Source organism: Pseudopodoces humilis, chromosome 2 (assembly GCF_049639895.1).
Source record: "Pseudopodoces humilis isolate 2021_Gansu_Grassland_sample_001 chromosome 2, ASM4963989v1, whole genome shotgun sequence".
NCBI lineage: Eukaryota > Metazoa > Chordata > Aves > Passeriformes > Paridae > Pseudopodoces > Pseudopodoces humilis.
In genome coordinates this window covers 104283495-104427673 of record NC_142201.1, presented here as the reverse complement: position 1 = coordinate 104427673, position 144179 = coordinate 104283495, and the positions used below count along the sequence as shown (strand labels likewise).

The 144179-nt window shown below is 37.7% G+C and overlaps 1 long non-coding RNA gene across 1 annotated transcript; it reads right to left on the bottom strand.

Annotated features, from left to right (window-relative positions):
- Positions 1-67058: 67058 nt before the first annotated feature.
- Positions 67059-117073, bottom strand: LOC148184946 (uncharacterized). The gene is made up of 3 exons (XR_015771830.1): positions 116984-117073; positions 113239-113355; positions 67059-68372 (listed from the first exon to the last, which is right to left on the bottom strand). It is a non-coding gene; the product is annotated as an uncharacterized LOC148184946 (long non-coding RNA).
- Between the last annotated feature and the right edge of the window lie 27106 nt (positions 117074-144179).

Genomic DNA, 144179 nt, shown 5'->3' with positions numbered 1-144179 from the left:
TCTGTTGTGTGAGAAGGTAGAGAAGTGAAATTATTTGAATACTACCATTGACCAGCTAGGTGGTAACCTCTTCTAATTCTAATTCATTGCTATATCCATACCATTGATACTCTGATTTTGTCTATGTCAAAAACTGGCTCTATGCATTTTTTAAAAATATTTATGATGTCTCTGACATTCATACTCTGGGCTAATTAAGGTGGAAATTTGAATGCAGACTGTTAAACCATAAAGTTCAGCATAAAATAAAAACCAGTTACTTCTTTCTAATTGGTCTAGTGTAAAAGTTTCATTAAGCCAGGGCAGTGAATCAGAGTTCCTTCCACATCAGTTCTTGGGTTTTGCTTTACTTGCTTTTTTTTTGTGAAGAAAGAAAAAGGAGAAAGAAGATGCTCAGCAGTGTATGAATATAATTAAATTACTAACACATTTTAGTCTTAATAAGTAACCATAATTCTAAGCTCAATTTATTACAGGTAACTAACACTTTGTGAATAAAGGTGAAGAAAAACTAAAACTGAAGTATTTGATTACTCTAAAAGTACAATCACTACTTTGGAAATATAGGTACTTTAAAATATAACTGTCCCTGTGTTATCAAAGAGCTTAAGGGTTGGGGTTTGGGGTGTTTATTTGGGGTTTTTGATCAGTTGGGTGGGAGGGAGGGAGGTGTCCATTTGTTTTTCTTAAGACTCACAAATTAAGTTGGGTCTTTGAATATTCATTGATGTAGATTTCTTATTTGTTCAGCACTGATCTTCAGAAAACACATGTTACTTTTTTATTATAGTCCCCCAGGGAGAAATTTCTAACAGTTAAAATCTCACTGAAAAAAAGCTTTTTCCAGTGATTAAAGTTATGTCACATTCCAGAGTTACACAGCTGGCCACAAAAAGTTGGTAGTAAGAGTTCTCTAACATGTATATTAAGTGCTTCAACATAAAAAATTTCAATCCAAAAGCTTGGTTTATATTCACATCTAAAAGATGAAAAATATACATAAATTATCATGATTTCTTGCATGTGTTGCTAGTTGGCTAAGGAGGAATTATGATGGATAGGCATCAGTTCTTATACTGTCATGTTTTTGTCGCTTATCTTGCCAAGCATTATAAGTTCTGACAGGGAATATTTGTTTTATCTTCAAAAAATACGTATTTAGTAACACAGAGGACAAAGCTAGATGCTTTATTCTCTCAGGAAATTAGAGAGACATGTGACTGACTTTGTTTTGTTTAGTCAAACATCTCATTAGTGATGTTGTTTTATTAACTAATTATGTTAAAACCAAGGGACCACTTGTCTAAATACAGCAACAAGTTGGGATTTCTTCGGATGATTTTAAGAACCTCATAACCTGAGTTTATTAAAGTTTTACTACTTATACTAAAAGCTCCCAGTTACTTTCTAGTGGTAGTGTATTACTATCTTTCTTGCTTTGTTCTTTTGCTTCTTTCCCTTATAAAATATTGTGATTTCAAATCAATACCTCTTGGAATCACTCTGCCATGGCATCCTAGCAAATGATTACCAGGACAAATTAGTTTAGCAGGAGACAAAAGATTTTTGGACAGATTTCCTGGGCTGCAGTACTGGGTTTTGATGAGACAATGCTAATTCAGCTGCATTCTGTCACAAACTAATGCCCTGGGCCCCAGCCAAAACACAGGGGCTGCAGCTTGTGATGTTCTTCTCAGAAAAGAGTTTTGCTATCAAAGGAACTTGATTTTACATTTGCCAACTTGGTATGGAGGAAAGTTCACTATTCACTTAACTCTGTTTCTGATGGAGTGAACTTCTTTTTTCATCTACCATTGGGGTCTGAACTTCCAAACACATCATGAAATTTGGCCTAATACACTTTTTCCAACTCCACTGCAGGCATTTCCTAGATCTGTACTTTCAGAAAAAGTCTCAAATCTTGCTTTAGCAGCTATGTCATCATAACATTTGCCTTTCTTCCACACCATGAGTTACCAAAGGCAATTCTATTTTTATTGACAGATCTAAAGACAGAGTGCCTGCAAAAGAAGAGTAGCCGTCAACTGCCTAATTTGACTCATCACTCATTTTGCAGTATTTTCCACTAAAGAATAAAAAACCATCAGGCATCCTGCATCACATCTTGATAGACTTAAACAAAATTTGACACCAGCTTTTGATGTTTTTTAAAAAAAGAATGTATAATTCCACCAGGACTCAAGCAAATTATTTAAAGAGAACACAAACATCACTTACATTTGGAGATGATTTATCACATTATGTACCTTGCAATGTTAGGCTTTTTCATATCTGTGTAGTTACTTCATGGTTTACATTTAAGCATAGAACAGCCCCAGTGGCTTTCAGGGCAGTAGACACCATGTCTGAAATTGAATACCTTTTCACATCTTTGCAAAGTTTTATATTAACCCATCCTGTCTTCTACCAGCTTTTCAGACAGAGGAATAACTAACAAGAAATCTGAGACTTCCTGTATGTGCATAAAGCTATAGATCTGCCTGGAGGGCCCAGGGTCTGCTGTTTCCTCTGCTTAGCAAAGTTGGAGGTTCCTTCCACTTTTTATGACTGCTCATATCTTCAGTATTTATAAGGGATTCCTTCCAACTGCTTTTCTAAAAATGTGAATCATCTATTAAGCCCTGCAATTCAGAATCACTTCCAGATTCAAATGCAGAGCATGTCCATCATCTTTGAATTTGTTTAGTTTTCCTAAGGGTACCATGACCATTTAGAAATAGAAGTTATCTTTATAACTATTAATATTTAAATGGTGTCTAATCAGCTACAAAGATTTCTATTTATTTTAACTCTTTTCAATGACATATCTTTTACCAGCATAAATATTCCAATATATGCCAAAAATGGTACAGCTCTGAGAAAAATACTTTTATAATTTTGCTATTATCCTTAGTCTTTGACTCATTCTGTGAACCTTGGGGAAAATTTCCATTTCCTTCTATTTAACATACTCTAGAAAGGTATTAAAGCTTGAAATAACATAAAATAATATAATATATAATTCTAAATATTTTATTGTCTAGTTATCACAAAACGTTTTATCAAGTTAATTAAATATAGTGAAGTCAAAATGCAAACAATTATTTAGCTTTCTATAGATAAAGATTAAAAACCTGAACTAGCTTGTTATACTAACTGAAAGCAGAACATAAGAAATAAAAATGATACTCTTTGCTTCCAAAATCCTACTTTAAGAATGAATCGTAAGTCCAGTAGGGGAAAAAAATCTCATATTAATTGACCTATATTACATTTTTATAGTTGGAGCCCCAACCCACTACTTCCCCTAGCATGAAGGCAATTTATTTAAGGCAATTCATTATCTCTAAATCTGAACTAAATCCCTGTTTTATTTTATTATTAAAAAAAAAAAGTGGAAAACATTAGTCAAGGACTCATAAGACAGCTTCACTGTAGAAACAATACGTTTGGTAATATATATGTGATTATTCCAACAAATTTACTCCTAATACTACAAATGTTAAGAAAGAATATGATTATTTATTTCACTGAAACACTCAAATTAACAAGAACATTTTTGTGTTTACACTGCCTTGATTCAACATTCCTATGTATAATTTTCTGTGTCAGCCACCTCACTTTTTTGAGGAAAGGGGGGAAGATAAGTGGACCCTTCCCCCACAATGCCAATTTTTGATTGCTAGTGCAAGGGATTTACCCCAATAGAAGATGTCTAATGTAAAGACACCTTCTTCCTTTCTGTAGATTTAACACGTAACCTAAGTGGAACAGAATGAATATTAAACATTGAAAAAAAATATTAATAAAAATCATCAATATATTTTAGGCATACTGTGAAGCTGTCAAACAAATTATGTTAATTACTGACCATCTCTAATTTTTGGAGCAGAGAATTCTTGTACATATTTCTTACGCATGCACTGCTCAGTAACATCAAAGGGGAGTCACTGTGATGAACTGTAAAAAATATTTTCGATGAGAGCAAAACGGGATATAGTTAAATTTCACACCATATTTCTATTAGCATGACAAGCACTGAGCTTGTTTAGGGCACTGAACTGGCTTTAGGGTTGCTCTCAATTTCTTCTCTTCTAACTTCATCTTTTCCTTCTCCTCACTTCCCTGTCACTGCAGCCTTGAGTCATCCAAAACACTTCAGTTTGCATGCAGAGTGACAGCATTATGCCAAGGACTGGATTTAGCCCCATTCCTTCAAATTTTTATCTAGTATTCATTTCAGGACTATGCCTAATAAATTCCCTAAGCAGCTAAAAAGCAAATCAATACTTATTTCTGGCCCATTTGTTCTCCAATTATCCGCAAGTACTGAAGCAAAGCATGGATACTAATTAAGGGGGGAAAAAAAAAAAAAGAGGAAGAATGTGAATAAACACAAATTCCTGAAAAGAGAAAGCAAGCAGAGAGCAGCAAGGCCAGCAGCCAGAGGGAACACTGCTCATGCCAGCTGTGCCAAAGGAGATTGGAGTCCAGCTCAGCCAGCTCCATTTCCCACTTGGGCTGCTCCTCTTCACTCCAGATACTCTGAGGGGGAGCAGCAAGAGCAATGGGTGGCAGAAATTAAAATGTTTTTCTGCTTGAGGCAGTTCTGTATCCAGCATTACGTGTAATGGCAGCCAGCATAAGCATGATGCTTGTTGGACAGCACGAGAGCTAAATAGACTCCTCTCTGTTGTATATTATAGTTTTCTATTCAAGAAATAATCATCCCTAAAACAACTGTAAGTAGCTTTCTAACACCAGCCCTGTTGTGCTCTTTAGTGTGGCAGCAAAACTACTGTATCAAAAACTTAGTGATCTGCATAAATATATGTTTGGCTGTGTCACTAAAAAATTGTAGAAATATAAAAAAACACCCATGTTGGAGTCTGAGGCACAGAGTGTGCCCTTGTCTCTGATACCAGGCTCTGACATCCAAGAAAACACTGAATTTTATAGAACATGAAATTTATGGACATGTTTTCATGGTGTTACATTAAAACAACTGTTAAAGTGGAAAAGTTAAAAGTGTGTGTAGATTAGAAACTTTTCTTAAGTCACTGGGTGAAAAAGTTAGTTTACAGTTTAAACTAATTTAAAGAGCAAAAGACAAGATAGAAGATTTAGAGTGTTGTCTCTTTTCCTTCTTTCTTCTTCATCTAGAAGTTTTTGAGTAGTAGTAAGTGATTTGATAGAGGGTGCCACAGTGCAGCACACAAGTGATGAGTCATTGAGTCATTAAGAAAAAATGTACATGTCTATTGTTAATTAAGAATAAGTATAAAGATAAAGAAACTGCATAGTTCAGAGCCAAAGTGAGACAGGTTATAGTTATTTGAACTTATGCAGAAAGTCTGGGAAGGCCTGCCAAGTCTTTGATAACATCCTAATAAACACAAGAAACAAGATCCTAATGATCTTTAGAGTTTTCTTCCTGACCCAGAGAGCTGAGATAAATGGAGCTCCCTGTGAGGGAGTATCCTGAAGGAGCTTGGTCAGAAGAGACCGAGAAATCCATTTCAAGAAGTGCAGCATTAAGAAGTGAGAAAACTTTCAACCCCATCTATCCCATCCTTCAGCACTTTGGTAGATTAAAAGCCTGCCTGAAATTCATTTGAAGACACAATTCATAGGGCAAACACCAGCAGAAGGGAGAAGGGCCCTTCCAGAAGGGCACACCCCATCCTTGAGCACCAAATGTCAGTAGGGGTGCCCTGATTTATCCTGGCTGGAAATTTGACTCAGCACGCACAGAACTATGCAGCTCCTTGTTGCTGGTCAACTGAGACAAAAAAATCTTGGTTCATATCAACAAATGCTTCTCTTAGCATGACTCCATAAGTCCTTTAAAAATGGGTTTTGCTTCGATTCTGCTATGGGAAATTCCCTTTGACCTATGAAAAAGTGCATTGGCCTCTTAGATGAAGTCTTCTTGTTCTTAATAGGAAACATCAGCTGCATCACTCAACAACTGAACGGCATTTGCTCCTGTGCACACAATCCTATTGTTCAGCTGACTAGAGGAGTAATAGATTTTCTATGTTTCCTTCCCCTTGTATCCAACTATTGTTGTGGCTCACAAGAAAACAACTCATTTGGAAATCAAGTAGAGCATAATAATTCCCAAACCCTCTGTTTTCCTTCAGCTCTATACTTTCACAATATAGAAATATCTACAGTATTAAATTCACATTTATCCCACTTCTAAAAGCAAAAGAGTGCAAGCAAGCATATCCCCAGAAATTATATCTAGGTTTATGAAATCCATATGCAAGCTTTGGAATCTGTACAATAGCACAGAGAATTTTCTAAGGAGCCCTTTGGCTCAAAAACATTTCAGTATGGCCTCATCCACAGACTAAAGTAGCTTTTTAAGTGGGGAGGAGCTTTTTGGCTTTAATATGATATAAACATTCCATATAATCTTTCTTTCCTTCAGAACTGGGCCAAGTTCATGGCATGACTCTGTCAGCATCCCTACTGTACATCTTTGTTTTTGTATAAAGGGGAAATGAGAGAGCTTCAGTTTCCTCCACCATGCCCTGACCACAGGTTCACTTTTTGTCTGTTCTGGAAAAAAATGGTGCTCCAGCTGCAAAATGCTCATGTTCAGAATGCTCATTTTATCCTTTTTCCACCTGAAGGAAACACACCTCAAGCGCACTCAGGCTGTGCTCAGCTGAGGGCTGCAAGGCTCCAAGGTACAAAGCAAATCTGCATCTTTCAGCAAACCCAACTGCTGATGTAGCCATCCTCTTCATGAGCCAGTGAATGGATTAAAGTCTAACAATAATGTTGAAATCTAGAAAAGAAATGTTAACAGCAGATCAACCCTGGAAAAATTCAATAGCTCTTTGAATAATAATAACATTTCTTTACTCTTATCTGCACATGTTCAAACATAAGGTAAAAAAGATTTTCTATGGGAGTAAGCACATTGTAAATAAGTACATTGTAAATAACTTCTGCTCCATGTTTACTGTACCTTGGCTAATCAGTGCTTGTTCTTCATGCAGAAGATGGATAAATGTGTACATATTCAGCTTACCACCAGCCAGAGTTGCAACTCCATTCAAAGTTGACACACATCTCAATACGCTCAACAGCATCCCATCCTTACAGACTGGAAACTTAGATTAGAAAGAAGCAACCCTCAGTACCTCACTGTCTGGCTCTGCCTCATGTATTTATGGATAAATAACATCCTTGTCAGTACTCTGCTTCACTCTGCTCTTAAGGGAAATTACAGATGGTCACAGAAGGTAGAAAGCAATGTCACCCTGTACTCTGAAAGTGCTTCTAAAAGGAAAGTAAGGAAAGTCAAGGTTTTTTTCAATTACTCCATCCTCTCAGTCATTCAGAGCACATCACCAGGAGAAGAAAGAGGGTTTTGTAGCCCACTGATCCTTTTCCCCTGCTGATTGTCAGAACGTGGCAGAGCCCACAGTGAAGAGTAAATCAGGGTGCTATTTAACATATATTTTGGAATTTGCATACAGATGCCTCTGTCTACTAATTAGAAAATTAACAAATGAGGAAAGATTTTGCCTCATAGAAATTTCTGTTGTTCATTCAATCGGTGTAAGTTAATTTAAATTATTTACCTGTTCACTGAATGATAGTTTATATGCTGAAATACAGATCATAAAAATAATTGGACCATCACAATGAGATCACACTACAGCAGGAGCTTCCTGGTTCTTTAAGAAGTGTAGAGAAAATTGTAGGCATGTGAGAATAGCCCAACCTTGCTACATTATTTAATCATACTTTTTTTGTATTATTATGAATGCAAAACTGGATGAAAAATGAGGCAGAGAAACAGTGCAGACTTGAAGTTTCATAGGTAATGCTATGCCATTCTATGACATTAGACACAGTCCACCTTATTTTACCTAGCATTTTTGCTTTTCACAATTTGAGAAGCTTTTACAATTGTTTACTGGAACAACAAATTTAAAAACTTGAATTATATTTCACTTTATCCAGAGGAATAGTTCTATGTTTCTGTATTCTAACAATGCAGCAGTGCACTGAGCCACCCAAAAACTCTGGAAGAAACACTGAACAACAGCAAATTCCTGTGTCCTCCTCTTTCACTTACTGCAAAGCATCTGGATAACATTTTCTTGGTGTATAGTCTCAAAAAGAGTTACAGGACATGGGTTCAGAACAAGTTGTGTTCCTTTAAATCTTTCTCCTGTCATCTCTCCTTGTGTTCCATAAAGGCAAAGGTCCATAGCTAATTGTATGTGGGTGTAGTTCTAGTGAATTTCTTGACCCTCCTCCCTACAAATTATTCTCCACTCAACATCTTTCAAAGCACTAACTCCCTTCATACCAAGGCAAACTTCAAGTTATACCTGTTCAGCATTTAAACTTTAAAAAGTGCAACGTGAACACCTGTTTTACTTGATAGCCATCTGTTTTCTCAAGAAATCAAAACCTTAATAACATGGAATTAACAGATGGAGAGTGAGGCCTAGACTGAGCAGGTTACTGTGTGTGTCAAGATAACATAAAAAGAGATATTTTTAATGAATCATTCACATCCTCCATTATTCTCATCTACCTGGGCTGATAACCCATCACCATTTATTTTCTCCTTAAGGGACTTGCCATTCAAAGGCAATTGAAGATCTTTTAGGATTTGGCCCACACTAAATGGATAATTAACAATTCTGAATGCTGCCTGAAATGGGCAATTTCAGCAAAATCCCTGTGGCCAAATTCTAAAACTAATCGCATAAAAATTTTAGCAGGATCACAAAATTGGGTGTGGATGTGTGTGTGTCAAAAAAAGTTAAAGAGCCTAATAATATCAGTACACTGCAACTATATTTCCAAAACAAATGTCTCCAAACCTGACAGCATTGTAAGAAAATCTGCAAGCAAACATTTTTACTGTAATAAAATCACTTTTTTTTTTTTCCCCTGTATATCTGTCACTGTTTCTATAACACAAAGCCCTCCACTGTAGAAGAAGAGTTTTAATTACCTGGACTGGAGCAGTGTGTGCTGTGCACACAGGGAGGCCAGGAGTGAAGTGGCAGAAGTAGCCCATAAACAGTATGGGACAGTGACAAGAGGCATGTGGCCAGTCCCACCACAGCCACCAGCATCTCTTCTTCAGTGCAGCAGCTGAGGGACTGGGACCACATCCTCACATCTGTGCAGCTCTAGTCCAAATAGCCTGTTCAGCTTCTCCTCTTCCCACAGAGTAAATTAAAGTGCCTTCAGAAAAGTTCCATTTAGAAAGAATTTTGGGGGAAGTATTGCTTTGCCTTTTCTGAATGCTGAGGTAAATGCTAGATAAAATGGAGCAGCTGGCAGAATAGGTAGAAATCAAGGCAAACTTGAGTACTATGCTAAAATTGTGTTCACTGCAGTCTTTAGAACGGTGAAACAGACTCTACACAGAAAACTGAAGTTTTAGATAGATTTTAAATTCTATAATGAGAATGAAAATGCAACTCTATTAAGCTAGGCCAACTTAAAAAAACTTTGCATGAAATATTTCATTTCCAAAATACTATAAATTTAGAACTGCTTCTACTCCAGGACTCAATTAGCATTTGGGTACTTGACTGTCTACTATGGTACTCTAGGTTCCTGTATCCAGTTAAGTTCTGCAAAAGACATCAAAAGAACAGTTATCAGCTCAGAAAACTAGGACAGAAAAAAGAATAGGAACATAATGCATGTAAACACCACTTTCAGAAACACTTTAACCAAATTGATTTTTTCCAATTTAAAAAGCCTCTAGCAAAATGACCTTCCTTACCCCACCAGTGTTTTCACTTCCAAAAAAACCTTAGGTAATTAGAGCATTCTAAAATAATTTGCTGTTTTTCAGTGGCATATCCATTTCTAAATTATCCATTTGTTTTTTGTTAATTTACATGCCTGCTGAATTTCACTGCTTCCTAATCTGTTGGGCTTGTGGTCTACACTTAGCCATTAACACCATTTAACAGTTGTTAAATAGTATTATCACCTGTTGTTATCCTGATGTGGATTCAATTCCAGCGTTAACTGCTCTCAATGTGCTGCTCATAAAACCATCCCATGCCATATTCTGTGAGCTACTTGGAGGAAATCTGAAGTGAAATGGACTGTATGGAGGTACCTCAGTAGGGAAATCAGTTTAATGAAAAAGCCATACACTTAGGAGCGTTATGAACGGAATATTGATGTGGTCCCATTTTGAAACGTCAGAAGAATTACAAGGCAGATTTGTGGTGACTGTTCAGAGCAGGAGATGGATCCAAGCCAGCAGTGAAACTGCCTATCTGCTTTTCAGTGTTGTGTTAGGAGGTGTCCACACAATCTATTCCTACAACATTTCAAGAATTGAACGGTTTGAACCCAAAATATGCCTCATTTTATCTCTCTTATTTATTTTTTTCATTATTTGAAATCTAAGTTCATGCACTTGCTGTTGGGTTAGAATGGTGGCTTGGTCTCCAAGTGGGTCAGCTCCCACTGCTAGAGTCCAACACCTCCTTTACCATGATGAGAAGTAGCTGCAACAGTGCAATAGTAAAATCATAGCTGAACATTTAATCCTGTTCTGAGTTTTGACCAGAATGTGGGAATTAATGGTCCTTCTTTAAAGTTCAGCTTCTCTTCCCTCCCCCGCCATTTATTTTATTTTTTTTTAAACAAACTTTCCCCTCATCCTTGACACTCTTTAGGGGAAATTACTGCTGCCAACACACTTCCCACTGCTGCCATCAGGCAGTTTTGATGCAGTAGGATAGAAGAGATATGGTATGTGCCTCTAAGATCAAAAGAAGTGCTGACTGTCTCTTGAGACACAGATCTTCCAACCCAGTTCCCTCAGCCTGGCCCCCTCCACTGCACACAGTGTTGTTCCCTCCTGAAGTCAATACTGGCTACTAAAGTTAATGTGCTTCTGTAGAAATGCACTCTCAAATGGCCAGATTAAAAGTGGGGATTGAAAGTGAATGATCATAACCAGTTTTTAAGGAAAATTCCCTTTTAAAGTTTCAAAGATGAATAACTTTAGGCTTGCATATTTGGTTATTACAGTAATGCAATATTTAGAATTTTAAGTATTTAGCGCTCACACCTGTGCAATTCTTGTTGATTTTCTGGACCTTACATAAAAATCTGATGGAATTACATCAGAATTATGAAAAACACATCCCTTGATTAAATACAGAATTTGGGAAATTTTCCTTCTTTAAACAAAAAACCCCCATAGGGATGTTGATTATACACAGAAAATCCCTATACCAAGAAATAAGTACCAAAAAGTAAGTACCAAAGTACTTTTCAAAATTAACTTTCATTTTAAAATAGAAAATCCACCACTTCCTCCTAGCATACCTTTGCCAACTTAAGAACATATGCACATCCAAAAATGAAAAATAGAAAAAGAAACTTACTCCCTTGGAAGGAATATTGCAATAATTCCTAAATTACTATTTTTAAAAAAGGAAAAAGAAAGATTTCCACTTTCCCCACCAATACATCCCTGACCATGATTTTATTTTCTATAATATATAGATCATTCAAGCTTTAAAGATGAGGACTTCAACTCACCACAAAAAAAAACTGAAAGAATTTTGATTTATGACAGCTGCCTGCAAGAATAAGATATTCCTGAAACATATTGGATAACCTCAATGAAAACTTCTCCTATTGGCTATTTATGAATTATTCCCAGGTCTGTATTTCTCCATAATTTTAAGCAAATAAGTTTCTGGACAAGGACAATAAAGTTCAGACCACATAGAGAAATTCAACATGATAAGAAGTTTCATCTGTTTGAACTTTAATTTCCTTGAGGAAGAATAAAAATAGATTTGAGGAGCCTCACTAGGAGTGATCATCTGAAGCAATAATGAGAAGGCATTCTGTCAGAAGAAGAGCACTCTTCTGCCAGACTTGCAGGAGAGCACTCTGCTCTGCTGGAATTCAAAGAATTGATGCAAAACCAGGAATTGTGCAACTGCTGTAACACAAAATATTTGTCACATACACTGAGTGGCATTAATACACCTAAAGCCTAACACTGTCATCTGCATCCTTTTATTGCTAAAAACAATGTAGAACATTATCCATTGTTATCCAGTTTCTCCTCTCCTTGCAATGCAAGAGCACAACCCTTAAAAGCATCAACTCAGCTCTATGTCCAGTGCTATAATTGAAGCAACCTGCTAAAAAAAGACATAGCAGGGAACAGTAAGAAAGTGAATGGCCTGGAATTTCTCATCTATTTTTTCAGGGCAAACCCAAATTTTCAGTTAAACTAAAAATCTATTTGAAACATCTGGACATCTGTATTTCAGGTGATACACATAAAATGGCTTAAAATACAACCTTGTAAAGAGAAAATTATTTTGACAAATGTTTTGAAGACAATAATCCAACTTTTTGAGTACTCTTCTGTACTGAGAATGATACCCCAACATTTGTAAATAAGCACATCAATATATTTACTATGCTGTTCATATATTCAATTTCTCAAAAACAAAACAAGACCAATTTTGCATTCCAAGGGGGGCTATAATGATTCTGCATTACAATCTATTCAAGTCTTTTGCAGCATATACACATGTATGATTTAGAAATAGAAGGAATGCTGGACTGCTGCCATCTATAATTTTCATTAATATCTATGTGCTATTAAAATTATGATCATCTGGAAATATCTTCTAAATAGCTACATTTACTAGACCAATAAAAAGGAGTTATAATCCTAAATAAATGTCTAGCCCCATATTAAACACAAATCACTCAAAGTATCGACATATTGATTTTAAATAATTTACAGTTCCACATAATTGCAAACCTAGATTCCAAGTTGCCAATAATAGCAAAGTAATGCATTTTAAAATCCTTGTATAACCAAACTGCCCATTGTTTTAGCTTCAATTCCAGCTATTAAAGTAACCGAAAAAATCCACACATCTCTTTTACTGCTCCATATTGCAGAAAGAAAAGAGACTTCATTACTTTTCAGACTGGCATGTCAATATTTATTTAAAGAACTTTACAGCTGTCAAGAGAGTCCTTGAAGAGATGCCCAGAACTCAGAATCTGGGAATCTTATTGCACGGTCAATCTCTTGTTAGTCATATCCTGGGCTCCTGCAGAAATTCCAGTTTCATTAGGAGAGACCAGCAATGAGATGGGAGGCTGCAATGAGACAATGGTCTCTTAACTCACAGAAAAACTGAAAGGAAGCAGAAGCAGTATTTGAAAGAGAAAATTTTTTCTAATTATCCTGCAGCAGTCTTTCCCACTAATGATTTGCGTCTGTTATCTAAAAGAAAATACAAGAAATCCACCTAACAATATGATAATAACATCTCCAAGTTTTATGGATCACTAAAACTAGGGAACACAGAGGAAACTATTTTTTTTTTTTTTTGTGAAATGGATTTAATAGCAGCATCAGTGTACTTAGCCTTCTCTAATCCAGGCTGAACAGTCCCAGCTCTCTCAGTCTTTCCTTGTAAAACAGATGTTTCTGTTCTTTGTGGCCCTTCCCTGGGCTCACTCCAGTATCTCCCTGTCTCTTGTACTGGGAGCCCAGCAGTTGACCCCAGCACTCCAGTGCCCCTCACCAGGCCTGAGAAGAGGAAAAACACCTCCTTCCTTACCCTGCTGTCAGCATTCCTAACCAGGGTTACACCCAGATCCCCCTTCTCATTCCTCAAACTTCGCTCTTTACTGCAGAGACCCTCATATTTTCCATCTTGTATCACATATTTTGTAACAGCCCTAGCTACCTCTCTTGGAGTTAAGTCTACACCAAGAAGTTATTTTCCTCTTCCAATGTCATTCTTTGGTGGACTTCCAATACATGTGTGCATTTACTATCTATTTCTATTTGAATAAAATGACACTTTATGTATTGACTTCCTATAAAGAAAACAGGTGTAGCTTTTTACTTTTTATTATTTTACTATTTTTAAGTGCTTTTACTATTATTTAAACATATATATGTTCTGAGGGCTTTTAGCATTTTGGCTGCTCACTTGACAGCAAATGGCACTACTGATTCCTAGTCAAGCAGCTATTTCTCACACAGTTTCCTGTTCCTAACACAGCAGCATTTAGGTAGGTTGTTAGGAAAAAAAGTAACTCCCTCTCACTCAAGGTCTATAGGTATCTCATCAAAATTATTCCCAACAAAGTTAATGTATTGTAAAACATACAGTTTAAAACATACATTTTAGCTTATTTCACATCCATTATCAATCAATAGTATATGAAAACTAGTTTTAGCGTATTCATACCGAAATATTCCTGTTATATAACATATGTCTTCAAAATGTTGCAGACACAAAAATCATAAACCCCCATATCAGCCACCAAGCAAACAACAAATCATAAATAATTAATAACTAGTAAGAATCCAATATAGAAAATTCTGTTCAGACTGTACATAAGGAAATTTACATACTTTAAGGACAGACTTGTTTCACTCTTCACAGGAAAACAAAGGCTCTGACTTCAAAATCCTTGGCCAAAATAATCTGTTCCTCTAGGAATGTCATTCCCTTTCAGGACTCTGTGTAAGCAGCAATGTCAGTCTTTTTTTGGTGCAGGGTCTGTGCTAAATTTAGACAATACCAACAGAAAAGTAAAGTAATGGGAAAAGCATGAACATTTTTAAAAAGCTCAGGATTTCTCTTTCCTTTCTTCCTCTTACTTACCCACCACGTTAACAACTTCTATTCTCCTTTAATCAAAACCCCAAACTGTTGCTCTTCTCCTTAAAGGTTGCCATTCTAGTGTGAGAAGAATGACCAGCACTGTCAAATAATCTTTGTATTGCACAGATGTGGTTCCCATTTTATAACCTTGCTCATGAGACTGTTGATTGTTCAATTATTACTTGAATACTCTTCCTAGTTGCACCATGTGAACTTATTGTTGGCTTATTTTACTATATTGTTGCTGGACTGTATCCTAGATACTCTAGCTTCTTTTTTTTTTATTCCTTTCCAACTATATTTTTTAGATTAGACTGCAGAAATGCCCTGTGATGTACAAACTCTCAGATCCCAGCCCCCAAATGCCACACACCTCTCTTTTAAAGGTTTTCCATCAAGCTGAGAGTGAAAGGCAGGCACAGACAACATGAGGCAGAGCCACTGTCAGACACTGACAGTGCAGAGAAGCACCGACAGATAGATAACAGATCGCAGGGTACTAAGTACCCTACAATTTATTGAAGCAAAGAGGGGAGAGTTGAGTGGCAAATTGCCTATGCTGTTCACAAACCAGCAGGTGACCCTGTTTGCCAGACGTCCAAATTGCTTCTGGGCAATTTGGCACATTTCTACTATGTTGTGCTATTTCTTACGGCATGACTTTGAGTTTTGATCATTCCCTGTTGTGCAAGATCTTTCCAAACACTCGTAAAACTTCTAAGAGTGATGGCAGTAACAATGGAACACATGGAAATCATTAGCCCATCAAACAAGCATTTAAAGTGATTTGAACTCAGACGGAAAAATAACTGTTTTCAAAAGGAATCAGAATTGCATTAAATACCAAAATAAAACAAAATAAACTAAAAGCTCAACAAAACTCTCAACCACAGCTGAGAAGAGATGCCTGTCTTAAAGAACAAAGCATAGGAAATTTGTGAGGAAAGTGGTGTGAGAAACAAAACCTTCTTTTGCATACTGAAAAAGATAAATGTGAAGGAAAACACCAATGATCCAAGGAAGATAAAAATACAGTTTCATTTTAGGATGTTTATTTTCTTCTTGACACATGGAAGTTCACTCTTTTAAATTATGGCAAGAATTCCTGCTGAATTCCAAGGAATCCAGAGAAAGGATTTTCACGGCTGGAGTAGTGTTGGACCAGCTGATATTTCTCAGCACTGACCTGATATGAACTTTTGTTCTGAGAAATTAGAGGAAACTACGGTATATGAAGCAAATTCCACTATAATTCTGTGATTAATTTCTGTGCCTGTTACTACACGTGTATTCGTATTGATACCAAAATCATACACAGATTACAGGAAAAGGCAGACAGAAAATAAACTGTATTAAACGGTGTTTAATAATAATAAAAAGGTACAAAAAGCCCAGCTGTCTTCAAAAACTAAAAAGCCATCTATAAGATGAACATAGTCAGACACAAAGCAGAGTGTGTTTATAGACACTGTACTGGAAGCCCAATAGAAATGTATTTCCACCTGTCCAAAAAAGGTTTATGAGGATGATAAGAGACACTCTCTCTAAAACACCAGGTAAGAAAGCTTTTGGAAGTAAGAAGGCTATTTTGCAGAAGGTGAAGTTATATCTAAATCAAGCAATAAAGAGGATTATAAATGTTGACAGCTAAAATATAAACACCAGGCTAGCCCAAAGGGATTGAGAAGTGATTTGAAGAAGACATGAAAATTAGTAAGCAACTATTTTTCTTAGGAAAACATCATTGCTACAGAGGGCAAACAGATTATATTTAAAAGAAAAATAGAAGAACGAGCAGATAAAATAGAACACAGTAAGAAAGCTGAAGGATTTTTCTCATATTTGGATTTATCAAGAAGACTGCCTGTGTGTTAAATTTTACTTTTTTTTAAAGAATGTATTTGAGGAACTCTTTGAAATTAAAATATAAGTACAAATTCTTGTAGAATAAACTGACAGGTTGTACAGTGACTAATCATTATTTGCCTAAGGTCTTTAAAAACTTGGGGATAAAATACCCAAGCTGCTAACTCTATCAGGAAATTATCACTTAAATTGCTTTGATGGCAAACACGTAGCAATTTTTAATAAGTTCGGGGAAGATCCAAGAATGAGGAATGCCCTAAATAAAAAAATGTAGATTGATATGATAATTAAGAAAGAGCCTAAGTATCTTCTATAAAGGGAAGTCATGCTTTCCAAATATATTTCTCTGAAGGAGTCACTGAGCAAACAGACAAAGGAAAGTAAATTATATATTTCCATATTTAAAATAGAATTTGTAATAAGGTCTCTTGATAACACTCACCAAGGAGCTGAGCAGATATACAATCATAAACCAGGCCATATGTGAGCATTCTACAGGTTCACAGGTCATGTGAACCTGTGTCCATCAGGAGCTGTTTCAGTGCTACAAGGCTGATATTCTTTAGTCAATAGTTTTAATGCTTTTTTGGCAATTCTGCTTATAGTGACTTGACATTTATAATGTAAAATAGATAATCATAAAACTCTATGGAAATTCTCTCTTTAACAAGAATTATGGTTTTCCTTAGCACATCTCTGGCTTTACTGGCATCCCCAGCTCTGCACCAGTTTCCAATAATCCAAACCCAGATGTATGCAGTCACGTCACTGTAGCCACTCGAGAGTTTGGGAAAATGAAATAATATCCATAGCAAACAATAACACAAAACAAAATTAAAAACCAACCAACTCAATAAAAGCAACTGGCTGAATGACAAAAACAAAAGATATTACAGGCAACACATGCCAAAGACATAAAAGAATATAGCACTAATCAAATTAATCTACCCTGACAAAATTATGGGATTGGACCTGATGATATGGGTATTACTAGCCCAGGTAAAAGCAGCAGGATAAATTTAGGTGCATGGAAATATGATTTTGCCATACACTAAAAGAGTTCAGAAGGAAACCTGCTGGCTGAGGTTAAGAAGCAGCTGCGGGTTTATTTGCAAATAGAACTAGGATACTTTCAGCATAATCCTGTCAAAGTATCCCCATAAAAGATGCACAAACCATTCATTTTGATTAGGAGTCACACTAGGAGGGGTTCAAGCAGTGTTGTCTCTGGCAGAACGTAACCAAAGCAGCCAATCCCCCACCAAAAATTATGATACTGTCAGTTCAACACACTTCCATTGGCAACAGAAAAACTGGATCATAGTTGGACTAGCTGCTCCTCAAAATCAGCAGGTTGGAATAGGAAGTTCAATCTTTGTTTCAAAGCCAAAAAAGCAGTCAGGGATTTTCGCTTTCCATTTAGCATTCTTAAAATGCATTTTTTACCACTGCCAAACCATAGATTTTAACATTCTAAAATTAAAATTCCCTCTTTCTGGAGCAGCTCATTGTTGCACTGTTTCATTTACGGATTTTATTAATCTAAACCAAAACAATGCTGGTTTTAAAATTTTTCTAAAGCTAACTCAAGCTTTTTAACACATTAGATAAACATTACTTTCTCCTTTATTAGTGAATACAGAAGAGAGAATTATATTTCCACTCCTTCATGCTACTTCTTATGGTCCTTCATAATGGAAATACAGAATCAAAAATTTATACAAGCACACACACTATATATATATATTTCCAGTGGAAAAGCTCATTGACCATAATGCAGAATGAATAAAGATTTTATATACTTTAATGACAACCAATATATTCTTTATATCTCTAATTTAAACCAGAACATCAGCCCAAAAATGAAGGGGTAAGAAGAACACTGAAAACTTGCTGAATATTCTGGTTGATCTCTCTGCTTTAAGAAGTGAGCAACTCTGCCTAACCTATTCCTGACAGAGGCAACCATAACTTTTTCTTAAAATTCTCCTATACTGGCAGCACTTCAACATCCTCAAACTGGTACTAAAAAAATCCAACTGTTCCTCATGTTTAATATGGATATTTTGGGGTTCAGTGTAAACCTACCACACTCCTTATCTCTTGCTTAGTATAAACCCCCCCAGATATTTCCCTTCCACGTTTGTAACCACTGAAGGGTAAGAAGGAATATTTCAAGTGTTACAAACCCCCATACCAGTCACCCTTCTACATCAGAGCAGACTTTGCTACAATGATACGTGGACAAAAAAAAAACCTCCAACTAATTAAAGTTAGAGATAGTATGCTTATTTATGACACCAACCGCATCCAAGAAAATTTTCCGAAGGCATGTGCAAAATCCATGAGGCTCTTGTCCTCTTTTATCTACCAAAGTCCTACATATTTACATAATCATTTACTACACCTATACATATGCATTATTTAACCCTGCCTACCCCCAGCTTTGTAGTAAAATGAGCTTAAAGTCCTTCCACACCTGCCTATTTCCTTCTTCTACATGGGTCAGTGGGTTTTGAAATGGGTCAGTGGTCTCCTAGGATGAAGTTGGACACTTCTTCCTCATGTTAAACTTTTCACCTTTGTCTTGTTGGCAGGTTCCCTGGTCCCCTGGCCATGATCCAGCCCTCCCCATCCTGGTTCTGCCTGGTTTCTGGGCCCAGGTGCAGTTGTGTTTTTTTCATCTTGACAATGGCTCATCTTTCTTGTCTCCTTCTACAAACACAACTAAGCCAAGCAAATAATGTATTTCATTTGCTCTACTGGGTCTATCTAATCATAATGCTTTGCATAGTTTCTACTACCCCCTTAATCAAAATATACTGCCTCTGTCTTGCTAGCTATGTTATTAGTTTCTAAGTTCTTTTAACCCTTTGATTCAACAGCACTTCTGTGGCCAGTTTTTTAAACTCATACTTCTTACTAGACCTCATTCCCATCTGTCAGTGTCTGCAGGGAGGGGTCAGAGCATGGACCAGGCTCTGCTCAGTGGTGCCCAGCAATGGGACAAGAGGCAGTGGACAGGAACTGATGCACAGAAAGTTCCTTCTGAACTTGAGGAAGAACTTCTTCACTGTGCAGTGACCAAGCACTGGAACAGATCATCCAGGGAGGGTGTGGAGTCTCCCTCACTGGTGACATTCCAGAACCACCTGGATGAAACCCTGTGCTGTGTGCTCTGGGATGATCCTGCTTGAGCAGGGAGGCTGGACAGGATCACCCTCTCTGGTCCCTTCCAACCTGCCCATCCTGGGACTCTGTGTGTCCTCTGGTTTGCACAGGTGCAGAATCTAAACCTGGCACAAGGCTGTTTCAGCTTAGAAGGACTGAACAGAAGTGAAATTATTTATCATGAGACATGATACTGCTTCTCCATACAGTGATCTGACATTTTCTCCACATGTGGCTCTGCCTCTGGAGGTGCTCCCACAGCCCACCCTTGGCAAAATCTCCTGGGTAGCAACAGTAATTAAGATAAAGAAATGAATGAAAATACTAAAGAGGAATCCAAACACCCCAACTGTGCTTTCCCTAAAACGATACTCTTAATGAGAAAGGAATCCATCAACCAGGTTAAAAAGTGACCAGGGATCTGCAAGGGGACTTCTGAAATGAAGCAGTCAGACTGAAAGTATAATGGGAGTACAAATACAGTGCACTGCTCATTCTTATTAGATGAATCTTATTCTATTCTTTTACAGATCTTTTATTCATTTTTATCAAGATCATTTTAAATCCCAATCCTCTTTTATAGTACATACAACCACTCTTCAGCTATTCCATTTGTTCTCTTAATAACCATATATCCCAATCAACTACTCAAGCTGTTAGCAAAGCTACTCAATAATACCAGATCTTAAAAAGAACCAAGCTGAATCCCACTTGTAATGCATGCAATTGAAAACTGAAATGTTGATAACTATTCTCTAGAAACAGTTTTATATTAATCTATTTTTATGGGAACAGACTTTGGTGAGGCAATGATTTGTCAGAAACCTTCTACCATTTAAATGTTGTAGCTACAGTCACAAACACATAACTAAATTGACAAGATGGATTGCTGCTATTGTCAAATTCCCACTGGCCCTAAGATTTCCAGTTAGATATACAACAGACCCCAATATTTTAGGTGTTATACAAGAGTGGTACAAAGACAAAAGAAGAAAATAAAAGACTAAAAAGAATAAGGAACAAAAGATGGATAGAGAAAGATCTGTTATTCCTGCAGCAGGTGGTTATCTCACTGTATCAATGATCCAACACTGCTGTGAACAGAGTGCCCAGAGGTTGTGGACACCTCATCCCTGGAAGTGTTCCAGGCCAGGCTGGATGGAGCTCTGGGCCACCTGGTCTAGTGGAAAGTGTCCCTGCTCATGGCAGGAGGCTTGGAACAAAATGACCCCTTAAGGTATCTTCCAACCCATTCTATGATTCTGTCAAGTCTGATGAAGTAAAGCAGGATACTGAACTACCAGTCACAAAACCCAGCTGTTGGAATTACTTTCACATTTACCATGAAAGGATAACATGACTAAGTATTTTATGCAACCTCATTAAAATAAAGTTTCGATCACTTGTATGTTCAAACTATTGTATAATTCAGCCCATTTTAAAGAACTTGTACACAACATGTATATTTTCAGAGAATTTTCTTGGGCAAAACTCAAGAATGAGTTTACCCAGCTTTTGTCTAGGTGTTTGCTGAAAATACAGGAACAGCAGCTTCAGAATGAATGAAAATACAATTCTCTCTCACCTCTACCTTTTCTACCTAAAAGGAGCTAATTCGGAACCTATTTATACCATCCTTTCTATATCTATTTCTATATCTATTTCTACCTCAAATAACCAAGTATCCATCCCCCAAAACCATTTGCCTTTTCAGTCTTCTCTTGGCATTGATGCATTTGAAAGAAGGCTGCAGTGCCAGCACACACACAATAGCACTGCATGTATGATTTGTTCTGTACCATGATTTCTTCATGCAGCAGCAATTAAAATAATTTCTTCATTAATGGTGTGACTGAAATCATAACACTTATCTCAGCATATCTACAAGTGCACAATAAATTCTATAGAAAGGTAACATTTCTTGATTTTTCTACACTGATACATTGGATTTCTTTAGTATTAGATTTAAATAAGTTGCTAATGATGAATAATTTATTTCAAATTATTCATAATTTATGGTACAGTAATTTATGGCATGCCTGTATATCATTATTGTAAGCAGTATTAATTTCAAAGAGAAATCTAATAAATAATATCTGTTTTTTGAGACATGGAGGCCAGATAGGAATCCAGTAATCGCTTGGTAAGTTCTGCTATTCACAGTGTCTGGCAAAAGAGCAGAAAGCACCCAAAATATAAGTAAGGTGGTTTCAGCCTGGCACCTAAAAAAAAAAAAAACCATCAATTCTGGAAAGTAGTTTTATTTACCTCTTTTTTGGCCTATGATAATTCTTAGGTGACACACAGGTAAAGTGAGTAGCTAATGAAAAGTGAAAACAAATCCCACCCTCACTCCCCCAGTGGCAAGGAACAGGATGCTCGCAGATTTGCAGCTTGAAATAATACTGTAAGTGCATTGTTATATGATATAAAGTAGCAGTCTGTGAGGATATAATACACCTAATTAATATTCACTTGGAAAAACCTGAGATTTGTCACAATCAGACCCTGGAACACTTCCTTTGAATTCTGGTCCCTCCCTTGAAAACAAGATCTCAGATTTTTAGTTCTGAGATGAGCTCAGTGGCCAAAAATCTGGGTTCAAGTTATTTAATATTCAGGGTTCTTTTTTTTCCTCCTTTAGTAAATTACAACAATAATTTCACTTCCTAAAAGCAGCATTTGTAAAAATGTACACACAATTTAACTACTCAGTAGCATACATAAGGTAAGCATAGGATAATGCTGATATTCTTGAGAAGACTGATTACAGTTTCCTTCATTCTGGTGCTTATGTAGAGGAGTCATTTAACTAAGAGACAAAAAAGTCATCCAAGGTATTTTTATTAAGGATTATTTTTATTAAAGAGTAGTATTAAATCATCTCTTCTGCTACAGTAATGCACTCTTTAGACAAGTGACATTTGAAAATCCTTGCTTCATATAATTTTAAACTCTGCAAAATCACTGACTGACTAATACATTTCACAGTCCTGTTACAGTGTCTTATGGTTAGTACTTTATAGAGCCCCTGACTGCTATTATCTTCATTTATATGTGTCTATTGCATGAACTTGGCTATCTATTCCTCTGGGCAGAACAAGTAGATCTTCACTTCTGGGAGTATTTGATATAGTTCTTTTAGGTTCACCCTTTGGAAAGAGTAATCCTAAAGGACTTGGCTAGAGCAAACTGCAAAATATGGCCAGAAAAGATTGTCAGAAATTCACCAACAAGCTGGTGGAGGTAAAAGAGCCCAGCCTAGCTTTACTAGCCAAATCAGTATTTTCTTTATTTCTTGCTTAGTTGCAGGTCTACACACAGCATATTAAAATAATTGGTTAAGAAATCACATATTCCAAGCAGCTTTGTTGACAGGAAGAATGAATAATGATGATATTTCCTAAGTGAAAGAAACCCTGTTTCTATGCAGATTTTGTGTGTGATCTGCTGTGATTTGCAACTGAGGTTGTTGTTACTTCATTCCTTTTTTTTTTACACGTACAAATTCACACACACAGGTTTTTAATAACTTACATTTGTTCATCATGTAGACCAATTTAAAGCAGGGAGGGGCTGGGTTGAAATTCATGACACTCATACATTCTCTGTCAGCTTATACAGTACTTATACAGTTCTATTTTAGTACTCAATTTGATTTTTATCAGTCAGGAATCTGAAGTTACTTCAAAGCTTCAGCTTCTCAAAAAATAACAAACCAGCCATTAAGGCAAACAGAAAAATCTATCATTGCTGAACAATGTTACATTCATACACCTGTCATCCACTTAGTTTATCTAGTAAAACCCCAGGAAGAGCAATCTTCTAATATAAGTTAGAGTCTAAATTACAGCTCCATTTATACCTGCTATACATTTAGCTGAAGAAGTTAAAAAAGGTCTCCTGCAATGGAAAACATACCATAAAAAACCCACAACAGCCTGATGCAACTGCTTAATTTCATTTGAGCCATGGCATATTTCAATTATTATAAAAGACTGTGATTAGGGCAGATAACTGATACAGCCACTAAAGGGCCTGAAGAGCTCTTTGCTTTACAAGGTTCCATAAGAAATGGTCCTGGAGTCCTGTGCAGGCATGAGTGTTACAGCACCCTTCCAAAAAAATTTATCTTTACCCAAATACACATATAGCCAAGATGAACATTAAAAACTTAAAATTTTGTTTTGCATCTGAAGACCTCCTTGTCTTTTCCCTCTGCACATGCATATGAGAACATCTTCACTCATGCTAACATCTCTGTACTACAAACATTCTTAGCAGTAGTCTGAAGATAAGGTCATGTAAACTTAATTTAACCCTCTAGAAGCAGGAAGAGAAGCAAAATGCAGGTTATACCTTAGATGTAAGGTTTGACTGTAAAAGGGATAAACAGAATCAAATATGGAAACCCAAACAACAAATAACCTATACAGGTCCATCTTGATATGGCCTCTGCCTCTACAGATGGGTTAAAATAGATCAAATATCGCAGCATCTCTCCAATGAGGTCACCTACCCCATTCACTGAACAAATTGATATCTATCAAGCTTTTTAATTTTTTCTCTTTGGGATATGGGATAGATACAACTCATTACCCTTATTTAGGTATCTAATGCACACATTGATCCATCTTTCTGTCCCAAAAAAGCATTTCTCCCCTCCAGCTTAACAAAAGAAATAACTGAAAATCCTGAACACAACTTGATAACAATTGAAATAAATTTTAAAACCCCAACAGCCAGGAATAATTTATATTATTCCTCTACTAACCTACCAGATATATCATTACTGGCATCAGCAAACCTAAGGAAAGAAGTGAACAGCCACTCCCCAAAACAGGCATTACTAGCTGTGAGCACAAGTTATGAAGCTCTTAACAAAAATCACTTAGTAACTCAAGGTCAACACATCCAAAGTCGTGCAAAGTCTCATGTCTCTCAAAAGCAAAGCCTTTTTGGAGTTACTCCAAAATCACAGGGTCCCAACTGCAATTCTCAAGTCTGCTGTGTAGAATGGATGCTACAATAAGGCTGGAAGAAGTATATCCAGCCCAAAGGAAGATATAACCCTCACTTTTCAAACAGCTGTACATTTCTGCAATTCCAGGCCCTGTATATTGTGCTGTTGCCTGGTAAGACCTGATGCCCAGCTGGCCAAAGCTCTAAGTTAATGAGTCTTTCCCAGACTGAATCAATCTAATCAAAATAAATATGAAGGCTTTTAAAATTAAAAACAAGGGGTTGGTGGGCTATTTATCAGAATAATTACCATTTTAAGAAGAGACAATTCACCAAACCAGAGCAGGCATTTGTTTCTAAATGTATTTTTCCAAAGTTCTAGAAAACCTTGCCTAGGCTTCTGTGGTCCAGACAAATCTACCATGCCCTCTGTGGGCTGAGGGGCTGTATCTCACTCCTTTCTGCACTTTAAGTCCATTGACATAGGCTTCTACTCCCCTGGCCTCTTACATCCCCCACTACTCCTCTCTCCCTGGCACCTCAGTCATTGCCCAAGGCAAAGAGTTTTCTCCCTCCTGGGAAATCACTCCTCTCCATTAATTCATTCAAAACATTTGTTAAACTAGTAAGAGAAATTGAAATAGATAAAATAGATGCCATTCACCATACTGTGTTGAAACCTTTCAGTCTGTGGGTATGAATTTGTCCAGGAAAGCCTTTATGTATAAAGTAGTGGGGTCCTCCTGCTGAGGAGGGATTGTCTGCCTGAGCCAGCTGAGGACAACTTATCCTGCTCACAGTCTGCTCCTGGCATGGACCAGGCTGTCAACTTGCCATGGTATGAGAGAGCAAGCTCAAGACTGCAAAGAGGTTCTGCACAACCAAGTCAGCCTCTCCCCACCACTAAGTTAAACCAGTGGGAAGGACTGCTCTCCTCATGCCTGTGCAGCTGCTGCAGAGCATGATGAATTTTCTTTCCCTGCAGTTCTTGCCCTAGCCCTTCATCTCAGGACGCTGTTCTTATATGGCTCAGTTAGTTTCCAAAATCTTCTAAAAATCTTGCTTTATTAAATCTCCAAGGCACTTTTATAAACCTGACAGAAATAGCACTTAGTCATGCTGCCTATTTTCCCCTCTGCTTTACCTCAGAGGTACAGACTTTCACCTGTCAAAAGTGCTGTTGAATTTGCTGCTAGCACTGTGAGGGGTCTTTTATCATTATTATCATTCTGTAAAGGCTGACTGCCTGCAGGCTGCCTAAGGGCTGGAGTGTTGGGTTGCCTGGGTTACCTTTTCTTCCAAAACACAGCTAATGCAGAAGGACATTGGGAAAGAAGTGATAAATATTTTTAGTAATACTAAAAGTGAACACCCAGGCTCTAAGAAAATATTTTGCCTTGAGGTGCATGCAAGTGCTAATGTTGCTGTTAAACACTCTTTACTCAAATTGGAACAAATGGCCTTTCATGAATTGCAAATAGACGAAATCCTTGCAGGAACTTTTCTGTTCTACCCTTTTTCAAGAGCAGCAAGTGTGCATGGGGTGGACACTGTTCTCCTGCTGCTGCCCTACATCCATGGCAGTATACTGTACCACATACAGTGGAAAAATTTCCTTATAAATCAGCAAATTTCATGCCCAGTCCCACTGCATTGGGGGCATTTGTGCCCACACCCAACACTACAGTGCTGTTTTCTAGCAGCACAGTCCCAGAGTGTCACCCTTTAGGAACCCCACAACCACCAAGTGATTTCCTGTTCATTTCGTATCCAGTTTCAATCAATAGCCAGAAATTTCCAAATGCATTAATGCTTTTGGATGGCAGTCACAGCACTCTGGTCAATACCTAGGTTGGTGCCTAAGTTTCAATGGACAGACACATTTCACCTTGAACTGTACACACCAAATCCATCATGCAGGGAGCAAGAAGTGAAAAAATGAGGGTAGCTTGGCTCTTGACTGAGCTTTTATTAGATTTAACCTGTAAAAAAAAAAGTATCAAAACTACTTGATAAAAATATACATTGAATTAATGGACACATTCCACTCTGCAGCTTTGGTTATTTTCATGCCTACTGTTAGTAAGAGAATTTGATTGGCAGACAAAAGTTTGCCAGCTGTTTCTTTTTCTACCCCTGAACCTTCAGTCTTCTCTATGCTTGTGATATTGAAATCTTTAATTATACCATTATAGATTTATATTTTTTTTTTATTATTATTAACTGCTAACTCATTCTCCAGTGGGAATGATATTGTCTTGGAACAAATTAGAGCTGTATAGCAATAAAAGTCATATCAACAGCATTCTTTCCTATTAAGGATTATGGCTGTTCCTGTTGAGAATGACGATTACAAGCAAAAAAATTTGTAAAACTGAAAAGAAGAAATAAAAAGATGACTACAGTTAAGGCAGGTCTCAAGAACTGGATATTTTAATTACATACTGCTGTGTAAATTTAGGAAGGTCCCTGAAATAAACACGCAAAAAATTATCACTATTTCTTCATTTGATTTGTGGCCAAACCTTGATGCCCAGCTGCTGAATATTTTCATCAAGAAATTGCATTAATGCCACCTGATTTCTGAGTGTTTCGTAATGCAGAGTACATGAAGATGGGGTCACAGTTTTAGTGATTCACAGTGGTGCTCATTGGCTTTCAGTCTTATAATCTCATAGCTGACAGCAATTATTCCACTTTGACTTACAAACTTGTAAAAAATAAATAATTTTTTAAGTCAAATATTAGAAAAACCACACGTAGTAGTAAAGAAAAAAGTTCATTAAAAAATTTGAATTCCACCTTTAGAGCAGGAGTTGAACAGCAGCTTAGAAACTGAAATGAACATATGGAAGTAAAAAATAAGAATGACAAATGGCTGCTTCTTCAAGCTATTTTGTACCTCAAGTGAGGCAAAAGTGAAAAAAAAATATACACTGCTTTAAAACATTTCAGAATGCAAACACTTGAAGCCTAAAGTCTTGCTTTGCCTTTGTAATACTCACATTTGCATTCCAAGTACAACATGAATATCCTTTTCCTTGATTTTGAGATTCAATAACACCATTCCCAGTGGAAAAGGGGTGGCATCTGACTGCAGGAATTTCTTTTGCTTTGGACACTAATTTGGCACAAATACCTGTTGCCACTTGATATGGACAATACCAAGACAGCATTTTCTTCTGTTGCACGTTCTGCAAAACACATGGTGCCTGTACTCTGGATGTCCAGGTACAAAAATCCTTCTTCCTTTGTCAAATTAGTATTGTCTGTGCTCCTTAGTGTCATTTTGACATGGTGGTAGAGGGTGGTAGCTGAGTCACCCTTGAAACAGGATGTTTCTTGTAAATTTATCCAAGAGTCAAAGTTTTAATAGATTAATTAAACTTGTCAAACTCTTTAAAAGCATTTTTCCCCAAAGAAATTTATCACCTATGAAGTAATGAGCTAAAGTGCAATAGCTAATTACCTGCAGAACATCAGAAGTACAGAGCCTTTCACTGTAGGGTTACCCTGTTGCATTAGCCTATGAATCTAAAAAATAACCCACCATAATGTAGGAGATACATTAAGGAGATATCTTAAAATAAGGCTCCATAATACTCCTCCAAAAAGAGTCATACTCTAACTTCTAGAGAAACTAAATTTCCAATAATACAACCATATCTAATTTCATTTTACCAAAGTTTTGCCCATAAGGAACCTTCTTTGATAGTCTTCAACTTTGTCTAGGTACAGAATTGCAAATTATATGTCCATGTCTCATGTACTTGGTTCCTGGTTTAGACCCTTGTGAGGAACTGCAAGACATTTGATTTCTGAACATATTCATTGCAACTTTTGCTTTTTACCTCTGTCCGTAAAGCAAACTTGATCAATGGAAATCAAAACATAGCCAGACTACATGCTTGGGGTATCCTTCAGCTACAAAACTTTCCCTCCTCACACACACAAAAAAAACCTAAAAAAAAAATCACCAAACCTCCAAAACTGAAAAATTACGTAAAAGAAACGAACAAAAAAAAATCCCCAACTGTCTGAGTAAATTCATTTAAACCAAACACAGTATTGCAGTGGCTGTTGGGATGTCATCATGGAATACACACCTAAGCTTTCCTCTCATGAAGTTATTTAGAATTTGTACATGTTTTGGACATCAAGAGACTTAAAGGTAAAAGGATATAATAAAGTGCATCTTATTATTGAGCTGGTAAAAGAAAAAAAATATCAAGGATTATATGGTAATATGGGCTGTTTCTCCCTCATTAAATGTAACATTACACAAAGTATATGTCAGGTAGGGGTGGCATTATAACATCTGTCACTTTTCATATTTTTGCTTTGACATAAAGTAACTTTCAAATGAAAATTAAATATATTAGCAATTTTATAAAATTCATATTTAGTAACTGTGTCAAAGTGCTTCTTCTTCCCTCAGAGATATTTTAAGGATTCTTAAGCTATTCATGCAACTGATACACATTTCATGAGGTTGAATAAAAAAAAATTGTTCCAGAAGTAGCTGCTTCATTTTTCATATCTCCCTACATTTCTGATTTCACTAGTACCAAGCTATTGCCAAGAAAAATATTAAATTTTCATACAGACTTCTGCTATGCATTGTAAAATGTTCTTGTGGGAGATAGACATTTTAGTTACAATATTTTACCCAGTATCCTCTGCACAAAATAATTGTTTGAACAACACATTGTGTAAGCATTCCATTCAGATCTACTGATACTTCCTTGAGTGATGTTATTAGTATCTGTTGTATTTTTCCATCCTATAGGTTTGCTCATGCTTTGTTATGTAGTAGCAAGTTTTTCCATATTGTTTAAGCTCTAAACTACTTTTTTTTATGGAAAAAAAAATCTTTAAAATTGCATCCTTATGAGGATAGATTATGCTTGCTTTCAACGGCAAGCAAAAAAACCCAGGTTGCATTGCTGAGCAAGAATTAAGTGCAGCAGGTTAAAGTTGCTCTAATATCAACTCTGAGGAACCACATGCTTAATTAAAAGTGTAGTCTCACGCAATGTAGTTTACTGCAAACACTGAGTTTTACTATAGGGTATACACAGCAATATTTACAGCTTCTCATACAAAGCCATTTGACACGATTAGGAAAGCAGATGAAAAGTTTCCTGGTCTAGTCCCTAACCAAGAAGAAAGCAATAGTACCTTAAAGTGATCAGGAACACCAGCATCTCAGAAGAAAATGGTGATTGCTGCACACAACAACTCCACCAACCAGGAGAATTATGTGTTTAGTTTTATTTATTTTTTTTAACATCTTATCCAAATGTCCCAGGAGACGGAAGAATTTAATGCAAACAACCAGAAAATCAGCCCAAAGACATGCTGAAATATAAATGGGAAGGAAAGGGAAAGCAGCAAGTATAGAACTGAAATGGTTAGAATCGAAGATACATAATCTTAAGATCAATACCAAAGGAGCAAGGGAAGGATGAGTGGTCTTGACAGTTAAGCTCAGTAACTTCGGAGGCTACAAAGGGCTGAGGTTGTACTGTATCCCCAGGTATGCAATAGAGTAACACCAGCTATGAATAAACTGAGGCTGGAATTACAAACCCTTCCAAGTCAGTCAAACACCACATGTCTCTTCCTGGTGAGTAGAGATCTCTTCCCTGCAAGAGCTACAAAATTATTTGTATGGCATTCATCAGAAACATGTGTCTGGCATAAGATATCATCTTTCTGTATAAGTTCCTGTTCTGAGCTCCTGTTTTTAGTAGGAGCAGATTTAGGAGCTGATCCAGAAACAATTCCATATATTTCTCCAGTGTCTTCTACTAATGCCCCTCACCTATTTTGCATACACTGTGAGCAAGCAGAATCCCCCAAACCCTACTTTTTATTTATTTTCACCCTTTCGAGACACAGGTCTCACACAAACTTTCAGATACAGTAAGATAACTTCTTCCCTTCATTTTCCAATAAAAATCACATGAACTTATGAGTTTAAAGGAGCTGCCAGACCAGGTATTTCTATCATTAAGATAAACTGGAATTTCAGGTGTTAAGGACAGACAGGGAAGATAAGGAAGGGGGAGGGAGATGGGAGCAAATTATCAGTCAGCTTTCTAGACACTTGTTTTATAATTGAGATCAGGCAACAGCGCCCAAAGAGACAGAAATAAACATGGGCTGAAATAGTGGAGCCTACTGGCAGAGCCATTCCTCAGGGTATGTGTGAAAGACCCAATGCACTCTGATTATACAGAAGACCTTGAAGTGATTTGGTTTCATACAGTTTCAGCTTGTTGCTGATACATGAGAAATACCACTGGAAATAAAAAAGAGAAGAAAAACATGAAAGCAGGAAAAGCCTATTCAAAAGCCATAACACATCAAAACTTTTCCTATGGACAAAATGCAATTAAGTTTTTATCAAAGAATTAAAATCAGAGTTTACAGCTAGAAATTAGGAACTTTTTCTTTTACATGCAACAGCTTATTCTTTTCCCTTTCAAGACTTTTTTCCTTCTTGCTATTGAAGCAAAATGGGATCTTGGTATGCTGTTTATATGAGGACAAAATTGGAATGGAACACCTGTATATGCCTTCATTCTGCTCTAATTAAAGGGATTCTCTATGTGTTTTTTTCTTTTTTAATCTCTTCTCCCAAAGAATGAACAGAAATAATTATTCTTTTTTTTCAGCCATACCTGAAAAGTACATGGTCATTTCTGCATTTGTAAAGTGCATTTCAAAGTTTGTCCTGCTTTTACAAGGCAAGAGCCTAATGGGAGAGAGAAAAAGGTCATGAAATAGCTGTGCTTTTCCACACAAGTCTGCAGAGACCTGATCTGGCCTCAGCATTCAGATCTCCAAGTGCACAGAGATTCACCCTTATCAGCATTTCTTGCAGACAATCAAATTCAAATCACCTTTTGTAATTACATTATGAAGTACTGTAACCTACTTTCTTTCTCCCCTCCCGCCACCACACAAGTTGCCAACGTGAGCACTTCCTTTATTGTCATTTTGGGAATTTTACTCATTCACAGCTATCAAATCCCTGACACATGGCTATCCTCATGGACAGGAACTGCTCCAAGCAGTGTCGTTTGGAATCAAAAAGGAAAGTGTGAGCCCAGCTGTGGAAGTTCTGCCTTTAGTCACCCACCACACCAGAAACATCCTCACAGGGAATTTTGCAGGACACTATTTCACCATTTCCAATAAAACCTCAAAGTTAATCTACTTCTTCTCTACGACACCTGACATTTCTCTTCCTCCTGAACAGCTAATAAATCTCATTAATGTGATGAAAATTACAGGGATGATGCATGAATGCAGAGCTACTTGACATGAACAAGGACAACCAATAATACCCAGAGAACATGCAGCAGCTGGGATGTGCATAGTTTTATAATCCTCTAGCTTATGAACCTTCTCCAAAAGCATATGCAGTCATAACCACTAATATAGATGTATTTTGCAGCTACAAGTGTACATTGAGCAAGTACACAAAGCCAATATGTCAAGTTACTTACCAAAACCCTCAAATACTAACCCAAACACAAATCTTTGTGTTAGTTTTTAGTATGCCTAACATTCAATTATACAAGACTAATTTTATTTCAGGCTCCTACACCTAAATTTGAGTATTTAAGTCTACAAAATCCAAGATTTTCATTAATTTTTTTTGATTCTGAAAAACTCAAGAGGGACTTTTCACAAGGGAGTATATAGTGATAGGGGGAAGGGCCTTCAGCTGAAGGAGAACAGATTTAAATCAGCTGCTAGGAAGAAATTCCATGCTGTTTGGGTAATGAGGCACTGGAAGACATTGCCCAGAGAAGCTGTGGACTCATTTCTCAACGTGTTCAAGGCCAGGTTGGATGGGGTTCTGAGCAGCCTGGTCTAGTGGAAGATGCCTGTGCCCATGGCACAGGGATTTTGGAGCTAGCTGATTTTTAAGGTCCATTCCAACCCAGACTGATAGTAAAAGATTTTAAAATCATAGAAAATTCGGGGAGTTAGAAAGAAAGTTAGGCTTGGCAAGCCCTGGGAAAAGTGTTAAAAGTAGGCTGTGGGAAATGTTAGGCCTTGTGCTTGCTAAGATCATGTGAAACTGAACCTGTGTAGTCAGTATATGATAAATGATATAATTGTTAGATGTGATTAGATGTAATTATTGTTTAAAGAATCATGAGAAACAATGTTAGGGGTTTGAGTGGGATCACAAGAAATCCATGCTTGGGTAAAACCAATGTCTACAATAGAACAATGTAAGTTTAATAATTAATATGTAAGTTATATAACAATAGAGTATAAAAAACATGTTCAACTCAAAACCAAGTCGGGTCAGATTTGGGTATGTGTACCCCTGACACCCAGAGCTCTTCAATAAAGCACCTTCATATAATCATTCCATGATTATGTGTTCCTGAACACCAACAAGACCAGTCTATGATTCTATGAAAACAGGTTAGAAGATCCTAACTTTAATTCCTGCCTCAGTGATAACTTCCCTGTCAAAACCAAGAAGCAATTTTTACGCAGCAGTGCAAGTCATACCATTTACTGAAACTGCCTTGCCTGACACTTGCTCTCCATTAAGTTGATGATCATGTAGTATTACTTTGTAAATCACTTATAAACTAGCAAAAAACCCTCCAAAACTACCCATAAAACAATAAAATCTATGCAGATTTTTCCTGTAGTGGATGAGAATATTTATAACACTTAATTCATGATACTACCTGTGGGCTATACACCAGTTTATGAATATTCTTGTAATACACAACATAAAATACACAATGCATATAGTTTTGTAGTTATTATAAGACTTTATATATAATAATTATGTAATATAAATTTGTACTTCATACAAATTTTGGGGGGTTTTCTTTGCATATATCTGTAAATAAATGCAAGCATTTACAAGCCAAAAAATTAAAAGTACATATCAAAACACTTTAGTCAACCACAAAAGAGTAAATAGCCCCAAAGTGGAAAGAAATCCCTTCTAAGGGCAGCAACAGATAGAAGAAAAGACTGTTTTCTAGGAGGTCTAACATCAGGATCTTTTATCATTTAAATACCTGCTCTAATACACTTAGTGTTTTGTGCTACATTTAACAAGATTAAGTGATCATACAATCTTTCATCTCAACTCTCTATTGGAAATCGCACAACAAGGCTCTTTCTTGCCAAAACACTGTCCCATGGTTCATGCATGATGCTAATTCCAGCTGAATGAATAAATCTGTTTATCTAGGCATAACAAGAAAAATGCTGTTCATCAACTAAAGGATTCCCCAAGGAACACCTTTTTTTTTTCCTGGGCTTCCATAATTTTTCTGAACTGTTGCAATTCTGCACCAAAAGCCTGGATTATGAAGTTCTAAGATACTCTTGAGGCCTTTGATAGAATGGATAGGATTGGAAATATTATCAGATTTACAGTCAAGGAGTCAAAAACCAAAGCACCATATAAAAGGCATTGAGTCCTATAAGTATTAATTACAAAACAATTTTTCCTTTTAAAACTTTTCTAAATGAAGACTAGCAGGTGGAAAGACTAGCAGTTCGAAGGGACTGAACCCAGAGAGCTTCAGAGCACAGCTGAATGATGCACTTATTAAATATGAGAATAATACAAGCCCCCCCACGTGGAAGTGTGCCAACTCCTAAGTTACACCAAGAAGCTACACAGGTGGAATGACTCCATTTTTCAGTTTCTCATGCCTGCAGAAAAGAAATTCTCCAACTATGACATGAGGAAGTAATTCATCACTTTTACTGTGTCTTTAGCTAATACATCTTCTAAATCAGTTTATACCCAAAAGCACTATAGCTTTGCCTTGGCTGCACCTGTACCTACAGTGACAAAGAGGGATCCTAAGTTTCTAGGCTGGATACAAAAATTTTTCAAGTCTAGTCTCATGCTGTATATTACATTCTGTTTTTCTATTGATTTTTATGCCAATATGTTTAAAGCTTCAGATCCACCATTAAGTTATACAGGAATGTATGAGAGCAGCCACATTGAGGTCTTTGGAAAAAGTAACACTGACAATCAGCATCAGACAGGGAATTTGTCAGCATACTTCAACGTGGACATCAGTTGCAGATAAATGATAGTTAAATAGCTTTCACACTCCCAACACAAGCGACACTCAGAGCTGAGCTAAGCAACTATTTTGTTCTGTGAAGTAAAAGCAGGGTATGTACTATTCTGTGCTCTCTGAAGGTAAAATTCAGGTTAGCGCCAACCCTCTTCAGCTGATCTCATCTTAGGCTTTGATCCTAACAAAAGATCTAAACACAAGACTCCCTTTTTTTCAGGGTTGAGCCTAAACTAATGTATTGAAGAAATAGCTCATGTCAGCATCCTGTTACCAGGGCTTTGAAAGTCAGTTCACCTACACACTTTTTAATGAAGGCAACGTGCATTTAAACTATATTAGGCATTCAAGAACAATTTCTTAATCCATGGTAATTAATTTATTCAGGCTGAATTTTCAGTATAGTTACCTGAAAAATGGACTCCAGACACTGCTGGACTGTTCACTTGCTATACTGAGGGACACCAAAAGCATTCAGAAATAAAAAAACCCAAAACCAAATATAGTCTGATGATTTTAGCTGCCTTTTTAGGAGACAGATTCCCAGTGAGCATGCTCATTTCCAGACTATTGCATAAAGGGCAATGACACAGCAGCTTCTCAACTCTTCTTCTATACCAGGCTGAGACTGCTCATGTGCCAAGAGTAAATTTAGTCAAAACCCAAACCATTTTACATGTACTACAGTTTGGACGCCTTTTCATATTCAGTCTTGCTTAAATAAAAACAAATTAAAAAAGGAACAACAAAACACAAAAGTAGGAATTTTTGTTGCTGTTGTTTATGTGGTTTGGGTTTTCTTTGCTGGTGGGTATTTCTTTGCCTTTGTGTTTGGGCTTGATTTGATTTGGGGTTTGTCTTCCTCCTTTGAATTCTGTGCTAGATCTCTGAATCCACCTTCACACACCTACCAACTAGAAAAAAACAAAGCTCCAAAACCAAAGAAACATTTTAGAATGAAAGAAAAATTAAGCAGCTATATCACAAATAACTGTGGCTGGAGTTCTAACCTCACTTTGGATAAATTCTTATATTTTTCTGAAAAACAGGCAAGGCACTAGGATGCATCCTGTTATTTTCAGCTTTTTCTGCAATCTGAACAGACCTCCTGGTATCACTCATTTGCCAGGATATAAACATCTAGGTTCTTTTAACATGTTTCCCGCTAACATTTTGAAAAACTCTTCAAAGTTACTTTCTTTTCCGAGTTATTTTTCCATCCTTTACCATTTTATTTTTTAATTGAATGAATTATATTAATCAGAGCTATAAAGTGTTCTTTGAAGAGTTTTATCACCTCTTCAATCATCAAATTATGTTCTTCATTTAACAGCAAGGCTTCTCCCAATAGTCTTACATTTTTATATCATTCTTACTGTTAAAGTGTTTGTTAAACAATGTTTGCAGCCTATGTCCCCAGAATTTCTCTCAACAAACTAGTGCCTAGGCTGCATCAGTTGTGCTGAGCTTTTCCAGAAAACCTTTTTCCTTTTTTTTTGAGGACCTAGGATGAAGGAAAGTCCCAAGGTTGAACATATGATTTTCCTTGCATCAGACCACTCACAGCCCCAAACCCAAGAAGAACATTATGCAAATCTCTGTGGTACAAGGAGCAATTCCTCTGAACACTTTGCAACAGACCATGTCCCTGGGGTTTGTTTCAGAAGGCAAATCAAAACTTTGATCCACATCTCCAAAAGTCACCTTGAACAGAGTTCAAGCTGCATAATAGAATTCCTCTCTATTACCTACTTCTCCTCCACTTTTCTTCAGCCCCTGCTACCACTTGCTGCTGCCAATACTTCACTGAGGTTTTGGCTCATGTAATTTTTGTTCCCTTTTCCTACACATGGGTAGCGATTTTTAAGTCGCTTGCTTAATTTTGTAAGACACTTCCAGATACATTTGATCTGGAAAACAGCAGTATTTAAGGGGTTTGACATGCTTGGTTTATTTAGGATTGGGTTTTTTGGTGGGGTTTTGTTGCTAGTGTTTGTGTTTGGTATTTTAGCAGGTTAAGTTACAAAACAAAATGATAATTCACCTGACGCCTCAAGTCCAGAAAAGCACAACAGTTGCCTGCCATCCATCCAGATCCATCTAAGAAACCACCAAGAGAGGCTGTTTCCATTGCTTCCTGATGCACAGGTGTTGGAATCCAAACAATCCTAGCCCCATTTGTGAGACAGTTGCCTAGACAGTTATTTCCCATTTGATTTTCAAGCAAGAGTCATGTTAAGTGACAGGTACTTAAACACAGTATGGTTTCTTCATCTGGCTCCATTTTAAATTTTGAATCTACAGAGAATTAAGAATGAAATTTAGACATGAAAATCTGTATCTTAGAGAACAAAAGGGGTTTTGAACTCCTGAAGACAGAAAACCCACTGAATATAAGGTATTTAAAAGAATTATTAATTTTATAAGACTACGTTTGGAAGCATAATTCAAGATGTAGGGAAAGCACTAAACAGAATACGTCAAAATCAAGCTAAAACCTTTAAAAACTTCAGATTTATTCTTTTTATTTACTTGAACCTTTTCCAAACGCGAAATGTTTGGAAAAATTAATGAAGTTTCACTATCCCTAAATTTAAAACTGAGTTTGCCCTATAAATTGTTACAAATTCTTCAAACTTGTAAAAAAAACTTCTATCTTTCATGAGAAGCTTTTCAACAGGAAGGAATCTTGCACCAAGCCACTCTGGGATGAGTCAGAAGGGAGTCACCCTATACCTCAAATGACAACTCATTTTTCCTTCACCAAGGCTGGAACAACACTGATCTGATGGAGCAGCATGCACCACTCTGCCTCAGTCTGGCAGGTCTGAAAGGATTACCTTTAAATACATTTTTACATTCAGAAATACTGAAATACTGTGGGTGTTTTGGGCATAAGATTTCAACTTAGTTAATATCAACTTAGATTTGAGTAATGTCTAATATAATTTCAGAATCACATGCTATTACTTTTTGTGAGGACCTGATAAACACTTAATTTTTAAATTTTAGAGGTACTCAGTTTCCCCAGAATACCACCTTTTTGGACATCTTTGTCCCTCACCCTGACACCAAGCACTTAAATGCAAAGAAGCAATTGTGCTCCCTGAAACAAGGAAATCTAAACCCCTTGAGAATGAGACTTCCATTTCTATGCAATTTACTTGTAACATGAAAAATGCAATAAAAACAAGCAAAATGATTTTCAAGTCAAGTTAGAACTGACTTCATATGACAGAAAAACACCATGAATAGTATTTCACAGAGCAGCAGAAAGTCTGTTCCTTTCTATTTGAATACTAAAATATGAAAGCAAAGATCTTTGTTCAATACAATTTAAGGGGGGCACTCTAAAATTAGTTACCCTTTAGTTTAACCAGTCTCTTTCCATCAAAAAGGAAAAAAAATAAATACAAGTAGTGATAAGTGAAAAAAAAACAGTTTACAAAAAAAAGCAACAGGCAAAAAAATATATAAAAATTGTTAGATACAAAATTGTCAAATATCATTAACTCCCTGGGAAAAGGGGGATAAATGGTGGAATAAGTTAAGTTACTTAGTCAAGGGCTAGAATTCCACTCCCTCTGCTCCTGGTTCCATTTTCCAGCTACAGCCTCTTAAGAAGAGCAACAATTTGGGGCACAGATAGGTATGGAATGCAACATTTTGGGGAAGCCAGAAGGGCAAAGATCCCCCAAGCCCACGCCTGCTCTTGGACTGTGTTCGTGCAGCCTGTTGTTCCCCCAAAAAGGGATCTGCTCCCCAGGCGCGGCGGAACGCGCGCTGTACTTGGCAATGAGGGTGCTGAGCAACGACACCTCGCAAATTTAGCTGTGCTAGTGGAAGACATTATCGCCTTCAGCTGTCTTTTTTTGCCACCCTTCTGCAAGAGGTTGCTGCCCCCACAGCATAAGCCAGGGAAAGAGAGCACACTGCTCACCTTGCCCACACACGGGTGCAAAACCTGGAGCTGCTGCCAGCTCCCACTCATGAGCGCCTCAAACTCCGAAATGTGCACTGCAGCAGAAGAGGTGCAGGTCCAGATCCCCTGAGAGGGTGGGGGGTGCTGAGCTGTCCCTGTTAGCATTGCTGGTGTGGCTGTCTCTACCCTACAGATCAGCTGCCTGCTGACAACTTGCAAGGGCAAGGAAGACAAGTTTTAACACATCTTCCACCCGCAAACCTTCTTCATGAAACAGGAATCAAGAACTCTCTGTTTCTGTGAACATCCTTCAGCTAAACACTTCTTTTTGTAACTGGTCATGTCGACAAAAAGGCAAGACAGCGGAATTTTAAGGCTAGTAACTTTTTAGTATACATTAGCATTTATACGAGCATTTCCTTTACACCAAATAAAGCCTAATGATATCAGAGCTAATCAAATCTGAGTTTCATTTGTTATCCTCAAAAGCCCAGTAGTCTTCCTCTATTATACTATGCAATACTATAACTATGATATAGTATATGATACTACAATGGTCTGTTCCCAAGGAAAAAAAAAACTCTGTAAATACCTTAGATTTTAGTTTGCATTAAAAAAACACAAAAAGTTCTAAGTTTTAACTTAAAAACTTAAGTTCTAAAGACCTTTGTCACTTTTCCTGCTCAAATAAATTTTATTAAACTGGAGCAAGTTCAGCTGCTGCATGAAATATGCAGTTGAGCTTTCTCTAAAATAATATTTATCACAAAAAGAAAACTTGAATGAAGACTTACAAGAGATCTTGTCAGATACATATGTGATAATAAAGAAGCAGTGCAGCATACACATAATTAGTGACTGTTAAACACCAAACAGATTTAATCACTCCAGTTTTGCTGGTGGGTTTTTCCATAACTTTCCTCCTGAATGACCTGTGGTACCTGCCCTGTCCCCTACACACACAAATGGTACCAAAAGCAGAGTAATGACTATGAGTTAGATGGACACTTATTGTTAAATATTCACAAATGCAGTAATGGCATGGAAACATCAAAGGGGAATAAAGCAGACTTGTCATAAATATCTGATTTTTGTCTCTTGAAAAATATTCTCCCTCTCTTCCTGGAAGAACATGTTTGTAGATCAGTTTTAATAAGACATTTTATCTAGTTGATTGGATCCTTCGGGCAGCCAAGAGACTGTAGCTGCAAGATTCCCCTGAAGCACATTTTGAAACAGAAAATATTTACTAGAGAATTGAAATAATATCATGGGCCTGAGAGAGATTTATCTATTATCTCCAAAGGATGCAATCCTAAGCAAACCTTTATTTATCTCACATCAGTCATGTTGCTTTATCACTGTGAGAGATGCAGAATAAACCTATTTAAAAAAAATCTCCGTCTCCCACCCACCAAATATGCTTTCAAGAAAGCAGTCGAGTAAATGCATACTTATCTGTCAACTTCAAATGTATTGTTCTTGTCTAGCAAGTTTGAGACTGCCTAGTCTCAAATTCTCATTTGGAGATGGAAGGATGGGTTCTTCCTGCTGTTCATACAGAGATGGGACTGAGAAATGTACCACAAGTAACTAAAAAAAGTTCTTCCACACAGTGTGAAGACCCAGATCTGCTAATAGACAAGGAGAGGAAGGCATAACTGCCTTTTTCCAGGCTGTGATACCTTGGCAGCCACAGGCAGGCTCCCAGCTGCTGCTGTGATCCTTTCTGTCCCTGGCACTTAGCTGTCAGGAGCTCTTTGAGTCTGCTAAGCCAAGCTACTGACACAGAACTGTAAGTTCAGGTTTGCTTTCTGCTCACTCAGTGAACTGAAATGGCTTATTCAGGGTCAAAGAGGACAGAGTGAAAGGAGCAGAGGCTGCATTAAAGGTCAGTGTTTATTCTTGGCTTGTGCCATACGTGGGGTGATGGCCACATCCTAAGCAAGCACAGATAGCGAGGGGTGACACAGGATGAGAGGAGCCCACGGCACAGCACACATGACACAACACATCCCAACATTGCTGCTCTGAGAAGAGAAAAAAATTCAGGTGCAAAAACTCCAGCAGCTCACCCTGCATCAGAATATGACCTCCTAATCTAATGCTCATGGAACAGCTCAATAGATTTTTAAATAATATGTAAGTGTAAGTAGAGAGTCCAAGAAGTTACTATTAACGTATCTTGGATTTTTTTTTTCTTTCCTGTTACTGTAAATGTCCTTTGCTTCCAATACTGGTTGAAATTTTGCTAGGCATGGAGGAACACACACCTAAAAGAAATTAGTTAAAACATAGTTGTCATCTCCCCACAGACTTCAGGGACATTGTGTTCAACACGACTCTCTACAGAGAGGTAACCAATAAACTCATATGTATTGCATTTATGATGTATACACACAGAGCAATCTCTCTTCACCTCCAGTACTAAAAGGATTACTGCTCTGCCTGACTATTTTGAAAACCTAAAAAAGGTTGTGATGTTTTTGACTCCTACTACAACTTCTATTTGCAGATACTTAGGGTTACCACATGACATCCCACAGAAATCCCTCAAGGCTCAAAACAAAATGCATTTGGGCCACACCCCCAATAACACATACACATGTACCCCATGCAGCATCTCTCATGTCCACTGCACCAAGGTCCCTGAGCCCCAGGCACAGGAGCACCAGCCACACTGGCCCCAGGACAGCCCCAGGCTGTGCCATCCCCCAGAAACGCTCGAGCACATCTGGAAAAGCATCTAGTGGTTTGGTTTGGAAAGGACCTTAAAACCCTACACCTCATTCTACCCCACTGTGCCAAGGACAGGGACACCTTCCACTAGACCTGGTTACCCAGAGCTACATACAGCCTCACCTTGAACACCTCCAGGGATGAGGTCTAGAACACAATCATGCCACAGATCATCCTGGCAGTTAATAAAGTGACCAAACGACACTTAAATTCTCAAACTATACTTAAATCATATTTTTTAATAATGAAGACATATCTTGGTGCCTTCATAGTAACAGCACATTCCATTTTGGCAAGCTGAATTTGGTTTTTTGGGGTTTGTTTTTTTTTCCTTCTTGCTGCTCCCCTTAAAATTTACGAATGCTTTTCCACATTTTAGCCATCTTCAAAGCCTGACATTAAAGGGCAGAGGTATCCCAGATATGTACAACTAAAGAGCATTCAGTTAAGTTCCCTCCATGTTTTACTCAATTCATTCCAGGTGAGGATGATTCAGGGAGGGCAGGGAAAGCAGTAGGACTGAATCTGGTGTTTTTGTCTGCAGCATAATCAAGGCTTTTATGGTACACAGGAGTGAAAAGCACTAATATCTCACCAAAACACCGCAAGCTTCTACAGCACTCAGCAGTAAATTCAGGAGCTGATGCACTGGGTGCATTCTATTGCCAACAATTAAAACACACACCAATAGAAACTTTCAAGTAGGTACTTTGAAGCAACACACTTGGGCCTCTCCACAATTGTTGGCTTTGATTTCCTGCTAGACGTTACGGCTGTAACTCCCATGTGCGCAGCAGATCTGATCTGTGAAAATCTTGGAGCTTCCATTGCTGAAAACAGAGATCAATATAAAACTACCACTTGAGAAGATGGTTGCACTACAGATAATCATAGAGGAGAAACCAAGAGTTCCATATGGAATTAAAAACAAGTGTTTTACTAAAATGAGTACACAGAAAAGTTATCAGTGGGCTACAGGGAGAAAACCATTAGGAATTGTTAATCTTAAATATTTATCCTCCCATTGTATTATCATTCATAGTCTTTGAGAAACTCCCTGTTCTTAAACAAGTTTGATATTTCTCTTTTGATACCACCAACATGCTCTAGAAATATTAACAGAATGTTTGGGAAAATAATTTAAAATAGTGGGGGGGAATCCAGGAGAAGATTCAGACTGTCAATTCTAGTACCAGGTGTGCTACCAAAAGGTATTATTTTCTTGCTGGATACGTCCAGGGGCACCTCCATGCTAAAACTCAACCCTCCCCACCTCCCCCTAGCATTACTCAGCCCAACATCTTTTCCCTCATCAGGCTTATCCTTATCACCATCAATAATAATTTTCTGCACAGCAGAAGTATCGCTAGGCTTGTAATCACTGCCAGGCTCCTCTGGCAGAAAAATCTCTCTCTAACAGCTTTAGAGAGGCTGTGACAAGCAGGGCAGTGATGTGTTGACAACCATTTTGAAACGTAAAGAGCTTGTTATGGACATACACCAAAAGAACAAGTCATTTACTTTTCTGCTTTAAAAACATTTATTTTTAAAGAAATATTATTCCTAGTTAAGTCAGTTAGAAAAAGAATGCTTTCCATCTCTAGCAAAGCAAAGTAGTTGCAGAAAATGATGGAATATGTTGGTAGACTATCATAAAGTGCATCTAGAACTAAACCATTTTGGCTACTGCACTGCAGGGTCCAGGTACATGAGCCAATACAGATTCAGGAAGGAACTGAGGAGCATCACAGGCTACAGCAGCCACTGTTTCTTTGAGTCTTTCAGACAGAAGAGGCAAAATTAAGATGACTTCTATCACAGAGTTACGTGCCACTGCAACAGTTTGTTTGGGAAGAAGCACACATCAGGCTATGAATTCTGTATGTCCCTTCACATTTTGGCAAAAAAAACCCCAAAGCCTGTCATTTCTTCCAAATGAAATAAAGAAAATTTTAAAGCTATGCTGAGGTATAAGATCTTATTCTGTCCTGTATGCTGAACATTTAACAATACCAACCATGAGCCCGTACCATCAAAGCCCTTCAATAACACCACAGGTAATTATTTCTGATTTACCACAGTAGGCAGGTCTTTGCTGAGCACAGCAGAGTGTAACTAGGTTTTGGAGAATAATCACTGGGAAAGTTATGGGCTTAGGCAGTGCAAAAACCGTGTAAAAACTGGGGAAGAGTTAAGTATGAAGAGTCCATCCATCATAGGTATAAATATGGCAAAATTCATCTGCATCGCCAAACACAGAAGAAAGTCTCTTTGTATTTATGTAAATTTTGAATAGAAGGCAATCGACTGCCTTATATAACTTTTCTTGAAAATGGTAACAAAAACAGATTTCTAAGTTCTCTAAATATATGCAACCTACAAAAATAACAACCTTGCCTAAAGATGACCTCAGAAATATTAAAAAAAACCCCCTATACTTAAATTCTATTTTCTTTCATTTTAAAGATACAGCTAACTCCAAGCCTGACAGGATTTCTTTTCTTTTTCTCTCTTCTTACTTCTTAAATTTTTGGTATCCCAGTGGAAATACTATTGAACATCCAGAAACTCATTATACCACAATTAAAAACACTTTCATTACCTATTTCTTGCCATATGTTCAAGTAATTACAATCAGTGTTAAAATCTTGTAATTATAGTTTGCAAAAAATTAACTGTATGTCAGACACTTCTTTGCCTCATATTTTAGTAATGCTAGTTATTAATTATTTGCACTTCTGCAATGCCTAAAGGCCATTTCAGTAGGAAAATACATGTAGTAAAAAGACAGACCATGAGGGATCTCTTTTAAAAACTGGGCTGCATTTTTCTTAAATCTATCTCATCTAAGATCAGAGGCATCAAGCTGTACAATTACCATAAAGCATTAGTAAAGGATAAAGTTAGATTCTAATATTTCCATGCCTTGCTGCATTTAGTTTGAATTAATTCTCAATTCTCTGGCTTTAATACATGAAACATTAGAAGGACTTAGACCCTTAAGGCTACTTAAACTGCTACATTTCTCTCCTGGCCCTTAACTCTGTTGGGACCTTTTCCTCAAATTAAAGAAAAAGGTCTGTCTTCTGCATATATTTCCTAATGTTTTATTTTGCTTCTTTAAATTCATGCTATATTTTGTAAGAGCTATAATAAATAGGGGGGAAAAACCCAATTTCCCAAACTTGTACCACTTTAGAGTCTAAAGAAGTTACACCTATTCATATACGTAGCACTAAACTATGCGATATCAACAATTATTTATTATTCCATAAATAAATGGAATTAACCCTGGCAAATTCCCTGGCAGAATCAAGAACTCATCTTTTATCACTCTAATTAAATAGTAATAAAAAATAATCTTTAGTGAAGGTAAAGCATCCAGTGACCATTGTGCAATATAGGTTTGTTTCTGATGATCAAAATTTTTTCAGAGAAATCCTTATGATATCTGGATTCACATTTCAGTATCTTTCTTTCATACATATGTTTTAACTGATAATTTGTCATGGTAGATAACATACTTTTAGCAGCAACACAGCACAAAATTATGTCCTCAGAGTTTGATTTTTAGCATAGATAAATTATTCCAGAGAATGAAATCCCCTTCTAATATGTCTAACAGTTTTTCTAGTTCTTATCTAGCTACAGTATCTGCATTCCCTCCTCCATAAGTGGGTTAAGAAGGAAGTGGTGACTGTTGTTTTAGTCTTAAATGGCAAATGTTCAGGAAGAAATTTATTTTATTTTTCTATATTCTAATTTTTTTTAATTATTTAGTAAAAGTATCTTAACACAAATTCATAACAATGTAATAGCAAAAGTTACCTCTGCATGGACTTGATGAAACTTCTCTATGCTTCAAAAAATGAAGTAGTATTTTCTAATCTGATTAATCCTAGAAAATTTTTTCCTATGCATTCATCACATATTGGCATCTTCTTGCACACTCTTCTGCTCATTTTCACCACAGTTCTACCAGACATACTTTTAAAGCAGTACATTTACATATGTCAATGTACATATATAAGGTCCAACCACAACAGAAAGGATGATGACTTGAAAAATAAAACACCTTCCATGTTTTCCATTCTGAAATTAAGAAGTTAACAAAATATTAATTCACTGAACTTTCCAGTACCTCTACAGACACATTACCATCAAAACCTGTTCTTAATGATGTATGATAATTTTTAATCATGACCTGATTCTGTAATCCCCCTGAACTCTGCACTCACAGCAGTTCTGGGAACAAATGTTCCTTTTCAGGCTTCATAAGAGATCCTTTGAAAACAGTTTAAAAAATGAAGATCAACTAAAATTTAAATTCTACCCTACATATCCATTATCTATGCCTGAGAAGTAGGAAGCAAGCTGCTCAATTCTTAAAAGACACACCTTAAAGGCTTTGAATTGGAATTGATATTGAAAAGGCACCCAAAGCATTTAGTACATTGCTTCTACAATGCAAAATACATGAGCCTAATCTTATGGTTACCTTATAATGAACTCCAGTTTCACTGTGAAATTAATAGTTATTCACTATACCAAGCATTTAGGTTTAAAATCTTTCACATGCATGAGATTTTCTGTTAAATATTTCTTTATTAGGTCTAATTTCATTTTCCCTTTGGAGCAAACTTTAGGAGCAGATATGAGTGTTCAACACCCTAAAATGGGACTCAGGAGACCCTTCTAAAGCAACAAGCTACACTGAAATGAATACCAAAGAATAACAATATTGCAGGGAGAAAGACAACAGTGGTAGGGATACAGCATGGAGCAGCACAGCATCACTACATGGCTTTACTCTGAGATGATCCCATCTCAGCCTGGTCAGGTCCACTGCAGCTCTTGGACTGAAAAAATTTACTGGGGCATTCATTTCCTAGAGAGAATTCCTCAAGAAACTCAGTGTCTAGGTTTTGACAGATGAAACTCAGCTCCTGAAGTCAAAGATATCTCTGGAAATCAAAGTCTAGCATAAACCTACCACTGCAGCTCCTGGCACTGCAGATGAAATAAAAATAGGGAGCTGCCTGAAGGCCCCTGTCAGATTCCACAGCTGCAGGGCTTGTCACCTTCCAAGAACAGAATCTGTGATGGGGAATACTGATATTCTAGACTTTTCCATCTTCTTGCCCTAAGAACATGCCCTTCAGATGTTTGGTCCTTGTCCTCTCAGACAGCAACAGGATGGTTATTGTGTTCTTACAGAAGAAAAACTGCACAGAAAATCAAATTGGGAACAGTGGAGAGCATTTGAAAGCTGTCCTCCACAGCCAATAGTAGCCAGGCCACCATTTCAGTGATACCATAAGGCCAAGATTATCTGAGAAACTTCACTGAGGATCTGAGTCAATTTGGGATTTGTTTTTGTTTAGTTTAGAACATAAAAGGGCTCTGTTTGTTGCAATAAATTATCTTCTTCAGAGCAAGCAAATCCAAGAGTCTTTGTTTCCCCATTGCTAATGGGTTTACTAAAACTGACACCAACAGGGGAAAAGTCATTATGGATAGGTTGACTGGGAGAAGGACAAAGACAGGAAAATACAAACATGCTGAAAAGGAGAAAAAGAGAAACAACAGTACAAATGTCCCTTGTAATCAGGGATGTCTGAGTATAAATGTGTCAGTCCTGTGCTCCATCCCTGCAGATTTAATGAGCACAATAAACTAAACCTGCAGTTCTGGTAATAACAAAGGGACTGAACCCATTTCTGGAGTCAGGAGGGTGGGCAAGAGGAGATACTTTCCCCTTCAAGCACAGGGCAAGCACCCTAGGGGGGCTGATGCAGCATCCTGTTGTCACCTCAAAAGGATCAGTACCCACAGCATCAACATCTCAGTCATTTCCCAATATAGTGCTGTATCCTGTCCACTTTTATGTTCTATATCTGCTCAAAGTCACACTTCAGGAGGGAGAGTGACATTACTGTAGTTAAAGCTGTTATGCTGTCACTATTAAAAAAAGTATAATTAGATTTTCCATTTGATTTCCAAGTTGATTTGACATTCAAAGCGCTTTTCTTGCTTTGGTTTATGATGGGTTCACACTATATAGAATTGTCATTCAATGAATGACAGATTGCTGATTTAATTTCATGATCTTTTATTGGGTTATATAGTCAGGAACACAGCATGAATTTTATGCTAGCTAATGAAGTATCTGGTCTATTAAACAAGATTTCAATTAGAATTTCCAATTTTTTAAGACTACATACTTGAATTTACTTTCAAGTTACTTTTTAGTTTACTGTGTAATTATGGCTATCTCCATATTAAATAGGCTATTCCTATACTTAGTTAACAACACATATGATCTGGATCCTACAGTGTGTGCATGTTTTTCCTGATGAAGCATCCATAGATGTGACCAATCTTCTGACTCGTTTTGCCAAAGACTAAAGGCATTACTTTGTTTTCTGTGTCAGACACTCTCAGGATGACCCTTTCATTGTGGAGTTAACCTATCTGAATTACCAGTCCATTAAATTAAATAAATTGTCAAAGCCAAATCTGACAATCCTGTACAAAAAGCTATTCATCAAGAGATCTGTAATGCAAGTGAACAATGAGAACTTAAAGTAGCAATATTAAGGTCTGTAAAAGCAGTGCCAATTAGTGCTGTAATATTTCTAATGTCATGCTTTCGCAGCTCCTAATGGTGCCATTCATTTAACATGTTCTGTAGGACATGGGCTTAACCTGAAAGCTTTATGGCAAGCATCATGGGCTTTGATATAGTTCAGACCGCAATTTTTCCAGTTTGTATTTTCAAAGATTAGCTAATCCTTCTATAAACTGCATGTTCAAATATAGTCTCTTAAGTACATGGACAGAAAACTCCCACAGCTGAATTATCCTTCAATACCCAGCCATAATACATGTAATTCCCACACAGCTCCTTAGTAACTCCAGCAACACATTAACTCTCCTTACTGCCTCTCCCCAGAACTGTTCACTTTGTCCAAAGACATCTTCAAGACCTTTTTTGAATGGTTTTGTTTGAAATGTGGAAGCTACAAGCAGATGGAGGAGAGCCCACAGCTCTATTGTTGTTCTTGACTTCTTTTCCTTTCAGATATCGGAAGTAGCTCATCTGCTTACTCCTGATTTTATTGCCAGCCTCATCCAAAGACTGTTTCTCAGTCCTTCAGGTGTTGAAGTCCTCAGCACTCACAGAGTTCGTCCTGTTGGGACTCAGCCCCAGGACCTTGAGGGATTTGTCACTGCAACCTTCCCAAGGCCATGGGCAAGGTGATGTTTCCTCATCACAGACACACCTCATACCTGAGAACTGCCACTCTAAACATCAGTATGGTCAGCTTCAGTTCTGCTTTCACATCTTTTTGTCCCTCAGGAGACTGAAAGCAGTAGATACCAAGTATCAGAACACAGTTCTAGCTAACAAAAGATTAGGCTATAGCAAAATCTCACTCCTATTGATAACTCACTCCAACACCATGGATGTCTCGGAGTTTTTGAAGAGGAACTGAGCTACAAGAGGATAATCTTGAGTCCAGACCATGCCCTGCATATACCTATGCATGGAAACAATGCTAGTAATACAAACTACCAATAATTCTCCCCTAATTTACTTCAGCAGCAACAGTAAAAAATTTCCTAGAGAAAATCCAGCACAAGTATCAATGGTCCTGTCTTAATGCTCTACAAGGATGATACATTGTGTGATTGAACGCACAGCGAGGAGCAACAGGAAAATATTTAAGATTTAATCAAACCACATTTTCCTTCCTGAGATTAGTTCATTAATCTCTGCATCTCTTCAAAGCTGTCACAACAGGATTTGTCTTCTCAACTGTTTATTTGTTTAAAGAACAAAGAGAGACATATAAATAATTATTTTCTTTTTCACTCCTCCCCCCAAGTTGCCTAGAATATTTATAGGTTCATGTAGATGAGGCAGTGTGCCCTATAATCACTGAATTATATAAAATAAAGTCATCCTATTAAACTTTTGCTTCTACATGCCAGTAGGCTGCTTCGGTAAGCTCAAAATCAAACCAGACAAGAATAAAATGCATTAGTCCATAATATAAACAATGGAAAAATTTGTTTCAAAAATTCTGAGCATTTCAGTAATATTTCTCAGTTTTTTTTTCTTTTCCATTCTGAGAAAGATAAATTATTTGATTTCATGTGAGAGACAAGACAAAGTTTCATACAGAACTCATGAAAACACCCAATATGCAAATTCCTCAAGACTTGATCCCTGCTGGGTTCCCCAAAGACTTAAACATAAGCTAATGAGATGATTTTGTAAAAATATTAACAGAGTAAGTTTAAAAAAAAACATCAGTGAATACAAACTTTCTCCTTCTATTCAGAGGAAAACTCTGTTCTTATATTTACTATTACTATAAATTTTTTGTCATTAAACTACTATTTGTTTTACTCTATTTCTTGGTTTGGTTAGCAAACAAAAAAGAAATACAGAAATTATTTTTCATTTCAATAAATCAGTTAAAAACTTGCTGACTTTCTGCATAATTTATATAGAATATTTATAGCTTCAAATGAATTAATCACACAGGCAAATTACAGACATCATTAGTCAATTATGCATACCACCACAGGGCGTGCAAATGCAAGACTCCAATCATACAAGATGTCTTCAAGTGTTACTGAAAAGAGCATTAAAAAACATGGGCTAAACTCATACTTGTCACGAATATCTGAAATTCTTCGAAGTTTACAGTATTTCTCTCCAGTGGAATGAAATCATTTACCCACTTAGCTCCAAGCTTTTTGATAATTTCCTTTCTCACAAATCTGATCTGTTTGTAGAATGTAAATACAATTAGCTCCTCAAGTACAGATTGTTTGGGGGGTTTGGGCACCAGAAGTTTAGCTGTATATTGAATTCAATAATTATTTCCTTCACCTCCTGCACATTCCAGAGCAACAGCAGATCTTTGGAGAAAAGTGGGTTTTGTGTCAGAAAAGATTCCTTAAGATACCCAGTAGAGCCAAGAACTCATGCTTAGATGTGTGTAATTAAAATCTTTATCTAAAGGAAATAATTAAAAGTTTTGTTACTACAACATTAGATTCAAAAGTAAAGACCCTCCACAGCATCACTACAGCTACAAGTGCTGTATTCCAGTATATACAATCAAGCAATTGGGGTCAGCACCTTCTTTGCTTTATGGTGTTAAGATGTCTTTGGATCATGGCAATTAGATCAAAAAACTTCCACGTAGAGGTGGCCCATCCAGTTTGGAGCAGGGTAGTGGCAGCGTGGCACAGCAGCAGCACACCAGGGCCCAGAGCTGAGGCCACTTGTTCCTCACAAATACAAATCTCCTGCTTCTGAGCCCGGTTCTGTTTCAGTGAAAGGGTTTATTTCTGTATCCTATGTGCTGGCCTGGGCAGGATGCTCCTTTGCAGGTGTCCTGCCAGAGCACCTCCCCTCGGGAGTACCAGCCGGACCTTGCACACTACAGCGGGGTGTTCTGGCAGACACCCTCCTAAAGGGCTGGCAACAGAAAGGATGGCCAGACCTTCACAAAGCACATTATATACAAGAATAAACTACCTCACAAGCAAGGAAATACAATCAACCACTGCAGAAAAGAAGAAATAAACAAAAGCTGTGTTTGGCAGTACAGCAGCACTACAAAAAGATGATGAAAGAGTAAACTCTGATTCAGAACTAAATTACACTACAGAACTTAGACTCAATTAATGTCACATATTTTTTTTCCACAGTTGACCTTGTTGCCATCATCTTGATCCTCACATAAACACAATGAAATCTTTTGTATCTTTAAATGACCAAAACATCTCCAAGTAAAAGGTTGTAGAATCACAGAATCATTGAGGTTAGAAAAAGACCTCTAAGATTATCAAGTCTAATTAACGCTGCATCCAGAGACAGAAACCTCACATGAGTAAGCTGAGCTAGTCAGGCTGGCACTGGTGCTGATCATCTAAGCTCTGAGACAATACTAACTCTTCATGTTTCTCCTTAATCTGTTTACATCAATATCCTCATAAATTATGCATTTATTGAGTAACATACTGATTTGTCTTAGCTTGTCTGGAGAAAGATCTGTGTTTGTGGAAGATTCCTATTATAGTCTTCTTTTTGTTATTCCTCAGATCCCCTCCTGTCACCAAAGAAATAATTCAGTTTTTCAGTGAGGTTAAGGTCAAAACACCACAAAACCACTCTCTCCCAATTCATTCAATAGACTACACTTTTAACCTGTTTATTTTGCTTCTACTACTCAAACTCAGATGAGTTTTAAAACAATGATGTGGTCTTCTGTCTATGGCAACAATATAATTATATTGAATCCAAAGCACAGAAACCCTCAGTGAGATTACATTCAGCTCTGCATTTACTCAGGTTCACATGAAATAGACTTTTATCATCTTTCCTTTTTCTACTCCCTTCTTTGGGTAAATTTACTTTTTCTTTTCTCCCCATCTTTTATATTATCAGCTATTTTTCCAGGCATACATCTAACTATAAAAAGATAAAACAGTGAAGTTAGTGGCTGTCTGCCCAAATCAGCTTTTGTGTGAGACAGAAGCATAAGGATTGTTTACATTGTGTGCCTTTGCATCAGCATCTAGAAAAGTAATTAAGCATTACATGGGATTTGCATTTCCTTGGGTTACTTCTGTCTGTGCTCAGACTCTTTCAGTTGTTTCAGAGTGACCAGGCAGAACTGAATGTTTTACATAAACCTGCCCACAGAATGTAACTCTGTGACTCCTGAATTTGAAAACAATACTACAAAAACAAAATTCCCAAGTTTTCTCCTCTCGTTTCGTGCATGAGCCAATAAACCACTTAACATTAAAAATTAGTCCACCTAACAGGGAGACACTAAATACCACTGCAACAATAAGTGTAAAAAATGAACTTGTTAAAGTTCACAGGAACAAGAAATTGAAGGTTGATAGCAGTGCTAGTACTGAGAACCTGCACATATCCACCATCTTAGAGAACAGCTTAAAAGAGGCTATGTGTAAAAAAAAAATTAGTGTTAGAACTGTGACTCTATTTTATGAGGTGTTTTCACATTCTTTATTCAAAATGAGATAAATCTACTAAAAATACAAGAAGAAAGAGGGATAATGTCTTAGTTTTGCATAATGTTGTACCACTACAGGAAAGTAGTTTAAGGAAAAAAAACTACAAAGTTACCTGTTTCATACAAATTTTCTGAGTTTTGACATGTTTTAGGCACACTTGAAAGCACACAGCTAAGAAGCAGCTTTTTGTAACATCCATTCACAGTGGTGAAATTCACTATGAGGTCAAAACTCACTTCATTAAAAAAAAAAGGAACCTGAACAGATTAATAAGGAAGCTCAACAAGGCTCCTACTCCAACTTGACAAATCTTACCATGCTGAATTTTCTTTAAGCACAATTGTCAATAGAAAGAAAAAAAGGCAACAAGTTAATTGGTTGGGGAAGAAGAAAAAAAAATAATTACTGGAGAATTACTGGTAAATTCACTTGGGAAAGGTCCTATAAGGCATTAGCTGGTCTTCATAATTGCAACTGCAAGTAACACATTTTTTTACAAATGAAAAACTAAACTGCAAAATCTACAAGTGCATATATTTACAGGGAATATACCTGCCATAATATTTGTATTGAAGTTTGTCATATTAGATGATAATAAGCAGCCAAATTCTTTCACATTAAACTCAGTCTCGTCAAAAACGTCACCCTGTTAAATATCTAGGGTTCTATATTGCAAGCTGAAATGTTTGGGATTTTTAAGCTCAGTTTTCACAATGAAGACCATGAAAAAATCTCCCTGTGGTACCAGATGTCATTTTCGAGCTCGGAATTTAACTATCGACCAGGAGATGGCAGCAGTTCCCACAGAATTTATTTACATGGCTATGAAATTACAGCATATTAAATCCCAAACAAATATGAAGCATATGCAAATTATAAATATGAAACCATAAATCCCACAGATGATCTTAAAAGCATAATTCTTCATCAGGGAACTGTATTATATGTGTATTTCTGTTTTACTTGCATGGTGATCATTTGCTTCTGGGTCACCTTCAGAAATGAATTAAAAATTGATGTATTTTCATATGTGGTGGCATATTCTTTGCCAGTCAGAAACCAATGATTTATTCCCTTATTTATAGATTCAGTAATAACACACTGCAGAACATGGAGTGATTTGTGGGTAGTGGTGGATAAAACTTCTAAAGTGTGATTTACTGCTGGAAGGAAGTCAAGGATAAAGGTAGGATATGAGTCCCAAGTATGAGGGTGTTTCCAGACTGGGGGGAAAAAGGGACAACATAACTGTGCTACTGGAAATTAGGAGCAGAGATCTGGAGAATGTGAGGAGACCAAAACACAGGACAAGGGAGGAGCTCTATAATCTCTCTAAAAGTTAAAAGCTCAAATAAATCCCAAAGAGCTGCTTCAAATCATGACCAGTGTAAAAAAATATGGGTACAAGAAATATAATTATTGCACAAAATTGGGCCAGCAGACTTAATTGTGATTTTATTTTTTCACCTGTGTAGAAAGATTGGCAGCACAGTCCCGCTGGACCAGAAGTACAACTGCAGCTTTGTCACAGTGGGAGCATGAACCAAACACTGGAAATATTTAATGTGTCTGATTTCCCTTGTGATGGAAGAGCAGGATCATAACTGACCAAAGTCTTTTTTCCTCACCTAGACAGATAACACTGGCTTCCCTCTCATGCTGGCTGTTTGAAGGCAAAGAGCTCTGTGGAACACAAGTAAAGCCATCCAACCAGAAAAATCTGCCTTTCAACAATGGCACAGACCAAAGGCACCCCCAGCTCACAGAAGAAGGATTGTTTCCCACTGATTCCCCATGGATAACACTGGAATATCCAAAGAGTCTGAACTCTGATGCTTCCATACATGACTGCTCAAAACGTGCCTTGGTATCAGCCTCACACTGACCTAGATTTGCTCCCGTGATATCCAGTCTTTTCTTGGTTAGAGAAGCTCTATCAATGCACCAAATTTATGAATTCTAGAGGGGGGAAAAAAAAAAGACAACCAGGAAAGAAACTTTCTTTGTTACAAATTGGATCCAAGAGAACACCAGACTGGAGAGTTTGTCTGTTTACTTGCAGAAACAAACCAAAAAGGCAAGTTACCAGAGAATCTAGTGTGTAGTGTTTCAGTTCCTTCCCTTCTGGCTGGCACACTCTTCTTGGTTCCTTAATTTAAGAAGCTACTAACAATACTAATGTGAGAATGTGGAATTCAATCTTTAACAACTGAGTGGTCTCATATTTTTCAAATTGTAGGTAGCAAGATAATTGTGTCTGACACAGGCTGAAAGGTTTAGCCATACTTGCAGAGGGTATCTGATGAAAAATTATGTCTACAGGGTGACAAATCAGCAGTCACCTGCATTTTCTATGAGTGCTAGACCTCCAAAAACTGAAGAATGAAAAAAAAAATGCTTCCACATCTTCATGTCCCAAATTTTTTAAATCTATTTTTAAATCTGAGAGTGCCTAATCTGTTCTACCTGATGAGGCTGAAAGCTTGTACATTATTCCTTTACTAGTTCAATGAAGCAAACAAATTAAGAGCCTGTTATAACATAGGCTAGAAAACCATCAATAATCTGACAAGGACAAATGTTTAAGACCTCTCTGGCCTCATTCTGGCAGAAAGAGAGGCCAAAAGAAGAGACAATTGGCTGCCACAGAGTGCTGATAACAGAAGGGTCACACCGTGTAGACAGGTGGAAGCATTCTGAAGAAGGGGCAGAACTTACAAACACCACTTGTTCATGTGAGAGCATCTGCCAGTCCCTCAGTACAGCAATGTACATCTCTGTGCCTGTCAGATCCATCTCAGTCTGTCTGGTCCCCTCCCAGCCACACAAACTTATGAAACTCCAAAATCTCACATTTACAGGGCAAAAACATCATAATGCTTTGTTTTGAGATTAACCAGCTGCAGTGTGCTCGGGACAATCCATAAATCCTGCTCAGAACTCCAGGTGGTGGAAGCAGAAGCAGCCTCACACACAGCTGCTGCTCTGCAACAGGTATGGACCAAGTTACAAGGGAAATCAAAGCTCACAATTACATACCATTAATCAAAAGGGGGCTGTTAATATCATTTTATCACATGAGATAGAGTTGGCTAGTTTTTCCTGGAATGCCAAAAATCTTTCTCCCTATGAACAGGGTTTTCTTTTCCATCTCACTGCCTCCAAATTTACATAATATTGTAGTTTAGAATTATCTTATACAACAATACTGAGAAGAATTAAGAATTCTGAGAATTTTTGCACTATTACTTTCTTGACAGAAATAGAATTTTTAAAGTAAAATTAATCTTCCATAAAGCATTTCACAATGTTCTCATCAGCAGTTTATAATTACATGATTTCTGACACTTGCCGTTACTTGACTTCTGAGGTCAATATTTTCCATTTATAACTCTTTACTGAAACAATAAAACAAAAAATTATCTTCTACTAAATTATTTTCACACTTCATTAGGCTAAAAAAGTGACTTCAACAGACCCTAAGAAGGACTTTTAAAAGTTCCTCTATTTGTTCTCTTGAAATACTAAATATACTATATTAATATATTCTGAATCTTGACCACTAGATAACAAGAAAAATCTACTATGCACTATTAATATTATTAATTGGGGCTGAGGCACAGAAAATTCTGGTAGTTTTTAAGTTTGGATTTTTCAAACATAATACTCAACTCTTGTGGATGCAGGTGTCTACTGAAGTCACTCTGTCACTCCCCTCCTTCACTGGAAAGGGGAGGAAAAAATGTAACTCCTCCAGTCACCATCACAGGCAAAATCAAGTCTACTATAATGGTATGCAAATACTCAGACTTCCATGCTTGGGCACTTAAAAACTTTAGAGTCACAAAAAACAGATGCTTCAACTTCTGTCTTGAAAACAACACTCTTCTTTCCTTCCATCATTCTCCTCTCAGTAATGAACAAGGATCTTCAGCAGCTTTTGCTTCCAGCACCATGATGTAAGGAGCCCAAGATCACAGAGATACTCAAATGGAAAAAATAATTCCTCCAAAACCTTAGGAAATCAATAGCTAGTTGTTTGCTTTCCTTAAGTAAAATGGCAAATATCTGATCTATTCAAATGCAACAGCTAAATGATAAGGGAAGATGTTCGTGGTGAAACACATCAAGATCTTTCTTTGCTGGGAGGCAACTGCAGATATAAACAAGTGACTCAGCCTCCTGCTAAAAATGCCATTTCCATCACTGCTTTTCAGAAGGAGCCTTTTGTACAAAATCCACACATCATTCATCTTCACCGAAATGAAAAATAGATGCCCACTGTCGTACAGATATATTGATTATGAGTGAAAACGTGATCATTTTGCATTAACTTGCCCCACAGCACTGGAGTTCCATCAAAGCATCAGAAAGAAATTAATGCTTTCATATAGAGCCTAAGAAAAATATGAGATGCTGCTCACTTTGCCCCCTAGACAAAGAGGTATATGCCACTATCTGAGAGGTAATAGCTTTCAGAAGAGAACATGAACTCTAGACTTTTATTAAAATCATTATTTAATGTGCAAAAAATAATGAAGCCACAGCCTTGGCATTTAAAACAGCAATTTGTAGTCATTACATCTTAGATCATGAGGCTTATTTTGTAAAAAGACAGTCTTTCTCAAATTAAAAATTCATCATCAACTCCCACAGATTATGTAGTCCTTTAAATGATATTTAATACAGATTTATTCCAGCTAAACAAAGAGCCAGTAAAGTGGCACACATAAAACATCAATTTCACTGCTCCTTCTAGAAAGACCTTTCTACTCCTTAGACTGTTAAGAAATCTCACAGAAGGGTTGACTAATGCATGGATATTTTAGTAATTTCACCTTCCAGGGACATTTTATATCTTAATTTGTCATTCTCCTTACCCTCACTGTAGATTAAACTGTAAAAAATAACCTTCAACAGAAGGTTTCTTTCTTCTCTTTTCATGCTTAGAATGGCAGTCCGCAAAGTGAATGACAGTAAGAAGACATCAACTAGCCTAAGTGATCCCTCTAACTGATGAGCATTTAATCCATTATGAATATTAGATTTTTGATGGAAAAAATAAGCAGTTAAAACTTGTTCCTCTCCAGTAAAAATCCTGTTAAGAACTTGCATAGAAAGATGATGCAGCCCTACATAACTGACGTGTAATTAATTCTGTTTGATTTTCTTTAGGTACAAAGTGATTTTTATTAGATAAATCCTTTGGTCTGAAAAGAACTTCCAAGATCACACACCCTATGCCTTTCTAGTGGAAGATTTTGCTCAATAACTTGCAGAGGTGTAAATGAGATTTACATGTGTACCAGCAAGAGAACAAAAATGCGCTGCACGTTTTCTCTCTTTCCTGCTTCAAGACTTCCTTTAATTACCATTTGAGCTATAACAGTGTCAAGAAGTTGGGATGTCTTTTGAAAAGAGCATTGAAAGAGCCAGTTCCTCCCACAAATTATTTTAACATATGGACCTGAATCAGCACGTAACACCACCTGTAATTTAATTTTTGTGTTGAACAGGCATGCTGATTTCAATCCCACTCCTCTTTTCAGCAGAAACAATATATTTAAATTAACATGTTTCAGAGTACGTCCTCTACTGTCTTCCAAACGTCTACTCCAAACACCTCTCCCACAGGTGGCAATGCAGCTTTCTCTGTACCCTTCTGCAAACTCTACACCTACCTGATAAGATTTTAATTAGGGTCTAAGCAAAGGGCTAACAATGTTTTTTCAAGGGACTACAACATCTCATTTGTTTCCATACTTTCTGTCTAACTAAAGAGCTTCCTCTTTAGCTGTATCCTAGACTTACCTTCAGATGCCTGGGGCAAAAACTTTCTAATAACCCTAGAGAAAAAATTTTACTCAAGTTTTACAGAATCCTAAACTATTGCATGAAGCTTCACAAGAGACCGAAGCTACATTGCAAAGCCAACAGAGCCCACACTCACTAAATTGTTCTTTCCCTGAGATTTATACAAAATGTTGTAATTCCAATTGCAAAATAATTTTTCAATAGAGAGAAGAGTGTGGGAATCTGGAATAGGACTGCAATATATGCAGCCTGTATGATTTAAAAATATGGTTTGAAACATGCTCTGCTTAAGAAGCAGGCTGATGTACTTTTCATACCAACCATTTTAGGAAGTTAAAAAAAAGGAAAGACCACCATGACAGATAGTTGGCTGAAAAAAAATAAAATGAGGTCTCTGATAAGTTCCTATAATCAAATTATGCCAATGCCCATCCAAAACCAGAGTCTAAAAATCTCCTTGAGATATTTAATGAAGTATACCACTTAAAGGAAAAGTGAAAGTTAAGAAATATAATCAATGCTGTCAAATGGAAAGATATAATCTCATGGTTACTCACAATACTTCAATTGGAACAGTTTCAGAGTGAAGTTGACAGAACACTGCACAATCTCAGCATGCTACTCTACAGACATCAATGAAATTTAGCTCCATGCTTTATTAATTCTTTACCAGTGAATCTTAGCATATTTAAAGGAAGCAGGAATATTATAAATTTGTATCCAAAAACCAATCATAGAGAAATTATGAAAATAATCAGTACTTTTATTCAGGAAATGTTATCTTTAAGAGTTTGCTTAAAACCTAAAACTCTAAAGTTTCTCTCTCCAAATCGTTTTCACATTTCTGACACTAATGGAAGCTTCACCTTCATGTATTTAACTGCAGAGCTGAAAAAAATATAATGAATATTGACACAATCTGTAGGATAAAAAAGTCACCTCACCTGGAAGAGCCTGCTGTCTTTCAGGGAAGACTGGCAGGCTTGACCCACTCTCAGAAGGGTTTAGCATGTTCCTTACCCCTACACCATAAAGTTACTCAAAAAATCTTAGAAATCAAAGTGCCTCTCCTCAATATATCTGAGTGCTGAATCCTCCAAGATGAGAGTCTATTTAAAGATCTTACATGCTGTTCCTCATACACACCTCCTAATTACCTCCAGTTATATCACCACAGACTGAGGCAGGCAGTTGTACAAGAAGGCTGCTGCTCATTTTTTAGAAAAAACATCTTTATATGTAATGCAAACAGCAAACAGATAAAATGATCCTTTCGTACTGCATATGGCTTGCTGGGTATTTTTGCTAAGGACTTTAATGTTTAAATTCCAGCAAATTATTAAAAATTGAGATATTTTCACTATAGGAAGACTTATTGTGTGATTTTTAAGCTTATAAACATGAACAGTGTTAATAGAGCTGTGCTGTTTCAAAGAAAAAATTAAATTATTTTTAGAACCATAAGAAGCGGTCTATTCATTAAAAGTTAAAACACCAAACTGGTCAGGCAGGCTTTTATTTTCACTATATTCTTTCTATATTGAGCTCACTTTTTCTCCCCAAGCCCAGAAAACATTTGAAATTATGCATTCAAGAACAGTGCATTTGCTGAAAGACAGACAAATACTTTAGCTTGAAACTCAATTTGTGGTTGAGTGATTAATGTCATCTAGGTCTTGCAATTACACAAGTTTGGATGTCACCCAGGGGGCTCAGGTTGTCATGCCAGAAGAAGTACCTATATTTCTTCTCAGTTCAGTGCACACCAGGGCACGTTTCCCTAGATGGAGTACAGGCTCCCTCTATAGTTACAGTCTCACAGCCAGCATTGCCTGCACTGACTGCAACAGCTTCAAGTGAAATTTGTTTCTCCACAGCAAAGCAAAAACACGAGCAGCCATCCCTGCATAATCTCTGCTCTATCACCTGCCTTCCCATTACTACTCTCTGATTCCCATCACAATTACTTTTTCAGAGGTAGTTGCTAAATACAATCCAAAAATATACCACAATAAAAAGTGATTAATCAAATACAGAGTTTATATTTAGTAACTTTGATCAAGTCTTGCTTCGCATTAACATTTCAGATGAACCCCTCTCTTATCGCAGACTCATTAATATTCTGTTAATATCATCAGTCTTAATTAACAAGCAGTACATACCTTTTGTTCTCTTCCCCACAGTTTATTTTTTGCATTTGTGTTTTCACAAAGTTGATAAGATACTATTTGCATCTCCCATAGCAAATAGTGAAAACCTGTCACCCCACTATTCTGTCCTGGGCCAGGATCCCCAAAACCAGCATCTGGCCACTCCAAACCAGGTGTTTGCTCTGCTGCCAGGCTCTGACTGCTAAGAGTGGCTGTTTCTAAGCTCAGTTTGAAATTTGAAGTGCAGAGACACCTGCCTTAGACTGGCTGTTTTCCAGAGAGATGAGTTTCCTGCCCGTATTTAACTTTCTGACCTCTGCACTTCAAGTTCCCCTTCCCATGCCAGGCAAGTGAGCAAAAGTGGTGGATTTGTACATGCTCATGCCAGCAGTGTTTGCAATGACAGACATGCAGAGGGGCTGCAAGGAACACTGAAGTAGTTTCCTCATCTATATCTCATCTGCCCTTTACAGCATGAGGGCTTCAGTCCACTCGAATGCAAAGTCACACATGCCAGCTTAAACCCCTTCTGACAGTTGTTGCTCTTTGCTCCAAGGCAAAAAGTGGAAGCATGTGCTTAGTTAGGGACAGCTAAAAAGGTGTTCCAGACAATTCCCATTGTCTGAATGAGAGTTTGCTCTTGTGAGAGCAATTGCATGCACCCTGAGGAGAGCCCTGGTGACAATGTTTTGAACTCCTCCCAGGATAAAGGTATCAGACCTCTAAATAACTTCCTTGGCTTTGTTCTGCAGGGGCCCTAAAGTATTTATAAACCAAATTATTGGAAACTCCATAAGAAGCTAAAAGCTCTCCCGTACCCAAGAGGAGAAACTTGGATTCCCTCACTCTGTCCCAGCTGGCAGCAGGAGCAGTGTGCTGGACACCTATGCAGATTCCCTGCCAATATAAATCCTCCCCAGTTATCAAACACCTCTAGCTAAGGCATCTCTCACATTTTGGGTGCTGAGGAAGTCAAAACACCAAGTCACAGCCCAGGAAGTTGAATAAGAGCCTCTGGGGCCACACCTAAAATAATACATCTGTCTGCAACACCCCAGAGCCTTGCAAACCCTCCTCACTGCCTCACAAGAAACCTGCTGTCCCACCAAGGCTTTCACCCATTTGCTCTCCTTTGTCAGGTGCCATGTAAGCCAGTAAATCCCCTCCACACAGTCTCACCGCAGAAATCTGAACAACTCCTTGCTTGACAGGTTTTTATAGCTGAAGCACCTTCAGCAACATATCCATAACAGACAAGAAGATAACTTCAGGCTCTGCTTAAGTTTACAGTCCTGCCTGAAAATGTTTATGACAAAGAAACTTTGCATACCATGATTAACCCTCCCAAATTGTCTTTTTGTACTTTTAGGGATACCACAGACCCAAACATATCATGTGCAGGCAGAGGAGCAAGCAAGTAAAAGGTTTGGAACTCCAGCAATATTTTTAAAGAGAAGACTGAACATAATAAATAAAATTGTTTGAAATTGCCATTTCATTTGTTCACACACAATGAGGTAGAAATAGTAACATCCAGAACTTCAATTACAGGACTACAGAATGGCCTGGTTTGGAAGGGACCTTAAATATTAATTACAATCCTGGTTCCATGGGCAGGGACACCTTCCACTAGACCAGGTTGCTCAGAGCCCCATCCAACCTGGCCTTGAACTTCCAGGGATGGGAAAAGCACAGATTCTCTGGGAAATATATTCCAGCATCCTCACTACCCTCCCAGCAAGGAATCTTTTCTTCCCTTCAGGTACTGGAAGGCCTCAATTAGGTGCTAACAGCTATCCTGTATTTACTGAGTGTGCCCATTTCACTGAAGCCTGGTTACAATTATTGGATAGCCAAAAATTAACAAAAGTTGAAGGTTTGTCTATGTTCCAGTCCATCTTCCCACCCAACAAAAATCAAGCTCCTTGAAGGCAATCCATTAATTTCTGAGCAATGGTAGGATTTAATCTACTGCAGAATCGTAATGCCTTGCAGAAACTGGACATATAACCTATTTCCTGTTCATCATTTCCTATTCATAATTACCTTTAAAATTAATATTGAAATAAAAGCTATATACAATACCACTAACAATAACATTTTTTTTAAAACAAAAAAAGACCCTGATTTAGGACTGCTAATGTGGGCACTGGATCATCAGCTACAACAAACACAATAGCTAACACAATCAGTTTAATTTTATGACCATCATCCATTAGACATCACATAATCACCAAAAAAACTTGGGGAATAACCATAAGACTATATTTATTTTCATAGCAAAAAGCCTAGTGAAAAAAAAATAAATCAAAAATAGACTTATAACTGAAATCCAACTATTCTAAAAACCACAAGTCAGCAGCAGTCAGCTTTCTCAGCCTAGGGGTTGCCTGTATAGTGACAGAAGTTTCACCTTTACACAAAAAGTATGACATTTTTGCAGATAACACCACCCTGGGGAAGTGGCTGAGTCACCAGAGGGTTGTGTGGCCTTCCAGAAGGACCTCACCAGGCTGGAGAAGTATCCTGACAGGATCTGTATCACGGTTTATTTTCTCTGATAGGAACCATACAAATGGGAAATGTGAAGGATCTGATCCATGTGTGTTAGTGCCAGATGGGGAAAGAAAAGGAAAAGGCAACCAGGTCCAGTGACAGGAAATAGAAGCAATTTCACCTCAACACAAGAAAACACTTTCCTCCTGCAAAAGTGGTCAGACTCTGGTAGAGGTTCCAAGAGAACCTTTGGAGATACTCAAAACCCAGTGAGAAATAGCCCTGAGAAGGGGGTTAGATTATACAGTCTCCCAAGGTACCTTCCTGCCTCAAAAATCACTCATTAAATGGTTATTTATCTCAGCTTACTCTTTTGACTGTCCTGACAATAGTCACCAACTAAAGTAAAATAAACAGATACACCACTACACATGAAAAAAACAGACAAACAAACAAACAAAAAAACAACCCAAAGCAATAAACCAAAACAAAAACCCCCAAAATTAACCAAAAACCAAACCAAACCAAAAAAAACAAATAAAAATAACTTAACTAAAATGAAGGTAAAATCTATTGAAATTCAAGAAATCTTAAGTCACTGAAATTTTCCATTCAAGGACAGTAGCTACTGTGCCAGGACAATTAGCCCACTGATCATTTACACATTTGAAAAGCCATATAAGTGTGCAGAAGCTATTTTTCCTACTAAACAAAATCAGTACTTTTTTTCTTTCCATTTTCTACAATTACAGTATTTGATCCAGCTCAAGAAGAAAAAGATTTACAGAAGATCTCTCTCTTACCACTTCAAGGAAGAATGAACACTAATTAGCAGCTAAACATAAGCCATAAAACCTACCAAGCCATCTAATAAAGTAAGAAGACTATTCTTGCTTTACACATCACTTTCCTTGGGAACTTCATCTACTGAAGCTAACTATAAAACAGACCTAATACCTAAAATTACCCACCTGAGAATTTCTTTCTTCCAAAGCAATAAATTGGGTTTTTTACTCAACACTAGAGAAAGAAACGTTTCATGGTTTGAATTTCTACTCTTAATATTTTCCTTTTTGCACTTTTTCTTCATTTTTGATTTCTGTTTCATGACAGGTTGCAGAATCAGATCCATCAACGTGTTGATATTAGTAAGAATTTCTAGTTGATCCAAAACAATATTTCTCAATAATGACAACACAAACAACCCTTAGGAAGTTGGGGGTTTCTTAAATGACATGCTCTACCCAAGTGACCCATTTCCAAAATATTGGCATCTAAAAGCATGGTTAAAAAAAAAGATGAAATTAAATACTTTTACCTGCCATCAAAAGCAGTTTAATAATCTGAAGAGAGGAAAAGTAGCCCAAACCCTATCAGCACCCCCCTAGGTGATAGGTTTGTTCACTACCTGCAAGTACACAGCCTGGAGTAAGATTCTATGAGCAATCCATGATTATTCACTTGCTGCACAAAAATCCTCTTCCTTCTAGCACAACATTACTAAAAATATTTTTTGCTGCTAATTCCAAACACTTGTAATAATATGCTGTACTAAGAGAACAATCTCATGACAGCAAAAGCAACGACAATAATATATTCACTATCTCAGAGTTATCCTCTTAAGTCACCTAGAAAACTTCATCTGCAAGATCTATGTTGTTATCAGCATACAACAAAGACAAGAAACCCCTAAAAATGCATAGAGCATTGCAGCAAACAGGTGGAAGGTGCGTTTGACAGAAGAAATATTGGCTGTTCCTGTGTCTGGAAATGCATTCAATAACCTTCCTCGATGATTAATACATCCCACATGTGAAAGCCTGCATAAAAGACTAAGCAACAGCTGTAATTTACTGAAGGAGGTAGGACAGCTCAGCAGTAGAAGCCATCCAAGTTGTAAAATGACAGTGTATTAGTAGTTCCCATCCATTTAATTACAATTTAAACTTTCCAATATGACACAGTAATAAATTGAAAAATGCTGCATTACTGGCTATTTTTTTTTTCTTTTAGACAGATGTTGTACATGGTATATTGTGGACCTTTTCCATTTCTTCCTTTCTGGCTGGTTATTGCGCCTGGCTAACAGGATGTTTCATTTTAATGAAAAATACATTACTGCATTAAGATAAGGTCATCAGTTCTTAAGTTAAATGCAATTTCTGTAATAAAATTAATTGCATAACCTACATAAATTTTTTTTATGTGGGTTAAACACTTTTAATTACTACCTAAATTTTGTTCAACTGAACATTTAAATGGAGTCTTCACCTATAAAAAGAATGTATATACTGTGAAATGCCTCTACAGTTCTTTACAGCATGCCTTCTACATGTTCTACTGTAATACAGAATGTTTTCAGCATTGTTAAAATCAACTCTTGAGGAAGGCTGAGGGGAAAGGGGCAGAGGAAAAAAACAAAAAACAACCACCTGCCAGTCTATGAAGTGTGAAAACTGGCTTTGAGACTGGACCTGATTTCTCAGGGCTAGTTGTCTCTGGGGTATTTTTAAGGATGGAAGTGTCACAATCTGTCCAAGTGCCCTCAAATACAACATTACAGACTACAGAATGATAGAATATTCTGAGTTGGAAGAGAACCACAAGGACCAAAGTGCAGCTCCTGAACCTGCTCAGGACCCAGGATCACATCATGCGTGGTTATTTGTAAATCATGTTTTGTTCCACATAAATAACAATTATTTGATATAATTATCAAATTGCCACTGCAACAGGAGCCAGGACTCAGAAGCAATATTTGCTTATAAAAACTGGTATTTTCCCACTAATGTTACAAAGTCCTTCTGATATGTGAAGCAAAACACTAATAAATTCTCCATTACATAAAAAACCCAAAAATTTAGTCCTGCATCATTTATACCTTGGCTGACTTAGATTGCTATTGCTTGTCTGTTATCTGAAACAATAGTCTCTCTTTTTAAAGTTCTTACAACATGAATTTGTATAGGCTAAAAGATTTCTTTTCTCTGAGGAATAAAAGGTTCTTCAAGAGAACTTTGTTTCAATCAGGATTAAAATCCCTTTTTATTTTTTTTAATTCAGTTCCTGAACCTCCAAAACAATAACTAATTATCAATTCACCTCTAAGTCAGATGATAGTGAACTGTGTAATGATGGGTCCTGGGACATGAAGAATGGATTTATGGGTTAATTTATCATGCAGACTTTTTTCTAGTTTTAGTTTTTAGTTTTAGTTCTAAGCCTGCAACTCAATGCATACTATTCAACCAATTGATTTATGAAAACAATATTCCTAAGCTAATTTAAATTTGGTTCCATAGTTCAGAATCAGATTAAATTTGACATTTTATGTTCTCTTCATTTAAGCTGAACTGGATTTTGTCAACTGAAAAACATGTTTATTTTACATAAAAAAAAAAGAAAATTTGCAGATTGTTTTCATTAACAGAAGCTTTGGAAATACTTTCCTTTTATACCATCAAACATAATAAATCGGTAGATTAACTAAATCAATGTATAATATTCTATGGCAGAGAAGTGAATACAAGCCTCCTTACAATATTCCTCATTGTGTTTTCCAAGTGTATTTCAGGTGTTAATAAAAAGAAACAGCCTGTCCCAGCTCAAAGATACTGGGGAATCTGACTTCCTAACCCTACTCAGTCTGTAATGAAAACCCCATTCTAAGAAATACACCTGGCAAATATCCCAAAACCAGCAGCAAAAAAGCAAAAGCATTTATAAGGTTTTTTTTATTTTTCATGAATTTTTCAATCGATTAAGCCTATGTTTTCTTTCTTCTGACTTCAAGGCATTTTCAGGCTTTTATACCTTTGTTATACCTATATTTTTTAAATGTAAAACTGGTGAATTTTCCTTACAATCTCAAACTTTTGATTACCTTTGACACACTGACTGCAAATTTGCATCCTATTGTCTTGCAAACAGGTTTTTATTTCCCTGCAAAAGGTTTCTTTTTTTTTTTTTTACAGAATCATCCTTTTGGAGCTCCTTCTTCCTTTGCTTGGCTTCTCTCAATTATTTAAATCAAATCAAATACACAAGTTTGTCATAATGGTTTTGAAATTTTAATTAAATTACTAAGTTGGAAACTAATGAAGTACAAGTTTATAGCAGCAGACAGTACTGCAATTATTAGATATTTCAAAAATATTAGTCCAACATGATTTCATTAAGTTGTTAAAATCCAAAGAGTGTTTTAAAAATTGCTTATAAATATCAAATTTAATAAGGGAAGTTTAAAGAGACTGCTATTCATTCAAAGGATTTAAAAAACTGTATCCACATCCTTTTGGCTACAATACATTCTCATTTCCTTATCAAATAATTGTCTGTTGGCTACTTTGTTTTGGTCCCTTGCCCAGAATAATCTATCCATCAAATGAAACTTTACAAGTGCAAGATTTACAATGGGAAACATATTTCAGGCATTTCTAATCATACACAAACCTTCTCTCCATGAAGTTTTTGATTTTATAAAAAGTTTTTTCCCCCCATACATTTTTTGTTTAAACTTTGATTTTTTTTTGACCAAGTATTTAGGACCAATTTCTCTTCTCACATGGCTCTTTTTTTATTGAAGACATTGACCTTTCTTTTCCAAGCAGAAACATTTTAAGGCATAGCAACCCAGCTTCACAGGGGAGAACAACATGACCAATGTGGATGAAGTTATAGTTCAAGCATAGCTACCCTTTGGTTTCACATATATTCCTGTGGAAATTATACCCTCTGAAGAGCTGCAAAATTTCCAAGAACCATGCCCAACACTTACTCCTCAAGCTTGCCAGGCTTGCTTTGCTTAAATTTGCCTTCACTTGTGTGGAGCTTTGTTTCCACTCACTTCCACTTTCTGATGAGTTGGTTACAATTAATTTGTTTTATTTCTGCAGGGCAGAATTGGTTTTCCAGGGTAACAAAGTCCAAGCATGGTTTATCTAATGTGCATTAAAATGCAGTAAAAAGAGTGAATTTGGATGCAAAAAGAGTTGCAAAACAAAGAGAAGGAGTAGTGTCAAATACATAAAAATGACCAAGTGTCTCCTCAAGAGAGGATCCCACCCAGTGCCAGAGCGACCCGATTTCCCACATACCCAGGGAAATCTGCTTCAGGTGTCAGATCAGATACACTAAAAGGTGAGGAAACCAGGAATCCTTAGAGAAAATCCATTTTCACCACCACCATGAATTACAGGAGTATCTGTTTCCTTGGGTAGCCACTGCCCAGCTAGGAGATATTTCCACAAATAAAGCTGGAAGGCTTTGGAGCCACAGAAGCTCATGGCACTGGGTCTGCATGCTGTGCTTCCAGGAGGTACAAAAACTCCAGCAGATGTCCTGATGAGAAATTCCAGCTGATCCCATCCTGGAGCTGAAAGACCTTGTAAATTGATAAATTAGTTCTTAAAGAAGGTAATAGTTTTCTCTAGAGATATGACAAATTGTCCTCTTCTTTAACTTCCATATATATGAACATACTTGTTCAGGACAGGACTACAAATCTAAGTTTACGAGGGACTGTTCTAATTTCCCCAGTGTCCAAAGAGCAGAAAAGCTGGCAAACCTGCTCTCTCTGTCTTTGATCTTCTTTACTCATAGACAAGCTGTAAGAGATTAAGCTCTTCTCCCATTACTTAGTCATTTAAAGTGATACTCTACAATTCCCAAGGGTAAATGCATAAGGCTACTGAGCAGTCTAGGAACTTAAAAATAAAAAGAGATTGGAAGATTTATAAAATACTGTTAAGTTACACAGTTTGGATTAGACTTTCAGAAACCCTTTGATAATTTAAGGGGATAACTCCTATTTAAACCAACGTCTAGGGGGAATTCAAATGGCTACTTTTCAATATCATATAAACTGCTTTTTTAAATGTTTATCCTTTCTTCCTATGTTTCATATTACGTATGTACTTTCTTAAGGCTACATGAAAACAAATGTAGAATCTGGAAAGGGAAGAATCAATGCTAAATTAAAATTCTTGATTACTGCTGTGCTGTAAAGCAACAGTTTAAGTTTTCCAAGAGTTGCACCACACTTTTCTACATACTGCATGTCCACTGTATCCCAGATCCAAGTATAGGAAGCCCTAGGAAATAACTGAATCCCTAAGGAAACTATCTGAACAGCTCCCATGTTGCATACACATTTTTCAACTTAACTGCATTTATATCCTTCCAAAACCATTCAATTGTCCCCAAGGGAGCCACAGGAAGGCAAAGGAAGCCTTCCAAAGGAAGGAGGATTTTTTCCCAATGCTAGACACGGTGACAACAGTACAATATAACGATGGCAAATATATGGGATTACTGCCAGACTCTCATCCAAGACACACTGATGTCTTCATCTAGTCAAATACATTCTCCAAATAAAATTCTATTGCACAGAGCAGAATGAATGCTGTATTATGGATTTTGGCATGAAACCACAGTGATTTTTAACTCAGTTTTCTGCCATGAATCAGGATATTAATTGGCATATAAATTGTACAGATGTACATTCTGCATTAAGTGACCTTTTCCTTTCAAGGTCTTACAGAATCATTTGTCTCTAAAATGGCCACTATGAAAAACAAAAAAACCTCACAATCAGTACAGCTTAGATTACAAATATCTGTACAACTTACTCTTCTTAAAGAGATAGTCAAGCATTTACAATGGCTTTTTAAATAGATCTTAATTTAATGCAAGAGAAACTTACTTCCTTTTTACAGTTCTGATTACACCACTAAAAGGTCCTCTTTGAAAGGTATAAGCAGATAATTACTAAAATGTGCACCTATAAATTCCAGGTTTAGTGCTTGCAGTGGAAGCTGACACAACTATTCCCCTTTCTGGCTCCCTTGGGAGAACAGACTCATTTGGGGACCACTGCCTTAATCCTTTGTAAATTTAGCAATCAAATTGTAAGATTTCACAAATGATTTTTAATATTTCTTTATCTGAACTTAAAATTTAGCCATTCCTAGAAAAATTCTTCAGCACAACCCAAGATACTTTAAACCCTATCATTATTATTATTCATTTATGTGACATAATTTCCAGTGGCACTAAAACGTTCTCAAAATATAAAGCCATACCTAAAACACATTTTTCTCCTGTAGCATTGAATGTCTGTGTCAATGAAGGCTTTGGTGAGGGAGAAAATGTATACTCTTTATGGTAAATATTAGAACTGTGAGTTTCTATATTTCTAATAAATTAGTGCTACCACATCTCATTTATCCCTACATGAGGAAAAATGTGTGGAAATAACAACTGAATCAGAAGGGAGTCACCAAATTAATATTCCTTTGCTCCTCAAGAGGGTACAAGAGGAAACCATGCCAATTTCAGGTAAATAAAACACATAAAAAGTGAGAAACTTTACCTTTAAAGACCAGATGTGTACCATTTAAAAAATTTAGAAACACAATAGCCTCACAGTAACAGCAATTCAGTGTGTGTAGTGTAAACTTCCAAAGTGCAAGCAAACCTTGAACTCTACTGCTGTTCCTAAAATATTGAGTGGATGTTGTGACAGATATTTCTATGAAAGTACCACAAATATTTATCTGTCCTATTTGACTGAATCTCCACACACACAAAAAAAAACAATATAAAGCCAGAAAAACTAAAAACCACCCAAATGAAAAATATTAAACAAAAATCCACCAAAAAACCAACCTCCCCCACACCCCCATCCAAAAAAACCCAAAAAGCCAAAACAACCTTATTTCAAAACACAACACTAAATTATTAAGGAAAGATTAGCAACATATTTCAAATGTCAGCTAAAGCTGAGGGCTTGTTTTCCCTGCAGATTCTCTGTCAAATCCATTGGAAGCCACTCTCCATATTCAAAAGTCATGCCAACTCTTTTTTTCTGCTTCCAAACCATCAATGACGGAAAGATGGAGAGCATTGGTAGAAAAAAGCTCACTTCAAAAGCTGGGGGTCTGGGTCAGCACCTGGACACAGCAGCCCAGAGAAAGCAGCAGCTAAAAGCAATTATGTGAGTTCACACTCTTGAAGTCCTTGTACTCATTCAAAAGCAGGTTTAAAATTGCTACAACATTTTAATCACTTTTCTCAAAAACTCCAAGACTGACATGTAATATAGTGATGCTGGAAGGAGAACTTGTGGTTCTCTGAGATAATTCATGAGTTTGTTGGAGGTGAGGATGTTTTGTAAGCAAATCAAACATCCTGGAAACTTAAAAGCAGTCAGCAAACACACACACACATTCACTCACAAGGTATCTGCAGCAATAAAAAGGAATCACAGAACAGGTAAGGTTGGAAGAGACCATCAGCCTTCCCACCAAACTTTCATGGAAACTGCTAAGTACCTTCCAAGATGACAGGGTAATGCTAGAGGGGAAAAAGGTTGTAGGGAGGGGAAGGAATGGAAAATAAGTTGCTTTCAAGATGGACAAAGGTAGACAAGCATCTCTAAGATGATGTTAAATGAAAACTCACTTTTTTTCCTGGGAAATTCTTATCACTTTTATTCCACTTAGTGGAATTCAATATTTTTCAGAAAGGGACAGAGACCTCACCTCTGTTTTACCTGGACTGTGCTTCCAGGCTGAGATGCATTTCCCGGGCTGTCTGTTCAAATATCACAAAGCAGAGCTTTTTGGCAGTCACACACCTGCACCCTCTGACAACAGGGTACTGGCCACACACACAACAGTGTGAAGGCAAAAAGCAGAACACCTTCCAGAGGCAGAGACAGTCTCAAGTAGAACTGTACTGCAACATCGTGCTTCTCCTTCAGCTCCATACACAAGGGAGGAAATAGTTTGTTTTGACAGAAATTTGACTCATCCAAAAATGTTGAAGACATACATGGACAGGAAGATATTATATTGACTTATAAAAGCAAAAGATATTTTGATTTTTAAACCCAGGATACCACAGAAATCACAGTCATTACTCTGGACACTATTGTTTTCCCTTAAGAAAAGCCAAAATTAGAGTCTCTCTGTATTTTTTTTGTTATAAAAAGAGAACACTTTTTATATTATGTTGTAGTACTGTATTATGCTCAGATCATCCTGTATGTACTCACAAAATCAATCTTAATGTAATTATTATGTTCCTTAAAAATCTACTTCGGTGTCTCAGAAACCTTAATTTAATAAGACTTCTGATGGGCTGAGTCAAATAGATATTATTGTTTAATTATTTTATTTGTACTCTCATCTGTCTGCATCCTTTCCTCTTCTCACCACATCCTTAGCAGATAATGCAGGTCAAGGACCTGCAGCAGAGGTGTCTGGAGTATTTCTGCATGTAGAGAATTCCCATCACACTGGTGGTCCTACTCCCTGATTTTGATTATTTGGTTACAGAAGTTCATAAAAGCAATAACTGCAATTTTAGAATTAACCACAGCATCACTCTAGAATCAATTAGTGCATGGAGTAAATTTCAGAACTGAGAGTTTCTATAAATCTAATAAATTAGTGCTACCACATCTCAGAATAGATATAACAAATACAGAACATATTTCAAATTAAAAAATCATATCCTGGAGTATCAAATAACTAGTGACTGCTTTCATCACAAATTTAAGCTTTTATTTCCCCTTCCTTTACTACGTTATTTTCTCGCTACTTAACAAGTATTGGTGTGCAAGTACAGGTACAGAGGAACACCTCTATTTCATACAGCCCAGCTCTCCTTGGGGCTTCAGATCTCTTGAATTAGCAACTGGTTCCTTCAAAAGGCAGCTGAGACAAAAAGAAGTGGTCACAAATTGTTCTGCTCTGTTTTGTACTCTCCTTGCTGCTCTTTTACTTCTAGGAACGGTCTCGCTACTATCAAGCAAATTAAAAGAAAATCAGCATCAGACTGGGCCCAGTTCAGCTAAAGGCCTTGAGTGGCCCTTTATTCTTTGCTCCTGGGTTCAGTCTGTTCCACAAGACAAGGCATTGCCAAATTATCCTTTAAAAAGTTAAGTCAGCAGCTACCAGATAACAGCTTGAGAGATTTTTGATCAAGACCTAAACCAATCAGTCTGCTATGAAATATTTCATGCTAATAAGCTTCCCTTTTCAGAGGAGATCTTATTATGCTTGGATCTAGAATATTAAGACAATACAATTTTAACATTTTCTAATGTGTGATTGATTTATAGTTCTGTCACATTATTTTTTGGATAATATGATCAATTCAATTCAATTTGTCACATTTTTCTATAAATATTGCAACAAATTATTAAAGCAATAAAACCTCGTGGCAGAAGTTTAATGAGATCATGTCACATTTGTGTAAAAGCCAAGTGATAAATTGCAACATCTGCAGTGGATGTCACCGCCTTAAAAGGGAAAGTCTGCACATTCTCCTAGCACAAGGCAAAAGTCTAAATCTTTACTTGGAGCTACAAGACAGAAAAAGCACAACAAAATACTAAACATGTCCAGACACACTCTACTCTCCCTTCTAGCAATGTGGACCAATTCTGTCTGGATGCCATTTAGTATGAAATTCAAATATATGAAAATTTGGGTAGTATAGGGTAGGGTATATTTACCCTACAGAGATTTATTTACAAATGTATTGGGTGACTTCTTAGTTTAACAGGCTTCAAATTTCTCGTCAAACACTTGTTTAATATTATTGTTCCTTCATTTTCTTCCACCAGATAAAGCTAATGGAAAGGCCTATGGAAAAGCCAATCACTTGTCACTTCTCATACAAGTCAAAGTAAAAAAATAAACAAAAACACCAAAAAACATATTTCACTGGGAAAAAAAATTCTAAGTATGTAGGAAAAAAGCCACACTATTTACTTACAAGTTCAGAAAGGAATTTATATTTTCATATATTACATTAGATGATAGGTGGTGGAACTGCTTAAAGGGCTGGCTACTTTTTTGTGTAGATGTGTTCATAGGCAAGCACACATTTATTTGCTTCAGATGTGCTTAGCAATAAGCTGATAGGAATTCTGACATGCAGTTGGTATTTTTTCCCCCTCTTTCTCAGTTTATGAGAAACAAAGGTAGATTGTGTGTCAGTTTTACTGAAATACTTTAATAAGTGGAAGATGATTTAATAGGTCTTACCATTATTCAGCCTGAGTACTAAATCTTTTGCTATTAAATGTTCTCCTAATTGTCTCCTGGAGGAGTTCAAAGTTCCAGTGAGTCATTCAGAATCTCTTTCTACTTATTAAGAATCAAGTCCAGTAAAGGAGCCAAAAGCAAACTATGCAAGTTAGAGACCCAATTCTCCACTGACCAAACTCTTTTTGATAGACAGGTTACAGTCCACGCACTGGTTAATCAACAAGGCTAAATTCAGCTCTACAACCTTCTTCACTTTATTAGACTGTAATAGAAAACTATCTTATTTCTGTAGACTGATTTCTAAAATTGAGTGTAGTACATACATTTATAAGCACATTGCAATACTCAAGCAGCTGTTAATTGTACAGACCTCAAAGAACAAGCTTTTTGAAGTCTCAAGAACTCTAAAAACTAGCATTCAGAAAACAAAACACCACCAACCATTTGTGAAATGGCAGTAAACAAGAAATTATGCATTTAAAATTATATTTTATACATTGATTATACTAGAAAGAAAATATTAAAGTGCTTCCATTTTAATATGCTATTTACAACGTTAAAGAATCACTGTATTTGCTGCCTTTATTAATTGTACTAAATCTAAATTTCCAGATCAGTACTAATACTAGCAGCAGGTTGGCTCTTTGTCCTATCCTTCTACCCAGGTGACACTGCATCATATTTTTGTGCATCACACCGACTACCAGACAGCCCTGTCCTCAATACTTTCAACAGAGCAATAACTCCTTTACTCAAGAATAAATCATCACCACCCATCACCAATTTTTTTGGATGAGAGCAAAGACTGACAAATGTTTCATGCCAAACCAAGTTGCTCTTCCTACATCCCTAAGCAAAGGCAGGAATCGCAGCCATGAGGTCTTAAGCTGTGGAAGTTGATACAAAACTGGAAGGTTGGGGCATATCCTCAGACACACCCACTCATACTTGTCCTCTCCCTAAAATCTACACAACCCAACGCTCAATTTACCAGTCTATCTGTAGCTCATGATCTGGGGTTTCATTTTTTCATGTTGCCACCCTGTGGTAATTCATGGCAAAAACAATTTCTCTCCACGAAAGATGTGGAAAATTGCATTGGGATTTCAAAGAGCAACACTTCATACCTGAACAAGCTGAAAGATAAAGTTGTTTCAAAACGTTATGCGAGCTAACCCACAGTATAGGAACAGTAATCTTCTTTAGTTCTGTAGGAGCCTTATACCATGACTCCAGTCAAGCCAGTCTTCTCTTTGTTCACTTTAGCTACAGCAACATCAGAACACACAACACAAATTATTCACAGAAGCACTGTTTCCAACATGGAATTCATTGCTTTACTTGTGTCAGTTTTCCCATCAACTTTATTGACAGGTATAAATGAACTAATAAAACCTCCTTTTACTTAGCTTGCCACCTCCCAAGGAAACCAAATCTATTTTGACCCTTTAATTTCTTTTACTCTTTCAAACTAATATTTCTTACTACAAAATTTTGGCTATGAACTCTTTATGGTCATTCTTCTTTCCCTTTCTGTTGTATGCAAAGGGAATTGATATTCTGTCTTGTTTTAATAACTAAAAAAAATATATCAAAATAAACAATTCCATTTCTAATCAATCTAGCTATCAGTCTAATTCTGCAGCTTTTTACAAAAACCTAGAGAGACAAATATTCATTTAAGAGCTGTAGCTGGTCATTTTTTTGTTAGGCACAGAAAACCCTACTCAATTAACACATCTTTATAGTAGTTCACATGAAGTTATTTTCTGTTATTACAGACTGTCTTGCTTTTGCAAGTTTTACTTTTGAGATAGTTGTTTTCAGCTGTTGAAATACCCGATTGCAACAGGAAGGAGGGGGAAGACATCCCCCAAAAGCTGATAACCAAAATCCACTCCAACAGCAGTTTGCACACCAGGAATAAACGAAACCAGCAACAGCCTTTTTGCTCTCCTGATCTCCCTAAAAAGTCTAATGCAGAAAGATTATGTCAATAATTTTATTCTGCTCTTTTGTAGTTCTGAAGCCTTCTTCAAGAGCAGTCATAAAGAAAATGAGCTCTGACAGCCAGCACGCTCCTCCTAAGCACGGGAACAGGAACAGCCCTAAAACACCCAATATGGCCCCTTCCAACCTGACCTATTTTGGGATTTTGTTTTCCTCTGAAATTTGTAGCAACATACCACCATGTCAGGACTGAGTTTTTAGCTGTGAAAAGCACAGCTGATAGCCTCACACTGCACACAAACAAATTTATTTCAGCCTGGCTTGGCGTGGTAATTTTTGAAGTTTTCAGTCTACCTGCTGAACTGAAGAGTGAATCTCCTACAGCTTAACACTGAATATTCTCTGCTGGTTCCATTGTCACAAGTTCTACAGACTGACATGAATGATAGTCTGCTACATTTAATTTGTAAATCTCTATATGAGGATGTGGATCATTAAACAAAAAGATCAAATGTCAGATACTTCCTTTTCTTCATTAACACAAAAAACACCTAATTCCATTTGCATAGCTAGATCAATTGAGCATCCGACATTTTGCAACATCAAGAGTTCACATAATTTTAGGAAATTTGCATAGAAAGAAGAATGAAGTGAGCTTTTCACAAATCAGAAGGACTCTTCAAATCAAAAAAGTAATAGCAGATTTCTTTTTAGCTGAAATCAGGTTAATAACAGTCTCTCCTCTCATGCATTTTTATCAACATTAAGTTTTTAAATATCTTCCTAATCCCCCAATCATCATGAAGGTGCACTGACCCTCAGCTTTACCAAGCCTTAACTTCAATTACACTTGTCTGTGACAAAGTTAATTAGAATATACTTCCATAGCAGTAGAGTATAGTGGCAATATAAATGAGAACATAGAAAAATGAGATTATGTGACAGCAAAAAAGGACTTTAAGAATTAATCTGAAAATCACACAAAACAACCCATCATTGTTACAATATCAAATCCTTAAAATTTCCACTACTTATTTCTGTGATGTCACCAGTAAACAGCCTCCTGATACTCAAACTCAGCTGTGTCTTGGAATTTACTTAGCACATTGCATTCACATAATTCATTCTTTATTTCCACCTATTTATCAGCCCTTCTCATTGATATAGAATAGAAACCTTCATTCAAAACACTAATGAAAGATACCTGTCATGTATGGTTGATTAAGCTGATTTCTGCATCCAAATGAGCAGCCAGCCAAAGCTCTGCTCCACATAACTGGATGAATTGGATACACTGGGAAAAAGAGGGTGCATGAGAGGCTTAAATCCCAAAAAGATTCTGGGATTTAAGCCTCTGGACTCAGATGGTCTAAATTCAGATGTGTTGCCAGCAGATAAAGGATAACAGATTTATCAAAAATTATTAGACATTCCTGAAACACTATAGTTAAAAATTTCTACAAATTATCAATGTTCCAGAAAATGCCACATAATTTACAGTGTGCTTTAAATAGTCACTAAAATGTGCTTTAATAGTCATTTCACAAATTTTGACAACAGGTAACTGCAGTAATTTCATGCCCCCCTTTCCCCCTTTTTTTCTGAACTGTTTTTTCCACTCTCAGTACATTTGTCTCAGGGTAACACTTTCACACAATAACACTGCATTGTAGAAATTACTTTTTTCATTGATTTATGTTTTTGAAATTGTATATATAGTACACAGTAATATGATGGATGCCCTATCCAGAACCCAGCTACATTATTAGATGTACAACGTGTTGATATCACCAACTTCGGAACAAACAGGCAGCTGAAAGCAAAATGGAAGAAAAAGGAGAAAAAAGCATCTGGTGGACTGAGCAGGCAGTGAGACAAACAATAGAAGTTTAGTGTTGCCAGCAAAAATGTTTTAAAAGAATGCTATCACATTGAATTGTTGCTCCACCAAGGAGAAGAGAAAGGCAAAGGACGCTTGATGAACATTAGCAAAAAAGCTGGCTTTAGTGGTGGACGACAGTGATGTACAGTTCTGCATAATAGGCTCTTCGCTCTATAAATCTGCTCCACTCCACAGCATTTCCCCAAGTAGGTGATATATTTCTAAAAAGTTCCATCTAAATGTCACCCTGAAAGCTTGCCACGCTGAGGACCATTCTAAATGTCAGAACAGTCTCGTGCAACCTATGACAGAATTTAGGATTAGTCTATGCCACATCTTCCTAAAACGAATTTCTAAGACTAAGTTATGCCTTTGGAATTTGGATTCTGATCTGTGCTGTTATTCAGTCTCCCTGCCTTCAAAAGTACAGACCTTATTTTCAGTTTATTTATTTTCAATGCTCAATATACTTGGAAAGAGCAATGAGGAACATTACATTAGAACACATTCTTCTGACATCCTTTGAAAGAATTAATGTGAATCATGGCTGCATTTTGGATTTTAATCTTTGCAAAAATACCAATTATTTTACAGAATGCAGAGAAAAGTATATTCCACTAGCTCTACTGTATGCAGAATTGAACACAAAGAGATACCAAAAGGCTGGATCCCTATAGCTATAACACAGAATTGGACACCATCTTTAAACACACTTTTCTTTAAATGAGTGAAATTCATTAGACATTTAGATTTGACCTAACCAAGATAAAGATACATCAAAATGAAGGCACCAGTTTATAAAAGGGGAAAAAAATTACAGAAAGTAAGTATGAAATTAAAAACTTTCACAGTTCATAGTCACATGAAGGACACACATGCATTCATTTATAGGAGACCACCACCTGATTTTCAATGGATTTATAAAATGATTTGCATTATATTCACATTTCAGGGCTCCTTTATCTTACCACCTACTTACTCTAAAGCAACAACTCATTTTATGTTAGTTATTGGAGAACCAAAGTAGGGATAGCCATTGACAGAGGAATGATTCTTGGTGTACATACAAGGATGCAAACTCTAAATGTTTTCTGTGGTTTGGTGAATTCAAAATTATTTTTTTTTTTAATTGTATGGGTTATAGTAAGGTGTAAGCTTTAGCTGAAGCTTCACCTTGGAGAAAATTGATGCTCTTTTACAAGTTAAGTGAAAATATTTTGTAAGACACTCACAGCAAAAGCACCATTAACCAGAAAGACAATTAAAGTTTAAAAGGAAAAAAAGTTTCATTCATGAAAATGACAGGTTAAAAAACCTGGTTAAATTTATTACATAACATGAAATCATATAATCCAAGGGTAAATCTTGATGCACATCTCAAGGAGCACAGCTGGAGATTATGAAACAGGCAGCTTCAGCTGCAGCAGCATCTGGCTTGTGACTACAAAACTACACAAATATAAAGCACATGGCTTTCTGAAGTGCTGTTCTTTTCATGAAAAAAGTTGTTCAATCTGGGCAGAATTAATACAATAATCTAGTCTGAGTTTAATTATTATACAAGATATACTAAATAAAACATCAAGCTCAGGCTTAAGTAGGACTTGAGGGAATCATAAGCCATATGCTGGCCCTCTGAACCAAAATTAATTTCATCTTAAAGACTATATAGGTCATTGTCATAACAGTTTGGATGAGAAAATTGAATTGGGGGCCAGCATTCATCTTATACTGCTAATAATAGTCCTTATCACTTATTACTGTAATAAAAGGTAGCCCACAAACTAGAGAGGGTATATGAAAGAGGTTAATAGCACAGTCATCTAAATGTGCAGTTAGTAGTCTGCCAGATTCACTGCACCAGATTTTATTTAGTGTTATTCTACTGCATCCTCCATTACCAAGCATAAAATAAATTGCATTTTTATAGCACACTGTAACTGTTTTATGACTTCTATTTATTAGAAATACTTTTACTGTTTTCAGATAAAATATATAGATATACTCAAAAAATGAATGTGTTATTATTCTGTCATTTTTGTTATAAAGTACTTAAAAAACACTTTGAAAATCTTTAAATTTGACTTTGGTTGTTCTGCTGCACATGTGCACTGGGTTAAAGTGATAGGCAATTCCACAAATTTTACCTGGAAATTTCATTTTCTTACTACAGAAATGCTGCCTGTGATGGTTCACAAAGCCTTCAAGATTTCATTTCTGCACTAAACCATCAAGTGGCTGTGCTTTATACACTGCCACACTGCAAGTGTACCTGATAGATTAAAAAGCTCCACCATCCCAACTCACCTTAAGCACATTAAGAGAAGCTGAAAGCAGCATTTGTGTTTATGCTGAAAAACACCCCAAAGGACAGCTCAGTCACTGCTCACAGCCAGCACAAATTCATGGGAGGAAAGTCCTTCTTAAAAATGTTAATTTCCTCTTATGACAAGGTACACTGGGTAACCTGCCCAGGTGATCAAGGGAAAATTGCTGATGAAATCTTTTTGGATTTCAGTAAAGTTTTGATCCTGTCTCTCCCAGGATCCTTCTGGATAAAATGTCCATCCCACAGCTGGATGAACACATCATGGGATGGGTGAGTGACTGGCTCACAGGATGGGCACAAAGGGTTACAGTGACTGGGGGGACATCAGACTGGGGACCTCCATCCTCAGCCCTGTGCTCTTCAACACAGGAAGGGAGACTAAGGTTGCCAATAATGCTAAATTGGGAGGAGCTGATGACTCCCTCAAAGACAGGTGCTGGATTCTGCACCCAGGATGGGACAGCCCTGGATTTGCACACACACTGAGGAAGGAGAAGGTGGAAAGCCAAGCTGTGGGGAAAGGACCAGTAGCAAGTTGAATCTGAGTCAGCAGTGCCCTGGCAGCTGTGTCTGGGGCTTTCTATTTAATGCTTTGATTTCTGCCAAATCTCAGACATCACACTCCAGGGTAACCCTTTTCAACAGGGGGTGGACCCATGCAGAAAGAGAGGGGGAGCAGGCTACAACAGAACCAGCCAATGTCCCACTGATTCCTATGCTTTCTTCTCCTAGACCCCATAAAAATCACAATCCACATTTCTTCTAGGATACTGTTGGCATAGGCACCCACATATTAACAAGGCTACAATCAAATGGGAAGAAGAATAAATCTTTTTGTCTTTGCTCCTATTAACAGTGTCACAAACTAATTCTAGCAGCACAGGACTACAGCCATAAGAAACAGCTTTCTCACACAGAGAGTGAGAAGCTAAAAAAATGCTCTCAAAAAATTGACATAAAGCTTGTACAGATTTTCACTGGGATTAGCTCATTTTCAGATATTACTTGACCCTCCTGATGCTCTCTGGGTGTTATGTGACAAGACACGCACAGAACGACTCTAACCTGTCAAGTTTAACTTGGGAAGATGTTACTGAAATGTCTCTGCTCATCAAACTGTGGCATTCATCTACCTGGGGACCCAAAGCCTGAGAGTTACAGCTCACATTACTATACATAAGCACACCATCCATGCAGTAGAAAGCGTGCAGCCGAGCCCACCAATGTGCACGCTGAAAAATATCCTCCTCCCACCTCCGAGAGAAAAACTCTGAACAAGTGACAGATGACTGACAGCCCAGATCACGTACCATATATTTTATGGGGTTTTTTGTTGCTGTTGTTGGATCAGCATGCAGGTTTCAAGTATTTTCAGGTAAAATCTGAAATATTTTTGGAACAGCTAAAAGAAGCAGGAATCCTTGCAAAGTAAATTTTCATTGTGATACTTGCTGCATAACAACTGATCTGGGGTCACCCAAAACTGTCTTTTCAATCACTATGAGAACAGAACACACAGGCACCAGATGACCTCATACTTCAGTTCAAAGCAGCAACTTTAACCTCACTGCCCTACACAAGCCACACTGGTCAAGCTACGGGTTCTAGTCAGGTACTTTCCCCCTCAAACCACTCCCCAAGTTTTTCTGTGAAAAATCTCTCTCACTCAGATGAGGAAATCTTTTCAAAACATACCATAACATGATTTGCACCACAAGGTTTTTCCTTACAAAACGTCCTTATTTTCTACTGAGTTTTAAATTCCCAGCTGGTTTGGGGGCAGAGGGGTACATTTGGACTAGTTACTTGGATTTGCAGGAAAATACTTGAATGCTAAATGAAGGATGGGCTTAAGAAGAGCTGGAAGGGTCTGGTTTTGCTGGGTTTTTACCCTTCAGGAGCTGCCAAGACTTGGAGGGACAGAAGACTCATCTCAGGTCTCCATCATCTGTTTTCAAATCCAAGGAATTCCAGTACTTAGGAGGAATATTTTTACTGGAGAAAAAAGGATAAAATCTATGTTATTATCAACCAAGGAAGCAGAAAATCCTCTTTTGCACAGGCTGATATTTGAGAAGTAGTGACTGCATTTTCCTGAGAGGTTAAATACTGCCTGCTGGCCACATTCCTGACAAAGTAGTAAGTCCAGCTTACTCAAGAAAAAAACCCAAACTGTGCCAAGATACCAATAATTGCAGAGTGGAGGCAGGTAACTAAAGTGAGGGGAGGAATTTTCCCAGTAGCAGTAGTGGGAAGACCAGAGAGGTGAAGCTGAGCCTGGGAGAGGGAGCTTGCTGCTCCTTTCCCTGCAGGACACGGCTGCTCCCATCCCTGACTCCCTGGCAGGCAGGGCCATTCTCAGTGGGCACCCCAGGCCCATTCCTGCCCTGCTGGGCACTTCAGGATTTCTCAGGAGAGAAAGTACCTTTTCTACCTGTATAAAAGAAGTAATTTCATCTCAATATCTTCCTTTAAAAGTCACTGTAATCTTTTTTTAAAATCTCTTTGCTTTTCTCATCAATTTTTATATTCCCTTAACTTCTTTCTGTATTCCTCCCAGGCTTTTCTTGAATCTTTTCATCACACAATTTTTTCACTCCTCTTATCTGCAATTGTATTTTTCACTTTCTTGTTCATCCACCTTGGCCTTTTTTCCCCCCTGCTTTCCTACCTATACTGTAGTAATAGCACCAAAACACACCTCATCAGTGGGCAGCCATTAACTCATCTTTCAATGCTTTGTTTCCCTTCTGTGTTGTCTCTTTATATTCAACACCCATCCAACATCTCACTCTTGAACTTCACCTGTCTAGTTCTTCATATTGCTAAAAAATTACCAAATCAGGTTTTGGTGACCACTTCAGTGCATTCCCTGTCCTACAAAGCACTGTTGAGACATTTCACTGTGCTCACTGCCTGAGCAGGTGCCTATAGGAGCAAACTTCTCCCCACCATCCTTTGCAATGCAAAGGAGAGTCTCACTGGCAAGTAAAAGAGCCCAAGAATGCAAAGAAAGGAAAAATATATAATAGTTAATAGAAAGAAAAAAATGGAAAGGCAAGAAATACAGAGAAATAACAGGCTCAGCATTATTATCCTGCTAGTAGGACACAATTCCACATTAAAAAAAACAAAAACCCCCACAAAAACCAAAAGAAACCACACCACTTCAACTAAGTATGAAAAAGCAAAACAAACAATTCATCGTAGAAATTAATTTTAAAATTTTGGTTATAACACCACCAAATGTGTGTCCTGCCAAGCAGTACCTCATGCTAATGATAGCTGGCTATTTGGGCCTCAATCTATGTTGTGTATTTTTTATACTGTGCCAGCTCTTCCCAAGGGATGTCTCTGACCAACAAGGGACTCTGGCCTCTCTGGCCACCAGCCTTGAGCACCACCACAGCTGTCACCTGCCACAGCAGCTGTGCTGACCCAACCAAAATGCACTATTCCCCAGCCAAAAAGCCAAGGCAAGTAAGCTCTGTCTCTCCTTTTAAGTGCTGTGTAAACTATGTATGTACACTTCTAAAGAGAGTCTTTTACACCAATTCACAGATTGCCTTTTTGGGTAGAGCTTGCTCATATACTCAGATGCCAACCAAGCTTCCAGTGTCTAGCAGCTCATATTTGATTCCTATTGATGAGGCAGGGAGGAGCAATGAAAAACTGAATATTCCATCAAATCAATTAGATAAGTACTCTGTTTTTGCTTCTCTCTACTTCTAATTATTCCACTCTGCCAATGCTGCCAGTGTCAGCACAGCTTCACATACCAGATCATGGTAATTAGCAGCACAAACTTCTGATCTCTGATGTAGGAATTTCCACCAATTAACAAGTTAACAGTTAATTAGGCTTAAACTGAAAAAAAATCTCATCATCTGGTGCTTGTGCAGCCTGAAATTCTCAATTACACTGTGGTAGTTGCGAGGAGCAAGGCAGGTGAGGAGCTGTGAAACCAGGCAGATTGGGAGCTCCAGCATCTGGGAGGTGCTGTGAAACAAAAGGCAGATGCTGGCAATACAGCTGATAATGATACCAACAGAACTAATTTCACCTTTCCTTAAAGGAAAGCTCCATCCAGGGTTAGCATTCCAACTCTATTCTGTGTTTTGTTATCTTTATTAAATCTACATCCATTTAAAGGAACAAGTCATCTAAACCAGCAGCCATATAAGACAGTTCTTCACAATCAGAAGTTATTTAGCAGGAGATAGCTCAAAATACCAAGTATTTGTAGTGAAATGTTTAAGGTGTTATGCATTTTTGCAGAAGTCAGAGTTGGGCTAAATGACTGCAAGTGGCAAACATTAAAAAAGGCTAATTTACCAGAAAAAAATTAGATGCTTTTGGTTTTAATTACAACTTGAGTAGCCACATTTGTCAAATATTCACAAAAAAAGACATTTTCTTAGTTTGTGAAGTCTACCCTCTTTAAAAAAAATATTATATAAATACTATATAAAATTACTAAGGTGAGTAGAGAAAAAAAGCTCTACTACCACCTCACACTCAAGTCATAATAAAGGACACAAAGGCTTAGGCAATCCATCTTGGGAAACAGCCATTCTCTGTTGGGTTTTAGGAATATGAAAAGAAAAACAGTGAAGCAAATAGCTTGCTCTATCTAATTATTTCTTTCCTTTGTGAAGTAATTGAGATTTGTTTTTTCCTGATAATGACTGGATTTTCTCCAAATTCAGAAGGCTTCCTCTCAGGCTCTCTTTCCTTCCCTTTCAGAAGAAATAACGGGTTTACATATTTAGCCTAATTTTGGTATCACTTCACAAATTTGGTAACTTCACAACAGAAGCAGAATTTCAGTAGTTCACACACAGATCCTTGGAGCCACCACGCTGACCACCCCTGGCACCACCTGAAAGGGTGCTCAGCCTCCACAGGACTGCAGTCACCTATCTCAACTCCTGTTTGTGCTCCCTAAGTCCTCTTGCTGTGCTGGCACAAAGGCTGTGAGCACTCCTGCACTTTCAGAGTCTGTTTTGCCAGTGCTGTTTGGCCTTAAACAAGTATAACTTACTCAAAAAGAAAAAGTTCATATTGGTACGGCGTAATTAATGACTCTGTTTCTCTCCTGAAATAAAAGCTGAATACCACATGATTTACAAGGCACTACAGGCATTGGGGCTTTGTTCCTTTCTTTCCAATGCCACTACTACAAATAGGACAAAAAAGGAGGAAAGATCTCTTCATGTTACCCTGCTCCAGGCCAGCTGCACACCCATGAGTGTGGTCTCCTCCATAACACCTCCTGACACACATGTGAGACAAAGGAGTACACAGAGCTTGGGCTGCAATGAGCTCTGCCTGCTGTCACTGCCTAGGGGATGATGCCATAATAAGTTTCTATTATCACAGTTTCATCTTCAAGAGGGGTCTGTTTTAAGACAATACACAAATCTTGAATTTTTATTTTATCAACTCCCTTGTTAGCAAATTATAAAAGTAGCTTTCTACTGTAAATCTTTGCAACTACCATCACACAGTATCTTGGTACACATCTGAAATTACATGAATTTATTAAATTTTCCAAATATAGGAACTAGTTCTTTAAATTCAAACTGCTGATCAGCTAAAATGTTCATCTCTGGAGGTCCCACAGTATTATGACAGCAGCTATCATGTCCATCGAATCAAAGTGAAAGGCAAGAGAAAATAAACCCCATAATCTTAGCTCCAAATTAACTTTCAACTTCATTTGGAGGGGAAAAAAAAAAAGGGAAGAACTACTCCCTTAATTACAGACTTTCTTTCTAATTAACCAGAATAATTGAAGCATGACTTCTTAAAAGCCTCTTGCCTAACATCTCCCACAGTGGAAGCTTTTTGCTATCTGCCAAACAATATTAAGTCTTGGAAAAACTTCTGGCTGGATAATCTGCTGGCTAATACTACTGCACAGGGTACACAGCATCTTTCTTAAAAGCCCTCGTGACTTCAAAAAGTATAATTAAAGTTCTATTGGTTTTTTCAACTCTGATTCTTCCAAATAGAATAACTAGAGATTGCAAAAGAGAAAATATCGTCTCTTGATAATTTTAAATTCATAGAAGTACTATTCAAAATCTGCTTTTGTTATGGCTTTTATACATTTTTTGAAAAATAAAACTTTAATGGTAACGCTATTATTTAATAAAAGCTTTTTTTTTTTTAGGAACGCACATTTCAGTGTCATCATGGTTTTCCCTCATCCTGTTAAGTAAAATGTAATAGTTCCATCCAGTGGTCTTCCCCAGCATTGCAGAACAGAGATCAGAAAGTAAAGTGAAGACATCTTTGCACCAAACTAATTGCAAAAATGACCTAACATCAATGGGAAGGGCAGAAGTGAATTCCTGAACTCACACAGTAAGTGTTTAGTATTGTAGCAGCATGATCAAATCACAGTTATATAATTTCTATTTGCACAGCACATCTGAAAGCAGATTTACCTGGTTCCAAGTACTCTGAAATTGTAATGCAAAATAAAAATTATACTTAATTTCTTAATTAGTATAAAAATTCATACTTCCATCACGTGTTATTATAAGTAACTCTGAATGTCAAAAACCTGTCTTTTCTGATTTTCATAACATTCAGCATCCAGAGGATCCAATACAGAAGTCACTATGCTAAAAAACACAAAAGCACAGACAAAGAGACTCTCTCCTAGGATCTCTCAAGCATTGTTTATGTCCCCCAAATGTTTCAGCTGGAAGTGTCAATTCCAGATGTATCGGTCACAGATGACTGACAGCAACTTCTGTAGCTCAGATACAACTGGGAAATAAAAAGCATAACATTTTTTTACTGTCTCTCTGACCCACTGTTTCTTCAGCACTTGGAAAAAAAAAATTAACAAATATGTCAGTGGAGTCCATTTGGCATTTTAAATGACAGGGAAAATGTTTGCCATGTGTGTGCACACACAATGACCACAGAAAACACCAATGAATTCTACCAAATTGCCCACAAATTAGAGAGGCAGAGCAGGAGCTGGTGATGAGGTTCAGGTAGCACGCTGCACATTTTGGTGTTGTGTTAGCAACTTTCACCATTGCATTCATAAATATTAGATCCTGTTAACTCTTTCTGGTATTCTGGATAACCTTTCTCTGACAGCAATGGTTTCTGCTTGCCCTGTTCCAGGTCATTAAGATCAGTCAAATTCACAAGACAGAGATCTTGACCTTGTCAAACCCAGTCATTCAAAAGACAGTTTCAGTTTGGGGAAAAGCAGAATGTGAGCTGCTATTTTCACATTCCCTGTGAACTGGCACAGACACAGTCTTTGTTATTAAATAAGCATTATACTCCCCATACAACTGGGCTTCTCTATTCCAGCAACCCATGTGGTGCTGCTCATCTTTCCTCCCTCTGCTGCCCTTCAGTGCTGCTTCAAAATCCATAAGATCCAAGCACAGGATGCATTATGAATAAAGTTCTCTTCACACTCCTTTCTCCATATAAGCCCTGCCACTAAGTTAGAAGCCATTTCCATGATCAAAGACCAGCAAAGTTCCCCAAACAGCCAAACTCTGGTGGTTCTCATGCTTTCATATCAGCAGCTCAGCTTGGAGCAGTGACAGCAGCTGCTTGGGCTGCAAACACTGCTTTTTCAGAAGAGAACCATCAAATGAACAGCAGTCTGCCCCTGGCTGCTCACTGTATCCCAGAGGCTTGCCACTATCCTAGATTTTACACTAGGGGGTACAGCAGACCAAAGCAAACATTCAAGGCTGCTTAAAGTTCAGCACAACGTTTTGGCTTGACAATCTAGATTTACCAATTTCAGCCACTGGGAGGAGTGTATCAGTGCAGACTTGGGCAGCAGGGACATGGGGAGAGAGATTGAACTGCTGATGAAAAATTGTACAACAAAAGCCACTAAAAAAATGACTAACTGCTGTCTTCTCCCAAGCAGTCTAATTAAGATTTAAATAAATATAAAACTATACCTCTTCCAGCAAATCCCTATCAACAAGGTGGGGCAGGTGGTTCCTTGAAATTCAGAATTGCAGGAAGATCACCTCAGGACCTAAACTGTCCTACCAGTAGCACACCCTTGTAAAAGCAGCTCCCCATGGGCCCAAAGTCCCATTTCTCAGTTCATTCCAAACCCCTGGGGTCCCAGAGCTCTGGGATCCAGGCACCAAGCAGCCTTTGCATTTCTCACCTTCGTGCACTGCATCCCCAGCCCAGTACCAGGGCATTTTATGCTCTCACCACTATCTGTGACAGAAACCTCTACCAAGTACATTATTAGGCACAAAGATATTAAAGTGGCATCCACAAAGGGCACGTTCATTAAAATGCTCAGAGCTGTCAAGTCCGAGTGTTTAAGCACCTAGACACAGCCCTGAAATGAGATAGTCAAAAAGCAACAGAGACTTCAGCAATCACTTGTCTGAGCAGGATTTTACCAATAACCTCTACTAAGCGTGTTTGAGCCCTCCAGATGTTAGCTTGCACATCTGTTTCAGCAACACTGACCTACAGAACTGAACTCTTACCTATAACCATGGACATGTCAGTAAAACAAGGCACATAAACACTTCAAAAGCTTAGAAAGCATGCAACATTTAAACATCAAGCAAGGGGAAGAAAGGGGCCATACACATTGTTAAATACTACCACTATCACTGGATGCAATTCAATAAAAATGAACAAAACATTGAACTACACTTGAAACCAGGATTGAAACTGAGTATTTCCTAATATAAAAAAGGCCCAAGCCATAAAGCTTACTATCTTTACTCAATCTCACAGCCCAGAGTATATTTTTAATTTCATTTTTATATAAAGCAGCTTTCACAGGCCTAACACAGGGGGTGGCCAAAGGGCTTTCCTGAAGCAGCACCCTGTGAGGGGAATAATTTTAGGAGTACACAAGCAATAACAGGGGAAGTAACCTCTTAGCTCCAGTTGACAAGACCACCAAGCTTGAAGCTTCACCAGTTATGATGTTATGATTCTGCATGTAAATGTTTGTGGTTCCATTTTAAATTTAACTTGGTACATTTTGGTAAACGCATCGTTTATCTAAAGGCTTCCAAATATGATTTTTATTGAAAAGTCAATAATGGAATGTAAGGCAAAAATCTGGATTTATCAGGCAATGAGATTGACACAGGAAGGTACCTGCCCTTTTCCAGGGCAGACCAGGTATTCCAAGATGCTCTTGGAATTCAGTGTGTTGAGCAGTTAACCTTTCTGTAACAAGCACCATAATCTGTTTCCTTGGATTAAAAACAAAATCCTCCTGTCATCATCATGAAAAGCATTTTTGTAACAATTTTTTTCTCTATAGTCAGGACTTCTTCTAGACAGTTGCTCTAGTTACGACACTGAAAATTTATTTCTATTCATACTGATGTTTTGTATTCACTCCTTAATTGTTTATCTAGTTCAGAGAAACTACAAAGGTTCCACAGGTCATTTTTTAACTTCTTATCACCTGAGTGAGCAGCCTACAAGCGATTAGAAATTGGCAATGTGCTCTGTTATAAACACACTGACATATAAATATCTACAAATTCCTAATCTACTTGAACTGGAGAGCACTCACTTTTATTCCCTTTGAAAATGTGAAATTCTAGGTCATTTTATTCTTTAAACAAAACTAACATAACTAGTGTTAATAAACCCAAACCATAGTACACCAAAGCCAATTACTTTAAGCTGAGTTTATCCCTTCCACACCATATAAGCAAGCACTACAATTTAGAAATAAATGTCCAAAATTTAATGCTGTGTGCCCAAAAAGAAACTGAAAAGTCACCATCCTGACAGTGTCTTGGATATCTCAGACCTGGCACTCTGCAAAGAGAGGAAATATTTCATCTCAATTTCCTTCCTCCTTTATTGCTTGCTTGTAAAAATAGATAAAACTTGAACAGCTCAAGGGTGTTGTGAAGGTACATTAATTATTTTGAGAGAAGCTATTCAGATATTACAGTGACGAGCATCATGAAAAGCCCCTGAGGAAAGGAATCATTTTGACTACACGGTAAGGATCTGAATAAAAAGCAGGAAATGAGGCCTGAGGCCACATGTTGTACAAAATAGTGAACATCTGTTCATTAAACAAACTCTGTCCATCCAAAAACCTGAATAAGGCAAGAATAGTTTGGAACAAAAATAGCAAGGGATAACACAATTAAGGATTACTGTAAAGCATACAACTGGAAGCAAACTTCTGTTGCAAGAATCATTAGCCATACTTAGACTATAAACTCCTTGCTTTTCTTCTTTTTTTCTTTTTTTGTCTTTTTTTTTTTAAATATTTTTATTGCCTGCTACATCCTTGTTTACTTTTTCAGTATTAAAACCAAATTCCACTTTTTTCACAACCAGTTTGTCCATTTATAGATGTTTGAAGCTCATGTACAATAAACAGACTGGGGGAGTAAATGGTAGCAGTTGCTACCCTGTGGGTTTTTTTGGGATAGAATTGGCCAGAACGATTTCACACATTTTCTGACAAAAAGAGTCAAGAATGTGGAGCATTTCTGTGGGCTCTGGAAGCCAACGTGCTCTTGTGACAACAGACTTGTCAAACTACTCCACTCCTCCAGATAAACTTTGCATTCTACCACAAATCTCAATCATCCCTGTGTTGTTTTTTTACTCCCCACTTATTAAGTCTGTTTTAATAGGAAGCATAAACTTGGAAAATTCAGGATCCTCTTCCAGTCTAACTCTATCCCAGTCTTTTGACCTACACCACCCAGTTCTCCTGTGAGATTTTTAGTTCCCTCCCCTGCCTTCCTCAGTCTAGACACCTTGTGGCCACCATTTTAACCTCCAGCAATATCTGTTTTATTTTCCTAAGCACCAGCCCACTTTGGTGCCTGCTCTGAAAACCAACACTCTTCACACCTCAGTCACCCACGTGTTCCCATTTATCCATTTTGAAATCAAGATACGTTTTCTGTTTCCCCCCAACTCCAATGCCACTGCATTTCCTCCTTATCCCAGGTGTTTGACAGTGCTCTTTGGCTGCCACTGTTTATTTACATGTAGGATCTAATTCAGAGTCCATTCCAGATTCATTTCCAACCCAGTTTTTCCTCTCCTCTCTCTAGATGTTTCTTCTAGTCTGTATTCGTATGGAGATCTCACACACACTGCTAAAGATAAACATCTTCCACCTGAGTGATGAAGTCAACGATTATCTCACTAATTTCAGTATTTACTAAAATATTTAACTTTATCTCCTAACTAAAAAAAAAAACAGAAAAAATTTCTCCCCTCCCAAACATTTAAAGACATAAAATTAAGCTAAGGAGTTAAGCTTCCACAATGGATATACGTTCAAATTCACAGGACTGTTTTACCAGCACATATAAAATCTGAATTTTACTGATAGTTTTCAATGAGCAAACACAGACCATAAAGTGACATTATCCCAAATGTAGCTGGAAATGTCAGAGCAGTAGAATTCACAGTACTTCAGCCTTGCATGATGCTAAGCCAGGCCTCAGGAGGAAGGTGCTGTTGCAAAAACAGCGCTGCAGCATCTCCACAGGTGTGCATTGCCTTCACTGCACACCTGGCCTTGTGAAAGGAGCCTGGGGGAGGTCCATGGAACACCTAGCCCAGGTGAAAACACCACCTAAATTTGCACAGGCACAAGACACTGTGCCAGGAGCTCTTGCTAAAGGACAGAAAGGTCAGTGCTAAAAGTTGGTGGGAGCTGGGAAAAACAGGTTTTGAATTCTACAAGCAGTGGGAAGGTCCTGGGAGGTCCCAGCCCCACACCAGCCCTCCCCTGACCTTCCTTCATTTCCTCAATGCCTAAAGCCCATTTTCCAAGAGAAACACCTCATCCCTTTGAGTGGAAAAGCCTCCAGGAGTCCACTGGAGGAGACAGCTGTGCCTTCTCTATGCCCCTGCCTGGGGCAGGGGGAAATTCCTCCTGCTCATCATTGTCACACAGCTGTGACAGCCAGCAACTCCCAAACAGAGCCCTGGGAAAAATCAAAGCTCCTGGAGGAGTTTCAGATGGTGCAGCAGAGGAGGGTTGATAGGGCATATCAATGCCAGCTGCTGCCCTGCAGAGGCAATAGCAATCACTCTCAGAACTCCTTCAGCTCCTCCTGTGCATTCCTGAATTTCAGGGGACTTACATCCATGGTGTAAGGTGTTAGGCATGACCAAATCAGATTAATATTGTGTTTCAGAGCATTCTAGAATCTTGCAAACAGACCTTTTAGAACAAAAACCCAAATAATTCTGAAGTTATTTAAAGCATGACTTAGTATAGAAAACAAACTCAAAGAAAGCAAATTTTACAATTTCCAACTCATGCCACTAAGTCAGCTGTTTCTCTATTTTATATCCTGAAATAATTTTTCAGCTCAGATACACTAACCCCATATTTCTTTTCAGGATCTCAAGCCAAAACTTTGTAAAGTACGCTTTTGCAACTATGGAAACCTACAGCTTCAAGTGACCAAGAAATTTTGGTCAGGCTTTTAATAGGTCAGTGTGAAATCCAAGCAGATAGAGAAAAGTTCCAATAAGAGAAATTAAGAAGAAAAATTGGGTTCACACACCTTGGACTCAAAGTTCACAGACTTCTTTTATCACAAAATTAGCCCCCCTGAAAAAATCTGAACCTCAATTTATATAGCAAGTTTTTACAGCAAGCACCTTAATTTTCCTAACTCCAGATTTTGGTGGGTTTGGTCGTTTTTCCCCTCCTTGAGAAGTATTCCTTTTTTAAAAAAAAAAAACTGGCTGAGAAAGCTGCCCTAATTAATATTCAGTTCAGTGATTAAGCACTCTCCCAAGTGACCTATATGTGTAATAGCATCAAGTACCACCTGCTCAAACTGTTGTTTTGCAGCGAAATATTAATCCCTTGTACCTTCTGTTACCAAGCTTGGATGCCATCTGAAACTCAAATGGGAATGATTCATTGCAGATGCTTTGTAAACTCACTGAAATTTGTATAAAAATGTAACAATTATGGACAAATGATTTGAAATAATGCAGTGCAAAAGGCAGGCTACAGAACTTTAGATAATTCCTCCCATTTGAAGTTCATTTCATAATACGTGATGTATAAAGTACAAACAATTTTTAAATAGAAAACAATTTTTTCAGTTTTTGCTTTTAAGTAAACATTGCATATTTTCAACAAACAATATAAGGAATATAGTTAAATCAAATTGTTTATGTCTGTTCTAAAAGGTGTCAAGATAATATTTCATAAAAACCTATTGTTTCAAGAGTGCTGGTATAGAAAGCTGCACTTTACATGTTTGAATTTGTAGCTAGAACAAAATACATTAATAACTACAGCATATTTTCTATATGCACTGTGGGTAGAAAAATCACTATATTCCTGCCAACATTACATCTCTCATGCAAGCAAAACTGCATACTTCAGATGTGTTTGTGTTCTTGATGGCACACAAGTGGAAGGGAGAAAAGAAACAGATTCAGATAATTGGCAGCTCAGCAAATCCAAAGGTCAACATCTGACTTCACTGACTTCAGTTGAGAGTCTTCCCATTTCACACAAGTGTTTATTAAAAAAAAATCCTCACATGATTTCTGTCTTTTGTCTACATATCTAAGAAACCCCTAGACCTCAGCTTCAGTAAATGCTGGTAAGCAACAGATCTTACAGAAGATCTGAAGGCAGGAAGTGAAATAGTTCCAAGTAAAAAGGAAATTTTGCAAGCTACCTAACGAGTTCATAATGTAGAGAAAAAACACTAACTTCTTTGAAAGTATTCTCAATGTATTCCTAAATATTTGTGCAACAACAAAGCTTTCCTTTGTCCTGTGTAAGCTGGAAGTCAAACAGAGGCAAAGTAACAAGTCATAAATTACACACAAACAGAATTTTCAGGACCACAAGTTCTGTATTTAGAGACTAAACAAATTAGCAGCACAAAGCAACATGTTCTACAGTAAGAGAATATTTATTGCAATTAAATTTAAAAGAAAATTGTTTCTAAGATGACTCTTAAGATAATGAGAGGGACTCAAAAAGAAAACCAGACTATCCAGGGGAACTTGCAAGAGGGCTCGGTTTTGGGCTTAACACTGCCAACAGCATCTATCTACAGCAGTAGGGAAGACAGGTCCCTAAAATGTGTACTAATATCACTTCAATTTCCCAGTTCTTCTCTCTAAAATGGGTTGCACTGTACTCCACCACATTATGGGATGAAGCCTTAAACATCTGTGGCGGATTCTGGTATTACAGCATTGCAAGCAGGGTAAGTACCTAAGCCTTGCTGTACAAATGCCATGTATCAGAGGATGTGTTTACTTTTTACAGCTTTGTCTTTAAACAGCTAACCTTTGGGGACTGCTGATGAAAACCAAACACCAAAATCTTGAAAAGCAGAACAAAAAAAGCAAAGATTCTATGAATGCCTTAACTAACATTATCCTCCCACCATCCAACTAATGCATATTGACTTGTGTATTCATAGGGCTCTAAATTTATGTGACTTTTATAGAGGAAAATTGCAGGCTGGTTGCAAAACACATGCAAAATAAAACTGCTCAACATATTCTTTGGAGCTATGCATTCAAATACTTTCTTATAATTTTGAATAGAAGCTACTGATTCAAATTAATGAGATGTATAAAGACTTCTTTTTGAAAGACATGAGGAGGACTTACATAGACAGCTCTCAAAGGTTAATTGCAGCTGAATCCTTAGATATTCTGCCTTTTCTGAGCTGTGAATGGCGGCGACCGAGCATTTCCACAAACTGGATGTATAAGGAAAGGAAAGGCTTGGCAGAAATGACTGATGGGCTGAATTCTCTCAGCCAGCCCCACTCTTTGCTGAGCCAGCTTCAGTTCAGCTAAATAGTATGTTTTAAACCATGGAGTTTGAGACCAAAAGATCCCTTACTGCCCACAATCATTCCCGCAGAAGAGGCAGCAAGACCCAAATTTGTTCCAAGATTCACTAAAACACTGGTTTTAGCAATGTCTTCCCTGTCATCTCAAAATGGACTTATTTCTGTGGTTATTTTTGCCCCTGAATAGTAGTAATATCTTCCACCTACATAAATAATAGGCATTCTGATTTCTATATTAATAGCTAGGTAAGCTTATTTTCCAAGTAAATAACTCCACAATATTTGAAGTCTCCAGGCAGTACTAGCTTATGGAAGAGGAGAAATTTTGATCTGAAGAAGCCTCCAAGCAAATTACTATTGAAATATAATTTAGCAATTGAGTATCAATATGGACTGAAACTAAAGCATAAAATAAATAAAAGTATGCATTAATTATTTAATTATTAATTTATTTAAAGAAATAAAAGTATGTATTAATTATAATTAATTTTCTTCAAGATACATAAAATGTGTATCTTGAACTTTCAAATCTATTTTGGTAAAAATTTAGTTTTTACTATTTTAGTAAAAACCTATTTAGTAAAAACTCGAAAAGTACATACTTGATAGAATAGGATGGGATGAAAAGAGATGGGAAATAAAAAGATCACTTCTTATGTATTAGTTCATGCTGCTGCATTCTTTAGAGTTTTGTCTGAAAAACTTATTACTACTCACACTCACTAGCTCTCTTCTAGTTTTTATGAATACTAATTCAAGCAAAAGGCTTTTCATTCAATTCAATTTTCCCTTCTCTCTGCATTTCAAAGAGCCAAAATACAAGTAGTTCAGTTTTCAAATAAACTTTGGATGCTAAAATGGAGGTTTTTGGAATATTTTGCCAGTGCTGATAACAAGACCATTCTGTTCAAATATTTCTAGTAGCTCACCAGCTGTCACCCAGGTGTATGAAAACCATTGCAGCTATTTAAAGGTGTATTACCTTATTCCTGCCCAATGCAGTTATTTATATATTTGCATTACCCACTGGAAAGGCACTGACCTCCTTAGGGATAACACTAAAAATAACAGCCTATAGAACCAACTTTACCATTCAGAAGTACAATGTTGCTTTGCTGGTATTTCAGATTTAACAATGGCTGTGCAAGACATATTTTCTACGATTGAGTCTATTCTACTGCTAGTTTCCAATCCAGCAGTGAAATCTGAGCAAAGCACTCAGTAATGAAGTAGGAAAAAAAGCTTTTCCCCTCTGGCTTTTGTGGAATGCTGCAAACTTCTTAGGAAAACAAATGGTACTGTGAGAGTATTACCCAAATGCAATCTGACACTACAGAGCTCTGTCAAGCCCAACTTGACTGCCTTGAATAAAAACTGAAACTTCTTCAAAGGTCTCTACATTAAGAGGGGAAGGGAAAAAATAAGTCTGACAGTCACTAGCTGCTGTGAAGATATTACAAACATCATGTAGAAGACAAGCTTAGAAGCACTGAAGTATGGTCTTTTCCCTACAGTTAATGCATGACAGCTTTATCTCTACCTTAACCAGAGCATGTACTGCACATATAGGATTATATAGAGCTTCACAAAGACAGATAAACTCTAATATTCCTTCTACTCCTAGTGTCTCACAATAAAGACTACAGAGTTTTGATATGTATACTTCACATATTATTTTCCTGTATGAAAAATCAATCCAATAAATGGACTTGAATTATATATATATATATAAAAAATAATTTCCCTGCAAGAAAGAGCCATGCCTCAGGAATACTGACCCTGTCACAGGGTATGTGTCTTAGTGCCACTGATGTGGGTCAGCCACAAAGCTGGCTGCTGTATTTCATCTATAAGCCTGTAATTTGAATTCATTTTATGATGATAAATCCTAAGTCCTAATATGCTAAATCATGTACATTAAATGCAAGAGAAGTCACTGTGACAAATCTATCAAAATCTATCAAAATTCTTTCAAATCAAGGCCACAAAAGTAACCCCATTTTCATACTATAATAATTCTACAGTGACTCTAAGTGACTATTAACTGAGTGAAGTCAACAAAAAGACTCAATTTCATGGGATATTTCCATACCTGACAGAGAATCGTTAGGATCTTTCAATTAAAGTGATTATCCCTTATTCCTCCCTTTTATAAAAGTATGTCTTGAAAATAAAGATGACCTAATCAATCACTTCCGTTTCATGACTATAAATCAAAAATTATCAAGTTCAAATAAAATAATAAACTTACAGAAAAAGATTTTGTCATGAAAACATATTTTTTGAGTTTTCCCTCCAGTTCTTATCCCTTTGCAAAGGACCATTTTCATTACATTTTTGTACTTTCCAAGCACTTGAACATATACAATTATGACAAAACCTAAGGCAAAATAAAGATGTGTTCAGTGTTGCTTTTTCCACCAGAAACACAGCAGAACACAAAGAGAAGAGCTAACTTCCAGACAGGTATATTCATCCAGTAACCCACAGTGCAACAAGACACTTGCCAGGTAATAGAACCTCCCTCTCTGCCTTATTACAACTCCATATTCACCTGCTAAGGACCATATCTAATTCAGTAAATGAAGACACCAAATAATGCATCACCTTTCCTTGCTTACAATCTGTTTTCATTTTCCAAGTTGTCTGGACCACTTGCTATGAATTGCAGTGAATGCTGATCTTTTTCCTCTTTCTGCAAAGGAAGCAGAAGCTCCACCTTCCTCCAGCATTAGGAGGAATCAGTGTATCACAACTGAGCACTCAGCTGCTACAGATCACTTTTGCATTCATCCCTCAATTGCCAAGTGTCAGGAGAAAAGTGTTTGCCTGAAACAGAAGAACTAATTCAAACCAGCATAAACCATTGATGCCTTCAGTTTTAGCTTTCATATTTTTCAGAGTCTGTGCTGCCTAGATGTGTAGTTTTAAGTTTCATATTAAGTGTTAGGGAGCTCTCTTCTTTATCTACCTCCTTCAGAGGAGGTAGATAAAGCAATTCCTTTTCTAGCTTGATACCAAGGACAATCGTTGTAAGTTTCACGCCCAAAAGCATAAACAGCAGTGGACTGAAGAGAGAAAACAAGGATGGGACTTGATAAACCAAAGCTGTAATTGGACAATTAACCCTGATATGCAGATGGACCATAACTTATAAAAATGTGAGACTTCATGACCAATCATGCATTTTGTGACCATTTTTCGATCCATCTTGCGTGTAGCCCTGGCCAGGCTCTTGTGCTGCCCAAGGTGCATCCTTTAAGGCCTTTCAATAAATACCTGCTTTATTCTTAACTCTGTCTAGCCTCTGTTCTAGGTCAGCCTACTCAAGGCATCACTATTTTACAATCAGTCTGAACAGCTGGATTTATGTAGCTATTTCTCTCAAGGCTTCAAAACACTTACCCATCATTTCAGTCTGAGCACCTGCCACCTATAAAACCAACAACAACTGGGCAGTGCAGGGGTCCAAGAGCCACATTCACTATGTGACCACTGTGCACCAGCCACCCACTGAGAGGTACCAAGCTGTGCTCATCATGTTTACTATTAACAATACAATTTGGTTTGACTCCACTGTCTCCAGAGCAGGTCAAAGCAGACAGCATATAAACTTCCCAGCACCCAAGGTGATCTTCAGAGGTCGTGTTTTTAAATTGCAAAGTACTTCGATCACAACACACACTAAATGGAACAAGTTTTATCATTCCTAAAGCAGCCCTTGAACATCACTCACTACAGTCATAAAGACACATTTTCCACTTTAATCTAAAATTCCAGGTAATGCACATATTAGAAGTGCATTAAAATGCTCTTAACCTGATTGGATTTCTAAAGGGTCTGAAAGGTGAATAAATGGGTAAAATGTGTTACAGAGAAGACTGAAAGTTGAAATTTCAATTTTTGAATTATTTATGGAAAGCAGCATAACAAATAAGTTGAGTAGCATTTCTTTCTAACTTGAAAAATTAGTCTTGTTGGCAATTTTCAGAACTCAAGCCCAAGCCTACCTTTCCAACAAAGCAACTTCTCACACACACTTCCCACAGCTCTGATGCCAAACACAAGACCATATCTCATACGAAACAATTTTGTTTGGCATTAGAGTTGGATACAGATCCTTGATGGGGAAAGAGGTCCCCCCACATTACAAGAGGCCAGAGGATGCCTCACTGCACAGCCACCAAAAGAGCAAACCCCAAGAGGTATCACAGGCCACTGGGGGAGACAAATGCCCTACAAATCCTTGGGAGTTTATATCCAGCACAATAGTTTCTAGCAGAGCTTTCAGGGCCTCCACTTGCACTGCTGATGAAAATTAAGAATCAGTAATGCTAGAAATTATTTCAGCCTTTTTCAAAAACTTTCTAGTTTCTGAAATAATACTTATGTAACACCTCCCTAGGAAAAGATTTTCAAGAAACTTTCTACCTACAAATACCATTATTCATTTAAAGAAAAAACAGACCTTGCTTAAAATTTACTGTGTAACACTGTGCTTAGTATTTATAGGGAAAAAAATTGTAAAGCTCCTTATCTTTGTAGGGACACAAACTAAGTTGTGCATTTTGCTCCCAAGATTTGTCAAGTCTTTCTTTGCAAAAAGGATACATTTAAAAAAAAAATAATAAACTGTTAATTTTTTCATCAAGTAATGCAATAAACTCTCTATAAGCTAGGCTCAAATGCAAGTACAATCAAGTCCCTAGATATTTAACATTTTTCATTAGGTTCACTGCAGCCAGATTCCAAACTGATCATAAAAGAGTTGAATCCTTTTCCATTAGTGTCTGCTATCAGCTCCAGTCACATAAGAGCACATTATAGCTACTAAAACAAACTTTACATAGCGTGATACATCAGGATTTAATATGTGCAGAGAGAATAACTGGGAAAACAACACAAGATATTCAATATATGGATTCTAATCTACTCAATAAGAAACTCCACTGGATTGTTTTATTGTGGACTTGGATGTATAGAAGACCATTTTCCACTGTATTTCAAACAGAAAGGAAGTATCTTTGGACACATCCACAGCAAGAGAAAATGTGCAAGGGAAATGACGTAGGAACAACTGTGTATTATCAGCTAGTGCAATAAACTAAGTAAAAGCTGAGTTAAATAAATGGATTTTCAATATTTGTGGCTAGAGGCTTCTGAATCAGAATACCTCAGTAATTAGCTCAGATGAAATTTAATTACTCAGAATTACCAATGTCTTCATTAGTAACTGGCCCTTTGGTATGGATTATCACATAAATCTTTTTCCATACCAGCTCTAATTGAAAGTAAACAAACCAAAGCCTGGTGTAAACCCAGTCAACATACACAAATTAAGCCAGTATTTATGCTAAATCTTATTTTCTCTGAACTCCAATACCCATTTACAGTGCCTAATAAAGAATCAAATGCGACAGTAATGCTTAGCTGGTCCCCTGCCAAAGCGCTGGATGGCGAGTCCTTGCCTAACTTAAGGATATAAATTGATACAGCAGATCCTCCTGCTCCAAACCTGAGGCAGCTACTTTGCCCTAATCACAGGCTTCTCATTATGAATTAAACATGAAGACACATTTTCAAGATGTGCACGTGAGCAAGAGCACTCGGGAAGCTCCAGGGTGGCCAGGGGAGCAGCAGTGCCAACAGGATGCCCTAGAGTGCCAGCATCCCTGTGCTCCCCCAAGGGAAAGCCCATGCACAGGGAGATGTCCTGTTGGAAAGCTGGTCACACTGCCACACAGCCTTGGTCTCCTCACATACAGAAGCTTCAGATTGCTGACAGATGGTTGCTGCTGTTCTTGAGCACAAGATCTCCAGTAGTTTTGCATCTCTTCCCCCAAAATAAGCATGAAACCCGCACGGGGAAGAGAGGAGGGGAGCCCCATGCAAAGGCTGGAGATCCAGGTACAGGAAGCAACAATGACATCCTAGTCAGGTACCACAGCATGGTGCTTCTGCTCCAGAAGAGTGTGCTAAACACCCAAGGCCAGGAGTCACTACTTTCAAGACTTGTGGTTTGAGGGCATTTGAGAGGTTTCTGGGGAGAAACAAATGCTGTGCCTTATTCGCAACTTGGTCAAGCTGCTAAAACAGCAACTTAGGTGATAGCATTGCTCCAGGCTCTGCTAATAATGTGCAATCAGGAAACAGGACACAGCATTTGGTACCTTCCCAGAAACACAAGATCATTTCTAGGACTAACTTCCTTAAGTAGCAGGCATACTTTCTTACCCTTCTACTGAAATACTATGCAAATCCTGTCCACAGCTTCCTACAGATTGCACATTAATGGAAGAAGACAGACACATAGAAAGTTTATATTAAAATTATTTAAATAATTAAATTCCTCCTGGAGCTATCAATACCATTTATACATGTGCACAATGCAACAAAATGAGTAGTGTTTTATTATATGTGGGATTTCTCAGCATGATACAAGGAAAAGTTCCTCTGATGAAAGGGCTCGTAGCCAACCTCAAAATAGTGCCATAGAATGGTTTGGGTTTAAAGGGGTCTTAAAGACCATCCAGTTCCCACCCCCAAGACAGGGACACCTTTCACTAGACCAGGATGCTCAGAGCCCCATCCAGCATGGCCTTGAACACTTCCAGGGATAGGGCATCAATGATTTCTCATGGGAATTTATGCCACTGTTTATTTCAGTTTATAATCCAATATTACTCTTAAGGCAAACCATATTACCATACTCACAGAATTCCTGTTGCCCTCTAGAGAAGGAAAACCCCCAACCAGTTTCTTGTACAGAATGGAGAAATGATGTATAATGATGTGATGTTAGCACAACACACTGGTTGCGCCCATCCACATGGATGTAAAACCTGTGTACTTCCACAAGGAAACTTCTAAGATAATGAGAAAAAAGTTTTAAAATACCCATCACCATCCTTTATAAGTATTTCTACTGCAAATCTGACTAATTTATGTCTTGATTTACTTACAAAGTACTTGGAGCTTCCTTTGATATTAATATGTGTTTCTTTCTTTCCCTCATCATCCTTGGAGAAAAGTCATTACTACCTCTCAACAAGCTAAGCTAACCTAATACAAGTGCTCTAATGGAAATATCTGTTTTAACCTATGACAGTTATTACTGTGAAAACAAGGAGAATTAGAACCATTTGTTTTCCTCTTTCACAGTGAGAGGAGACTGCTGTCTTCAGCAAGATTGTAGAGCAACCTCACTGAAATGCTTTCTGGATTTTTCTGTGGAATTTAATTAGAATGCATTACTTCCCAGCACCACCTCAGCAGGAGCCACCTCTTCTAAGAGCTGCTTAGTAACATTTTCACAGGATTAATGTATTTAGATGATCTGTATCCAGCCTTAGCGAAAAATCCCACACTGCAAGTTCCACACACTTTGAAATACGGATTCTCTTGTAGTGGTGTGCTAGAAGCTAATAATTTTATGATGATTCTATAAGTGTTCCATGTAGCTGATCTAGAAAACACTGAGGAATATTCAGAATTTCTTCTTTTTTAGAGAAAAAAATATTCAAACACATGCAATCTGTTATCAGAAAGTCACAGGCTTTTTCAGTGGCTGGCCTTGTAAAGGACAAAGGACTGTATTAAACAGGATTCAAAAATGGTAAGATTCAGGAGCCAGCTGGGGTAAACAAAATAAATCACTGCTTTCCCTCAGAGCTGATGTGAAGACCACACAACAGAGGGCCCAAAAGTGGTCAAATGCTTTGCTGTTGAATTATATTATTATCAGAATTATAGAAAATTTTACATATTTTGGCTCTATTAATAAAATTGTAGCTGTCCATCTTATTTGAGGGCTTACAAAGTTAATTCTTGCAGGTGCTCACACATGGCCTGTGTGCATGACACCCCTCATCACATTTACCCTGAATGTCACTCATTTTCAGCTTGAAAACAGTCAAATTTAGCTCTTTAGGAGGGTTTGGGTGAAAGAAAGCAGAATTTCTCATGTAAAAAGATAGCACAAAAAACAAAGGAGACAAACTGATAAAGCAATTTGTTGTAGAAGAAATAGGTGCAATAAATGCACACAGGTATTTGTGACTATTGAAGGCAGATTTAATACTTATACTATTAAAAGCAGTAACAACACAAAGTCATATGCAATAAATAGAGAAGACACCTTTTGCATACAAATTAATATTTTTAACTCATGGTTGCAAAGATTTTTTTGACCATCAGATAGGGGGCCAGCTTGGCAAAATATTCATGGTTTCAGAGGTTTGAACAGAGCTGGAACACCTAACAACACCTGTTTAGCTGAACAGGGGCAGGCTGTGTGTGCTGTGAATTCACATTAGAATTCTGTGAATTCTAAGCACACTGGAAGCTCAAACAAAGGATCTATCACAACAAATACCTTACTCCACACACACAGGGCCCATAAAGACAAAGATTTGGAGGAGCAGGGGATTCTAAAGCTTCCACTGCTTTTCAAGTCAGAGATAATGGCAGTGACCTGCCAGATGAAGTTAGCAGTTTCACAAGGAAGCCTGTCACACTTGTGTTTATTTTCCTTAACAGACATGTATGAGCCCATGCTGTGTACAGTGGCACTTCAAACACAGCATCTGCCTCCTGATTTGTACAAGAATGAACATATTTGCTAAGCTCATTCTCCCCTTGACGGACGGCCCAGTGAAACAATCACAGTTTGCCTGTCACACACACACAAATTAATATGCAAAATTACATTTAGAATTGCAAATGCTCTCCCCTCATATTTTTAAGACTAGAGAGAGTCTAGAGAGCAATGATAACTCTACATCTCCCAAATATTTGTATTGCAGAGGTGCCTGCACGTGTTCCTGGGCTGCCTCTGCTAGCTGAGCCTGTTTTGAGCAGGGAGGTTGGCACAGATGACCTTTACAACCTCAGCTATTGTGAGAATGCCTGACCACTTTCTATATACTGCTCAACATCTTATCTTTTCTGCTTCAACTGAGATTTTGAGGAAAATAAAATGTTAAATTACTTTAAGCAGAACACTTTAAGCTTTAGACTCAAGTGGACAGTGCTATAAACATTGTGAAACCTGAAGCCCTGTGTTTCTCAAAGTTCTTTTGGGAACTTTCTACTAGTCTAAAGCAAAACATCTAAAAGTTTTATAGCATGTGATTTATGAGTCTTACCATTGAAGACAAATTTTCAAAGTGTACTTCATGAACAGATCTCTCATGTAAATGGGATTATTCATACATTTCAAATTAATAAATAATAAAATCTTGCAGCAAATCAAGCCAGCAGAAAAGTGTTTAGCACGTACACATACATCTGTATCTGCAATTTTACAATATACATGAAAAAGAATTGCCCTGGGCTACTTTTCTATAATAGAGAAATATCAGAGGTTTTATTACTGGTAATGATCAATGCCAGAGTTTTTGAAAGAAACAGATTTCAGAAAGATCATAAAGGGCATGGCACACTTTGGTCTCTTACTATGCAACACAGTATTTCTTTTCAGTAAAACTTCAGCTCTTCTTGATAAGGTTTTGCTTTTATGGTTGAACCATTTCTGTATTATTTGCTAGAGATCAGTAACAACAACAACAATCTATCACATGCTATTATCCCCTACTTTTAGCACAGACTGAGAAAATTGAAAATATTCATTTTCACAGTGATAGGTTTAAATAGATATGAAATAATCTGCATTTTCTACTACATATTAGAATAATGGGAACAACATTCTTCCCCATGTATTTTTAATGATATGACCCTACAACTATGAAGTACGGTCACAAAGCTCTGAAAGATCATTTAGCAAGATAAGAAAGCTGTGATTTATTTTTTCTGATCCAGAAATGAGCTGTCAAATTTAAATTGTTATGTAATTAATTGTGCATTTGCTAGCAATTTTTAAACTGTGAATGAAAAACTGTTCTGAAATTGCAAATCACCGAACACTTTCATCTAATACATGAGATAATTCTTTGAAGACCACTTTCCCTGAACTGAGTGTTAATGAGAAGTTCCTCACTTTAATAAAATGTTGCCCAAGAAGTATAACCAAACAATTTTCTTTTTTAAAAAATAGTATTTCTTAGCCCTCACTGGATGGATTCCAGAACTGATGTTGAGGTACAGAAAGATTCAAAATAATTCTCCAGAGTGAGCACTGAAATGGCCTACTTAATTCTAGGCACAAATTGAAATTAAGTGATTCCCATGCAAGGCACTGCATAGGGCACTCTGCCTTTAAATTCCTACAGACCTGCAGAGTTAAACAGCCTTTGGTTGCTCTCAAGTTCCTTCAAAGCAAAGCTAGCAGGGCTACTGATGACCTTTTATCTTTCCTTCAATCTTCATGCCAAGAATGCCACTTTCCACCTCTCCCTGCCCCTTCTCCATCCTCACAGGACTCAGCAGTTGCTGACCATCACTCATTCTGATACATTTTGACAGTTTTCCCCAGATGTTTTTCTTTTAGAAGCTGAGAACTGGTGTCCCAATTACCAAAAGTAAATTCAACTTGAGAGGACTTGTACTGGCTTTCTTCCAGTGAAGATTTGCCATTCCAAAACCTTTGCTGGGATTTATTTCTCCTGGAAAAGTGAGGATCTTAAACACAGAATAGCAAATGCTAGGAGGAAAAAAAAAAAAGAGTATCTGTTCCCAAACATCACACAGCCATTGCAGGACTGAAAAATGAGGAAAGGTTGAATTTGTAGGAAAGTAGCTATTAATGCTGGAAACCAGGCTTGGCATCTTTGCTCTAATAAAGGTTTCATAGCACTTACTCATGGAGGGATCTGTTTTTAGAAAGATTATAATGACTTTGCTGTTGGGTTTGCTTAGGTCTTATTTTAATTTTGTTGTAGAAAGAGATGAACCCCAAACAGAAACTGAATGGTAAAAGAAACCTTTATTAAAAGCAAATGTATTTTAGTCCAAGAGACCAAAAAAAGCCTGTTTGAACTATGAGATTCCTGCAATATCCTTTTAGAGGTTAATTTCAAGTCATCAAGATCTGATAGTTCATGGTTATGGTAACTTTCACAAAGTATATAAAAAATGAACAAAGACAACTGAATCATGAAATATTTTCATTTAAAATGCAACATAAATAAAACTTCAAGCTCTATCTCAGTAAATATACATTAGGACACTTAGTACTTGTACATGTTCCAGGATAAAGTGTTTTATATTACATGCATTGTATCATTCTCCTTACTGCCAATTTTTATTATTTTTCGTGAAGCTTACTACCACAATGACTGCCAAGAACATTTTTGAAGCCTCATACATTCTGTTAAAACATCAAGAACACCATATTTCCCAAAATGAAAGGCTTTAAATTATATAAAGTGAAACTTTTTTAATTGTATCAAGTGGTGGTTTTATTCATATCCTGTCATCTAATAAATAAATTTGCTTTTTGGAAGGGAAAATAAAAACTGAGTTTCAGTTTAGTGCCAGGAAATGTATTCATTCCTACACAATGGGAAGTGAGTCCTAAACCACCTGGAGTAAAAGTGCCACAGCAGCACCACCAATTATCTGCATCATCCAAGCTTGTTTCCAGGTGATGACATCTGAGGATCTCAATTACACACACACTCATCGGAAAATTCTCATTATTCAATGCTTCCTGGAAAGCCATTCTTGAGGATTTAACCTGCTGCAAATTGCAAACACTGAACCTTCTACTTCAAACAAGCCAACCACATAAAGTATACACATGATCTCAGAAATATTTTTCCTATAGAGCTATTTATGGCCCAATAAATTGCATGATGTTAAGAAATTTTCTACATCTTGAATTGTATTAGGTCATTAATTGAAGCATTTAACACTGAGATAGTCTCACTTTCTCTTAATTTTTCACATAATAAAAATATAACATTAATTTCGTTGCACAAGTCATACTAGGAGGGTAAAACTACACTCAGTACCTGCTCTCATCTTTTTCACTTATTTTTGGTTGGTTAAGCTATGAGAACTGAAGGCTAACAGAGTTACCTGTGCTCTTTGTGTCTGGAACAGGAGACCTTTCATTATTCAGGTATTGCATTCATCTCTTACACCAGGTCTAATTTCCTATGAATTGCTCCCCAGTATGGAACAATTGGTTTCCTGCTCCCCATAGAACCTTTCCAGCAAAAGCAGGTTTTTCACCTCTCAAAGATGCAGACTAGCAATCCCTGGGGGAAAACAGCAACAGAAATCACAGTCCACAGAAAAGAGATACTTTTCAGGTCATCAAAGAGTCACACAAATAACCTTAGGCAAATTAATGCAAATTACTCATGAGGAAAACCTAAGTTTATGCTTAGATAGTTCACATTTTTCATGAGAATTCTCAAGGCCTTTCATCACTTTATCCCTAGAAGTCCATGGGTTTTTGTCACGTCAGTAAAAAGAGCCCTTTTTTCCTTGGCTACTTAGTGCTATTACCACAAATGTTCTACTCAAGTTATAACCTCCTCTGCTTATTGCTAAAAGTAGTCATACCTTTTGTTGCATGATTTCTGAGAATTACATTGTAGTGGAATCTATAATGATGATGTGCTATGTTTAATTGTTTACTGTTTGAGTTACCTTGGACCTCTCTGAAATGAGCAAGACATGAAGTATTCTTTTGGCCATGAAGAGCAGTGTCTGCATGCTTAATACTTTTTGCGAAAGTCCATGAAGATTAATTCTAAAGAAAAACACAGCATTTGTAGGTTGCATTAACTGTGCAGTGTCTTTGCCTGCAAGAGGGCCTTATGACAAATGGAAATATAATTGATTGAAAGCAAAGAATGCTTTGTGATCAAATTTAAATTCCACAGCTCATGTAGAATTTTGGCTGCATTACAAGGTGGTATGTACAGCTGCCTTTTTTCAAATTTCACTTTTCAGTTAGCCAGTACCTGAGGTGAGAATACCTTGAAGAAAGACTCTCCTAGTTTCTTTTCCATCAAGAGTTCCTGCAAAGAGTGTTGCCTCAACAAATTAAGACCTCTTTTTAAAAAAATGTAATATATTACATTTACAGCCTTTTTTTTTTTAAAGCTACTTGCCAATTTTAAAGTGGCTACTATTAACCATTCCATTAAAAACAAAACAAATCCTCCCTTCAAAATGCAGTGTTGCTATCCATTAGCAATGCTGCATAATGTACAAGAGAAAAAGGTTAAGTACTAAATCACATTCAATTGATATAAAAAACTACTGTACTCTGGTAGGGTAAAGGTACATACTGTACTTTCAAATGTATTTTGAGAACATTATTATGAGACAAGCAGCAGTCACTTTGCATTAAGGCTGATGCTTCTTTCACTAAAGCTGAAGCCCTCCAATACAGGCTTCTGAAACAAAAACACGACTTCTCTTTGCAGTTCAACCTTTTTTTTATGCACAGGTGTGTATACAAACCACCTTTCCAGCTGGAGTTACCAATTTGCATAGGCAAAACTGAAAGCATGAGTTTTAGGGATATCATTCACACACTTTTCCAGCACAGTACATCTTGGCATCAAGAACAAAGGTTGTGGGTTTGTTGTTTTCAAAAACTCACTCAAATGTCTCCCATTGCCTTCACACACTAAGAGTGAGGATACAAACACAGGTCTAGCCTCATAATTCCTTAACTTCTTCATCACTTAAGTCTAGTGTCCACCAGATTACACAGTGAGGAAGCACCAAGACAGAAGGAATAACTGCAATGTAACACAACATGCCTGGAGAGCTTTGGTTGTCCTATCCCAAATTATTACTGTTTCACCTGATTTTATAACAGGTGGTAGTGCACAAGCAAAGACTGCTTAAGTTTGTCACCTGGGTTTAATCGAGGTTTGGATCCAAGCACAGGTCTGTCAGAGACTGAATGCTTTTTAAAGCATTAATACATTACCTGCAGTTTTTCACATTCATTTATTTAAAGGTGAGTTTAAAAGACTTATGTAAGAGGACTGATTTTCAGATTGGAGAAGCTGCCATTAAAAAAAAAAACAAAAACCTGCAAGTCAGCTCACATCAGACACCCAGAAGAGACCTCACCTTCTTCTTCTGAGCATGAAAGCCCATCTTACCCTGCTGGGCTGTGCCACAGAACTCCGGATGGGCTGGGTGAGCTGGATGTGCACAGGGCAGCATCCCTGAGGCAGCTGTGCCACCTGGATCCCATTCCATGTCCCCATGGGGCTGCTCCTCTTCCCACAGGGAGTCACAAGCCAGGTTACACACAAGCACTTGGCAGATCTGGCAATGCTGAATGCAAATCATGGCACCACAGCACCCATGTACCATTTCAGATTAGCTGAGGTGTGGAATTTGGAACCAGTTCCAAGACTCTTGATTTCTACAGAGTTTTTATTTCTCTGGTTTTACATATTTTCTTAGAGCCAAAATCACTGTCAGTCATTTGGTACCATAAAACCATATATGTGCACACATTCACACTCCATATATACAAAATAATTTTCCTTACCTTGTCAGAGAGACAGCTGAGCTAGAGAAAGATACACACAGCTGCTTTAGCCCACAGCAAAGTGCAGCAGTTGGAAATAAACACCACAGCTCAGTCTTCATAGTCAAAACACATCACCAGAGATGGGTTTGGGAAGACATCTCAGGTATCCTCAATCTGCCTCCCTTCCCACTATTAACAAGCCACAGTAATCTCGGGACTGAGTGAAGACATCATTATTCATTGGTTTTGGAGTATTTTCTGAGGAACATTTGGGCTTTGTCAGCAGCACAGACAAAAGAAGGTGAAATTGGAGCAGTTTGAATGCTTGTCCTCGGCATAAACATCCACATTATGACTGAAGTCCAGCAAAGACTCCCTTTCTCTGTTTCTGAGGGTACACTGATATAAACTCATGTATATTCCAAGTTAGTCATAATGCTGCCTGCTTTATCATTGGTTAAAGTTATAAAATGCAAAAAAAGAAACCAAAAATACTGCATACTTACACACAACACTGTTTAAATTCAAAAGTTAAGGTGCTTTTCCCCCATTAGGCCTGGCTGGGGGGAAAAAAGTTCCTGCAGGGAGGGGGTCAGAGCTTGGCCAGTCAGCAACACCCACTGCTTTCTAGCACATTGTTTGAGCTCTGAAGCCTCTTGGCTGCAGCACATTGCACAGCCTTTATGCTTGATCATTAAATAAAGCAACCTGTCAACACTGTACCCTGACAGCTCTGTAAAAAAAAAATAAAATTTTTTTGAAAGGCACATCTTGGGCAGGAAGCATGCATCAAAGAACACCAGCACTACTGCTGTGTACTTCAGAGAGCAGACACTGTTTTATCCAGCATCTCTAGAGCTTCAAAGAGAGCACCTGCTTCATCTCTACAGCAGTGAAATTCCAGATATTAAGCAACATTCACTTCTTTTACAAGTCTGAATGTTATTAGATTCCAGGACTACTTATTCATCTTCTGTCTTAAATATCAATACTAACACTATTTGTGGATATCACTGAACAGTAATTGCCTGCTTATTGATCAAGTAACTTCAGACTTCCAGATAGATGATTTCTAAGTTCACTAAGAAAAACAAGTCTGCTTCAAAATACTCTTCAAATTACTCAGGACTCCATGTTAGAGATAAGTCTTTTTCTAAATTTAATGAAGTGTACAAAACACAGGCCAAACTATATTTACTCCTCTGAAGACAGAGGAGTAAACCTGCAATATTCAGGTAAGTGAGAAAAGCAGAATGGATCCAAAATATTAAAAACTACACATTTGTCTATTTTTCTAGAGTGTAAATTAAATTAAAACAGTTCCTTCCTTATTCCAGTCTCTACTGGACACTTACACTGGGTAGACTGAAGTATCTAGTCAGAAGCTACCTTTGAATAGAGGAAGATGCAGTCCCATGGACTTCAAAACCCAGACAGTTCTTGGGTTGGATTAATGTGTAAAAAGAGATAGAAAGATCTGTTGAAAAACAAAGAGTTTTCAATTTAAGTTTACTATTCTGATTGGAAATGGAAGTGGAACAAATGTTGATTTCTTTCTAACTTCCATAGCAACCCACTCACACTGAAGTTATGTGACTCAGAAGCTGTTTTCTTTAAATGCAGCCATATGGCTTTTAAACACTTTTGGTTCTATGCCCAGACACAGAATCATTATCTCTTCATTTTATTGTCCTGATAGACTCTGAATAACCAAATTTTATAATTAATATTAATTTTACTCAAATTAATCAGAAATTACATTTCTCAGGTTCCTGCAAGGCAAGGCCCAAAGGGCTTTATTTTTTACTTTAGAAAAATAAAGTGTTAACAGAAACCCACAGCAAAATTGCAGATATATCCAGAAACCTAGGGGGGGGGTTGCATTATTTTAAATACCCTGTGTATGCAATTATGCCAAAAAATACTTGTTACTTGTTTATAATTTACTACTTCATTGCCATTAAAAGTTAATATTTCTCAAGTGAAGGTTCAAGCAATGCACAGAAGTTGTTTTAAGTGTATGCTCAAAAGTCTATGCTACACTTCTATCAGAGTACAGAGTCTACAAAGACTGAAACACAGCCAGTCTCGTTATACAAGACCTGCTTAGAGGTACTTAATATTCAAAAGCTACATGTCAACTTAAAGTTATTTCAAATTAAAGCAAAATAACATGGTCATGGTCGATAAGCCTTTTCACTAAGGGTTATCACTAGTTTTAGGAAGACATTTTGCATTCTAGAGGGTTTTGTCACACTACTTTCATTTTTCTACAGTTTGGTAGTTTTTAGGTGGTTACAATTGGGTAGTTATTAGAAAACAGAACCACACAGAACCACATGACTAAAGGTCAGCTCACAGATCAAGACTATCTTGTCATCAGCCAGAAATTCACAGACGGTTTAGAACCACATAAAGAATATTTCACAGCACAAGTGCCCTCACATCACCCACTTTGAAAACAAACTCTTTCAAGATGCTGTATCTGTGTTTCTTCCCAATGCCATTCACCAGTATTTCATAAAACTGAAAAATTTACAATACCCATCACATTTTAGAACAATACCACAGAACAGTCTTCAGATATATCTGGTTTTCCAGCTCAAAGACTACAATGTCAAAATGGACACTTTAGAAAAGCAACACCCCCTTTTTGTACAAATGCAATTTATATCACAGAAAAGCTGCAAAAATACCTGACACTTTCCTGCTAAAGTCCTATATAGGCTGCCAGGTTGGCTTTTAGGGTCTGTGGAGGAAACATGCAGAAGTTCCACAGAAGCTCCCAGCAGAACTGCAGGGCTCCAATTCCTACCTCTAAAACTGCACCAAGCAAGAGTGAGTACCATTTCTCTCCCAACAGCCAAGAACTTTTTCTGCAGCCCAGGCTGCCTGGGAAAATGCACCTAGCATAGGCTCACACCCTACCCAGCATCATGCATGTAGCCAGTGACTGGAGTAACAGAGAGGCTCTACTGAAAAACATGCAGCATCTTCCACACTTGAGGAGTAAAGCAAGGATGTGGAAATCTCAGCCCATAAGTTACATGTATTTCCTGAAGGCCTGATAAAGGAATTCCTCAAAAAGGAATGTCTACCTGCTTGCCTTTCATTTCAGTGCCTCAAAATGACATTTTCCCCCTTTCAAAGTCTGACACAACACACAAACCTCTTTTATTCTAAATATGTATATTAAAAAGTACAATAGCCTGGTTTTACCTCTCTTGTTAGCAGCCCTTAGATCAGAAACATGCAATAATGCTTCATTCTTCAAAAACAAAAACCCAAAAAGACTTTCTTTTGCCTGTCTGCATCCCTACAGCTGTTATTATGCACTACCATCAGTGAGTGAGACAGAAATGTAACAGGAAAATTATTTATAGCATGGCCACAAAAGCCTTTCTGAATATTGCAGATATCACAGCTAAAAAACACAAAGTATCCATGTCTATAATCTCTTAAACTGCTGCTTCTCCACACCTAGAGAGCCAACAACAGATACAAAAGGAAAATTTATTTCAAGGCACACTTCAATCACTGAGCACATGAAAACAGATTCAAGCACCTGGATAATCCCTGAAGGCGTCACAACAATATCCTCCAAACAGAATTTGACTTCTCAATTGAAGTCCTTCAGATTTTTATATCCCTATCTCTCGTCAGCAGCTCACAGGAGTTCAGTCCTTGATCACACAGCCTTCTTTCTCTAAACAATGCTATGCAATACCATGCCAACAGCAAATTGCAGTAAATGATCTTCACTTACCTTGTCCTTGTCCACTGATCTGGTGACCCCACAGCATCAGAATTATTGCCAATATCCAGTGCATCCACCCAGCTATTCTGCCACTTCCTTGTCTTCCAGCCATTGCATTATTGGATGCTATATAAAGAAATATTATTGAATGTTTTAGTTATAACTCTTGGGAAATATACCTTTGGGTGAAGGAAAGAAAAAAATTCCCATCAATTTCCTCAGTACAAACCTATAACTCTACTTCAGTAAATATTCGCTGGTAAAAATGCTTTTTCATTCAGAACCTCCCTGACTGCTCAAGACTGTCACCTCATAGGCCACTACAAAATCAAAATAAGCTGCTTTGAAAATGCTTGAGTTTTCCTTTCATACAGAGGGCCTGAACTTCACCAAAACACACCTCAAATCCATGCAAGTTTAAAAGTCCTGAGCAAGCAGCACTTCACTGAGTCTCTTAGAAGTGTTATTGTATAGCACAGAAAATTTCCTGATGAAAAACCCTTCAATTAACTTAAAACTTGATTTTTTTTTTTTTTTAATTTTGGGGTTTAAAACATTGGGATGTGTTAGCAGTTGCTTCTCATTGTGTGCTTTTAGGGACCAACTATATCTTCCAATCACAACATTTTTCATATTATAAAATGATTTGGGTTGGAAGCAACTTCAAAGCTCATCTCTTTCCAACACTCTGCCATAGGGGCATCTTCCACTAGACCAGGTTGCTCAGAATCCCATCCAACCCAGCTTTGAGCACTTCCAGGGGTGGAGCAGCCACAGCTTCTCTGGGCATCTTTACTGGCTTTGGCAACATTTACCTATTTATTATTCCCCACCACACCTCCTCTTATAGCACTCTGACTCAGATCTGCTCCTTCAGAAGATCTGTTTAATCAAATACAGAACTGTAACAATGACACAGGACTTGCTGGAAAAAATAGAATGCCATTTCTAGTCTAAAGCATAAGCAACTACCACAGAAATTGGTATATGAATATTTGGGAAATTTATCCAACATGTGGGAAATCTTGCAGCACCAGTTTTTAAAAACATGCTATTGTAAAAAATTCCTGTATTTTTTTTCCATTATAAAGAGCTAAAAAGTCCTTGTGAACAGAACAATTTAAAAAAAAACAAAAAACAACTTGGAAAAGAAACAGGGAAAACACTACACTAACAGAAGTGGCTGATAGGCACTTGGCTGATTAGACATACTTTTAATGCTGATATTACAGCAATTTTTCTTTTTAAAGATGCTATTTTCCAAACTCATGGATGCAGCACCCATCCATAACAAAAGGTTCAACTGAAATTATAATCCATAATCCTCGATTCTGATATGTAATCTCCAGTGAAAAATATCTGCTTTATGCGACTTAAAACCCCATTTACAGAATAAAACCTAAGGAAGACTACAAAAGCAGACAGGTAGAACACTGTACTTCAGTTTCTCCCTTTCTCACCTACACCCAGCTATGCAGGGAAGGCAGGCACTGGAAGCTCTTACAAGAAGGGGTTTTGGTTGACTGGCTAAATGAAAGGGGTATTTTTTCCTCTTCACTGTGACCCTCAAACTTTCACTTTTACATTTAATCAGTGCTCTAATCACCTACCCAGATCACAAAGTATCTGCCCATGCACTTCCTGTAGCTGTTCAGACTGAAAATTGTCTTTTGCTTCAAAACTGGTTGTGCAGGGTAATCCTTTTGCATAGGGGAACCTCTCCATTGTTACAAACACCTTGATTTTCTTGTGAAGAGCTTGTTTGAGGCCCCCTAGAGCTGCTGTTATTCCAGCAAAACAGTGCCCTCCCCAGCCAACACACACAGCTCCTCTCTGTCCCCCTCCCAGGCACAGGGAAGGAAGAGAGAGAGGAATGCTAAAAAGCTTTTTTTTCTTTTGTCCTTGTTTCTCTTGGACTATTTAACCCCCCCCAGGAAAGGAGAAGCCAACAACTGAAAATGAAAATTCCAAAGCAAAAAACGTAGAACAATAAATACAAATAAATGTCCTAAAAATATGTGCATACTACCACTGCAAGGTCAAAGAAATAGTTTTGTACAATCAGTATCTTGAAAAAGAGATGTTCTGTTTCATGAATATTCTTTCCTCAAACTAACAGACACATTCTTGATGCTCAGCCCAAGTAAACAGATGGTATTCAATTAGTTATTTACCTACGTTACAATTAATTAAAATGTCCAAGATAATTTTTGTTGTGACTGTGTCTTACAGAAAGATAGAGTTCCACAAAAAGCTGGCATTTATATCTACAGCCCTGCTAGCTGTAATATAAATATTACTACTAAGAAAGCATTAAGATGCTTTCCAGCACCTAAAGGCTTTTTCCAAGGGCATGTAGGGATAGAACAAAGGGGAATGGCCCCAGACTATAAAAGAGTAGGTAGATATTAGGAAGAAATCCTTCACTTTGAGGCTTGTGAGGCCCTGGCACAGGCTGTCCAGAGGAGCTGTGGCTGCCCCATCCCTGGAATGTCCAAGGCCAGGTTGGATGGGGCCCTGAGCCATCTGGTCTAGTGGAAGGTGTCCCTGAGCATGGCAGGGGGATGGAACAAGATGATCTTTGAGGTCCCTTCCAACACAAACTGTTCTGTGATTATATCAGAACCTCATCAGGAAATGCTTAACTTTTTTAAAAGAGACTATTTGGCTTCAAAGTTCATAACTAGTAGACAGAGGACAACAGTCACCTTACCAGGAAGAAGCCTAGACACCATATCCATAGGATTCCAATTAAAAACAAAAGAAGCAAGAATCCTAAGGTTTTATTTTGGATCCAAGAGCAAATTTCTTCACAACACAGGAGCATTCCTAAAAGAAACAGCAAGGCAGAAGAGGCTGCAGGGAGTGGGTGAAAGCTGTACACTTCACAACAGCACGAAACTCCAAAGGGAAGGAAGGAAGGAATCAAAGCCTTAAAGATATTATTCTTGTCATATTTCTTGTCTTCTATAAAATAATTTGCAAAGGGAAAGAAGCAAAGAACAGGAACTGACACATATATAACTATATATATTATATATAGTTATATATATTATACATATAACTATATATTGAACAGATGAAGTTCAAACTAGAGCTTCCACTTCCCAAGGAAAATTCAACAGGATGCTTTTATTATAGAAGCAGAAAACTGCCTCAGATTCAAAACCATTAATCCCCTCTGAATCCTGAGCCTCACTTTTCACACAGGGGCAGGCAAACAGGTTTATCTCAAATAAACACATTTTTTAATTAAAGAACACTTCTTCTAACAGAGAAGTACATTACAGTAAAAACCCTTAACCAGAAAGTCTGTAATTAACATTTACAGAATTTGGGTTTACACTAGTGCTGCTTCAGCCCCTCAAATATGGGAATAAAATGACCACAGAAAGAATCAAGCTATAAGTATGTCAAATCAGTAGGAACAGCAGGTGCAACAGGTCTAGAGAGGCAGAGGACAGAAAAAAGTCTTCTTTTTTCTATCTTTCCTTTAATTATCTTGCAAAGAGGTGAACAGAAATTACAATTATACAAAAAACAAAAAAAAAAAATTGAAAAGCAAATTTTTGTTTTTGCAAGGCCCACTGAAGAAAAACCAAGAGATACACAAATCACATCCTCCAAAAGGACAAAAATATTTATTAATTACTCTAACTCCACTGAGAAGAATCTCTTTTCACATTACCCTCCAAAGCTGTTACAAGAGAAAAAAAAAAAAAAACACTAAACTAAGAAAGAAATAAAAACTTACCTATAGCTCTTCCTTCTCACTGCTCCTTCTAAATCAACAATTCTCCCTATACAAGCAGAAAAAAGCCCAACCTACCTCCCACACCCTTTATAGCCCATCCAACTAGGAGTCAGCTGAATTAAATAACATCTCAACCTTAATGCAGCTGTGCTCACACATATCCCAAAATGCACAAGGGAAATAAAACATCTACTACCACTCTCTGTTTTACTCTTTTTTTTTCTCCTCTAAACCTGCATGTATAACTCTACCTGATAAATAGCCATAAGACTCACCAGCTTCACAGCCAAGAGAAAATGGCAAGAGGACCTTCTTCACATTTATTGACAATTAACTGTAACTAATTTAGAGTGAACCAGGTGCAGTCAGTTGGCAGGAAATCAGGGAACATGGATAAATCTGTCATATAAAGGACTCTAACAAAGTCTGAAGTTTGTTTAGATGAGACTTCTGCTGAAGTAGTATTGGCATGAAAAGCTGGGAGGCTTTCAGCTGCATTTCCATAGATTTGTTGCCACCTAAATGGTGTGATCCATTCAAATCCACAGGCTTTGCAGAATTTAGTTTGTGGGTGGCAACAACTTCTATGTATTTTGCTTTCTTTTTTTGTTACTGCCTGCATTATTTTATATGTTTTTGTCTTGTTTGAATCACTGAGTATATTAACTATATAGATTCAAGTATCCTTTTTAGTATAATTAATTTATAAGTTTCTCTACAAAGCTATATTTTTTTTAAAAAAAACAACATTTATTCTATGAAACATGCACTCTGTAAATCTTTAGCAAATGACAAAAAAATATTCCAGCGTCTGGACAAATCATGGGAATGTCACTTACCTCATATAAGTGGAAGTTACCATTGCAGACTAAGTAAATTTAGTCACTTAACTATATTTAAAGAATAGATTTCCTCTCTACACAGCATCTATGAGATATCTGGTAGAGATAGTAGAAAAGGTTAAATGGCTTCTCTGGCCACTGTTAATACAGCCAGCCTCACAAATCAGTTAGATCTCTTTGAAATGGCAACATGATACAAGAGTTTTAGCGGGTACATTAAATGTTTGGAATTATGTAGCCATGGAAAAAAAATAAAACTCAAAAATGCTGATAAAAAATCACCAAACCTCCAAAATATCCTATAAGTATTTTGAGTGTTGATGTCTAATGAAAGCGCAAGGACAGACTACCTTTTTCTAATACAGATCATAAAGTCTAAAGTAGATGCATTTTTACATCCCTGAGACAAGACTCTGACCTCCCTTGCACGCACAAAACTCTATGGTACCAGCAGGCCTGTTTATATCCATGTAACTGAAATCAGAACCTGGTCCGATGCATTTAAAATAATTGAATTTATCACTGATGTCTTACTTTGCCTGTTACAAAGACTGTATTTTTTAACCTCATTTCTGTTAGTGCATTACCAAAGACATTACGAATACAAGCTCCCTCAGAGGGCCATCTGTGGAACCAGATACTATCTGACGAGGACCTCCCTGCAGTATCAGGATTGTTTTGCCTGTGTAAATTCAGATGCAATACAAGAGCAGCAAAACAGGGTCCATACCACACACAGGTTTCCAGTGCTGCCCTTGCTGGGCCAAAGCAATCCTGCTCCTCACTCCAAGCTGCCAGACGCCGCCTTTGTGCACAGAAGGTGAAAAGCCATGAGCTCCCACCCAGAGCTGGACAGATAACCTAGGACATCTGTCAGCTTGGAGACAGCCATGGCTCAACTGAGGTGGCAAATCCACTGTTGGAGCACAGATCCTTGTGACATCAGAACAGGGGCTTCTGAAAATCAGGGAATCATAGAACCTTAGAAGGCTTTGAGTTCCAAGGGACCTGCCATGGGCAGGGACACCTTCCACTAGACCAGGTTGCTCAGAGCCCCATTCAACCTGGCCTTGAAATCTCCCAGGGATGGAACAACCACAGCTTTTCCTGTGCCAGTGCCTCATCAACCTCACAGTAAGGAATTTCTTCCTAATACCTGATCTAAACCTACTCTCTGTCAGTTTGAACCCATTCCCCTTTGTCCTGCCACTCCTGGGCCCTGTAAATAGTCTCTCTCCATCTTTCCTGTGGGCTCTCTTCAGGTGCTGGAAGGCTGCAATTCAGTCACCCCAAAGCCTTCTTTCTTCCAGTCAGAACAATCCCAGTTCTCCCAGCCATTCCTCACGGCAGAGCTGCTCCATCCCTCTGATCACCTTGGTGTCTCCTCTGGCCCGGCTCCAGCAGCTCCCTGTCCTTGCTGTGCTGGGAGCCCAGGGCTGGATGCAGCCCTGCAGGTGGGGTCTGAGCAGAGAGGGGCAGAGGGGCAGAATCCCCTCCCTGCCCTGCTGCCCACGGGGCTTTGGATGCAGCCCAGCACACGGGGGGTTTCTGGGCTCCCTGAGCACACGGCCGGGGCATGTCCAGCCTCTCATCACCAGCACCCCAAGTCCTTCTCCCAGGGCTGCTCTGGGGCTGTTCATGCCCAGCCTGGATTGGTACTGGGGGTTGTCCTGTCCTGGGTGCAGCAGCTTGGACTTGGTCTGTTAAACCTCATGAGATTCCCATGGGCCACTGCTTGGGCTTGTCCAGGTCCCTCTGGATGCCATCCCATCCATCCTTCAGGAGTGTCACCCACACCCCTCAGCTTGGTGTCACCTGCAAAACCTGCTGAGGCTGCACTCAATCCACTGTCTGTGACACAGGTGATGTCTTCAGTTCAGCATGCCTGCCTGAAACTTCATCATGTAATTACAAATTTCCCAAAACATATTTAGTAAGAGTGATTCAGAACATCTGATAGCAATTATTGATTATTCAGTAATATATTAAATCATTAATTCACTAACTTATAATCAGGTTTGCTTTCAGAACCTTTCAAAGTTTAGCTATTGATTCTTCCATACTTTCTGATTAAAATTTAAAGTGAAAAATGTAAGAGTTGCAATATTTTTAAGATTGAACTTTTTTAACATCAGATAAATGTTATAAAGAAAGAAACATATGTACTGTTAGGAGAAAAAAAATCACCTGCAGACATACTGTAACTGTGAATTAATGGTTCCTGAATGAAGACAAGTATGTTTTAAGCTGGGTCTTTACAAACATAGTTTTTTCCATTCTTTTGTCTATAGAAACTTATCAATTTCACCTTTATGAAACACTATGAACCTTCAAGGCAATTTCATTAAGACTTATATAGGGTTTTTTCCCAAAATGAACAAAAAACTTCGTTTGCAATAGGAAGTTTAAATATTGGATGATTTTTGGTTTTAAGATTTTTCATCCAGTTATTTGGATGATAGTCTCTGATACAGGAATTGGCTGTATCACTATAGAGAGCAGAAAATGGTTGTGGAAACTGCAACCATTTACTACCCAAATGGTTAGATTAGATGATGTGAGTGGTTCTGTCTGGGAAATATCTGTGGGCTTCTCTGGTCAATCTCACTAGGTTTGTGTAGCTTTTGTAACAATCCTAAAAGAAGAATATCAGCTATATTCAGTCAACATGGATATTTCAGTCTTTAAGTGTTTCTGACTCACAAAAAAGAATAAATCCAAGGAGTAAATAAAACTGTGACCAATAAACATAAGTTCCCTAATTACAATCACTCATAAAATCTGGTTTTGCATTAACATATCAAAATCAATATAATTGACTTTTGTTCCATAAAACCATTTGTTTTGGTTTTCTTTGCTATCTCATACACTGAGAAATAAACTTAGTATGCATTAAGAAATTTCAGATAACCGACTCTGTCAATACAGCATGAAGGATGAGGAAAAAGAGTAGGAGAGTAATACATTTTTCACAAAGTATTGGATCCCATGAACAAGTTAATGATGTTTTAAAGTGAGAAAATGTGAGGACCAAAAGTTTTCAAGTTACTGAGTGATAATAATGGGGCTATCTATTGTGCATCCATCACCTTGAAGTGCCTGACACATATTTTGGACTGTTTTCATGCATTTTCTTTATGATGATTAATAGTGGCATTGTACGCTCTGAAATAGCAGCCCATCACAAAGAGAAAGGTGTACTAAATGAAATTGAGATGATAACTGTTTTGATCTCAAACACATGTGGAGAATAATACTGAAAGATTAGAACAAATAACACAAACAAAGCAAAAAACAAACAAACAAAAATTAAAAAAAACACCAAATCCTGTGAGAAAAACTCATGCCTAAAATGAGGATCCACAACAAACAAAGGAGCAGAGGCAAAATATTCTGCTTAAACATCTGCATTTCTCTGATGCATTCATTATTCTGATCTCTTTTCTCCATTCTACATTTAGATGATTTAGATTATTTAGATTTCACAAAATAATGAAGTTTAAGATGTATTTTCTTGTGTTACACTTTGAAGGAGAAAGGGGGGCACCACACTGGGTAACTAAATTTCTGTAAAATGGAATAAATAATAGATGTTGTGTGTCACTTTCCCATCTTTCATGTCCTGGACATGCTGCTGTGGTCTGGTTTGTCTCTAACACATGTCAGAAGCCCACAGAGGTTGTAATTTACATTTTTTTTTCCTTCTGGGATTTTAAATATTTTGGCTAAATCAGCTCTTCACTTTTGTTTTTGGTGGATGGGGAAGCAAAATTAGAAGAGACATTCTAGGGGTGCCTTTTGGTCTGGTGAGGCTGGAAGCAAGACTTCCAAGCTCGCTGAGGTGACCAAAGCAACATAAAGACTTTTCAGTGCAAGTGTGATTGTGCTGACACATTTTAGCCTGCTGCTTAGAAGGATGATCCTATGGCTCAGCAAACAAGCTCTAACTCAAGCTTTCTCTTCTTAGTGCTGGAATTTAGTAGGGGAATTTTCAAGGTGAGCCCTTTGCTCTGACTCAACAAGAAAAAATAAGGGGGGAAAAAAAAAAATCCCTGTTCCCATCAGAAGAGACAGTATAATGACTCTCTGCATGAGTGTCATATGTATATTTAATGACTGGAAACCACTCTGAAGTATCTGGATGCCTCATACACAAACGGGAATGCTGAACTGCTGCTGGAACTTGCCCAGGAACCACGCAGTCCTGTGTTCTCCAGGGAGTGCAGGAGCACAGCCACGTTCCAGCTCCCCCAAGCTGGGAGCACGGCTGCAGAAATCAATTATTCAGTCTCACAGCAGCCAACAGTCTTGCAAGTCTTCGTGGAGAGCAACTGAGGGATGGGAGATGCCAGACTGACTTGAGGATTTGCTCAGGTGCATACAAGCAGGGTGGTAAAGTCTGAGTAGGTTCATCAAAGCCTGACACCTCTCCTAACCATCAACAAAAGAATAAGTCCCACTTGTGCTATTTCATCTGTGTTTGTAATTATATGGTACAGGACTGCTTAGAAAAACAGCTGGAGGATGATCTATTGAATATATTTCAGTGAAGCATCATCTAGTATAGCTAAGAAATTACAGTTGCCTATATGCTAGGTATTTTTACGTTATTTTACATTATTTTACGTTATTGCCACTAACAAGTAACACTCACACAGTTATTCTTGTAAACCCCCCCTGCCTGACCTAAACTAATTTTGATAGACTTGGAAAAAAAAAAACACAAACAAAAAAACAGGGCAGAATGACTGTGGAGAATGGGAAAAGTCAAAAAATCACCTAATTTTTTGAGTGGGAGTATCAAAAGGAATGGAAACAGTTGGTTAGGGCTTTCTTTTTTTCTTGTTATGTTGAGTATGTAAAATCCAAGTAGGCATAAATCCCAAGGGAAAAGACAGTCAGTGTTCCACCCATACCAGTAATCATACCTTCATGTGTTCAGAGAGTGCATAATTTACCCAAAATTGTTTTGAGAGTAGTCTAGCAGTTTCCTATATTTACTGGAATTATGCTTACATCTGTTTTAAAGGATCTCTGCAGAGTTTAGCTATTTGGGCTTCTATAAGATAAAAAGTATAGTGGCTAATAAATTTTAAAATCCTCAATAAATTCTTTGAGTAACTTTCCTATGCTTATATTGCATCTTGTGATTTTAAAGACCTGATTCATGAGAGCTAGAAACTTCTACCTTTAAGGGCAGACACCCTCTGTGACCTGAAGAGATCTTTATTCTGACCAAGCTTCCTGAGAATGTACCACCTTAAATCCATTGTTCATTCAGTATTTTGTATCTCTGATTCTAGGCTCCAGCTAAGTGTGCTTCTGTAACAGAAATTTCTTATTTACAGGGTGAAGAGGGAAGGAAAAGCTTCTGCAACCATTAGTTTGGATTTATTGCTGTGGGAGTTTTGTCTTCTATTTAAAAGAAAAACTAGCACTGTTGGGGGCCCTGGGTTTTGAAAGCAGTCTTAATGAAAAAAAGCAAAAGCACTTTCCAAATCATGGTTGAAAACAAGTTAGAAAAGAAGGAAAGATTATACTGTGAAAATCAACATAGTATTTAATATTGTTTTTCTCACAGCCAAGGGCATGTTACCTTCCAGAAGCCCAGTCATGACTCCCAGTCAAACCCTATGAAGTTGTGAGGTGCAAGGTAGAGATGATGAAGAAATTCTGCTGATTGAGAAGCAGACCAGCTGATAAAAGAAAAATCAATGCCTGAGCATCAGTACAGTGTAATAAAAGCAATATCTCATTTTGACACCTTGACTGAGGGGATTTTTTGGATGAAGACTGCCATTATTTTTCCACTTTCACCTAAATTTAACCCCTGATGTCATGTTATGCTTTTCTGTGGCTCCTGCCTCAGCTCCACTGTGTTTATCTTTCTTTCATAAAGGCTGGTAGTGTTCTGTTTTCTGCCAGGAACTTTTCACTCCCTCAAACATGCACTAGGAGGAGATTAGAGACTAGACATTGTGACTGTGGTACTCAGATAGAGGTATTTGGGCTCCAGGGATTTTATTCCCTCCAAAGGTGCAGATTTCTTTGTCCTTCTCACAAAATATTTCATCAGTAGAGACTTCATAGGTGGCCATTTGTTGTTGCTTATAACTTCTAGCTGACCTTGTAACAGGTTCTCTACACTCAGTGTTTAAAGACAAAGCCCTTGAGCTGAAGGCACTCCTGAGTTTTTCATTGAGCTGAATCATGGATAAAGATTTAATCTGATTCCAATTCCCCACATTCATTAAGATCAGTTATTCCACAGAAAACCCCAAATATTCCAAGGGAATTGGTGTCAGATAAACTGTTTCTCTGCTGCCCAGATAACCAACAAAGAAAAGCACCGTTTCAAAACACTCTTTAAATAGATGACTTGGCTTTCAGCTTTGTAGGCGTGTTAAGAGATTTCAATTGCTACTTGTGAAAAAGCCTGGTGACATCTCACTGTTGGGAAACTTAATTTTAGCACAAACAAGAAGTCAAGGAGGGACAAAGGAAGGTAATAACACCCACCTAGTACTTGAACCTGCACAAAAATTTGCATTGGAAATATCAATCCAACTTTTTCAGTAAAAATTCAACATATTTCTAACAATTTCAGTAAAAACATATCAAGAAGTGGCTTTCATCCATAATGTTATTTCTTTTCCTTATTGTTTCTTTAAGAAATAGGATTGGTGGGATTTTCATATTTATTCTGATATTTACAACCTACCTAATTGAAGAATTTTAAAATAAAGGCGCTTTCATTATAAGCATATAATATTTTCTGTTGATTTTGAGAACTACACTTGACATCAGAAGAGATATTTTTTAATTCATTCTGAAACCAGAGTAAAATGTGCAATAGAAATTCATAACTACTCAGAGAAACAGCACACCATAACTACACTATAAGGACTCCAGTAGCCTGAGCAACATACAGATCACATGGCAGTCCTCTGCATACAGGCAAAGGTCATTTAAGACACACATTTACACCCAATTTCTACATACTAACTAAAAAGAAATTTTACATCCGGTGTTCTGTGTTCTCCACAACGATACATGGGTTATGAATGTTACCAAGGCTGTCAACTGAATGTCCACTGTAAGTGTGAGTTATAGCAACAGCCTTGTGAATATCCTGTGCCCATATTAATCACTCTCATTCAATTAATCATTCAGTCATTTCTCTGACTGACACTGCTGATGGAGCCTTGGATGGGAAGATGCAGGTAAACACCTCCTACTTGCAGCAGATTTGAGATGCAGTGGAGAGCACCTATTTCTCACCACCCAACAGGAGACATGAGGCAAGGGAATCAATAATTTACATAATTTTGCCTCTGTGCTTCTGGCTTACAGAAGTGTAATGACCAGAAGCAACCACCTATGTACTTGCTGTATCCAGCTGTACAAAAAAATGCCACAGAAATAGTGAAATGTGTAGCAGGTATAAAGTACCTGAAATGTAACAAGTAACATGTAACGCCAAAATTAATTTCCATCATTAACTTCTATAACATTAGGAATAAAATATGGTTGAGTTTACAACAACCATTTTTGTTAATGAAGTGCATTTTATGTAGGTTAAATCTGAAATAAGTAACCCAGTATCTATAGCTTAAAATAGCCGGCCATACCTTTGGCTAGAAGAATAGTTACTTCCCTGGATTTACAGCTGGGAAACCCTTAACCCAAGATTTTTAACAAAGTTAGAGCCTATTTTTGCAATCCTATAGGCCTATGTTAGGAGCCATCTTGAGTATTACTATTCCTTCTTGACCATAAATGTTTTATCTATACACATGGGTAGCAGTGGACATACTTCCACTTATCCAAACTTATGAGAAAGACAAAAAAAAAAAAAAGGCCTCCCTCTGAGTTGGTTGCACAGAGCTTAAATTTGTCAGGTTGGGTTTCCTTGGTGCAACATGTCTGTACTGAAGTGTCATCATCACACTCATTTGCATTTGTATTACTTCTCCCAAAGCTAATTACAGCTATCTTTCTTGCCTAACTTTTTTCTTACTATTAACTTCAGCAAAATTTAATACATTACGCTAGTTCCAAATTAATAAAGGAAATGTGCAATTTCCAATTTACATACTGCACTCTAATACCTTTTATGAGCTGAACTGCTTGGTATATTGTGATTTCTAATTTGAAATAACTGGCATTTTGATGCATTAAATTGTAGGTAAAAAAGGATAAATGAGCAAAACTCCGATGCTCTTCCTTCATGACAGCACATTATTGACTCCTCCCTTAGCTTTGGCATTAGGTTTCCGAGGGATGCCCAGAACCAGCCCAGCTGGAAGCACAGCGCAACTCCGCACCAGGTGTTATCCCTGCCGCCCTTGGGCTCCGCGTCTCCAGAGCTCACCGACCTCTCCCTCTTTCCCACCTCCAGCCAAACTTGGGGAAGTCACAGAGCGGGAGGGACCTGCCGAGGGAGCAGCCGGCTCCGGGGGCCGCCGCTCCCGGGAGAAGCTCCGGAGGAGGAGGAGGATGCTCCGCCGCGCCCACCCCGCCCCCGGAGCGAGCCCCGGCCCGGCTCGGGCTGTGCTGGGCATAAACCGCAGCATTCCGCCCCCATCCCTTTTTTAAGCTCTCAGCTCCTGCGACCTCCCCTCTTACCTGGGCGGCGGGAGCCCCCAAACGCGGTCCCGGGAGGTGCGGGAGGCGCCCGAAGTTTGCCGGGGGAGGGCGGGGGCAGATCCCGCTGGAACTGAAGCCCCCGGGATGCGGAGTCCGCAGCGTGCGCAGCCCAGGCGGAGCAAACCCACTTGCTCTGTTATAGGGGTAAAAAAAAAAAAAAAAGAAGGGGAGCGGATGAAGAGCGAGAAAAAGGCCCCCGTTCCTACGGGCTCCTGCAGCCGAAGGGAGGAGTTAGTTTAATTAGAGGCCGCGCTCCCGGGAAACGTGCCCGAGTGGGCGCACGGTCGGGCGGGGCGCGAAAGTTGCGGCGCTTGGGATCTCCAGCACCGCGGACAGCGGCACCCGGCCCGGCCGGCAACAACCCCGCCTGCTGCAGCGCTGATGGAAAACCGGGCAAGCTGTTCCAATCGTAAATTTGTATCACCCTGTGAAGATGTCACGCTGTCCCTCTTGGGAATATGCCAAGTAGTTTCTGCCAGCACTCTCTGAAAATAGGGATCAGGTCTTGAGTGCCTGAAGCATCACTGATATCCCCTCAATACACAGAAATGATACTTTACTGCATGCATTCTGACAGATTAGTGATCCACTATCACTGGCTGGTAAATATTATTAACCTTATTCTGCAGCTGAGGACATTGGGACAGAGAGGCTGAGAAAAGATTGATGTTTCATACATAAAGCCAGTTCCCTGTATGAATCCAGATCTGTATGTACTTATCCTGTGGGATGATTTTCCTCTTCAGATCATTTCTTTCCCTCCTCCTTTCTCCTTATGTTTAATCATGGAATCAAGAGAATCACAGAATAGTTTGGGTTGGAAGGGATCTTAAAGATCTTCTGGTTCCAACCCCCTGCCATGCTCAGGAACACTTCCCACTGGACCAGGTTGCTCAGAGGTCTATCCAACCTGGCCTTGGACACTTCCAGGGATGGGGAGACCACAGCTCCTCTGGGCAGCTTTTAGTGTAGTGTCTCAATAACACTACCAGCTACAGCCTGGTTATCAACATTCAAAGTATTCATAGAACTTCCCTGAGCACAGAAGTACGACTTGAGGTCCTCCAGAAAACTGGAATTGTGAATGTAACACCACAAAATAAAGCAGCACAGTTTCGTGAGGAACAACCACTGAGGAGCATGAGAACAGAACCAGACTTTATCTACATAGAGATGACCATGAAGTAAATTGGGTAAGAATTCACATTTTAGGCACTCTCAGTCAGAAAGGGGAGTATTCACTTTTTGTAAGACTCAGAAAAAAAAAAATTCCAGAAATTAAATTCTTATTATCTTCAGAGTACACGAAATATTAAGTAAACATTCCAGGACAACAAACAAGCCATGATTCAGCATCATCAAAAAAACATTGCTAAGTTATTTGGGGAAAAAAAAAAAAATCCCATTGGGAAAGGAAATTTTCATTTCTAATAATTCATATAAAGTGAAAACAAAAAGAACCCACTACTTTCTCTTTGCTGGAAATAATTTAGTGATTGAAAAAAAAAATAAGGGCAGACTTTGGGAAAGTTCAATGATCAAGAAAGACAAGAGGCAGGCAAGGTTACCTTAGAAACAATATTCATGGTCCTTCCATTAATCAACATTTACATTATCTACTTATGTGCATGTTTACCTGCATGGCAGGAGAATACAAATTACAGCTGTGGAAATGGAAGAAAGTATGGAAGTCTGGACAGATGGAAGTAACCAAAGTGATTAAATAATTATTTAATACATATGCATTTTAAGTTATACATGAAATTCCTCACAGCCTTCCCAAGATGTTTACTGTTTAATGTACATTCTAAAATGTCTTCTTTTTCTACTGAGCTTCCTTTTGTTAGCTACCAAAGTTTTACACAAGTATATGTACATACACACACATAACAAAACCTAGTGCCAGGCATTCACAGCATTTTGTAAAATGGAGCAAAACCAGAGGAAAGACAGACTTTGAAATCTCAGGATCTGAGATGTAGACAGTAACATAAGCTTAGAAAAAGGGTTTTAGAGTAGCAACACACTTTAAATGGCATGGTGCAAGTTTCCTCAGCAGCAGCCTGAAAGCAGGTGTGCCAATTAGGCTCCTCACAGATTGTGCAGCCAGGACACACAGGCCCCTTCAGTGGAAGTCTCCTGGAGCATATCCAGAACTGATCCATGACTATGGATATCACTGTGTCAAAACTCAGGCTGCTATGGCTTCACACTCAGAAGTCACCTTGATGTACAGATGGCCTGAGAGATGAAGCATGGAAGAAGAGAGCTAAAATGCTGGTGGCAGAAGTCATGAACTGAACAGGACTGCACAAAGCAATGACATATCCTGCTGTTAGCGTTCAGGAACACATAATCATGGAATGATTATATGAAGGTGCTTTATTGAAGAGCTCTGGGTGTCAGGGGTACACATACCCAAATCTGACACATCTTGGTTTTGAACTGAACATGTTTTTATCCTCTATCGTTATACAACTTACATATTAATTATTAAATTTACATTGTTCTATTGTATGCATTGATTTTACCCAAGCATGAATATTTCATGATCCCCCTCAAACCCCTAACATTGTTTCTCATGATTCTTTAAACAATAATTACATCTAATCACATCTAACAATTATATCATTTATCATATACTGACTACACAGGTTCAGTTTCACATGATCTCAGCGAGCACAAGGCCTAACATTTCCCACAGCCTACTTTTAACACTTTTCCCAGGGCTTGCCAAGCCTAACTTTCTTTCTAACTCCCCGAATTTTCTATGACTTTGAAATCTTTTACTATCACTGCTGTGGCAGAGATTTGCTTTGCTGTCCTGGGCTAGCCATTATTCCCAGTCAGGAAGCTCATTTGGGGCAGTGTCCAGCTTGGTATGCTCATTTTACAGGGCAAACAAAACCATCCTCATGGTTAACACCATGTGGGTAGCACTGCCCTGACATGGCAAAAGTTCTCACATGGTCTCAGTGCAGTTCCCACCAGACAAAAAATTTTCTCAGACAGTGAAAAATCAAAATTAAACAAGGGCCAAATAGTTATGATCAGAAATTATCAAGGACTGAATAATGATCAGCTTAGAATGGAATTAAAATTATAAGATGCATGTACATATTCTTAAGACAAGTCATCATTGGCCTCCTCCACTTTTGCTATAGAGCAGACAGGGTCCTCTTATGACAGACAGACAAATACGGGACAGCAACAGCAAAAATCTGCCTTCATTGAAGAGCTTATAGTCTATTAAGGTAAAAGTCTTGAGAAGAATAATGTACTTACTGTGTGGGCAGCATAAGTTTTATGTGTTCTTAATTATTCATTTCTTTGCTGCTAAGTGCTTTGATTTAAAAATGATGTGATGTGTACATGCAGTGTTGATACTCAGATAACTTAATTGTTTTGGTAATATAACAAGGCATATGATGTAATGTCAATAGACTGCACCTTGTGTGCATTACAGAGCTTTTCCATGTGGATGCTTATCCTCTAGTGACAAAGCTAATGATTCCTAATACGTGCACAGGGTAAGAAAGAGACTGCTGTGATAGACACTTAATAAACAGTTAAACAGATTGGTGGGAGAGCCAAGGAAAAAAACCTCAAAATCTTGGCTTTGAACTGATTTTGGGATGATATAAGCAGATGCAACAGATTTGAATACGAAGAAGAGGAAAAGCCTGAGGGAGAAAGATACGGAGCTACTGCTGATATTTGTTCATAATTACAAACTATCATCTTCCCTCCCAAAAATATGCTCCAAGCAACACCAAATTTACAGTGTATTCAGAGGAGTATTTCAGGCTCAAAAATATTAGTTACTATAGGGCACAATGAATTTTCTTCTCCAGGTGTTTCTGTAAAAGAGTACAAAGTATCTAATTAAATGTAAATATCCAAGTGAGTATTCATGCCTCCCAATTGAAGTCATCTGAATTACTGCCTAGGAAAAACTCTCTGTTGACTATACAGAAAATCTACATTTATAACCATATCACCTAAACAGCAGTAAGTAGATGACTTTAATTAATTTCTTTTTTTTTTCTTCACATCCATTTGTGCTGAAGCAAAATAGAACTGGAAATACACAAAAGAGAGAGAAAGGGAAATAAAATGTAGGCAATTACTATCATTATTGCTCTGCCACTTGGGAGCAGTAGCATTTATTGCTCAGGTCTATCTTGAAGGAAAAGGAATTGGATGGAATAGGTATCAACAGGTCACTGTTCAGAGCAAAGAGGAAATGCTCACCTTTATGAAATAATTGTGTGCTATCTAGATATAACATACATATATATATATAGATACAAGAGATATATTTATAGATAGATATAGATATGGATATACAGATATAAAAATATATTGATATAAACATATATAGATATAAACATATATATGTTTAAAATAATTAGTCTATAAAATGTATTGTGAGGGCAGTGAGGCACTGGCACAGGTTGCCCAGGGAATTTGTGGATGCCCCATCCCTGGAAGTGTTCAAGGCCAGGCTGGATGGAGCTCTGGGCAATGTGGTCTTGTGGAAAGTGTCCCCACCCATGGCAGGAGGTTGGAAGAAGATGACCTTTAAGTTCTCTTCCAACCCAAATCACTCAGACATTCTATGATTCAATGCAAGAACATTCATGTAGGAGTCATCCCAGTTCTGCTGTAAAGTGCATCTTTCTGGACAGCTTGTGGATTTTTTATTGGTTTGGGTGTTACTGTTGGTAGTGGTGGTTTAGTTTATTGTTTGGGGTTTTTTTGAGGTTTTTTTTGTATTTGGGATTTTGAAGATATTAGTATTACTGATAGGTATCAAAAAAGAGCAGGAAATCTCCTCCTGTAATAGAGATAGGGAGATCAGTTAAAGTAACCATCTTTCCTCTCTATTTCAATGCATATTTGTCTTATTGAAATTAGTTAGTATTTTGGCAGTGATTTCAGCAGAATCAGGATTTTATTGAACAGTTTTAAAAGGTATGAGGTATAAAAGTGTCAACAAAATGAGAGGAGGATGGACAATAGCCTGTAACATCTCTAATTAAACATAAAATGAAATATAAGCAAATCAGTACCATCACTACTGTGATTCACATTTTTTTTTAGAAGCACATCTACTAATCCCTTCATTTCCCCAGTCAGCCTCAACTTAAAAATCATTCCACTTGCCCAAAGGTGTTGCCCAATTTGAAAGATATCTGACACAGAAAACAGATGTGACAAATAAAAGCAAACCCATCACTGTGATATCAGACATAAGTACAAAATAAAGTTGGATTATCAGGCTGAACTAAGAGGTCGTTCACCTTTTCCCAATTGCTCATCTTAAAAATTAAGATTTGATCTGAGTTGTGTCACAAATAGTTACACTGCCGTAACAGTACTGCATAATTACAAGCATAATCATGCTTTTGAGTGAAAATTAGCCCCTGAACCCCTTGTAGTGTAGAAGGTTAAACACTTTGATTACTTCCATCTAGAATCTGACCCAGAATCTGAGTTTCATGATGCCAGACCAATTTCTAATTGATTTTATATCACCATTGATTATTACATCTATGTAAGACTTCATCCAATTGAGTTATAGAAGAGGGGAGAGGGGGGGAAAAATCTATCACAAAGATACAGAAACATCCATCAAAGATGCATTTAGAGCAAATGGACAATGCATTTTTTTCTTTTTTTTTTAAAGTTGTAATTGTATTCAAGGGAATGACATTTAGCAGCCATCCACTGTAGGTTATTGAAATATTCTGTGACCTTGGCTCCGCTTCCAAATGGAAAGCAAAACCACAAATAAAACTGCAGGGAATACAGAAATCAGATTTTGGTCTCAATAACATTGTTTTGAAAATGTTCAATACTATGCTAATGATCTTAATTAGTCTCAGAGATACCGATTTTGGAATCAAAGCTTAGCCAAAAACCACATGTTGAATAAGCCCACAATCTGTAAATGGACAGAGTTCAAATACATATGTGAATCTGTTCATATTTACAAGAGTAGCCCAACTATTTTGAGTTTTTTTGTCCAAATAGTTGTACGAGTAGTCTTGTATAAGCCCAAAACACATACACACAGCACATTATAGGTTAGTTCATTACTTTGTAAGATTAAACCACAGTGAACAGCTGCAGTCACACTGGATGGACATTTTCCATCCTCCTATATCCTGGCAATTAAAGCAGTAAGCATATGTTTAGCAGTAATGCTCTTTTTTATTCATGTCAGTACTTCTTGGAATGCAGTATCAGAGTCAAAATTATTATTTCTTTTAATTTTATTTCAGAAGAAACAGGAAAGTGTAGAAGTTGAAGGCCATCCCCTCTCGTGCCAGTGTCTTAAAGAGTTATTTATTACAGCTTGAGACTGCTCACTGAATATAGCTGTTAAGTAAAGGAGTAGGAAGAGACGAGAGAGAACAGAAGCTCTTTGCCTGACAGCAGTTGTTAGAGCAGCACTCCTGATTATTGTAATGGGTTCACTTGCCAAATGCCTTTCATACTAAAAAGCAAGGCTGTTAAACGTGAAGTTGAGACGGTGGATGTTTTTTTACCCAATGAAAAAGGACTCTGCACATCAACCCTCCCCACTGATGAGCATTAAAAACATTTTGATGCTTGAGGGAGTCTTATTTCCAGAGGGCATCACAGCATCTACCTGTCTTTTGTGCCTTCTGAACACTTTGTTCATAACAATGAATCAGTACATAGGAGTCCCTTTAGACTTTACTAATAACTAAGGTTTAGTTTTATCTCTTCTGATCAGTAGCATTCATAAATAAGGTCTATTTCTCACTTCCCACGCCCTGGAAACAATTAGAGTGACTGAACTGAAAGCCTTTGCTCATCTTTTCAGCTCTTCAGCAGCAAAATTCCTCTTAGAAAAAAATCAAAGACCAGTACTGACTTTTTATCAGCCAGTAACCTGCCCCCAAAACTACACAGTTACTAAATGAATATTTGGACACTTTAAAATGAAGCAACCAAAAACCCCACACTTCAAACCCTTCCTCTTCTAACTGAGAGGCAAAAAAAAACTTTGAGCAGCAGAGAAAGCAAGCCTTTGGCTCCTTTGGAAGGAATTCCATGCCATGCCTTCATTAGGGCACAGCCATCACCAGCAGAGCTGCTGCAGGTTGGGTGACAGAACATAGTGCTGGAGCAAATGCCAGTGGGAAGGAGAGAACTCCAGAGCTTCCCCCAGCCTGGGAGGGCTGGTGCTGGGAAAACACATTGCAAGGAACATATGGCTAGGTGGGGAAAAGCGTAGCTGAAAAGACTGATGATTGATCCTATGAAGTGCAGTTGAGGCAAATACTACACCCTTCCTGTCATGGAACTGATTTCAGACATCACAGTAGAACTGAAAACATGAAAATGTATAAAGGAAAAGGAAGGAGTTCACGCTCTTGTGCTGATGCTTTCCAGTAGGCAGCACTCTATGAAGGCAATTACTCCCTGGGTATGTGGTAACCCAATTGGAACGGAATTAGGAAAACAGAAAATCATCTCAGTGACTGGGATTCTGACACAGAATTTTAATATGAAAACAACAATAAAAAAACCTGCTTTTCAACTCTTCATTTTATAAGGGGCATTATGAAAGCTCAGTGATGTTGCTAGGACCAAATTCACGCACAAAAGAAGGTAAGGACAACCAGAAGACTCAGTAAGGGGTGTCAAAATAGACTTCCTTTTCTTTTCTTTCTTTTTGTTTTTATTTTGTTTCAGACTATTATCATTACTATTATTACTGCTTACATTTCCAGATAGGTCAAACCATGTTTCCAGGAGAGGGAGTGTTCTTTGGCTTTTGTGTTAGGTTGGGAAGATTGACTTTCTTCCTTTGGTGCAAAGCAAGTCATGTACCTATATTCTGGCCAGTTTCTTTCAACCACTGAGAAGAAAAAGTTTTGTGTACCCCATAGATTTTTTTAAAAAAATAATATTTTTGTTTGCTATGTATGAAGGGAACAATTCCAATTGCATTTTAGAGCACATGTGAGTATAGAAGTAAACAGATGAGTGCCTCCACACTGCTTGAGCTTTATGGGAAAATAGAAATTATAATTATTGCTCCCAGCTTACCTAACTTATTAAAGTACCGATTTATGAGGCATTTCTGCTGATTTTAAACCATCAAAACACCTGCAATTCACTTGAACCCTTAAAGACCTGAAATTGTCTTTGCTGACATATTATGCACAGATTTTAATTATGATATTCCATTATAGATGCCTCAAGCCACCAGCCTGCTTGAAGAATTTAAAAGAAGTAGAAATAGGAATTTTAAAGGACAATTAAGAGGAGGAAGAGAACTCTGTGTGGAAATTGCTTCCAAAACTGAAATGAGATTTTTCAATTATTTTTCTAAAGCTCTTTTAGTCAAGGCAACAAAGAGAATGAGCTATGATATTCAAAGAAACCTCAATTCCTTTTGCTACTGCTCTGTAATGGAAGTACTCAAAAATCATTAATATATGTCAGAAAGATGAGGAGCTGGAAATACAACAACACAGTTATTGGTTGTCCTTTATTACAAAGTCAATGGATTGCTCCAGATTTTTTTACCATACATATTGAAAGGGGGAAAAAAAAAAAGTTGCAATAAGGATTAATTCTGAAAAATAGCATACAAAAGTAGAAAAAGAAATCAATAGCAACAGGAATCTAGGGAATAGATTAAAAAAAAAAAATCACAAGGGCTGGAACACTTACTTATAAATGACAGATGAAAAACATAAATCAATAGAAAACTCTGAAGAAGGTATCACAGGAATAAATTAATACATTCTCCAGAAAAATGAATGGTTTGTACATGTCAGACAAAACCAATGGAACCAGCCATCATGAAATGGAAAAATGCCATCACAACCCATAACACTTTGTAATGACCTTGATAGGAAGAAACTGGCTGCTGAGAAGTTACATCTCACTAAATTAGGCAGGAATTTGTGCTGATGTGAAGGCCTTTACTTGAGCCTAGTCATGGTTTATCACCAGTAGGCAACCAAGCACCACGGAGCTGCCAGCTACATTAACTACACCTTATTACCTACAAATTCTTTGTAAGTTGAAATCATGTCTTCCCCTGAATCAAGGCAAGACAGTGATAAATATTATAATTCCCATTTTTGGTAACTACCTTTTTACTGCTTGAAGTGCATCATTGAAAATATTATGTTGAGACAAAAGTGGGGAAAAAGCTACTGAGTCAAATTTCTGATTTGGAAATGATGGTTCAACATCGTACCCATTCTGCAACTTCCCAGAAAGTTTTATGAATATATCTTCTTTGAATTTCAAAGGGAATTTCTACTGCCAAGTGGAAATATACTGGTTAGGCAGCTTAACTGGCTTAAGGAGGAAGCTAGTTCATTTGCTGTGCTTAGATTTGACTAAGCAATGTGCCTTTCCTTCCATTGCACAGGAGAAATATCCCTAAGAACAAGTGATCACTATTTTTTTAAGAATTTTCCTGTAATTTTGTTCCTGTTCCTGATTACACTTTTGTTTTATAGGACATACAGCTAATATGAGAAGATGTCATGTGCTGGTAATAAAGTTTAAATAGATTCATCTAATGGGATTTAATGAAATACTTTTTGCTTAGTTTCTTAAGCCCCTCTTTTATATAGTCTTGTTAGTTCATGTTAAAATAAGATAAGCATATGTGTAGCAATAAATTTTCTTAAAGTTTCCCTTTGCAGCACATTAAAGGACATTAAAATGTGTTTAAAAGTCACTTTAATGGCTTTGATCTTGGTGTTGTGGTGTCTCGACTCTTGCCTTGATTTTAAGAAACAAAGGCAGCATTTTCTTCTTGTCTTGAGCTGGCCCAGTGTCAGTGACTGGACTGCCAGACAGACCACCGAAAAAAGGATGTCCTGAGCCATATTTTGTCCCATAGCACCTGTTCTTTGTCTCAGTGTAAGGATATATAAAATAGACAGAAATATAAACAATTCACTGGGTATTTCCCCGGTACTGATGACGCCTCTAGAAACTTTTAGTCTGGAATAAACTGCTCTCCAGCAGTCCTTACCTGGGAGAAGCCTCTCAGGGACTGCTAGAATGCACTGTAATTTGAGTAATTCCAATTAGACTGGACAGGGAAGCCTCCAAAAGGATAAATGAGAATACAGGCACCTTGAAAAGCACCTCAGGATCACATACTCGGTGATATCTGTGATTCCTGAAATCTCAAATGTCATTTCAAAAATACCAGTGTGGCTGATGCTTGCTTTGCTCACATGATGGTTGTGTTTTCCTCTTCCTGAATCCTCCCTTGCTTTGCTGACCTCCTTTTTCTTGCATCTGGCTGTTTTATCCTTGGAAAGAGCAGAATTAGAAGTTCACATTTTGCTCTGGAGAAAAGCAGAACTCAGCATTTTGAGAAAAATTCAGAAAATTAAGCAAAAAATTTTTGTTCACCCACTGTTTTTCCTTGGGGCTCACATGCTAGTCCTCCCCTGCAGCCACCTGGGTTTAAACCAGGTGATACCTCACAATCCATTCTGCATATTTTTGAGAGGTTTGAGCTTATTCCATTATTCTCCCATTAAGAAATGGCTCTGGACACGCAAGGAGAGGAACCACAGGAACTTCAGATTTTACCCTTACCTCTTGTGAGCGTATACATACAAAAGATTGAAGTCAGATGAATCTTTATGGAAACCTTGTGAAAACAGCTGCAGATTTCCAGACTGACAAGGAAAAAAGAAATGCTATTTCCTCAGTTCTTTAATTCATTCTTTATGCTGCTCTCATAGCTTTTTCATCTTTGACATTAGTTCATACTTATATAATCTATCTATAGCTGGTATTCAGCTACGTTGTATAAGCCTACCATATTGCCTCCCCTTGTTTCAAAAAGAATTCTGTACTACTGCCTCAGGCAAACTCTATAACCTTTTCTTTCACATCACAGTGTTTGAGAAAGCATTTTTCTTTCCTTTTCCCAACAACTTCCCAGCTGTACCCTTGACTTATTTTAATCAGGGTTTCTCTCCAACCAAAGGACAGACACCTCTCTCTTCCAATTAGTTAATGGTTTCCTACTTTCTGCTGCTGCTGTTGTTGTTTCCATCTCACTCTCTGTCCTCCTTGACCTCACAGCAGCTGGAACTCTGAAATTAGATTAGACAGGTTCATGCAACTCTCTCAGCTGCACAGAGGCTGCTGGAATAGTTTGGATATTTGTGTCTAAAACTGTGACTGAATTAATATTTTTTATAAAACTTGCAGCAGTGGCAGGTGTGTATTGATGGACATGACTATTTCAAATGAATGTAGGAAAAAAGCAGAAGTAGGATGCCAGTATACTTTCTTTTGTAGCACAAACACATTTAAGACATATAAGCTTTCCCAAAGAGTGTGTTCAAAGCACTGCTCATTCAACACTGCCCTAGACACAGCCCTACAAACAGAGAACTACTAAAGATAATATATTCCAGTGATAAGGAATGTATTATTATAAAAATTCTGTACTGATATTATGACTGGTTTGGAACTAATATTTCTTAAAAATTAAAACTAATTTTAAGTATACTGTAGTTGCACTGCAAGGCTCGTGGTAATATTAGAATCAAAGTGTAAGGGAGAAGGATTTTACATAGATAGACAAACGTCTATTTTTCTAATTCCTGCCTCTTGTGAAGCAACATTAACCCAAATTGACTCAAGTATGCTCTCTAATTCTCAGTGCTAATATTTTACAAATAATTTAAAGACATATGGGCTTTAGCATCTCGCAGAGTCCTTTTCTGCAGGTCATTTGCCCAGTTTTGAAAAAGTGGAGTGAAGGTCATGCAAAGAAAACATCACCTGAAAACTACAGGTAGCAAAAGCAACAGAAGATAAAGCCATTGGTTGAAAACACAACTGAATGCGGTGGAACAAATTAATTGCTGCTCAGCAAGAACCCGTCACTGCCTAGAGTGGGTATGGCAGTGTCCACACTGCACACCATGGAATTCTGGAATGCTTTGGGTTGGAAGGGACCTTAAAGAGCATTTAGTTCCAAAACTCCTGCCATGAGCAGGGACACTTTCCACTAGAACAGGTTGTTCAGAGCCAAATCCAACCTGGCCCTGAACACTTCCAAGGATGGGACATCCACAGCTTCTCTGGGCAACTTTCTCTAGTGCCCCACCAACCTTATATGCACATTAATCATTGATCTATTAATTTAAAAGAGGAAAAGAAAAATCAAGCCAGCAGAGGAAGAGGTAGCTATCATTTCTATTATTGCACCTATTTTTTCACTACATGCTGGGAAGAAGGAACCTGTTGCTATTTTTTATAGAGGAAAACATGATGGTGTGCTAAAGCTTCTGCTGCTTTTCTTAAGGAGCTGTGCAATTTAAGTTTTACACTTCCAGCAACAGTTCCTTTTTCACCTTGATGTCCCTCTGCTGTTAAACCAGGGCAGGATCAAGGAGAAATGTTTGTTAAACAACTTCCCTAGCACCTTCATACTCAGTTTCAGTTCCTCTGACTGTGACAGTTCAGTTTCAGAATTACAGAGGGTCAAATACAGGCTGCTCGAGCTCTTTCTAAACACCCAGGAAACATCCCACCACCCACACCTCCTCTTATTTCCATTACATTTTGCCAAACAATGAGGAACCCACGCCTGAAATCAGGCAGCTGAGCTCTGAAGGGTGCATATGGTTGAATATAGGAAAAGTAGGTCAGGTGTTTCAATTCAAAGAGCCTAACTGGTATGCTAATTAATCTTTCTGAATGCTAATGAATAATTAGAGACTTTATTTCTATGATGTTATTACTTTCATTATTACAGTAATGTTAAATAATTTCCGTTATTTTACCAATGCAACATGATGCTCTGTGAATGTTAAGGATTTCATCAATAAAACAACCCTGACAGATATATGTTACTATGCAAGAAAGTGAATTTCAAAGCTGTTGACTTACAGTGAAAGTTAAGGGGAAAAAAAACCCAGAAAACCCAAACCAGACAAATAAAAAAACCCAAAACAACCTGAGCATTAATAGGAGAAGCTGTCATAGAACATAGAATTCCTGATAGCTAATCTGTCCTTCAAGGACCAACAACTGATCTTGATAAAAATGGAGAAAGCAAAAGAAGGACTCTCTCACGTTGTCAATCAGAGCATGAAAGACATGAAAGATATCCATTGAAAAGGCAAAATTCCAGAAGTTTGTATCTGCATAAGCAAAGAGGTACAGAATTTATCCTGATAATTGCTTTAATCCTCCATTGAAATGGAGTTAGGAGAAATCTATCCACTCTGTGGGCTCCAGGACCAAAGCAGTAGTGTCAGGTCAAGGCTACTATGCATATCAAATGTCACTTGATATAGTCCATAAACATCAGGGTTATTTCATCACAGAAATTAATAACTGAATACATAAAGAGACCTCAACTCTACACCAAGATTTAACTTCATTAAAAATAACTGCAAGGACTTAACTTTGAGAACACATGTAGACAACCCTCCCTTACTCAGAAGTACCTATGGTTAGTAAATATAACATCATTTAGATTTATATTGCACTCCTGAGGTACATGATTATGGCTGCAACAGAAAAATAGTATTCCATTCATTACAAATTTGTTTAGGACCCTCCCTCCACTGCCACCTTACTGGTAATATGATGTATTTCATAGCATATTGCTGATTCCAGTGCATTTCAATACTTCCTTTAAGTGTTTTCCACTTTCTTTTCAATTCTCTCTTTGCAGTGCATCAAACTTTGTTTATTACATTTCAAATACTGGAGCAGATAAATAGTGTCTGCCAAGATATACTTTCAATTGAGGATTTAAAGTGCCTGCTTAAAATTCCTTTTGAATGAATTGTTGTTTATAAGAAAGAAAGCTTTTTGGCAAGCCATTAATTATCACACAATTATTTGTGCTAAACAGTCAGAAGAAATGGTTTAGCACACACATTTTGTAATTAAATAGCTAAAAAAGATACTGTCTTTCCCAGGGAAGAATTTGTTGCACAATCCTAAATAACTTATATGTCCTATAAAAAGGATTTTAGGCACATTTTCCTGGACATACATACTACTGTGAGTTTCCTTTAAAACAAAGAACCTCTACTCTTAGAACAGAGCCATTGGCCACATCTGGCACAGCTTTTTGAGGGGAAAGTCCTGCTTATCAAACCTGGCTTCCTTTTGTGGCAAGGTAACCCACCCAGCTGATCAAGGGAAGACACTTCATGTGATCTTTCTGGATTTCAGTAAAGTTTTGATCCTGTCTCTCCCAGGATCCTTCTGGATAAAATGTCCATCCCACAGCTGGATGAATACATCATGGGATGGGTGTGACTGGCTCACAGCTTGGGCACAAAGGGTTACAGTGACTGGGGTGACATCAGACTGGGGACCTGTCACCTGTCACTCCATCCTCAGTCCTGCGCTCTTCAACATTTTCATAAACAATCTCTGCAGATAAATCCTAAAAATATCCAGAGAACTATGGAAACTCTGTCCAGAAGCATCTTCAAGATTCTTTTCAATAAGTCATTTTCACTTCAATATTTGACAATTTAAATTCTGATTCATACACTTGAGGTAGAAAACATCAGGAACTGGGCTTTGAACTTCTCTTGTTCATACAACACTCAATTAGGGATAAATATTGCTGAGTTTCTCCTACACAAGGGACATCAAAAACTCACCATAGATACCCATTTTTGCTTTTTGTGCTGATTGTGTTTTTTTGCTGCACTTGGTTTGGCTGAGATGGAGACAACTTTCTTCGGAGCAACCTGTATGTGGTGCTATGTTTTGGATTTGTGACCAAAGCAGTGTTGATAACACATAAGTATTTGGACTGCTGCTGGGCAGTGCTTCCACAGAGCCAAACCTTTCCCTTTTTTTTGATTGTTTTCCATGCAGAAAAGAAGAAAAAGCAGAAAAGGGAGATTCTATGAACCATAATATTATGGGATACAGAAAGAAGGGCTGGGTGGTTTGAGGGGATGAGGAGGGCAGGGAGAGTTAGCTTTCAAGGTGGCTGATGTTCAGAGATTTTTGGGCATCACCTTGCTGGCAGCAGGTGGCTCATGACTATTTTTCCTCAGTTTGGGTTTGTTTGTTTCTCCTGCCTCTTTCCCTCACCTATCAAACTGTCTCCATGTGGACACATGAGCTTTCTCATCACAAGGAGAGGGCGTGAGCGGCAGTGTGGGGGCTTGGCAGCTGGCTGGGGTCAGCCCACAACACATGCAAAGTTATTTCAGGTATTTTGTCTTTTTCTGTATCCTTTCTTGCCTGCCCAACAATCTGTTGCCAAGTCTTGATCAAGGTCCTTGCTTAGGGACAGAACTGAAGGACAGCATATGGAGACCAATTCCCTGCTCTCTTAAGCTGTCTCATGCTACACAATTCAAATAAGTGAAATGTGCTATGCAGAACACCGAGCTTTTAATGAAGCTGAACATTTTGCAGCTGGCAGTTTATGATGTAAACTGATCCTAGTGTCACCTTTTTAGTAAAGAGTTTTAAAACCAACAGGGTTGTTTCCCTGCGAAAGGCAGTCACACATTGCTCAATTAACGCAATTAATTCCTCTTGCATAAACTGGTATTTCTAGTGCAGAAACCCATACCTGAATCCTTCTTCCACTGTCTGCCTGAAACACAATCCAAACAGTAATTGTACTGTAACTTAATCTAGTTAATTTGGATATTTGAAACAACCTAACCATAGTGGGGCAGCTTTAAGCTTTTATATTAACTCACCTGGAACCTCGGGGGGGGGCTCAGCCAGGCAAACCTGTATCTGCACCCAGTGTAGCCAGACAAACCCACCACAAAGTGGCTGGGCTAAGGGAACTTTCACTTTTAAAATCTCAGCACAGCCATGACCTATATTAGATATGATCACACTGTATATGGACTTTCATAATACAAAATTATACCATTTATTCCACATATTTGTTCTGTATGCAAGAATATTTTTTTCCAGATCAAAAGGCACAAGAGACTATTTGCCCTATCCACTTGCCTGTGAAGTTTCATTAAATTCCTGGAGGAATTATTCAGATATTTGTAGAAAGAATAGGATCATTGAAGATATTTCAGGAAAGACAGTCTGTAACCACTTATTGGCACAACATGTTCTAAAAGGTCATTGATTATTACCAACCATGTCTATTAAAATCCAGTTTTATGTGACATTTTGAGAAGTGTGTTGGGCAATAAATTGCTGGATTGAAAGTGTTTTTCCAAATAAGAAAAGGTAGCCACAAGGGCAGATATACATTGCAGACCAGTAATATTGCAATAAACTAAAGTACTCTATCAATCTGCTGAATTAAAACAGGGGAGGTTGATCCCTTGTATTTGCTGAAATAGAGAGAGTTGACACAGAAAAAGTACAATGTTACAAGTCTTGATAACTATTACCATGACGAATGGTAAAGGATAAGGCAGGTCTTGAGATGCCCATGACAAAGTTGGTATCTAACTTATTTCAGATGGGACTGAAAAATACTTTTACATTGCCCTTTTTTCTTCCAATGGGCTCTGGCATTAATAGCCATTACCATAAACATATGCCCAAAAAAGAAGCCTGAAGTTTCTTAGGATTCTTCCCCCACCACCCATCCTGCAATAGAGCCTCAAATCTGGTGCTGCTGGCAGCTGGGCAATCTACTATTCACACATATTAGAATAGGGGGAATTTTACAGGAATGGATTATTCAAACAGTCCCCCTGCAATTTTCAGAGATCCAATTCCTCTCTGGCATCCTTTTATTTTCCTCCAGCTACACAGGGGAAATAATATTAACTCAGAGAAGCTCCTATTTACGAATCTGCTGATTTTCAGGACCAACAAAGCTCACGAAACCAGGTTGTTGAACTCCCTGATATGTAACAACTACATCTGAATTCTGGGAAAAGTCTTCCTGTGAGTGGGGCACTGGTAACATCTTTCTCCCTCATGGCTTCTCTGGAACTTAGGAAGGACTGAATTCATCCCACAGCCTTTCTTTCCCTCAGGGGGAGGTAAAAGTGTCTGTTCTCAGCACCTACTGTCAGAAAATGCAAAAGCTGCTGCCTTTAAGAGCACAGTATCTGCATTAACAGAAGACTTGGATTTTTCAAAGGAATAGCTAGATGGAAAAGCAGCCTGATATCATAACCTATATCCTAGGAAAACCAGGTTTCCTACCACCTTCAGGAAAGAAACATTTTTGTTACATTATCTTTTATACCTGATTTAGGCAAGTTTTAACTCTTTGAAATTTATCTGTTAGAATGTTACTAAGACTAAATAATAGCTATTCCATATTTTACTACTATAGAAACTGTAGGAATGAGAGAGTAAAAAGCAAACAATTCCAGCAAATCAAACCTCACTAATGGCAACATAAATCTGCAGCTGCCCAGTGGACCTCAATGAATCTACTTTACATTTATGCTGCTGTAGCCAAGCATGAAATTCATCCCAGTGATTTATTCCACAGATAGGAGAGATCTAGGTTGGTCTCAGTTCTGCACTTAGAAAATAGTCCTTAATTGAGAAAATCTTGTTAATTAGAAAATTAATTCATGTTTGAGGAGTTTTTGCAGAGAAAAAAACTTTTAAATGTGTCAGGGATGGAACTACTACAAAGGGCCAAATGTATGCAGGCACCTATGACTTAGTGTACATGTTTCAGATATGAAATAGTCCTTAGGACTCACATTGAG